This window comes from Somniosus microcephalus, chromosome 24, assembly GCF_052327205.1.
Source record: "Somniosus microcephalus isolate GS21.2 chromosome 24, FLI_Smic_1.0, whole genome shotgun sequence".
NCBI lineage: Eukaryota > Metazoa > Chordata > Chondrichthyes > Squaliformes > Somniosidae > Somniosus > Somniosus microcephalus.
In genome coordinates, this window is record NC_141010.1 from 3648411 (window position 1) to 3792589 (window position 144179).

Here is a 144179-nt window from a genome sequence, read left to right on the forward strand (position 1 = left end):
AAAATCAACATGGATTTACAAAAGGTAAATCGTGCTTGACTAATCTACTGGAATTTTTTGAGGATGTAACTGGTAGAATAGATAAGAGAGAACCAGTGGATGTGGTGTATTTGGACTTTCAGAAGGCTTTCGATAAGGTCTCGCATAAGAGATTAGCGTGTAAAGTTAAAGCACATGGGATTGGGGGCAAGGTATTGACTTGGATAGAGAACTGGTTGGCAGACAGGAAGCAAAGAGTTGGAATAAACGGGTTTTTTTCCGAGTGGCAGGCAGTGACTAGTGGGGTACCGCAAGGATCGGTGCTTGGACCCCAGCCATTCACAATATATATTAATGATCTAGATGAGGGAACTAGATGTAATATCTCCAAGTTTGCAGACGACACAAAGCTGGGTGGGCGTGTGTGCTGTGAGGAGGATGCCGAGAAACTCCAGGATGATTTGGACAGGTCGGGTGATTGGGCAGATGCATGGCAAATGCAGTATAATGTGGATAAATGCGAGGTTATCCACTTCGGTGGCAAAAACAGGAAGACAGATTATTATCTGAACGACAATAGATTGGGAAAAGGGGAAGTGCAACGAGACCTGGGTGTCCTTGTGCACCAGTCGCTGAAGGTAAGCATGCAGGTGCAGCAGGCGGTTAAGAAGGCAAATGGTATGTTGTCCTTCATAGCGGGAGGATTCGAGTACAGGAGCAAGGATGTCTTGCTGCAGTTGTACAGGGCCTTGGTGAGACCACACCTTGAGTATTGTGTGCAGTTTTGGTCGCCTTATCTGAGGAAGGATGTTCTTGCCATGGAGAGAGTGCAGCGAAGATTCACCAGGCTGATACCTGGGATGGCAGGAATGACGTATGAGGAGAGATTGGGTCGATTAGGCTTATATTCGCTAGAGTTTAGAAGAATGAGAGGGGATTTCATTGAAACTTATAAAATTCTAACAGGACTAGACAGACTAGATGCAGGAAGGATGTTCCCGATGGCGGGGGAGTCCAGAACCAGGGGTCACAGTCTAAGGATAAGGGGTAAGCCATTTAGGACAGAGATGAGGAGGAATTTCTTCACCCAGAGAGTGGTGAACCTGTGGAATTCTCTACCACAGAAGGCAGTTGAGGCCAATTCATTAAATATATTCAAGACGGAGTTGGATATATTTCTTGAGGCTAAAGGGATCAAGGGATATGGGGAGAAGGCAGGGACAGGGTACTGAATTTGGATGATCAGCCATGATCTCATTGAATGGTGGAGCAGGCTCGAGGGGCCGAATGGCCTACTCCTGCTCCTATCTTCTATGTTTCTATGTTTCTAAGACACAGCAGCAATGCTGGGGAGGTGGAGCAGAGACAACGAGAAGCCCATTGAAAAGCCATAGGTTTGAGATTGCTCCTCTCTTCCGATCTTAAAATAAAATGAGGACAGAATGGCTGTGAGGAAAGAGCAGGGGAGCGGGACTAACTGGACAGCTCGTTCAAAAAGCTGGCACAGGCACGATGGGCCGAATGGCCTCCTCCTGTGCTGTGTCATTCTATGATTCTGTGAGTAAACATTCAATGAAAACAACTTGTATTTATATCGCATAGTAAAACATCCCAGGGCACTTCACCGGAGCGATTATCAAACAAAATCTGACACCGAGCCACGTGAGCTATTAGGACAGGTGACCAAAAACATGGTCAAAGAGGTGGGTTTTAAGGAGCGTCTTAACGAAGGAGAGAGAGATTTGGGGGGAATTCCAGAGCTTGGGGCCCAGGCAGCTGAAGGCACGGCCGCCAATATACAGAAAGAAAGACTTTCTCCAGCGCCTTTCACGACCACCGGACGTCTCAAAGCGCTTTACAGCCGATGAAGTATTTTTGAAGTGGAGCCATTGTTGCAATGGTGGGTCGATTAAAATCGGGGATGCTCAAGAGGCCAGAATTGGAGGAGCGCAGAGATCTGGGAGGGCTGTAGGGGCTGGAGGAGGTTACAGAGATCTGGGAGGGCTGTAGGGGCTGGAGGAGGTTACAGAGATAGGGAGCGTTGTAGGGGCTGGAGGAGGTTAGAGATAGGGAGGGTTGTAGGGGCTGGAGGAGGTTAGAGATAGGGAGGGTTGTAGGGGCTGGAGGAGGTTACAGAGATAGGGAGGGCTGTAGGGGCTGGAGGAGGTTACAGAGATTGGGAGGGTTGTAGGGCTGGAGGTGTTTACAGAGATAGGGAGGGTTGTAGGGCTGGAGGAGGTTACAGAGATAGGGAGGGTTGTAGGGCTGGAGGAGGTTACAGAGATAGGGAGGGTTGTAGGGCTGGAGGTGTTTACAGAGATAGGGAGGGTTGTAGGGCTGGAGGAGGTTACAGAGATTGGGAGGGTTGTAGGGCTGGAGGTGTTTACAGAGATAGGGAGGGTTGTAGGGCTGGAGGAGGTTACAGAGATAGGGAGGGTTGTAGGGCTGGAGGAGGTTACAGAGATAGGGAGGGTTGTAGGGGCTGGAGGAGGTTACAGAGATAGGGAGGGTTGTAGGGCTGGAAGACGTTACAGAGATAGGGAGGGTTGTAGGGCTGGAAGACGTTACAGAGATAGGGAGGGGTGTAGGGGCTGGAGGAGGTTACAGAGATAGGGAGGGGTGTAGGGGCTGGAGGAGGTTACAGAGATAGGGAGGGGTGTAGGGGCTGGAGGAGGTTACAGAGATAGGGAGGGTTGTAGGGGCTGGAGGAGGTTACAGAGATAGGGAGGGTTGTAGGGCTGGAGGAGGTTACAGAGATAGGGAGGGTTGTAGGGGCTGGAGGAGGTTACAGAGATAGGGAGGGGGCGAGGGCCGTGGAGGGATTTGAAACCAAGGCTGAGGATTTTAAAATTCAGCCTGATTCAGCTGGTCAGATGGGACAGTCTGGGATCTGTGACCATAAAACTCATGCAAAGTGAAATGGTTTCCACATGGCATTCGATGCTGTGCTCTTGGAGGGAGCCGGCAGTCGCAACAGTTCTAGGTTTTTGCTGACTGGAGCCAGTTGACGACAATTTGCCCAGAGGCTGCGATGAATTAAGGACTGGGTTACGATTTCTTGACTCCCAAATTCTGCAATGGGCTGGAGGAACAATAGTTGGTTGTGTGTGAGCGATAATGCTGCTGTTCCCTGCCCACAACACTGGGCTGCCGAGCTAGTATCTGTAGCAGGTCATCAGTGGGGTCAGCAAAATATTTAGAACATCTCCAATTTTCCGTTAGTGGTTTTGGCAGCGAGCGGAACGTTTAAAACCGAAGGACAGCAGCTTAATAAAAAATCACTGCCACATGTCAGGATTGTTCAGGCCGACTGTTCCTGGGACGGTGACAGTGCTGGAGACACGAGCAGGCACCCGAGATCTTAAAGGGGTCGCGTAGGTTCTGAGGGACACACTGATGGGTTTATGGGTACAGTCGGGTTCGGGGCTGGAGGGAGGGAATGGGGCGGCGGTGGGAGGGCACCTGTGGGCGAAACCTCCTCACAGTCCCACTTCCTAACTCAGACACACAGCCCAGAGCGTGTCAAACCGCACAATGTGCGAGGGCGGAGGGGATAGAATCACAGACTGATACAGCACAGAAGGAGGCCATTCGGCCCATCGTGCCTGTGCCGGCTCTTTGGTAGAGATTTCCAACTAATCCCACGCCTGTTGTTGGGCTCCCTGTGATTCTCGCGACAAGTCGACGGGAAATTCCCCAGGGCGGCGCTCAATTACTGCAACAGCAGCTTAGAGGATGGAGGGGAGGCTGAGGAGGTGTCTTGGAGATGGAGGAGCGACAGCAACAAATCAGAGTCAGTGGGCGATAAAATCAACGGCCAGGAATAGCTGAACGATCGGGGCATCGTGATCAGCTCAACCATGGACTAACTGGGGAAATTAATTAGAGCAGTGGGACAGGAGTTATACCGGCGGGAGTTATACCGGCGGGAGATATAGCGGCGGGAGATATAGCGGCAGGAGATATACCGGCGGGAGTTATACCGGCGGGAGTTAAACCGGCAGGAGTTAAGCCGGCAGGAGATATACCGGCGGGTGAAATACCGGCAGGAGTTATACCGGCGAGAGATATACCGACAGGAGTAATACCGGCAGGAGTAATACTGGCGGGAGTAATACCGGCGGGAGTTATACCGGCGGGTGATATACCAGCGGGAGTTATACCGACAGGAGTTATACCGGCAGGAGTTATACCGGCAGGAGTTATACCGGCGAGAGATATACCGGTGGGAGAAATACCGGCGGGAGTTATACCGGCAGGAGTTATACCGGCAGGAGTTATACCGGCGGGTGATATACCGGCAGGAGTTATACCGGCAGGAGTTATACCGGCGAGAGATATACCGACAGGAGTTATACCGGCGAGAGATATACCGGCAGGAGTTATACCGGCGGGTGATATACCGGCGGGTGATATACCGGCGGGAGTTATACCGGTGAGAGATATACCGACAGGAGTTATACCGGCGGGAGAAATAACAGCAGGAGTTATACCGGCAGGAGTTATACCGGCGGGTGATATACCGGCAGGAGTTATACCGGCAGGAGTTATACCGGCGAGAGATATACCGACAGGAGTTATACCGGCAAGAGATATACCGGCAGGAGTTATACCGGCGGGTGATATACCAGCGGGAGATATACCGGCGGGAGTTATACCGACAGGAGTTATACCGGCGAGAGATATACCGACAGGAGTTATACCGGCGGGAGAAATACCAGCAGGAGTTATACCGGCAGGAGTTATACCGGCAGGAGTTATACCGGCGGGTGATATACCAGCAGGAGTTATACCGGCGAGAGATATACCGACAGGAGTTATACCGGCGAGAGATATACCGGCAGGAGTTATACCAGCGGGTGATATACCGGTGGGAGTTATACCGGCGAGTGATATACCGGCAGGAGTTATACCGGCGGGAGAAATACCAGCAGGAGATATACCGGCAGGAGTTATACCGGCGGGTGATATACCGGCAGGAGTTATACCGGCAAGAGATATACCGACAGGAGTTATACCGGCGAGAGATATACCGGCAGGAGTTATACCGGCGGGAGAAATACCAGCAGGAGTTATACCGGCGGGAGAAATACCAGCAGGAGTTATACCGGCAGGAGTTATACCGGCGGGTGATATACCGGCAGGAGTTATACCGGCAGGAGTTATACCGGCGAGAGATATACCGACAGGAGTTATACCAGCAAGAGATATACCGGCAGGAGTTATACCAGCGGGTGATATACCGGCGGGAGATATACCGGCGGGAGATATACCGGCGGGAGTTATACCGACAGGAGTTATACCGGCGAGAGATATACCGACAGGAGTTATACCGGTGGGAGAAATACCAGCAGGAGTTATACCGGCAGGAGTTATACCAGCGGGTGATATACCGGCAGGAGTTATACCGGCGAGAGATATACCGACAGGAGTTATACTGGCGAGAGATATACCGGCAGGAGTTATACCGGCGGGAGATATACCGGCGGGAGATATACCGGCGGGAGTTATACCGGCGGGAGAAATACCAGCAGGAGTTATACCGGCAGGAGTTATACCGGCGAGAGATATACCGGCGGGTGATATACCGGCAGGAGTTATACCGGCAGGAGTTATACCGGCGAGAGATATACCGACAGGAGTTATACCGGAGGGAGAAATACCGGCGGGAGTTATACCGGCGGGAGATATACCGGCGGGAGATATACTGAAGGCATCGTGGCTGCTGCTAGGATAGCGGGCATTGACATTGAGGATTAGCTGTCTGTGGTCGCACACCAACTGCACATTAAGTGAGTTGTAGCCTTTGTGGTTACGGAAGATCTCAGGATTGTTATGCGGTGCCCGCAAAGCCATGTAGGTGCAGTCAATGGCGCTCTGCACCATGGGGAAGTCCGCTATCCTGGAAAAGCCACATGCATGCTCGTCCTGCTTCTCTCCGGTGATGGGAAAGGAAATGTAATCACAACAACTCGCTGCATAAAAAATGTTTCCTAATCTCGCCTCTGGTTCTTTTGCCAATCACCTTAAATCTGTGTCCTCTGGTAACCGACCTTCCTGCCACTGGAAACAGTTTCTCCTTATTTACTCTATCAAAACCCTTCATGATTTTGAACACCTCGATTAAATCTCCCCTTAACGTTCTCTGCTCTGAGGAGAACAACTCCAGTCTCTCCACGTCACTGAAGTCCCTCATGGAACCATGCTAGTAAATGGTCAATGACAGAAAGTTACCTGGTGCTTTGAAAGGAAAGACTATCTTTGCGACGAACGATATTCACCCAGATTTATCCCAACGGAATGCTCCGGGGCTGCAGGTTCCAACTCTCGCTCCGGGTTGGGATCCGGGAATCTTTCATAAGCAAAGCAGCTGGTTGGTGCTTTTCACAGAAAAGTGGCGAAATTCGCGGAATACAATCTCCCAAACACGAATAATCCCAGGATCATGCAAAATACCCCCGAATTTGATTTTATTCCGTCACCGTGAAGCAGTCAGGCACTGTGTCAAACGCAGCAACAACAACGTGTATTTATATAGCACCTTTTTAACGTATTAAAACATCCCAAGGCGCTTCACAGGAGCGATTATCAAACAAAATGTGACCACACAAGGAGATATTAGGACAGGAAGGAGCATCTTCAAGAAGGAGAGAGAGGCGGAGAGGTTTAGGGAGGGAATTCCAGAGTTTGGGGCCCCGGCAGCTGAAGGCACGGCCGCCAATGGTGGAGTGATGGAAATCGGGGGATGCTCAAGAGGCCGGAATTAGAGGAGCGCAGAGATCGCGGAGGTTGTGGGGCTGGAGGAGATTAGAGCGATAGGGAGGGGCGAGGCCACAGAGGGATTTGAACACAGGGATGAGAATTTTAAAATCAAGTTAGTTTTGAACATTACGTTATGTCGACTCTCAGTCCGTTGAGTGTGTGAGTGTATTGTTGATCCTCTGCTCATGGGAAATGTTTTACAAGGAAAACATCTCTTGGCAGTTCTGCAAGGACTTGAACGGTTTCAGGCTCGGGAGGTCAGAGGGCACGGTGTAACCGCTGATCGGGGCAAACAGGGACAGAGGTCGAAGGGAAAGATCCTGAGAAAGGAGTAAGAGCAGAGGGTGGGATTGCAATCCAAGGGGGAGGCCCAGGGCCTGGGAAATACGGCACTCCCCTCCATCTCTCTCAGCTCTCGATTGCCTCCCGCACCACATGTCCATCCAACTCTCTTTAAAATGTGTTGATTCATGGAATCAGAGAATGGTTACAGCAGAGAAGGAGGCCATTTAGCCCATTGATTCTGTGCGGGTACATGTTCAGCTTGTTGCCCAGGTCATGAAGCAGGTATCGCGATCACTCCCCGTTATACAGCCCCCCCCGCCCTACCCCACCCCACCACACACACTATTGAAATCAGTGGAAAATCTCGTGCCGTTTCTATAACGAGCGGCTGACCCACAGAGTTTCATATTTTAATTATAGAAAGCTCTGGTCAGACCCCCCCTGGAGTAACTGTGTCCAGTTCCGGGCCCCGCCCCTCGGGAAGGATATATTGGCCTCGGAGGGGGAGCGGCGCAGATTCACCAGAATGATACCGGGGCTAAAAGGGTTAAATTACGAGGCCAGGTTGCACAGACTGGGCTTGTATTCCCTCGAGTTTAGAAGATTAAGGGGTGATCTAATCGAGGTGTTTAAGATGATTAAAGGAGTTGATCGGGTCGAGAGAGAGAAACTATTTCCTCTGGTGGGGGGAGTCCAGAACAAGGGGGCAGAACCTTAAAATTAGAGCCAGGCCGTTCAGGGGTGATGTCAGGAAGCACTTCTTCACACAAAGGGCGGTGGAAATCTGGAACTCTCTCCCGCAAAAATCTGTGGATGCCGGGGGTCAGTTGGAGCTTTCAAGACTGAGATTGATCGATTCTTGTTGGGTGAGGGTATCGAGGGATATGACGCAAAGGCGGGTTGATGGAGTTGAGGAACAGATCAGCCGTGATCTGATGGAATAGCTGAACAGGGTCCAGAGGCTGAATGGCCTCCTGTTCCTATATCAAGGCAGCAAATTGAAAGTCTGTGCACTTGCTGTTTCCTCAGCTATCAACCGCGCTCGCTTTGATGTAGAGTTTGTGATTCCATGAAACATATCATTAGCAGATGAACACGCTAATCTGTAACCCGTGCGGCCTCCAATAACCCTGAGATCCACTTGTCCCATCAAACAGGCTGTACTCATTCTCTATCTCAACCTCAGCTTTCAAAGATAGCAGCACATTCCAGAACTTTGCAGAACATTCCAGAGCATTCCTCGGGGATACAGGGAGATCGAACACCTCAGTCAGGTTCAAGTACAGAACTCGTCCGACATACAGCGACGGGCGGCCTCGTCTACAGTGGCTTATAACCTGCAGTCACACACTGGGGCCACTCACGCCAACCATTCAGACCCAACGAGGCAAGGTTGTCTCATGCCCAGTCTCAGCTGCTATTCTACACTTGATGCCAGTGTTCCTGAAATAGGGAGGGGAGAAAACAGAAAACTGTACCCCAGTGAGAGTCAGTGTCTGTGGAACTGTACCCCAGTGAGAGTCAGTGTGTGTGGAACTGTACCCCAGTGAGAGTCAGTGTGTGTGGAACTGTACCCCAGTGAGAGTCAGTGTCTGTGGAACTGTACCCCAGTGAGAGTCAGTGTCTGTGGAACTGTACCCCAGTGAGAGTCAGTGCCTGTGGAACTGTACCCCAGTGAGAGTCAGTGTGTGTGGAACTGTACCCCAGTGAGAGTCAGTGTGTGTGGAACTGTACCCCAGTGAGAGTCAGTGTCTGTGGAACTGTACCCCAGTGAGAGTCAGTGTCTGTGGAACTGTACCCCAGTGAGAGTCAGTGTCTGTGGAACTGTACCCCAGTGAGAGTCAGTGTCTGTGGAACTGTACCCGGGTGAGAGTCAGTGTCTGTGGAACTGTACCCCAGTGAGAGTCAGTGTCTGTGGAACTGTATCCCAGTGAGAGTCAGTGTCTGTGGAACTGTACCCCAGTGAGAGTCAGTGTCTGTGGAACTGTACCCCAGTGAGAGTCAGTGCCTGTGGAACTGTACCCCAGTGAGAGTCAGTGTCTGTGGAGCTGTACCCCAGTGAGAGTCAGTGTCTGTGGATCTGTACCCCAGTGAGAGTCAGTGTGTGTGGAACTGTACCCCAGTGAGAGTCAGTGTCTGTGGAACTGTACCCCAGTGAGAGTCAGTGTCTGTGGAACTGTACCCCAGTGAGAGTCAGTGTCTGTGGAACTGTACCACAGTGAGAGTCAGTGTCTGTGGAACTGTACCACAGTGAGAGTCAGTGTCTGTGGAACTGTACCCCAGTGAGAATCAGTGTGTGTGGAACTGTACCCCAGTGAGAGTCAGTGTCTGTGGAACTGTACCACAGTGAGAGTCAGTGTCTGTGGAACTGTACCCCAGTGAGAGTCAGTGTCTGTGGAACTGTACCCCAGTGAGAGTCAGTGTCTGTAGAACTGTACCCCAGTGAGAGTCAGTGTCTGTGGAACTGTACCCCAGTGAGAGTCATTGTCTGTGGAACTGTACCCCAGTGAGAATCAGTGTGTGTGGAACTGTACCCCAGTGAGAGTCAGTGTCTGTGGAACCCGCACCGCAGTGAGAGTCAGTGTCTGTGGAACTGTACCCGAGTGAGAGTCAGTGTCTGTGGAACTGTACCCCAGTGAGAGTCAGTGTCTGTGGAACACGTACCCCAGTGAGAGTCAGTATCTGTGGAACTGTACCCCAGTGAGAGTCAGTGTCTGTGGAACTGTACCCGAGTGAGAGTCAGTGTCTGTGGAACTGTACCCCAGTGAGAGTCAGTGTCTGTGGAACTGTATCCCAGTGAGAGTCAGTGTCTGTGGAACTGTACCCCAGTGAGAGTCAGTGTCTGTGGAACTGTACCCGAGTGAGAGTCAGTGTCTGTGGAACTGTACCCCAGTGAGAGTCAGTGTCTGTGGAACCCGCACCCCAGTGAGAGTCAGTGTCTGTGGAACTATACCCCAGTGAGAGTCAGTGTCTGTGGAACCCGCACCCCAGTGAGAGTCAGTGTCTGTGGAACTATACCCCAGTGAGAGTCAGTGTCTGTGGAACCCGCACCCCAGTGAGAGTCAGTGTCTGTGGAACTGTACCCCAGTGAGAGTCAGTGTCTGTGGAACCCGCACCCCAGTGAGAGTCAGTGTCTGTGGAACTGTACCCCAGTGAGAGTCAGTGTCTGTGGAACTGTACCCCAGTGAGAGTCAGTGTCTGTGGAACTGTACCCCAGTGAGAGTCAGTGTGTGTGGAACTGTACCCCAGTGAGAGTCAGTGTCTGTGGAACTGTACCCCAGTGAGAGTCAGTGTCTGTGGAACTGTACCCCAGTGAGAGTCAGTGTCTGTGGAACTGTACCACAGTGAGAGTCAGTGTCTGTGGAACTGTACCACAGTGAGAGTCAGTGTCTGTGGAACTGTACCCCAGTGAGAATCAGTGTGTGTGGAACTGTACCCCAGTGAGAGTCAGTGTCTGTGGAACTGTACCACAGTGAGAGTCAGTGTCTGTGGAACTGTACCCCAGTGAGAGTCAGTGTCTGTGGAACTGTACCCCAGTGAGAGTCAGTGTCTGTAGAACTGTACCCCAGTGAGAGTCAGTGTCTGTGGAACTGTACCCCAGTGAGAGTCATTGTCTGTGGAACTGTACCCCAGTGAGAATCAGTGTGTGTGGAACTGTACCCCAGTGAGAGTCAGTGTCTGTGGAACCCGCACCGCAGTGAGAGTCAGTGTCTGTGGAACTGTACCCGAGTGAGAGTCAGTGTCTGTGGAACTGTACCCCAGTGAGAGTCAGTGTCTGTGGAACACGTACCCCAGTGAGAGTCAGTATCTGTGGAACTGTACCCCAGTGAGAGTCAGTGTCTGTGGAACTGTACCCCAGTGAGAGTCAGTGTCTGTGGAACTGTACCCCAGTGAGACTCAGTGTCTGTGGAACTGTACCCCAGTAAGAGTCAGTGTCTGTGGAACTATACCCCAGTGAGAGTCAGTGTCTGTGAAACCCGCACCCCAGTGAGAGTCAGTGTCTGTGGAACTGTACCCCAGTGAGAGTCAGTGTCTGTGGAACCCGCACCCCAGTGAGAGTCAGTGTCTGTGGAACTGTACCCCAGTGAGAGTCAGTGTCTGTGGAACCCGCACCCCAGTGAGAGTCAGTGTCTGTGGAACTGTACCCCAGTGAGAGTCAGTGCCTGTGGAACTGTACCCCAGTGAGAGTCAGTGTCTGTGGAACTGTACCCCAGTGAGAGTCAGTGTCTGTGGAACTGTACCCCAGTGAGAGTCAGTGTCTGTGGAACTGTACCCCAGTGAGAGTCAGTGTCTGTGGAACTGTACCCCAGTGAGAGTCAGTGTCTGTGGAACTGTACCCCAGTGAGAGTCAGTGTCTGTGGAACTGTACCCCAGTGAGAGTCAGTGTCTGTGGAACTGTACCCCAGTGAGAGTCAGTGTCTGTGGAACTGTACCCCAGTGAGATTCAGTGTCTGTGGAACTGTAGCCCAGTGAGATTCAGTGTCTGTGGAACTGTACCCCAGTGAGAGTCAGTGCGTGTGGAACTGTACCCCAGTGAGAGTCAGTGTGTGTGGAACTGTACCCCAGTGAGAGTCAGTGCCTGTGGAACTGTACCCCAGTGAGAGTCACTGTCTGTGGAACTGTACCCCAGTGAGAGTCAGTGTCTGTGGAACTGTACCCCAGTGAGAGTCAGTGCCTGTGGAACTGTACCCCAGTGAGAGTCAGTGTCTGTGGAACTGTACCCCAGTGAGAGTCAGTGCCTGTGGAACTGTACCCCAGTGAGAGTCAGTGTCTGTGGAACTGTACCCGAGTGAGAGTCAGTGTCTGTGGAACTGTACCCCAGTGAGAGTCAGTGTCTGTGGAACTGTACCCCAGTGAGAGTCAGTGCCTGTGGAACTGTACCCCAGTGAGAGTCAGTGTCTGTGGAACTGTACCCCAGTGAGAGTCAGTGTCTGTGGAATTGTACCCCAGTGAGCGTCAGTGTCTGTGGAACTGTACCCCAGTGAGAGTCAGTGTCTGTGGAACTGTACCCCAGTGAGAGTCAGTGTCTGTGGAACTGTACCCCAGTGAGAGTCAGTGCCTGTGGAACTGTACCCCAGTGAGAGTCAGTGTCTGTGGAACTGTACCACAGTGAGAGTCAGTGTCTGTGGAACTGTACCCCAGTGAGAATCAGTGTGTGTGGAACTGTACCCCAGTGAGAGTCAGTGTCTGTGGAACTGTACCCCAGTGAGAGTCAGTGTCTGTGGAACTGTACCCCAGTGAGAGTCAGTGTCTGTGGAACTGTACCCGGGTGAGAGTCAGTGTCTGTGGAACTGTACCCCAGTGAGAGTCAGTGTCTGTGGAACTGTATCCCAGTGAGAGTCAGTGTCTGTGGAACTGTACCCCAGTGAGAGTCAGTGTCTGTGGAACTGTACCCCAGTGAGAGTCAGTGCCTGTGGAACTGTACCCCAGTGAGAGTCAGTGTCTGTGGAGCTGTACCCCAGTGAGAGTCAGTGTCTGTGGAACTGTACCCCAGTGAGAGTCAGTGTGTGTGGAACTGTACCCCAGTGAGAGTCAGTGTCTGTGGAACTGTACCCCAGTGAGAGTCAGTGTCTGTGGAACTGTACCCCAGTGAGAGTCAGTGTCTGTGGAACTGTACCACAGTGAGAGTCAGTGTCTGTGGAACTGTACCCCAGTGAGAGTCAGTGCCTGTGGAACTGTACCCCAGTGAGAGTCAGTGTCTGTGGAGCTGTACCCCAGTGAGAGTCAGTGTCTGTGGAACTGTACCCCAGTGAGAGTCAGTGTGTGTGGAACTGTACCCCAGTGAGAGTCAGTGTCTGTGGAACTGTACCCCAGTGAGAGTCAGTGTCTGTGGAACTGTACCCCAGTGAGAGTCAGTGTCTGTGGAACTGTACCACAGTGAGAGTCAGTGTCTGTGGAACTGTACCACAGTGAGAGTCAGTGTCTGTGGAACTGTACCCCAGTGAGAATCAGTGTGTGTGGAACTGTACCCCAGTGAGAGTCAGTGTCTGTGGAACTGTACCACAGTGAGAGTCAGTGTCTGTGGAACTGTACCCCAGTGAGAGTCAGTGTCTGTGGAACTGTACCCCAGTGAGAGTCAGTGTCTGTAGAACTGTACCCCAGTGAGAGTCAGTGTCTGTGGAACTGTACCCCAGTGAGAGTCATTGTCTGTGGAACTGTACCCCAGTGAGAATCAGTGTGTGTGGAACTGTACCCCAGTGAGAGTCAGTGTCTGTGGAACCCGCACCGCAGTGAGAGTCAGTGTCTGTGGAACTGTACCCGAGTGAGAGTCAGTGTCTGTGGAACTGTACCCCAGTGAGAGTCAGTGTCTGTGGAACACGTACCCCAGTGAGAGTCAGTATCTGTGGAACTGTACCCCAGTGAGAGTCAGTGTCTGTGGAACTGTACCCGAGTGAGAGTCAGTGTCTGTGGAACTGTACCCCAGTGAGAGTCAGTGTCTGTGGAACTGTATCCCAGTGAGAGTCAGTGTCTGTGGAACTGTACCCCAGTGAGAGTCAGTGTCTGTGGAACTGTACCCGAGTGAGAGTCAGTGTCTGTGGAACTGTACCCCAGTGAGAGTCAGTGTCTGTGGAACCCGCACCCCAGTGAGAGTCAGTGTCTGTGGAACTATACCCCAGTGAGAGTCAGTGTCTGTGGAACCCGCACCCCAGTGAGAGTCAGTGTCTGTGGAACTATACCCCAGTGAGAGTCAGTGTCTGTGGAACCCGCACCCCAGTGAGAGTCAGTGTCTGTGGAACTGTACCCCAGTGAGAGTCAGTGTCTGTGGAACCCGCACCCCAGTGAGAGTCAGTGTCTGTGGAACTGTACCCCAGTGAGTGTCAGTGTCTGTGGAACTGTACCCCAGTGAGAGTCAGTGTCTGTGGAACTGTACCCCAGTGAGACTCAGTGTCTGTGGAACTGTACCCCAGTAAGAGTCAGTGTCTGTGGAACTATACCCCAGTGAGAGTCAGTGTCTGTGGAACCCGCACCCCAGTGAGAGTCAGTGTCTGTGGAACTGTACCCCAGTGAGAGTCAGTGTCTGTGGAACCCGCACCCCAGTGAGAGTCAGTGTCTGTGGAACTGTACCCCAGTGAGAGTCAGTGTCTGTGGAACCCGCACCCCAGTGAGAGTCAGTGTCTGTGGAACTGTACCCCAGTGAGAGTCAGTGCCTGTGGAACTGTACCCCAGTGAGAGTCAGTGTCTGTGGAACTGTACCCCAGTGAGAGTCAGTGTCTGTGGAACTGTACCCCAGTGAGAGTCAGTGTCTGTGGAACTGTACCCCAGTGAGAGTCAGTGTCTGTGGAACTGTACCCCAGTGAGAGTCAGTGTCTGTGGAACTGTACCCCAGTGAGAGTCAGTGTCTGTGGAACTGTACCCCAGTGAGAGTCAGTGTCTGTGGAACTGTACCCCAGTGAGAGTCAGTGTCTGTGGAACTGTACCCCAGTGAGATTCAGTGTCTGTGGAACTGTAGCCCAGTGAGATTCAGTGTCTGTGGAACTGTACCCCAGTGAGAGTCAGTGCGTGTGGAACTGTACCCCAGTGAGAGTCAGTGTGTGTGGAACTGTACCCCAGTGAGAGTCAGTGCCTGTGGAACTGTACCCCAGTGAGAGTCACTGTCTGTGGAACTGTACCCCAGTGAGAGTCAGTGTCTGTGGAACTGTACCCCAGTGAGAGTCAGTGCCTGTGGAACTGTACCCCAGTGAGAGTCAGTGTCTGTGGAACTGTACCCCAGTGAGAGTCAGTGCCTGTGGAACTGTACCCCAGTGAGAGTCAGCGTCTGTGGAACTGTACCCGAGTGAGAGTCAGTGTCTGTGGAACTGTACCCCAGTGAGAGTCAGTGTCTGTGGAACTGTACCCCAGTGAGAGTCAGTGCCTGTGGAACTGTACCCCAGTGAGAGTCAGTGTCTGTGGAACTGTACCCCAGTGAGAGTCAGTGTCTGTGGAATTGTACCCCAGTGAGCGTCAGTGTCTGTGGAACTGTACCCCAGTGAGAGTCAGTGTCTGTGGAACTGTACCCCAGTGAGAGTCAGTGTCTGTGGAACTGTACCCCAGTGAGAGTCAGTGCCTGTGGAACTGTACCCCAGTGAGAGTCAGTGTCTGTGGAACTGTACCCCAGTGAGAGTCAGTGTCTGTGGAACCCGCACCCCAGTGAGAGTCAGTGTCTGTGGAACCCGCACCCCAGTGAGAGTCAGTGCCTGTGGAACTTTACCCCAGTGAGAGTCAGTGTCTATGGAACTGTAGCCCAGTGAGAGTCTGTGTCTGTGGAACTGTAGCCCAGTGAGAGTCAGTGTCTGTGGAACTGTACCCCAGTGAGAGTCAGTGGCCTAGAAATTCAGTATCGCCACGTTTGGGGTGCTATAGCCGGGCGTTCGCTAAATTTAGCGCCTGGCGCAACTTCGCGCCACCTTCTCCGAAATTGAGTTGCATTGCCCCAAGAGGTTGCTGCTGCGCTAAAGCAGGCGATGCACGACTATCATAAGGCGCTAACACCGAGGGCGGGCGCAGCGCAGGTGCGACGAGTTGCTGATTGAAGGCAGAGACGGTGGCGCCGGTCAGCTCTTAAAGTGGGAGGGTGGACTTGTTTGGCTGCCATGCTCTGCACACTGCAGCCCTGAAGCAAGGCCTGACCATTGCTGAATCATCATTTCTACGCCCAGGACCATGTAGAAGGCTAGGGAGCGAGCGGAGCGCTTCAACGAGGGTGCCCTGAGGCTACTGGTTGGCGCAGTAGAGCGCAGGCGACCTGTCCTCTTCCCTGACAGTGGAAGGAGGCCGCTTCCCAGCGAGTACCGAAAAGCCTGGAGGGAGGTGGCAAACAGGGTGACCACCAACAGCATGGTTGCCAGGACTCCACTTCAATGCAGGAAAAAGTTCAACGACCTCACTTGGGTTGTCAAGGTGAGTACCCTTTCCATTATCCTGTTCATCCCTGCATGTGCACCTTAGTTTCTGGCCAAAGGGACCTGAAAGCCCCAATGCCCAGCCCTCATCCAATAGCTATGGGACTCTCATGAAAACCACTTGCACATTCAGCACTTTACACACTGTCAGAGCTATTCCACCATGGGAGGCAGTGCAGGCAAGATCAGGGCTTGACACTGTACTTAGAGGCCGTCCTTTCTCTTGCAGGACAAGCTGGCCCACAATCGCAAGCAGCAGCGACGGACCGGGGGAGGCCGTCCTGACCTCAGAGCTCAGCGATCTGGAGCAGCGAGTGGAGCGCATTATGGCAGGCCGGCTGATTGGCCCCGTCGCCTGTGGAGATGCCGACCCCATTCTGGACAGCAATGGTAAGGTCATCACCTTTTTGACGCCTCTCTTTCCACTTGTGCCTCACACCAGCATCCTTTGCCACTATCGAACCAATGCAGTGCATAGCAGCACTCATGCCTCCCTCGCTGCCGCCCTGTCCTCACTCTAAAGCAACTCTTGTGCCTCCCTGCTTTCAGATGCTGATTCGCCAGGTGAGGAGGCGGGCCCTCAAGCTGCCACTGTCAGTGATTCTGAATTCGAGGAAGAGGAAGCCGGCCCATCAGTGCCACCCTCAGCCGAGGCAGCCCATGGCCATGTTGGGGACACGTCTTCCCTGGAGGGGAGCGGGGGGGAAGGGTCTGAGGAGAGTGAAGCTCCGGGGCCCAGCGGGCTGCAGCAACGCGGGAGGGGTGGGGAAGCTCGGCGGCCTTCTCCCCGGAGGGTGAGTGCGGCCTCCAGTCCTGCTACAGTGAGCGCAGAGGAGGTGTGGCTCCTTGGTGAAATGGGCACCCAGGCTGAGCGCAGGCACACTGAGCTCATGGCTGCAGTGGCAAGGATGCCTGACTCCATAGAGTCACTGGCAAGGAGTGCTCAGGAAATCGGGGCAGCACAGGCCAGGAGTCAGCAGGACTTCGCTGCATCACAGGCGGCTTCCAGCCAAGTGCTCAGTCGTGCCGTGCCTTCACTGGCTGGTCTGATGCAGACACAGATCAGGGCCACACGGGCACTAACTGCTGCCACCCTCTCTGGATCGGCCAGGCATCGCCGGGGCCCTCGCCGCGCCGCAGCAGCCCAGAAGTCTGTGCTTCAGCAGATTGCTGCGCATGCTGCAGTGCTGGCCTGTGCGAGTGCCAGTGAATCAGTTGGCACTGGGCACAGTCAGGGAGTGCCTGTGCTCTCAGGTTGGCAGCATTCCTGCTGCCAACACTGTCACTCCTCCACTGCAGCTGCCACCACCCGTAGGACAGACTGCTGCCGCCCAAGCAGAGTTGGAGCAGTCAGCAGCCGGGCCCTCCAGGCCCAGAGCTGGTCCAGGCCGTCCCCCAAGGGCATCTGGCGTCTCACCATCTGACACTCAGCAGCCTTCCCCCAGCCTTGCTGCAGCCACTGGGGTCCCATTGAGGAGGAGCTGCAGGGCGGGAAGGGGCCATTCGCGGAAGCGAGGTGGATCACCCTCACAGGGGAAAAAGTAGAAGGTGTGGCCAAATGTTGTGTTTATATATGAAGGCCGAGACTGTTGTGCTTGTTTTTTATATGAAGGCCGAGGATCATGGTCATTTTTGTTTAACTGTTTTTTTCATTTTCTGAAAGTTGTGAGAGCCAGTTATGTCTCTGACTGTTTCTTGGGGGGTTTATCTGAATTAGTTTGTCATGCGGGAAGGGCACACAGTTTGCACAGTAAAAAATGTTCTTTAATCGCATTATCCATGTTTGCACTTTGAACTATTTGTTGCCTTGACCGGCTGAGGGCTTGCGGAGCGGCTCCATTCATGTTCTTTCATTGGCACAAGCCATTCCCTGAGAGGGGGCCTGGAACTGAGTTGCAATAAGCCGCTGACGGACGGCCCTTGCACTTTGTGCCTCCCTCCCGTGCTGGTGCTCCTCCTCCTCCTCCTCTGGTGGTCCTTCAATGTCTGCTGGCAGTGGCTGAGTCCTGAGGATAGCCAGGTTGTGCAGCATGCACTACAACGAAATGGGAGACTCGCTCAGGCGAGTACTGTAGGGCTCCTCCGGAACGGTCCAGACAGCGGAACCGTTGCTTGAGCACGCCGATTGTGTGCTCAATGATGTTCCTGGTCGCTTGATAGCTGTCATTGTATCGCTCTTCAGCAGGGGTGCTGGCCGCACGGAGCGGGGTCATCAGCCAGGTGCACAAAGGATAGCCCTTGTCCCCGAGAAGCCAGCCTCCTGGGTGAGCCTGGGCTTCGAAAATGCCTGGCGCAGGATGAAGGCATCGTGGCTGCTGCCTGGAAAGCGGAAATACAGCTAGTATGAGCTGCCTGTGGTCACACACCAACTGCACGTTGAGCGAATGGTAGCCCTTCTGGTTGCGGTAATCCTCGGCATTCTCTAGAGGTGCCCGCAAAGCCACATGCGTGCAGTCAATGGCGCCCTGCACCATGGGGAAGCCCGCTATTCTTGTAAATCCCATTGCACGCTCTTGCTGCTTGTCCAGGGTCATGGGGAAGGAGATGTACTGACGTCTCCTTCTGAAAAGGGCATTCGTGACCTGGCGGATGCAGCAATGTACCGCGAACTGGGAGATGTTGGCAATGTCCCCAGTAGCGGATTGGAAGGAGCCGGTGGCATAGAAGTTGCGAGCCACTGTCACGTTCACTGCCACCGACAGACGTCCTGCTCCTCAGCTGTGGCTGCAGATCTCTGCGAAGCAGGTGGCAGATCTCAGTGACCACCTCCCTTCTGAATTGCAGCCTCCGAACACACTGCTCCTCAGACATGTTCAGATATGAGAACTGCTGGCGGTATACCCTGGGTGGGTAAGGCCTCCTGTGCCGACGCCTGTTGGCCCTTCTCCATCTGGCCATGACTGGCACTCTCTCACGGCGTCTCTGAGCCCTTTGAATGCAATGCAGTAAGCCAACGTTTCCACCCATTGCAGCCCCCATTATATGTGGCGACGCGAGGCTATGGCACTGAGTTAAATCCAGTGCAAAGCTCTGGCCTGAAGCCACAAGTACCTGTGCGAGCGCTGAGTCAAAGCAGAAAGCTCTCTCCCTTTGTCTCTCTCCAAATATCCGTCTCTCACACAGAAGGATTGCGACAAAATGGCTGCCACTTATAATGCAGGAGGAGTCCCCTTTAAATAGCGCCTCCCGCGCCCTGCAGCAACTGGGAACCGTTCCCCTCTACCAGTCGCTGGGGGCGCCAGGCGCACAGAAGGGCGGCGCCACTGAAGTTCCGGTTCAGGGCGCACCAAGGGCGTTACACCATGAAATGACGTCAGGATCTGCGCGCGCAACTGAGCAGGCACTACGGTTTTGCGTCGCCGCTAAATCTTGAGTGAAGTTCGCGAGAGGCGCAGATCGCGCCGCGCCCGGGTGCTAGCCGCTTAGCGCCCCACTTCTCCTCCTAAGGTGCTAGCGGCTGGCGCTAACGACTGAATTTCTAGGCCAGTGTCTGTGGAAGTGTACCCCAGTGAGAGTCAGTGTCCGTGGAAGTGTACCCCAGTGAGAGTCAGTGTCCGTGGAAGTGTACCCCAGTGAGAGTCAGTGTCTGTGGAACCCGTACCCCAGTGAGGGTCAGTGTCTGTAGAACTGTACCCCAGTGAGAGTCAGTGTCTGTGGAACTGTACCCCAGTGAGGGTCAGTGTCTGTGGAACTGTACCCCAGTGAGAGTCAGTGTCTGTGGAACTGTACCCCAGTGAGGGTCAGTGTCTGTGGAACTGTACCCCAGTGAGAGTCAGTGTCTGTGGAACTGTACCCCAGTGAGAGTCAGTGTCTGTGGAACTGTACCCCAGTGAGAGTCAGTGTCTGTGGAACTGTACCCCAGTGAGAGTCAGTGTCTGTGGAACTGTACCCCAGTGAGAGTCAGTGTCTGTGGAACTGTACCCCAGTGAGAGTCAGGGTCTGGGGGAATTTACCCCATTCTGTCACCATCAGGTAAACAGGAGCAAAACAAAGGGGGAAATCGCTAAGAATGGGTTGTGGTTGGTTTGGGGATCAATGTTTGGTCACATGTTGCATCCCCTCCTTCTGTTCCACTCATAAGAACAATTCTCTGGAACTTTCGGATGAATGTTGGGAAACCTTATTAAATGTACTTCATTATATTCTGAGATGATTTGCCTGGAATGGATTTTTTTTTGGTTTAAATCTTTGCAGCGGTGCCAAGGTCAGTGAAGGTGCAGAGTCTGTCTCCCTCCGGTGGTCACGGTGTGTGTGTGCGGCACTTGGCACTTCCATTCATTCTGCTTCACCGCTGTGAAGGATCATTAGGAACAGGAGGAGGCCAGTCAGCCCCTCCAGCCTGTTACATTAGGAACAGGAGGCCAGTCAGCCCCTCCAGCCTGTTACATTAGGAACAGGAGGAGACCAGTCAGCCCCTCCAGCCTGTTACATTAGGAACAGGAGGCCAGTCAGCCCCTCCAGCCTGTTACATTAGGAACAGGAGGCCAGTCAGCCCCTCCAGCCTGTTACATTAGGAACAGGAGGAGGCCAGTGAGCCCCTCCAGCCTGTTACATTAGGAACAGGAGGAGGCCAGTCAGCCCCTCCAGCCTGTTACATTAGGAACAGGAGGAGACCAGTCAGCCCCTCCAGCCTGTTACATTAGGAACAGGAGGAGGCCAGTCAGCCCCTCCAGCCTGTTACATTAGGAACAGGAGGAGGCCAGTCAGCCCCTCCAGCCTCTTTATTAGATCGCGGCTGATCTGTATCTTAACCCCATTTACCTGCCTTGGTTCCGTATCCCTTAATACCCTCACCGAACAAAAATCCATCAATCTCCATTTTGAAATTTTCAACTGACCCCCAGCATCAACAGATTTTTGGGGGAGAGAGTTCCAGATTTCCACCACCCTTTGTGTGAAGAAGTGCTTCCTGACATCACCCCTGAACGGCCTGGCTCTAATTTTAAGGTTCTGCCCCCTTGTTCTGGACTCCCCCGACCCACCAGAGGAAATAGTTTCTCTCTCTCTACCCGATCGAATCCTTTAATCATCTTAAATCCTACAGGGCTACGGACCGAGAGCTGGACAGTGGGATTAGGCTGGAGAGCTCTTTGTCGGCCGGCACAGACATGATGGGCCGAATGGCCTCCTTCTGTGCCGTAAATTTTTAATGATTCTCTGATTATAAACACCTCGATTAGATCACCCATTAATCTTTTAAACTCGAGGGAATACAATCTTAGTCTATGCAACCTGCCCTCAAAATCTAACCCTTTTGCCCCGTGTATCTACAGGAACAGGCTCAGAATGTGTTTAAACTGGGAGTGGGCGGCGATCCACGGGACTGTTAATGGCTCCTGGCACCAAGAACCACTCTTTCATGAAGGGTCCTGCTGGTTTGTGGTGTTGACTAGAGAGAGAGAGGAGGCGGGAAATGAGACAGGGCGACTCCCCTAGCAGACCTGCCTCCATTATTTCAATTATCTGAATTCCTTCTATTGCTCCACCTCAAAATTCCTTCTTACAAGTCACATTGTGCAGCAAGAATGGCCCCCCCAGCTTAAACAACCCCCAAATTACAGGGTGCTGATCTGCCCCTCAATGGGCTGTTGTAGACATTATCCCAATCTCCTTTCACACAACTCTCATATGTTGATCTCACCAACACTGGAAACCAACCAGTCCCAAAGCCGGAAATATTCCAGCAGTCCTTCTGACTTCTCCGCCCGATAACTGATCCCAAGGAAACAAAATAAAGAATGAATCTCTGGTTGAAAGGGTTGGGTGGGTGAGAGGCGTTGCCCTAGGTGGGACGGAGATGCTCAGAGCAGCGTTAGTGCTGATACAGAAGGGTCTCAGTACCTTCCATCCTGGCCGAGATCAATGATAGCGTCAGCTGTCACTCGTCTCTCCCCTGAGTCCGAAGGTCATGGGCTCAAGTCCCCACTCCCGAGAGGGGAGAGAACGGTGTGTGTGGAGGTTACCAGGAGTTTTTTATTCATTCACAGGACGTGGGCGTCGCTGGCAAGGCCAGCAATTATTGCCCATCCCTAATTGTCCTCGAGAAGGTGGTGGTGAGCCGCCATTTCAGAGCGGTTAAGAGTCAACCACATTACTGTGGGTCTGGAGTCACATATAGGCCAGAGCAGGTAAGGATTTCCTTCCCTAAAGGTGGTGAACCAGATGGGTTTTTACAACAATCCGATAGTTTCATGGTCACCATTACTGATACGAGCTTATAATTCCAGATTTATTTAATTGAATTTAAATTCCCAGCTGCCGTGGTGGGATTTGAACTCGCGTCTCCGGATCATTAGACCAGGCCCCTGGATTACTTGTCCAGTAACATAACCAGCCTGCTACCGTACCCTGGTGAATGGGGTTACTGGGGGGTGAGGGGTTACTGGGGGGGTGAGGGGTTACTGGGGGGGTGAGGGGTTACTGGGGGTGAGGGGTTACTGGGGGAGCAGAGACTGTGCAAGTGTGAATTTAAAAAAACCTGCTTGCCAGTGTTTAATCTCAGACTGAAATCCTTTATTTATTTTTAATTACAATATTTAAAATGATGAGCCAATATTAATTGCAGAGAAATACTTTAAACAATGCTGTTAACTCTTAGAAACAGGAATTATGCAGTACAGAATGATCTAGAATAGTGAGACAATCATTATCTAACACAATAACTAACTTGCCATGAATTCAAGAGTGGGAGTCGTTTGTTAAAGGCACATCGTGTCTGACTAACTTGATTGAGTCTTTGATGAAGTAACGGAGAGGGTCGATGAGGGCAGTGCGGTGGATGTTGTGTATATAGACTTTCAAAAGGCGTTTGATAAAGTGCCACACAATAGACTTGTTAGCAATATTAAAGCCCGTGAGATTAAAGGGACAGTGACAGCATGGATACAAAATTGGCTAAGAGATAGAGGGGGAGAAATTGGGTGAGTAGCGCCACCTGTTAGCGCCTAAAGAGGCAGTCAGTGGCTGTAGTGCCAGTGGCTGCGCCTCCCACGATATTCAGCAGGGGCGCTAATGGTGGCGTTAGCCGTTCGCTACCATCGCCCGGTTCACGGGGCCTTGCTGTGCCAGCAGAGGTGCAAGTTAAGGTGGAGGTGTGGGGCGGCTGCCTGCCAGCACCTCCGTCCCCGGCCTCCTGGTTCCCCCCCCGCGGCATTGCCGGCTGTTTCCCGAGAGCCCGGCACTTCTCCTTGGTGCCGGGCTCTTTTGCCGGCACTCGCGATCGGGGTTCGCGCTGTTGCAGGCCCCTCCCCCTTAACAGAGGGAGGAAGGCCTGCAGTACCGCAGCGTGCCGTGCCGCAGCGTGTGGCGTTGCGGCACGTAGCGTTGCGAAATTCACTTTCAGCGCCCTAAGAGGGACGTGGACGCCTCGAGCCTCGCCCCGTCTCCCTCTAGGGGCACTTCAACTGAATTTGCGGCGATCGCGGCGCAAATTCCAGCGCCCAGGCGAACTTTGCGCCGCTTGGGCGCCTCAGGCCAATTTCTAGGCCAGAGAGTAGAGAGTAGTGGTGAACGCGTCAGTGTGTGTGTGCGCAGGGAGCAGTGGTGAGCGGTTGTTTTTCAGACTGGAGAGAAGTATACAATGGTGTCCCCCAGGGGTCAGTATTAGGACAACTGCTCTTTTTTATATATATTAATTAATAATGACCTGGACTTGGTTATACAGGGCATCATTTCAAAGTTTGCAGATGACATAAAGCTTGGAAATGTAGTGAACAGTGAGGTGGATAGTAACAGACTTCAGGAGGACACAGACAGGCTGGTGAAATGGGTAGACACGTGGCAGATGAAATTTAAGAGAGAAATATGAAGTGATTCATTTTGGTCGGAAGAATGAGGAGAGGCAATATAAACTAAAGGGTCTAATTTTAAAGGGGGTGCAGGAACAGAGCGAGCTGGGGGTCACAAGGTTAGGGTAAACTTTTATAAAACACTGGTTCGGCCTCAACTGGAGTATTGTGTCCAATTCCGGGCACCGCACTTTAGATGGATGTCACACTTGGAGAGGGTGTGGAGGAGATTGACCAGAATGGTCCCAGGGATGAGGGACTTCAGTGATGTGGATAGACTGGAGAAGCTGGGGTCGTTCTCCTTACAGCAGAGAAGGTTAAGAGGTGATTTAATAGAGGTTTTCAAAATCATGAGGGGATTTGATAGAGTAAATGAGGAGAAATTGTTTCCAGTGGCAGGAGGGTCGGTAACCAGAGGACACAGAGTGAAAGTGATTGACAAAAAGATCAGGGGGGAGATCAGAAGATTTTTTTTATTTACGCAGCGAGTTGTTGTGATCTGGAATGCGCTGCCTGACAGGGCGGTGGGAGCAGATTCAATAGTAACTTTCAAACGAGAATTGGATAAATACTTGAAGGAATATTTGCAGGGCTCTGGGGAAACTGCAGGGGGGAGTGGGACTAATTGGAAAGCTCATTCAAAGAGCCGGCACAGGCACGATGGGCCGAATGGCCTCCTTCTGTGCTGTGTGATTCTATTCTGACAGGACTCTGCCAGTTTGCGCCGGTCACCTCACAGGCTCCTGACCAGAGATTGTGTCCCACTGGCCACCAGTTGCTACAATCAAACACCACCGACACACCCGGACACTCTGTATTTATATTTTATAAATACCGCTAGTCATAGTCATGCATTGAGAAACTATGGTGACGGGGCTGAGGCCCAGAGTGCAGGACAGCTTCAAGGTGGAATGGAGTGGGAGAGAAGGGGAGGGAATCAGGAATAGTGATTGGGTGAGATCAATGTATCCACAAGGTGCACTGGAGCAACTCACCAAGGCTTCTTACATAAGAACATAAGAAATAGGAGCAGGAGTCGGCCATTCGGCCCCTCGAGCCTGCTCCACCATTCAATAAGATCATGGCTGATCTTCTACCTCATCTCCACTTTCCTGCACTATCCCCATATCCCTTGATTCCCTTAATATCCAAAAATCTATCCGTCTCTGTCTTGAATATACTCAACGACTGAGACTCCACAGCCCTCTGGGGCAGAGAATTCCAAAGATTCACCGCCCTCTGAGTGAAGAAATTTCACCTCATCTCAGTCCTAAATGGCCGACCCCTTTATCCTGAGACTGTGACCCCTGGTTCTAGACTCCCCAGCCCGGGGAAACATCCTCCCTGCATCTACCCTGTCAAACCCTGTAAGAATTTTGTATGTTTCAATGAGATCACCTCTCATTCTTCTAAACTCTAGAGAATATAGGCCTAGTCTACTCAATCTCTCCATCCCAGGAACCAGTCTGGTGAACCTTCGTTGCACTCCCTCTATGGCAAGTATATCCTTCCTTAGGTAAGGAGACCAAAACTGTACACAATACTCCAGGTGTGGTCTCGCCAGGGCCCTATATAATTGCAGTAAGATGCCTTTACTCTTATACTCAAATCCTTTTGTAATAAAGGCCAACATACCATTTACTTTCCTAATTGCTTGCTGTACCTGCATGTTAACTTTCAGTGATTCGTGTACAAGGACACCCAGGTCCCTCTGAACACCAACATTTCCCAATCTCTCACCATTTAAAAAATACTCTGCTTTTCTATTTTTCCTACCAAAGTGGATAACTTCACATTTCTCCACATTATATTCCATTCGCCATGTTCTTGCCCACTCACTGAACCTGTCTCTATCCCTTTGCAGCCTCTTTCCGTCCTCCTCACAGCTCACTTTCCCACTTAGTTTTGCATCATCAGCAAACTTGGATACATTACACTCGGTCCCCTCATCTAAGACATCGACTTCGGCAGCACCGCCCAATCCCACAACCTCTTCCACCTAGAAGGACAAGGGCAGCAGGCGCATGGGAACACCACCACCTCCAAGTTCCCCTCCAAGTCACACACCATCCTGACTTGGAAGTATATCGGCCGTTCCTTCATCGTCGCTGGGTCAAAATCCTGGAACTCCCTCCCTAACAGCACTGTGGGAGCACCTTCACCACACGGACTGCAGCGGTTCAAGAAGGCGGCTCACCACCACCTTCTCAAGGGGCAACTGGGGATGGGCAATAAATGCTGGCCTTGCCAGCGATGCCCACATCCCAGGAACGAATAAATAAAAAGATTAAGCCCGTGTTTTAGAGCCTGTAGACTGTCGGAGTAAGTCAAGACTGAGGAGAAAGAGTCTCGGTTTCATCACTGAGGGGGAGTGCGTAGGACGGGGGATTTGGAGCTTCGGAGAGATGAGAGGAAAGCTCAGAAGATGCACGACCACAGCTGGGTCAATAGGTATATAAGAAAGGATGGGATGGAGAGAGGAGTTGTCTATATTGCTGACAATATGTAGATGCGATGGCGCAGTGACTGTCGAATATAGCACAGCTTTAATAGGTACGTGTTACACTAACAATGTTACATGGCAGGAAACAGGTGCTGCAGTTTGGCTGTGACTCCGTTATTTAAAGAGAATTCATATAAAAGAGGCATTGAAAAACACTGCACACATTCCGTGCACCAGTGGAAGAGAATTCCATCACAGCCTCCTGTACAGATAGGGTCGGAGCTCTTGCTCACTGACAGATCCCTCAGTGACTCCCGTACTCCCTCAGTGTCTGCAGCCGTTAAACAGGATACAACAGCTGGAATTCTGGGAGCCGAGAGTGAATCTCTCCGTCTCTGACTCACTCAGTGTGGACTCTGACCTGCGGCTCAGTCTCTTGATGCCTAGAATATGGATTTGTTACAGTTCCCCTGCTGCGCATCGAAACAGGCTGCGGGACTGAGTGATATGGTTTGGCAACAATTGCCAGGGTCCCAGCAGGGTTTGAGCACCAGCACGGTCAGGGTCCCAGCAGGGTCAGGGTCCCAGCAGGGTTTGAGCACCAGTAGGGTCAGGGTCCCAGCAGGGTTTGAGCACCAGTAGGGTCAGGGTCCCAGCAGGGTTTGAGCACCAGCAGGGTCATGGTCCCAGCAGGGTTTGAGCACCAGCAGGGTCATGGTCCCAGCAGGGTTTGTGTACCGTCAGGGTCCCAGCAGGGTTTGAGCACCAGCAGGGTCATACTACCAGCAGGGCCAGGGTCCCAGCAGGGTTAAGGCACTTGCAAGGCAAGGGTGCTAGCAGACATGGGTCCCAGCAGGGCTAGCATCCCGGCAGGGCCAGTGTCCCAGCAGGGCCAGGGTCCCAGCAGGGTTAAGGCACTTGCAAGGCAAGGGTGCTAGCAGACATGGGTCCCAGCAGGGCTAGCATCCCAGCAGGGCCAGGGTCCCAGCAGGGCCAGGGTCCCAGCAGGGCCAGGGTCCCAGCAGGGTTAAGGCACTTGCAAGGCATGAGTCCCAGCAGGGCCATGTAGACTTGCAGGCTCTTCGGGAATCTGCGCGGTCTCTCTGGCCAGTCACATCCTCTGTGGGTCGAGTAGGATCTTTGACACCAGGTTGATGATGAGGTGAGCGGAATGATCTCGCTCGAACTCTGCAAACAGGTGACAGACGTTTTCTGACGAACTTCCTTGCTTTTTTGCCACAAATGCAAAGATCCTGAAAATAAAATTTAAAAATGAATCCCAGGAACATTCTGCATCTAAAAGCTAATAAAATAAAAAAAATAAAAATCTTCTTTAAAAATGAACAATTCAAATGATCGGAACGCTGAGTGTCTGAGCTCTCAAAACCTTCTCACCATTTATAGTTAGGGAACAGACTGCATTCACTTAAAGAAAGCTCACAGAACCTCAACGAAATCTAAAGTTAGACAATTTCCTGGATTTGTGGAATATATTTCAAGGGGTGGTGAATTCCCCAGAGACGCTCTGTGATCCCAATCTGCTTTCTCTAGCTCCGCGCTGTCTCCCCCACTCACTCATCAGAAAACTCCGGCCTCTGTCTTTCTAATTCGAACCTTTAAATCACTCAGACCAAGTCGCTCTGTTTTTAACAGAGGTTGATCCCAATTTCCCGAAAGGCACACACACCGGGAGAGGGGTATTCAGGGAGGGAGGATCTCCCCCTCATGTTTTGGTTGCGTTGTGTTTCCCCCCCTCTCCAAATTCTAGAATTACCCCCCCACCCCCCAATGCTGCTTACAGCTTCCCTGGGAGTCAGATTTCGATCGATTTTTGTTGGGTTAGGGTGTTAAGGATGACAGAGCCAAGGCAGGTAGATGGAGTAAAGACACAGATCAGCCATGATCTAATAGAATGGCGGAACAGGCTCGAGGGGCCGAATGGTCTCCACCTGCTGGTGTGGAGCAGTTTCTGTCGAGGCTCCTGGTATTGGAAGCAGTGATCACACTGCCAGTGTCGACAATTCACTCGTATCAGGAACGTAGGTTTGATTGAAAAGCTGCTCGGGAAGGAGGTATGGCGATAGGTGAGTGGGCATATAACCCGTGTGGTTATAGTTCCGAGTGCTTGTTTTTAAAAAATATTTGTTATAATGGGATGTGAGCGTCACTGGCAAGGCCGGCATTTATTGCCCGTCCCTAGTCGCCCTTGAGCAGGTGGTGGTGAGCCGCCTTCTTGAACCACTGCAGTCCGTGTGGTGAAGGTGCTCCCACAGTGCTGTTAGGGAGGGAGTTCCAGGATTTTGACCCAGCGACGATGAAGGAACGGCCGATATATTTCCAAGTCAGGATGGTGTGTGACTTGGAGGGGAACTTGGAGGTGGTGGTGTTCCCATGCGCCTGCTGCCCTCGTCCTTCTAGGTGGTAGAGGTCACGGGTTTGGGAGGTGCTGCCGAAGACGCCTTGGCGAGTTGCTGCAGTGCATCTTGTAGATGGTACACACTGCAGCCACGGTGCACCGGTGGTGGAGGGAGTGAATGTTTAAGGCGGGTTATTGGAGCGGCTCTTGCCCTCAGTGTCCCAGCACAGACACACCTGCCCCTGGGAGGTGGTCGGCAACGAACAGCCCCTCCCCTCACACACAGCAAGGACCGCGTTTCCCCGCTAATTTGGGCGGCTGCCCTCTGATCCTCAGCGCTCAGCTGCTGGAGGGCAAGGGTCAGAGAAAGGCGTTCAGCATCACTCCCTTAACGAGTAAACAATACGCCCCTGTCGGACGGTCTGATTCGCGGAATGAATCACTGCTGTCTAATAAACTGAGAGACAATTCGCCAACACTTCATCTGAACAGAGACCCTGAACCCCGCTCTTCACCTGACCTGGCCTGGCCAGCCTGAACGATGTCAGGGTGGGGGGTGGGGTCGAGTATGATGTCCGTTTTACCCCTCGCCCCATTTTATACTCCAGTGAAGTCACTGAGCGTTAGACCAGACGGCGTGTAAAACTGACCCGAATCTCCACTCCCAGGTCCCGCTGGGCAGGTTAGCTTAAGATTGGGGATAAACCATTTATCTCACGGATGTGTCAATAATCTATGATCGAGCAGAGTCTCACCTCGAAGGTTCATTGTCCTTCCGCCATCTGCAAAAAGAAAATGAGAAAGATTGAAATGTTTCTTGGAGTCCCGTCTTTCTCTATTGTTTCTTTAATTCTCTTACAGTCTTAACAGGTTCAGAGCACTTTGCAGGCAATGAATCACTTTGAAATCCAGCGACTGTTGTTAGGTAGGCAAACGCAGCAGCCATTTTGAGCACAGCAAGATCCCACAAACAGCAATGAGCTGAATGCTCAGTTAATCTACTTTTGGTAGTGTTGGTTGAGGACCATTGGCCCCGAAATTCCCACTGGCGATGTTAGTGAACAACACAGTGTGTTTGTTCGCTCTGATATTGGAACACAGGTGATTAACTCTTCACTTCTTCTTCTTATCGTGTCTACACACTGTTCCCTTTGGGGAACAGTATGAAGTAGTGGAAGGATTTCTGGCCGCGTTAAACGCTCCTTCCGTGACCGTAACCATCTTCATACCAGCCATTAGCGTGGTTAGTCCTATGGCGGGAGGGTTTTACGGGCTCCCACAACCCATACGAGCTCCCACAACCCACAAGTATCCCGCTGGATGTCAACCCAGAATTTAGAGCCGGAGCTCCGACTCTACTTGTTGGGACTGTCTGGAGCGGGGTTCGAAACCCTACACCTTCTGGCCCAGCGGCAGGGATGCTTACCGCTGCGCCAAAGGGCCACTCCTAACTCTTCACTGAAACCTGTTAACACCCCCACTATAAGAGCAGGTCAATGAATGTCGAGCAAATGTGACTTTCCATCCACTATTGAGAATTCCTAGCTTACATCGACTGGAACGGCTTGAAGTAGCTTCACAGCCCAGCCCAAGGATGGACTGGTTGACAATGCAGCACTCCCGCAGGCCTGTCAGCCGAGAATATGACCTCAAGTTCCAGAGCAGGCCTTGAACTCGTGATCTTCTGACTCTGCAATCAGAGTCGAACCAACTGAGCTAAGCTGACAGAATGCCGTGGGATCTTGGGCCCCTGTGGTCCACCAACAACTCTATGCATCAAAACTAATCTGCGGAAACATTATTTCAGTGAGCGAGTGATCAATCTATGGAGCAGGGAGATGGTGGGAGCAGTTACTGTTCATTCATTCTAATGCACATTTCTATCAGAAAGTAACAGTTTGAGCTGCAGTATTTGCGACGTGCCGTGTGGTGAGTGGAGCGAGCTCGGGAGGAACAGGAGACTCTGGGTCTCTGGTTCCCAAAGCTCTCCCTCACTGGGGGTTTTCCTCACCTCGTGTCTGGGTCTGTTGGAGACTCATTGATTGCTGTGATTGGTCAACAACTCCATGATCGTTGGATCATGTGACGACCAGGGTGGCAGAAAGTGAACCAGAAGGACCTCAGTCTGATTTAATCTATAAATTCCTATGTTCCATAGATTACTAAACACAACACACTTCAGAGGAAATGGCAGATTATGCACCTTTTCCTCCTGGCTGCACACATCAGCTATTTTAAAATCAATTCTGGTAAAACCACCAATCCATGGGATGTATGCGAAGAGCGGGAACGTGTTTGGTGCGCTTGCGATATGTTTGAAACAGTGTCCTCTGTAACAGACTGCGGTCTCCACACCACAAGGTGTGTGCCAGTCACTCCGTCATGTACATCTCACTATTGTACAGAGTGTTGTCAGTGGGTAGCCCTCTCGCCCGAGTCAAAAGGTTGTGGGTTCATGTCACACTCCAGAGACTTGAGCACAAAATCCAGGCTAACACTCCAGTGCAGTACCAAGGGAGCGCCGCACTGTCGGAGGGGCAGTACTGAGGGAGTGCTGCACTGTCGGAGGGGCAGTACTGAGGGAGCGCCGCACTGTCGGAGGGGCAGTACTGAGGGAGCGCCGCACTGTCGGAGGGGCAGTACTGAGGGAGTGCTGCACTGTCGGAGGGGCAGTACTGAGGGAGCGCCGTACTGTCGGAGGGGCAGTACTGAGGGAGTGCTGCACTGTCGGAGGGGCAGTACTGAGGGAGCGCCGTACTGTCGGAGGGGCAGTACTGAGGGAGTGCTGCACTGTCGGAGGGGCAGTACTGAGGGAGCGCCGCACTGTCGGAGGGGCAGTACTGAGGGAGCGCCGCACTGTCGGAGGGGCAGTACTGAGGGAGTGCTGCGCTGTCGGAGGGTCAGTACTGAGGGAGTGCTGCGCTGTCGGAGGGTCAGTACTGAGGGAGTGCTGCGCTGTCGGAGGGTCAGTACTGAGGGAGTGCTGCGCTGTCGGAGGGGCAGTACTGAGGGAGCGGCGCACTGTCGGAGGGGCAGTACTGAAGGAGCGGCGCAGTGTCAGGAGGTGCAGTCTTTCGGATGAAGCACGATTAAACTGAGGGCCGTCTGCCCTATCAGGTGGAAGTAAAAGTTCACACTGCTACTGTTTCGAAGAAGAGCAGGGGAGTTCTCTCCAGTGTCCTGGCCAATATTTATCCCTCAATCAGCAACTAAAAAAACAGATTATCTGGTCATTATCACATTGCTGTTTGTGGGACCTTGCTGTGTGCAAATTGGCTGCCGCGTTTCCCACATTACAACAGTGACTACACTTCAAAAAGTACTTCATTGGCTGTAAAGCACTTTGGGACGTCTGGTGGTCGTGAAAGGCGCTCTAGAAATGCAAGTCTTTCTTTCTTTTACTGGTGCAGTATGTGCTCCTTGCCCAGGATGTATGTTATATCATTGGTGTAACACTAATCATAAGTGGAGTACTCACTGCGGGATTCCGTCAGCAGGACTGGCCACCTGTCCACCTAATACATAAATCTGCTTAAGCTACTTCAAAAAGGAATTCTGATGAATCATTTTATATGTCTTGAAATGTTTTTCATTTGAGCTCTGCTGATCTCTGTGGGGATCAGTTTGTTAGAACGATGTGTCTACACTTTAGTGGTGGTACAGTCATCAACCCAGGGTGGAGCCTTTTGCAATCATCGCAGTTCCGTGTCCGAACATGCCTCCCTCACCACTCGGCTCAGTAACGCCTGTAACTACCTCAATCACAGCAGCAGGTTCGAACTGCAGTTTCCTCTCAGTCCCAGTGCCCATATATGGCTCTTCCATCCTACCCAAGGTCAGTGATTGGATCCCATATCAGGCCATTCCCGGAGGCGTCTCACATTAAAGCAGCGGTGAGGTGTTTTTTATGGGCTATCATTCACTTTACAGCTGCACCGCGGACCGCACCCACACACACTGTTGCAGATTATCTACTTACTTCCTTTGCAGTGGATCCAGGCCGCAGTGATTGACGGACCCGGCGGGATAGTGACGTCGGAAGAAAAGCCTTTAAAGGAAAAACAGAAGGATTTAATCATAGAAATTCACGGCACGGAAGGAGGCCATTCGGCCCATCGTGTCTGTGCCGGCTGAAAAAGAGCGATCCAGCCTAATTCCACCGTCCAGCTCTCAGTCCGTAGCCCTGTGGGTTACGGCTCTTCAAGTGCATATCCAAGTACTTTTTAAATGTGGTGAGGGTCTCTGTCTCTCCCACCCTTTCAGGCAGTGAGTTCCAGACCCCCACCACCCTCTGGGTGAAGAAAGCTCCCCGTCACCTCTAGCACTGGCCGATCGTTCCAACAGCTAACGGCAAAAGCAATCGGCGCTTTGCCGATTCACCCCTTGGAAACAGAGCTGGAGAAATCTCGGCTGAGGAACGAGGCTGAAGATATAAAGACAGGGTTTGGATGAACAAGGTCCTTCAGCCCAAAGGACCTCATCCTCGCCCGGTTCCCAGCCTCCCATGTGCCCACTGGGGTTTGAACCCCAAAAATCAGTACAACCCAATTCAGGTGGGACTTGCATCAACACTCACTGGTTCAAGAGGCCACCATCTAACCCACTGTGCCAGGGAAGCAATGGGCTAATCAGTCTCCGGGAGTCTGTGGGTCTCTGCTGGTCATGTTGGGTTGGGGGGCAGGGACCCTTCAATGGGACCAACAGCTATTGCCCCCTCCCCTGGCTGGGGTTTGAGTGCAGTGGTCAATGTCACATGTGAGCCCAGACACCAAGACCAACCCTGCCCTTCGCCCCCCCAGTGTCCACACAGATATTCCAGCACAGCTCACAGAATGATACCCGGACTGCAAGGGTTAAGTTACGAGGAGAGATTACACAAACTGGGCTTGTATTCCCTGGAATTTAGAAGATTAAGGAGTGATCTGATCGAAGTTTTCAAGATATTAAGGGGAACAGATACGGTAGATAGAGGCGAAGTATTTCCGCTGGTTGGGGAGTCTAGGACTAGGGGGCAGAGTCTAAAAATTAGGGCCAGACTTTTCAGGTGTGAAATTAGGAAACACTTCTACACACAAAGGGTGGTAGAAGTCTGGAACTCTCTTCCACAAACGGCAATTGATGCTGGGTCAATTGTTAATTTTAAATCTGAGGTTGATAGATTTCTGTTAACCAAAGGTTAATTAATGGATACGGGCTGAAGGCGGGGATTTGGAGTTAGATCGTAGATCAGCCTCGATCTCACTGAATGATGGAACAGGCTCGAGGGGCTGAATGGCCTCCTCCTGTTCCTATGTTCCTGTGATGGTGATTAGGAACAGAGAGCCGGGCTGATTCTCCACTCCTAACCCAGGGTACTGAGGCTAACTATAGTCCCCTAATGCTGCCCTGGCGGTGATCAGCTAACGCCGCACCGACCGGGAGTCAGCCACGTAGTGTGGGACTGGAGTCACGTGTAGGGTGGGTAAGGACGGCAGGACAATGGTTGGGTTTTGCGAGATCATGGTCACTTTTCCAATGCTCTCCCTTGAATCACCAGATTTATTGAATTCAATTTCACAGCTTGCCCCGGAGATATTTGACCTCAGGACCCTGGGTTGCCGGCCCAGTTCCAGATCCGCGCGGCTCCCGTACCCCCCCACCGCGGGTCTGATTTGATGACTCAGGGTGACACCGCCTCAGGATTCTTGCACGCGCTTCAAGAAAATCCAATTTTGCTCTTTCTTTCAATGTGTCCTCGGCTCAATGAAGATCGAAGCCCCGATTTTAAGCCCCACAACCGGCAGGAACGGGTATGCGGGGGATTGGGGTGGGGGGGGGGGGGGGGGTTTAAAATGGCGGCAGCGTTCTTAGCTCCGCACTCGTGCTGCCTTCTCACCGGCTGCGACTTTTAGTCCCGGGTTTCGGGAGGCGGGTCAAAGCCTTGCGCGAGGTCCTGAGAAATACTCAAAAGTTGGGCTTGTGAGAACGTCATTCGGAACCCGGACCCGATTTCAACCCTGGGCTGCACGAGTCGTGCTCAGTGGCGTCCGCGCCCGGGAAATCTGACGGCAATTGGATCCAGGTCGAGGAAGGGGCTGAGGTCAGTTCTGCTTCGAATCTTTCTGAAGGTCCACGAATGGGGCCAGGGGGAGCAGGAGTGTGTCCTCCTCTGCGGACCCCCCCACAAGGAACCCTCGGGCCTTCCCTCCCCGTGTCCACAATTGCCTCTGACACCCCCTTCCCTCGGCAATAGTGCATGGGTTGCCCCTCACCCCCCGGGGCCGTCACCTCCGATCAGGAGTCTAACTTGAAAGTTGAGGCCCGGGATTTAAGAGCGCCCAGGCTTCACGCCGTGCACCCAACTGATCGCCCTGCCCCCGCCCCTGCCCCCGCCCCTGCCCCCACCCCTGCCGCCGCCCCCACCCCCACCATCGCCTCCACCCCTGCCCCCGCCCTCACCCCCGCCTCCGCCCCCACCCAAGCACAAGCCGCTCCAGAGTTACAATCGGGGTTTAAAGTTCTGCAGGAGCCCTCAACACAAGGTGGCCTTTACCCCACGAGACAAGGTAATGGTGGCTCCTTACTTTCTCTTGCTGTCTGTGAGTGTGATGCCTTGTTCAGACACTTTGAACTGGACAATGGTGGCTTCAGGCAGAGGCTCCTGTTCCAGGGTGAAGGAAGCTGCTTTAAGGACAGCCTGTGGTCCCGTCAGAGACTCCATGGTTATTGAACTCAAATACAGAATGTAACACACTGAGAAAGGAAGAAACATCCATTAGCACCCTCCGTTCAGATGGACTCCTCATATAAAAAGAAAGAACGTGCATTTATATAGCGCCTTTCACCTCAGGACATCCTAAACCGCTTTACAGCCAATGAAGTACTTTTTGAAGTGTGGTCACTGTTGTAATGTGGGAAACACGGCAGCCAATTTGTGCACAGCAAGCTCCCACAAACAGCAATGTGATAATGACCGGATAATCTGTTTTAGTGATGTTGGTTGAGGGATAAATATTGGCCCATGGACACTGGGGAGAACTCCCCTGCTCTTATTCAAAATAGCGCAGTAAGATCCTTTACGTCCACCTGAGAGCAGACGGGGCCTCGGTTTAACGTCTGATCTGAAAGATGTGGAAGGAACAATTGAGGGAAGGGGGCAGCTTCCCAGGGAAGTATCACAGCTGCCTGAGTGAAACCTGAGTGTGTCAAGGACAGCGATAGAATTAGTGTGTGTAAGGGGTGGGTGGGAGGGGGCCACGTAAACACCCCGAGCGGCCTCGACTCTTACCATGGCGATGATGTTGTTTTATATTTAATCGCAGAAAGTGATGGTGGAAAGGGAGAACTCTGTCGCTGTGACAGTAACTACATCGTCCCATCGTAATGAGCAATCATTAGCTTCCATTAAATCGGTGATTGGGCAGAAGCATGGCAGATGCAGAATAATGTGGATAAATGTGAGGTTATCCACTTTGGTGGCAAAAACAGGAAGGCAGATTATTACCTGAATGGCAATAGATTGGGAGAAGGGGAAGTGCAACGACACCTGGGTGTCCTTGTGCACCAGTCGCTGAAGGTAAGCATGCAGGTGCAGCAGGCGGTTAAGAAGGCAAATGGTATGTTTGCCTTCATAGCAAGAGGATTCGAGTACAGGAGCAAGGATGTCTTGCTGCAGTTGTACAGGGCCTTGGTGAGACCACATCTTGAGTATTGTGTGCAGTTTTGGTCGCCTCATCTGAGGAAGGATGTTCTTGCCATGGAAGGAGTTCAGTGAAGATTCACCAGGCTGATACCTGGGATGGCAGGAATGACGTATGAGGAGAGATTGGGGCGATTGGGCTTATACTCACTGGAGTTTAGAAGAATGAGAGGGGATCTCATTGAAACTTATAAAATTCTGACAGGATTGGACAGACTAGATGCAGGAAGGATGTTCCCGATGGTCGGGGAGTCCAGAACCAGGGGTCACAGTCTAAGGATAAGGGGTAAGCCATTTAGGACAGAAATGAGGAGGAATTTCTTCACCCAGAGAGTGGTGAACCTGTGGAATTCTCTACCACAGAAGGCAGTAGAGGCCAATTCATTAAATATATTCAAGAAGGAGTTGGATATATTTCTTAAGGCTAAAGGGATCAAGGGATATGGGGAGAAAGCAGGGACCGGGTACTGAATTTGGATGATCAGCCATGATCGCATTGAATGGCGGAGCAGGCTCGAGGGGCCGAATGGCCTACTCCTATCTTCAATGTTTCTATGTTTCGAGAGAGAGATCTCAGGAAAGCCCTCAACACTTTCACTAACAGTGTCACCTTCTCATTCCAAGGGATTTAAGAGCTGCAGATGTCTCACAAAAGCTCCGATATAAAGTTTGAGAAGGCTCGTATCTTAGAAACACATTGTGGATCATTTTGACTTTGGCTGATAGGGTGATGTCGGGAAAGACTGCTGTTATACATTGCTCCCCATTTTCATTTCCGTTTGACATCAGTGTGTGATGAGGGGCTGATCTGATATTGGCCGCTTTGCTCTATCGCACAAAGTTAAAATGCCCCCTGTTGTGTGTGTTTATTCACAACAGTGTCCCACGCTCCTATCGCAGCGCGTTGGCTCAGCGCGAGCGCACTGACCTGCACCCCGTGTTCTCGGAGGTGAGACGATGCTGTCGGTCGAGTCACGATGGCTTTCTTCCCTCTTATCGTTCAAACATTCTGGAAGATTCACAAACAGCGTGTCAAGGAACGCAGGAGGAGAGGGTCCTCGCACTAAACAGTAGGCTAGGTGCTTTTCGCTGGTCACGTATTTATCGATTCTCTCCCTCCGCTTCTTCCTTCATCCTGTAGCTCTCCACCCCCACCCCCCTACCTGCCCAGGGCCACAAACGTTGCCTCTGTGCCCGCAAGATGGTCTCAGGTGAAAGGTTTCTTATACAATCAGGTTGGTCAGGGCATGGGGTGAAGAGTCTTCACACATCAAGTGGCCAGTGTGAGCTCGGGGTACCACTGCAGGCTGGACTGTCCCGTCTTTCAGCAGGTTGTCCAGACATTTCAATGGTGCAAACCATCCGATTCTTTCTGCGTCTGCCGATGAGGGTCAGTAACTATCCAGGCTGGTTGGTTGGGTCCTTGCTGACCTTTCATCAGCTGTGAAGCAGCTCATAGCAGGTAGGCCCTGACCCCTGACCTGACCCCGGACCTGACTCCTGACCCGACTCCGGCCCTGATCCCTGACCCGATCCCGGCCCTGACACTGAGCCCACCCCAACCCTGGCCAAGAACCCGACTCCGGCCCGGATCCCATCCCGGCCCTGACCCCTTAACCCCACCCCAGACCCTGACCCCTTAACCCCACCCCAACCCTGGCCAAGAATCCGACTCCGGCCCTGATCCCATCCCGGCCCTGACCCCTTAACCCCACCCCAGACCCTGACCCCTTAACCCCACCCCAGACCTGACCTGACCTCGACCCTGGCCTGACCCCAGCCGAGCTTGACCCCTAACCCCACCCCAGCCTTGATCCCGGCCCTGACCCCAGCCCGACCCCTCTCCTGCCCCGAGTGACTCCACCGTGAGGGTTCTGCTGGTTTGGTGCTGTGGTGACTCACCGGCCTTTGGTAAGTTGAGTTTGCACGGTAAGCTCATGGCAGTAATGCAGTGCTGGTAGACGAGTGCTGAGAGACTCCCTGTTACACAAAGCGGAGACAGGCCTGTGGTTAGTGCAGGTTCACCATTTTGCGGCGAGCTCACGGGAACGTTTGCTCACCATCATTTCCGAGAGCGCTGATCTGAAGTCATTCAATGTCCCGAGGATACTCGACCTAAATTGCTTAACGAGCCTTTTTTAATGACTTAAATAAGGAATGACCCTGGGTTATGCCCCCCTGTTCTGGATTCCCCACCATAAATAGTTTCTCTCTCTCTACCCTAGAAATTCCTTTAATCATCTTAAACACCGGAGTTAGATTGCCCCTTAATCTTCAATATTCATGGGGACACAAGTCCAGTTCACCACCGGCGACGCGAGAGATCGAGGCCCGTGTCTGATTGGAGAAAGCCGCCTTCAATCACAGTTCAATACTCTGTCAGATTAGCATCTCTGCTTTAATGTGAGTCTCAATTCTAAATTAATTCACAAAATTTAACCGCAATGTTTTTGTAATGTTCTCAAACCCAAAACACTCAACACAATGTGATCTGATGGTTACCATGGAAACAGCACACCCAGCACACCCTGCACCAGAGTGTGTGTTCAGGCAGCTACCGCTCGAGTGACAGCAATCCTGTTCAGTCAGGAATATGACGATAATCATTTCTAAATTAGCTTTGAATGGTAAACACACTCTACAACACAGTCAGCAAATAAAAGGAAGACTTGTGAGCACGTGTCAGCCGTGGCTCAGTGGGCAGCACTCTCGCCGGTGGGACAGAGGGTCGTGGGTTCAAGTCCCACTCCAGAGATTTGAGCACAAATTCTAGACTGACACTCCAGTGCAGTACTGAGAGAGTGCCGCACTGTCGGAGGGGCAGTACTGAGGGAGCGCCGCACTGTCGGAGGGGCAGTACTGAGGGAGCGCCGCACTGTCGGAGGGGCAGTACTGAGGGAGTGCCGCACTGTCGGAGGGGCAGTACTGAGGGAGCGCCGCACTGTCGGAGGGGCAGTACCGAGGGAGCGCCGCACTGTCGGAGGGGCAGTACTGAGGGAGCACCGCACTGTCGGAGGGGCAGTACTGAGGGAGCGCCGCACGTTCGGAGGGTCAGTACTGAGGGAGCGCTGCACTGTCGAAGGTGCCGTCTTTCAGATGGGACGTCAAAGCGAGGCCCCATCTGCTCTCTCAGGTTGATGTAAAGGATCCCGTGGCACTATTTCGAAGAAGAGCAGGGGAGTTCTCCCCGGTGTCCTGGGGCCAATATTTATCCCTCAGTCAACATCACTAAAACAGATGATCTGGTCATTATCACATCGCTGTTTGTGGGAGCTTGCTGTGCGCAAATTGGCTGCCGCTTTTCTACACTACACTTCAAAAAGTACTTCATTGGCTGTAAAGCGCTTTGGAACATCCGGTGGTCGTGAAAGGCGCTATAGAAATACAAGTTGTTTTTCTTTATCACACTGACTCATGTCTCTGAAATATTTCACATAAATCATTTTGAAATTCAGTTACTATATGGACAAACACAGCAGCCATTCTATGCAGCAACAACCAGTTAATTCTTCACATCCACCAGGACAGGCTGTTAGAAACCTTGGTTTAATGTCTCATCTGATATGGTGCAATCTCCGAGACCCTCAGCACTGGAGTGTCAGCCTACATTATAGTGTCATAACCGCACAGAAGGAGGCCATTCGGCCCGTTGAGTCTGTGCCGGCTCTCTGTAGAGCAATCCAGTCAGTCCCATTCCCCGCTCTATCCCCGTAGCCCTGCAGGTTTATTTCCCCCAAGTGCCTATCCAGTCTCCCCTTGAAAACATTGAGTGTCTCCGCTTCCACCACTTCCGTCGGCAGCGAGTTCCAGGTCCTCACCACTCGCTGCGTAAAAAAGTTTTTCCTCACGTCCCCCCTGTATCTCTTGCCCCAAACCTTAAATCTGTGTCCCCTAGTCCTTGTACCATCAACAAATACCATTATCTGCTCAAATTCTGGTGTGGGTTTGGACCCACAATCTCTGACTCGGAGGAGAGAGAGCTGCCAGTGTTGATGGGAGTGATTCCAGGATTCTTCACGCACCCAGGAACATTGTTTCAGCTCTAAATTATGTTGGAAAAGCCAAATAATGAAGGGAGCTGATGTTTAGGATTCCAACAGCTGTGGGTTGTGGGTCACTCACACTCACAGTTTGAGTGCAGTGTGAGAGCATGTGAGGGATGGTTAGAGGTGTGGGTCCCAGATCGACAGGAACGAGCAGTGTGTCGCTGTCCCCCAGGTGCTGCAGTAAATCCTCACACTGGAACCCACTAACGTTCCTTACCAAAGTACGGTTCCTGGGGAGATCCTTTCAGACACACGCCTTTCGGGGAGAATTCAATCAGGAAATGTCGGACCAACTCAGTGGGAGAATCTGCTTCAAAAGGAGCAAGAGATTAGAAACCAGGAGAAGGAGAGTCTTTCTCACTCTGTCTGTATCATAGAACTAAATATCGAGTTATCTAAATATCGAGTTATCTAAATATCGAGTTATCTAAATATCGAGTTATCTAGCTCTCATCCTAAAAACTGTCTATCTATCTGTCTATCTATTTTGAAGAAGGGTTCGACCCGAAACGTCAACTCAAATTTCTCTCCACGGGTGTTGCCTGACCTGCTGAGTTTTTCCAGCATTTTCTGTTGTTATTTTGGATTTCCAACATCTGCAGTATTTTGCTATTGTCTATCTATCTATGTCTGTCTGTCTGTCTGTCTATCTATCCGTCTATCTGTGTCTGTCTGTCTGTCTGTCTCTGTCTGTCTATCTATGTCTATCTGTCTATCTATCCGTCTGTCTATCTGTCTGTCTGTCTATCTATGTCTATCTGTCTGTCTATCTATCCGTCTGTCTATCTGTCTGTCTATCTGTCTATCCGTCTATCTGTCTATCTGTCTCTCTGTCTATCTATGTCTATCTGTCTGTCTATCTATCTATCTGTCTGTCTATCTGTCTATCTATGTCTGTCTGTCTGTCTATCTATGTCTGTCTGTCTGTCTATCTATGTCTGTCTGTCTATCAATCTGTCTATCTATCTGTCTCTGTCTGTCTGTCTGTCTGTGTGTCTATCTGTCTATCTGTCTGTCTATAAATCTTCCCCTTCCGATCACCCCATCACAGTGTGAACTGTTCCCAGAGCACCGTAAACTCCCCAAGAACATGAGCACATTCCCTGACCCTGGCTTCTGCCAGTATGGAGCCAGGAGACTGCCTCTCCCTCGCTCAGCGAGTCCCACCTCAGCATCTGCCCTGTATAATATGTAGCACATACCTGTCTTTTTCTCAGGATTTTCCGGGCTCGATGAAGGTGTTTTCATGGCCAGTCCAAATGAGCCAACATATGTGGTGCTTTCTCGTATGATGAATGAACCCGGTTCCTTGTCTTTCAACATCTCAATGGCTGCAAGAGATTGAAGTATAACTGAGTTCTGTACAATAAACGATGAAAGACTTGCATTTCTATAGCGCCTTTCACGACCTCAGGACGTCCCAAAGCACTTTGCAGAAAATGAAGTACTTTTGAAGTGTCGTCACTGTTGTATTGTGGGGATTTCCTACATTCCAATCTTTGTTTTTACCAGTTTTCTCCTGCTGGGGTTGACAAATGTTGGCGCACCACGGGTATCCAACTATGGGGAGCATCCTGGCTGAGCCGAATCCTGTTCTGACCCAATGACCGAACATGTGCATGTCCCGAACTACCAGTCCCAGACACAAATTGCAGCACCCCTCCTGCCAAGGAACCTCAGCTCATCAAACGAACCACAGACTGGCAATGGAACCTGGGGGCTTCCTGAAAGGTGCCGCACCAAACCTGGGCCGTACACTCACTCACTGAACCACTGCAGAATTTGCCAGTCTCATTGATTAACACACCGAGTTGTTCTGGCCTATAAGTGGCATGGTGGATTATGTTAAACTGTTTGGAGAATTTAAACAGTTGTACCTGATGCAGTGCAGAATGATATCAGAGCAATTAACTCAGTGTGAGATAGGAGCTGAACGGAATGACACAGGACCACTCGTGGCACTGAGTGTTGGCCTTACCTTGATCTCTGCTGATATTTGGTTTGTACCAATATTTGGTTGTGTCTTGTACAAATTTAACGGTAGGTTGTACATCACATGGGAGATCTGTGAGAGAGGACACAGAAAGCACGTTAGAGAGGATTGGGCTAACAACAAATTGGGGGAATTACACGAGTGTATATACCCTGAGTTCCATCCGCCGTAAACTTCAGCCCATCCAAATCTCTGCTGCCCGTGCCCTGACTCGCACCGAGTCCCGTTCACCCATCGCCCCCTGTGCTCGCTGACCTACACTGGCTCCCAGTCCGGCAACGCCTTGATTTCAAAATTCTCATCCTTGTGTTCAAATCCCTCCATGGCCTTGCCCCTTCCTATCTCTGTAATCTCCTCCAGCCCTACAACCCCCCCGAGATATCTGCGCTCCTCTTGAACATTCCCAATTATAATCGCTCCACCATTGGTGGCCGTGCCTTCAGCTGCCGGGGCCCCGAGCTCTGGAATTCCCTCCCTAAACCTCTCCGCCTCTCTCTCCTCCTTTAAGACGCTCCTTAAAACCGACCTCATTTGACCAAGCTTTTGGTCACCTGCCCTAATATCTCCTTATGTGGCTCGGTGTCAAATTAGTCAACATCATTAACATCATCAGTAGAATCAACATCATCAACATCCAGTAACATCAGCAGCACCAATAATTTGACTCAAAGACTCTAATACAGCAAAGCATCCCAAGTTGCTTCCTGAAGGGATGAATTAGATGTTCTGTGGTAAGAGGGACATGCTTAGGGAGGTGATTGAAGGTGTGGTCAAAGAAATCAGTTTTGAAGAGATTTTTTGAGGATAGGGAGAGATGCAGCAAGATGAAGAGACTGGGAGGGAGCACCCAGAGGCAGAAGAGCAGAGGGTCAGAATGGATGGGATATAGGGCTGGAGGAGATGCAAACAAGGACTGGGATTTTAAAATTAATTATTGAAGAATGATGGGCTAGTGGAGGCCAGCAAGGACAGGGGGCGAGAAGTGTGTGGGACTTTGAATGGGTTACCTTCGAGGGAAATAGTGCTTGAGGCCTTTGATAATCCAAAGCTGGAACAAGCATTGAGGGGAAGGCTGAGAGTACTTGAGGAGCTGGACTGGAGTCTCTTGTTCTTCGGCCTGTGTGAGTCTTGGTCCGGGTATTGAGTGCTACCATTCACCAGGAGGAGGGGGATGTCAGAGTAGGAGCTGGCCGCAGAAGGCGGGCAGCTGCTGGGGTGTTCCTTAATCTGGTGCGCCGTTTTGCCGTGGTGCACCACCACTGCCCTGCCCCCCATGGTGCCGGAGGCTGCTTGGCGAAAGGTGGAGTTCACTGCCCTTTGGGAGTGGGGCAAAGTCCGGTAGCCCTCAGGATGGCCAGAAGCCTGGTGAAGTTGTTGGTCACTGAACGAGTTCTTGTTCGAGTTGGAGGAGACAAAGTAAGGGCTCTGCAGGTTCACAAACGAGCCGGATGATCCGTACGTGCTCCCAGCTGACCCATAAATCCTTCCCACTTCTTCATCGCTCAGTAATGATTGGGAACTAAAGAAAACAAAGAACTTATATTTATATCATTTATATAGTTTATACATTTATATAGTTTATACATTTATATAGTTTATATAGTTTATACATTTATATAGTTTATATACTTTATATAGTTTATACATTTATATAGTTTATATACTTTATATAGTTTATACATTTATATAGTTTATATACTTTATATAGTTTATATACTTTATACATTTATATAGTTTATATACTTTATATAGTTTATATACTTTATATAGTTTATATACTTTATATACAGCTCCTTTAACAACCTCAGGAAGTCCTAAAGCGTGTTACAGCCAATTAAGTATTTTTTGACATGTAGTCACTGTTGTAGTATAGGAAAATATGGTAGCCAATTTTCACACAGCAAGATCCCACAAACAGCAATGTGTTAATGGCCACATAATCTGGGGCCACATAATCTGGGGGTTTTCTTTAGGTGTTGGTTGAAGGATAAATATTGGCCAGGACACCGGGGAGAACTCCCCTGCTCCTCTTCAAAATAGTGGCCATGGGATCTTCTACATCCACCTGAGAGAGCAGACGGGGCCTCGGTTTAACGTCTCATACGAAAGACGGCACCTCCGACAGTGCAGCGCTCCCTCAGCATCGCACTGGAGTGTCAGCCTGGATTATGGGTTCAAGTCCCTGGAGTGGGGCTCGCACCCACAACTTTCTGACTCCGAGGCAGGAGTGCAGCCCACTGAGCCGCGGCAGACACCTACCAACAGAATAAGAACTGATAAAAAAATACAAAGCGCAATTCCATTCCATTTGCTAGTTATTTAATTCAACATATCCCAACTTCTATTAGCATTTAACACCCTCAGGAACTGCCTTGGTCAAAGAGAAACATGAGGTACTGTACCTTCCCAATGTGTCCCAGCCAGGAGAGGTCGACAGCAAGGAGGTGGCACTGTCAGTGAGCCTGGGACGGCCCGAGCGGCCGGCATTGAGCAGGTTATCGGAGCCTGCAGATGTCGACAGGTGGGAAGGGGCCGGTTCTCTCGGGATGCTTGTGTGTACGGGCGAAGTGCCGTATTGCTGATGCGCAGTTGGCAGGAAGCTTGGGCCAGAAGCACTGTAGCTGCACGATGCAGGCACTGGTATTGGCCGGGAGCCATGCTGGGGAGAGGTGGACCAGCTGGAGACTGGAGCAGAGCAGAGATACTCCTGCCCCTGGAAGGGACTCTGTGTCCCTGGTCCTTGTGAAGATTGTGTGGGTTGACTGGTGAATGTTTCTGCGTACCGGGAATCTGTGGAGAAGAGGAAGTGGAGGCTTTTTAAAACTTTTACTCAATTTTATTCTGAGTCGTTTTATATTTTACTCAGAAGGTAAAAGAATTTCTTAACAACAGGAAAATCCCAACATGCCCACTGAAGACGCTAACTTGGCAACATCTCCGCCCACCTGCACACCTCAGCCCAACTCCTGTGCGCCATCTTGTAGTGACAGCCAGAGTCTTTGTGCAGATTCCCTGTGCAGTGTAAATGGAAACACCTTCTGAAATACACTTCAGTGGAAATGAGTCTCTCGAGAAGGTGGTGAATCTTTGGAATGCTGAATCGTTGAGTATATTCAAGGCTGAGATCGATAGATTTTTGGACTCGGGGAATCGAGGGATATGGGGATCGGGCAGGAAGGTGGAGTTGAGGTAGAGGATCAGCCATGATCTTATTGAATGGCGGAGCAGGCTCGAGGGGCCGATTGGCCGACTCCTGCTCTTATGTTTTTAAATGTAGCTGAGGGCAAATCTGCACGAACACCGTTATCACACCGCTACCACGCAACGCCACGTTCTTCGGTCGATGCTGTCGCCCCACAGCTGTTCAAATCCTCTCGGCGCAGTGTTTTACTGCAGGTTTTGCCCCATTTAAAGTAACCTGGCCGGACTCTGTGATAAAACACACGGGTAGACATATATCTTGAGTGATAGCGTGAAACGGGCGAGAGCGAATCGGCCGCCCGCAATATTCCACGGCCGATATTCAGCTCCAGTGACTTCATTAGAATAACAGGCGGCAAATGTGATCAATTTAGCGCTAATGACCATGACAGGTTTCTACCCCACAGTGTACGGGGGATTTAGGATCAGCCCGTGAACGGCACACAGTGAGGCGTTATTCTGATATTGGCTCGACTTCCCGTTAAACATTTCTCCAATCTTGGTTAATGGAAACGTAAATCGGGAGAGGTGTTTGACCGGAGATCGACTTGATCAAGCGTGTTTTACACTATTGGCCAAAGTCAAAATTACCCGCCCCCCCCCGTCTGTGAAGATATCCCATAATAACCAGAGGGATTCCTACCCCCAGATCCCGCAATCCCCACATCCACCGGGTTACTGGCCACATCAGTGCCGTTCACTGTCCCTCCCTGGCAACTTTTCCACAGAGTTAAATTTCTCCCAATCCTTCCTGCAAGTTTCTGCAGGATTTGGGTGTAATTTCTCCCGGAAGATCGGGAGATTCCAGCCACACAGCTGCATTCCGCTTCAAACTTCCCCGTAGTTGATGTCTCCTTTTCGCTCGGGCACCTGTCCCAGTTCAGCTCGGGCAGCGCCCCAGATGTCCTGAGGGTGGGGAGGGTATTTGGCCCTATACCTGTCCCCATCCCAGAATCCCAGAAATCCCCAGACAGGAAGACATGGGCTCTTGGGATTATGGAGTGTTTGGAATAAGCTTTATGATCCAAAAGAATGAGACAGATCTCAAACCTGTTCAAACACATGAGGCAATTAGGGATGGGCAATAAATGCAAGTGAGGTCCACATCCCAGGAACCAATATAAAAAGGAGAGAGAGCTGGAGTTAGTCAGCAAGTGTCTTTAACAGTTGTTAAATTAAAGTGAGCAAGGTTGGTGCTTTGTATCCCTGTATCAAACACAATGACATGAATCAGTCGTTCATGAAAGAAAGTCTTATGAAATAACACTGAGCGGCCTACGGGTGGCACTGTCCAGGGAGAGTATAAATACTCGGGCACGGGCCCAGCTTGTGCAGGACATTCTTAACAGGAACTAGTGAAGGACACAACTAGACCTCCATGTTGTAAAACAGTTGATTAAAGCTTTGTTTAACGCTTAGACCAAGTGCCGAGTAGCTTTCTAACGTCGCCCAGCTTTGTCGTTTGTTATTATCTCTGTTGCCATGGCTCGACAGCTTGCCAGTGGCATCACTGGAAGTGCAAACACTGGGCATTGCTTGTTTAATGCGAGCTCTCTCAGTTATTCACACCTGGACTGAGACACGCCTGGGCTGATTCACGCTCAGACGGATTCAATTCTGCTTATCTTGGCCGGGCTTACTACCCTTCAACTGGCCACATCCTGCTGGGACAGGCACTGGGTTGGTAGAAGGAGGCCAGTCAATTAAACTCAATCAGCACAGAGGAATATCGCTGGATCAGCAAAAAAGTTGAGAGACAAAAGTCACATCTGATTAGAAGCAGCACTGTTTGCATCTAGTTCCTGAGCGAGTACTGAGGGAGCGCCGCACAGTCAGAGGGTCAGTACTGAGAGAACACCGCACTGTCGGAAGGGCAGTACTGAGGGAGCGCTGCACTGTCGGAAGGGCAGTACTGAGGGAGCACTGCACTGTTGGAGGGGCAGTACTGAGGGAGCGCTGCACTGTCGGAGGGGCAGTACTGAGGGAGCGCTGCAGTGTCGGAGGGGCAGTACTGAGGGAGCACTGCACTGTAGGAGGGGCAGTACTGAGGGAGCGCTGCACTGTCGGAGGGTCAGTACTGAGGGAGCACCGCAATGTCAGAGGGGCAGTACTGAGGGAGCGCCACACTGTCGGAGGGGCAGTACTGAGGGAGTGCTGCACTGTCAGAGGGGCAGTACTGAGGGAGCGCCGCACTGTCGGAAGGGCAGTACTGAGGGAGCACTGCACTGTTGGAGGGGCAGTACTGAGGGAGCGCTGCACTGTCGGAGGGTCAGTACTGAGGGAGCGCTGCAGTGTCGGAGGGGCAGTACTGAGGGAGCACTGCACTGTCGGAGGGGCAGTACTGAGGGAGCGCTGCACTGTCGGAGGGGTAGTACTGAGGGAGCGGTGCACTGTCGGATGAGACGTTAAACCGAGGTCCCATCAGCCCTCTCGGTTGGAAGTAAAAGATGGCACTTTTCAGACCCCCTACACCCATGGACACATGCGCAACAGATCACCTTGGATGACTTCAGGTGCTATTCGTAGTAGTTAGATGTGAATAAAAAGCAACCCAACAGTCTGGGAGCAACACTTGTCCCGGTACAGCAGCGCAGGCCGCTTATCTCACTGAAAGGAGACGGTTGTTACTGAGAGATTTGCTCTCCTCAGATCCTGGGACTTGTGTCTCTGAGATTTCTGTTAGTGACCTCTGACTAACGCCTGATACACTTCCAGTTGAAGGGTTCTTGTTGCAGAACCCCGACAAATCTTACAAGATCCGGATGATCCCGTATCTTACCAGGAGACGAGGCACGGAATTGTGGAGTGGAGGAAATGGATCGACTGGGGTCAGCGTGCCGGAAGGTGGAGGTGGAGTCTGTCTGTCCAGCATCCAGCGAGTTGTATCCAGGAATATTGGGCTGCAGAGAGAACACATTAATTACAACTAATTGTTAAAATTACTGGAAGTGTGCGAGTGTTTGAATAGAAGGTCGTCATCACCCAGCATGGCCCAGGGTGAGAACCCTACAGAGCTCGCGCTTACACCACGATGGTGAGAGTGGGCTGCCCCGAGTATGACACAGCGCAGGCACATCGATCAGGCTACATGCTGAGTTCTCCATGGTGCACACAGTGAGTGCAGCCCAGGCACCCACCTCCCCTTCCTCGATAGGCCAGGGCACCCCAGGGCGGGCGACTAACGTTAAGCATTCTATTGGCTGGCTCTAAGCAGGGTGGGTCTGGGTAGGTCTGCTGCACTTCTCTCATCGGAGAGTGGAGGCAGCATGGAAGTCAAGAATGGAAACAGAGAATTCCTTCGTCTTTCGGATGAGACGTTAAACCGAGGCCCCGTCTGCTCTCTCAGGTGGACGTAAAAGATCCCAGGGCACTATTTCAAAGAGGAGCAGGGGAGTTCTCCCCAGTGTCCTGGGGCCAATATTTATTCCTCAATCAACATCACTAAAAACAGATTATCTGGTCATCATCTTCGTTTGTGGGAGCTTGCTGTGCACAAATTGGCTGCCGCATTTTCTACATTACAACAGTGACTACACTTCAAATGTACTTCATTGGCTGTAATGCACTTTGGGACGTCCAGTGGTTGTGAAAGGCGCTATAGAAATGCAAGTCTATCTTTAAAAAAAAGCCACTTCACCCTCCAAAGCTAAAAGAGAATTCGAGTGCAAGAGGAAAATCTGCCCATGCAGGCCCGCCATTCAATGATGGGATTCGGCAGTGACGGAGAATCATTCTGTGCCCGAGAATCGGCAGACAGACAGTGTGGACACGAAAGCAGCTGCAGCTTCTTACGAGGACCTACCAGCGTGTGGTGTGGCGTGGTGTTGGAGGTGGCTGTGGGTTGGATCCCCAGTTCTGGCGAGTCTGATTGGTGTCTGCCGTTGAATGTCGTGCTGCCATTGTGCTCGGCGTTTCTTGTTCTTCTCGAATCACATTCGTCATAGATCAGAATTCCTGGGGCAGAGAGGAGAAAAATCAAATGCTAGACTATGGGATCCAGCTCAGTGGAGACCAGTGAATGACTGAAGCCAGCCTGATGGAGCGAGATCTCAGGGGTGGGCAAGCACCCTGAGCTGGGACTCGGGCTCGGGCTGGGGACTGGGGTAATAGGGCTGGGTGCTCTGTGTGATTCGGGTGAAGCAGGTTCCCAATCAAGGAAAGGATCAAACAATATTCAAGTACAAACCTGCCCCGACATCAAGTCTTGGGATCCACCTCTTGCTCTGCAGAATACCTGTGGCGCTCTACACATCCTGGGCTGGGCTGTGTTTATCGTACTGTGTATAGCCTGGCCTGTGTTTATCATACTGTGTATAGCCTGGGCTGGGCTGTATTTATCGTTCTGTGTATAGCCTCGGCTGGCCTGTGTTTATGGTACTGTGTATAGCCTGGGCTGGGCTGTATTTCTTGTTCTGTGTATAGCCTGGGCTGGCCTGTGTTTATGGTACTGCATATAGCCTGGGCTGGGCTGTGTTTATCGTACTGTGTATAGCCTGGGTTGGGCTGTGTTTATTGTACGGTGTATAGCCTGGGCTGGCCTGTATTTATCATACTGCGTATAGCCTGGGCTGGGCTGTGTTTATCGTACTGTGTATAGCCTGGGTTGGGCTGTGTTTATTGTACGGTGTATAGCCTGGGCTGGCCTGTATTTATCATACTGCGTATAGCCTGGGCAGGCCTGTGTTTATGGTACTGCATATAGCCTGGGCTGGCTTGTGTTTATCGTACTGTGTATAACCTGGGCTGGCTTGTGTTTATCGTTCTGTCTATAGCCTGGGCTGTCCTGTGTTTATGGTACTGCGTCTAGCCTGGGCTGGGCTGTATTTATCGTTCTGTGTATAGCCTGGGCTGGCCTGTGTTTATGGTACTGCGTCTAGCCTGGGCTGGGCTGTATTTATCGTTCTGTGTATAGCCTCGGCTGGCCTGTGTTTATGGTACTGCGTATAGCCTGGGCTGGGCTGTATTTATTGTTCTGTGTATAGCCTGGGCTGGCCTGTGTTTATGGTACTGCATATAGCCTGGGCTGGGCTGTGTTTATCGTACTGTGTATAGCCTGGGTTGGGCTGTGTTTATTGTACGGTGTATAGCCTGGGCTGGCCTGTATTTATCATACTGCGTATAGCCTGGGCTGGCCTGTGTTTATGGTACTGCATATAGCCTGGGCTGGCTTGTGTTTATCGTACTGTGTATAACCTGGGCTGGCTTGTGTTTATTGTTTTGTCTATAGCCTGGGCTGGCCTGTGTTTATGGTGCTGCGTATAGCCTGGGCTGGCCTGTGTTTATGGTGCTGCATATAGCCTGGGCTGGCCTGTGTTTATCGTTCTGTGTATAGCCTGGGCTGGCCTGTGTTTATGATACTGCGTATAGCCTGGGCTGGGCTGTATTTATCGTTCTGTGTATAGCCTGGGCTGGGCTGTGTTTATGGTGCTGTGTATAGCCTGGGCTGGGCTGTGTTGATGGTGCTGCGTATAGCCTGGGCTGGCCTGTGTTTATGGTGCTGTGTATAGCCTGGGCTGGCCTGTAACAGGAGCGTGGATTATCAGTGCAAACACTGTTCTGCATTAACCGCACCCTGACACTATTTAACTTCCAGAGGGAGGGACAGGAAATGGTTCCAGAGCAAAGCGAACTCTACTGGAGCGTGTGACACCGAATGGGAGCCAAGACTGCTCGAAATTTACCAGATCATACTTGCATGGAGCAAGATTTTGTGAACTGGACCTCATCCAATCTCTCCCTGCCCTCACGCAGGTGCTGACTGTCCAGCCTGCATCATCCTACCCAAGTGACCGCTCTTGGGGTGTGATTGTAGACAGCGAGAGTCAGCAGAGTATTCCTGCTTACACACGCACACACAACACACAACACACAACACACAACACACCAGCAATGGCCTGAGCCCTGACCGTTAGCTCCTGTCACAAACCCGGGGAGCTTATGGCCAAGTAGCTCCACAGCCCTGACCCGTCTGAGAATAGCTGATGGCACAGTGCGGGGCGGAACTTTGGACTTTGCATGTGGCTCAGTACAGCACATGCATCTGGCCATCCGAACATTGGGTTTATTTTGACAATATTCCAAGTCATTTTCACTGGTGAATTAGAATCATGGAATAGTGCAGCACAGGGGGAGGCCATTCGGTCCATCGGGTCTGTGCCGGCTCTTTCGAAGAGCAATCCAGTCAGTCCCACTCCCCCACTCTTTCCCCACATCCCTGTAATTTTTTTTCCTTGTTCAATCTGCCATCTGATGTTATCCAAACCAGACCAACCATCCTCTGGGATGCAGCACAGGGATTCAACACCCAAACAGCCAGTGCTCAGTCCCACCCCCAACCTGAGCACGACCCCCAGCCTGAGCGCGACCCCCAGCCTGAGCTCGACCTCCAGCCTGAGCACGACCTCCAGCCTGAGCTCGCCCCCCAGCCTGAGCTCGACCCCCAGCCTGAGCTCGACCCCCAGCCTGAGCACGACCCCCAGCCTGAGCACGACCCCCAGCCTGAGCTCGACCCCCAGCCTGAGCTCGACCCCCAGCCTGAGCTCGACCCCCAGCCTGAGCTCGACCCCCAGCCTGAGCTCGACCCCCAGCCTGAGCTCGACCCCCAGCCGGAGCTCGACCCCCAGCCTGAGCTCGACCCCCAGCCTGAGCTCGACCCCCAGCCTGAGACTAAACTCTAGTTTCAGTCCCAGGCTGGAAGGACTTTGAAAAAATCAGGTAGCTCCTAAGGCCTAATCAATGGAGGGTGCCCAGAGACCAGTGCCCAGAGCCCAGTGTCCAGTCCCAGAGCCCAGTGCCAGTGCCGTTACCAGTGCCCAGAGACCAATCCCAGAGCCCAGTGCCAGAGCCCAGTTACCAGTGCCCAGAGACCAGTCCCAGAGCCCAGTGCCAGAGCCCAGTTACCAGTGCCCAGAGACCAGTGCCAGAGCCCAGTTACCAGTGCCCAGTGCCAGAGCCCAGTTACCAGTGCCAGAGCCCAGTTACCAGTGCCCAGTGCCAGAGCCCAGTTACCAGTGCCCAGAGACCAGTCCCAGAGCCCAGTGCCAGAGCCCAGTTACCAGTGCCCAGAGACCAGTGCCCAGAGCCCAGTGCCAGAGCCCAGTTACCAGTGCCCAGAGACCAGTGCCCAGAGCCCAGTGCCCAGTGTGGTTGCATCATGAGCCAGCCCTTGGGGATCAGTCACTCAGCAAAGCTTTCATTCCATTGCCCAGTTTCCACTGCTCTGCACAGCTCACATTGCTCTGGAAGGTTAGATATCTACCTGGGCTATGTCCATCCAATGGGGGTTTCTCGCTGTGTCTATCCAGGTGTCTGTTGTTGCTGTTTGAAAGGTAACTGGGCTTTGCGCAGGTGTTGATGGGCTGGAAGGTGGGGTCCAGTTCTAAAATCAGGTTGTTGAGGTTTTCAATCGTTTCGTCTAAACTTGGGGACAAAGGTTCGTCTTCCGCACAGTTTGGTTCCGAGGTTGCCGTGTTTCTCCAGTATTGCTCAGAGCCTTTCGCTGTGTCATGGGGAACACCAGAACCGTGGTGCGCTATTACCCGAGCTGTAGTCATCCGCCGGACTCCGTCATGGATGGGGGGCTTCTGACTGGAGACGGACTTCACCACAATCGTTTGGGACCTGCCCAATCCAGGCTGAGACCTGTCCTGCGATTGGCAGCCGGGATTTGGAGGAGACATCCTGATCTCCCGGCAGACCCATCTCTCAGACGGGCAGTGGCTGTAGGAGTCTGTCCGGGAAACGGAGACGGGCCCTGGGCAGACGACTCTCGATTGACCGTGACTGGTCGAGGAACCATTCAGGACGATGGTCTCCATCCGAGGGGACGCGCACCTAGTCTGACTTCTGTCCATGTGAATGGTGTGGCTCGACATGACTTCGGAGAGGAAACCTCCGTCCTTCATCAGTGCCTGATGCTCGAACCAAGACTGAGAATGGAAGGCGTGCTCACCAGCTCCGACAGCTGCTTCTCGCACTTGTCCTCTTGGCTGTTGGGAACTGCAAGTGTTTTCTGATCAAGGATCTATCCACAAACCTAGAAAAGCATCAAATACATTTGTTGATTAGCAATCAATGTTAAATATAACTGTTCTACCAGAGGCTAATCATAAGCTGTTGAAGAAGCTTCCGTGCATTCATAGGAACAACATCGGAACAGGGGGAGGCCATTCAGCCCCTCGAGCCTGTTCCGCCACTCAATTCAATCATGGCTGACCTGTACCTCAACTTCTATACAGAAGGCAGTAGAGGCCAATTCATTAAATATGTTCAAGAAGGAGTTGGATATATTTCTTAAGGCTAAAGGGATCAAGGGGTATGGGGAGAAGGCAGGGGCAGGGTACTGAATTTGGATGAACAGCCATGATCTCATTGAATGGTGGAGCAGGCTCGAGGGGCCGAATGGCCGACTCCTGCTCCTATCTTCTATGTAACTCCATCCACCCACCTTGGTTCTGTAACCATAATACCCTCGCCCAACAAAAATCTCTCAATCTCAGTTTTGAAATTTTCAATTGACTCCCAGCCGCACCAGCTCTTTTTGGGGGAGAGAGTTCCAGATTTCCACTTCCCTGTGTGTGTGAAGTGCTTCCTGACATCACCCCTGAACGGCCCGGCTCTAATTTTAAGGTTCTGCCCCCTTGTTCTGGACTCCCCCCACCAGAGGAAATAGTTTCTCTCTCTCGACCCGATCAACTCCTTTAATCAGCTTAAACACCTCGATCAGATCACCCCTGAATCTTCTAAACTCTCGGGAATACAAGCTGAGTCATTCAGACAATGTGATGTCAAGATGACCCTGAGATGGACTATAGACACTATGGCCCTGAAATTCCTGGGTTGGGAGATGGCTTCAATGCACTTTCCGTCCATTTGGGTGGGGGACTTGGAATATGGGCTGGAGCCCAGTTCAATTGGCATTCCGCCCCATTTAGACATTTCAATTCCGGTTTCGAGGTGGGCAAATCATCCACCCACAGCACCCACATCAAGGGCTGTCAGGGGGGAAATCCCGGGCCTTGTTGGGAAATTCCTTTCTTTACGCCTTTGAGAAGTCCAAGTGGAACACATGGCAGGTGAGCGCGGCGATCTCAGGGGGTGGTGGGGCTAAAGAAGGTTACAGAGATAGGGAGGGGCGAGTGGTGGGAGCCAATGTAGGACAGCGAGCACAGGGGGTGATGGGTGAACGGGACTGGGTGCGAGTTAGGACACGGGGCAGTGAGCACAGGGGGTGATGGGTGAACGGGACTGGGTGTGAGTTAGGACACGGGGCAGTGAGCACAGGGGGTGATGGGTGAACGGGACTGGGTGTGAGTTAGGACACGGGGCAGTGAGCACAGGGGGTGATGGGTGAACGGGACTGGGTGTGAGTTAGGACACGGGGCAGTGAGCACAGGGGGTGATAGGTGAACGGGACTGGGTGTGAGTGAGGACACGGGGCAGTGAGCACAGGGGGTGATGGGTGAATGGGACTTGGTGCGAGTTAGGACACGGGGCAGTGAGCACAGGGGGTGATGGGTGAACAGGACTGGGTGTGAGTTAGGACGCGGGGCAGTGAGCACAGGGGGTGATGGGTGAACGGGACTGGGTGTGAGTTAGGACACGGGGCAGTGAGCACAGGGGGTGATGGGTGAACGGGACTGGGTGTGAGTTAGGACACGGGGCAGTGAGCACAGGGGGTGATGGGTGAACGGGACTGGGTGCGAGTTAGGACACGGGGCAGTGAGCACAGAGGGTGATGGGTGAACGGGACTGGGTGTGAGTTAGGACGCGGGGCAGTGAGCACAGGGGGTGATGGGTGAACGGGACTTGGTGCGAGTTAGGACACGGGGCAGTGAGCACAGGGGGTGATGGGTGAACGGGACTGGGTGTGAGTTAGGACACGGGGCAGTGAGCACAGGGGGCGATGGGTGAACGGTACTGGGTGTGAGTTAGGACACGGGGCAGTGAGCACAGGGGGCGATGGGTGAACGGGACTGGGTGTGAGTTAGGACACGGGGCAGTGAGCACAGGGGGCGATGGGTTAACGGGACTGGGTGTGAGTTAGGACACGGGGCAGTGAGCACAGGGGGCGATGGGTGAACGGGACTGGGTGTGAGTTAGGACACGGGGCAGTGAGCACAGGGGGCGATGGGTGAATGGGACTGGGTGTGAGTTAGGACACGGGGCAGTGAGCACAGGGGGCGATGGGTGAACGGGACTAGGTGTGAGTTAGGACACGGGGCAGTGAGCACAGGGGGCGATGGGTGAACGGGACTGGGTGTGAGTTAGGACACGGGGCAGTGAGCACAGGGGGTGATGGGTGAACGGGACTGGGTGCGAGTTAGGACACGGGGCAGTGAGCACAGTGGGTGATGGGTGAACGGGACTTGGTGTGAGTTAGGACACGGGGCAGTGAGCACAGGGGTTGATGGGTGAACGGGACTTGGTGTGAGTTAGGACACGGGGCAGTGAGCACAGGGGGTGATGGGTGAACGGGACTTGGTGTGAGTTAGGACACGGGGCAGTGAGCACAGGAGGTGATGGGTGAACGGTGTGAGTTAGGACACGGGGCAGTGAGCACAGGGGGCGATGGGTGAACGGTGTGAGTTAGGACACGGGGCAGTGAGCACAGGGGGTGATGGGTGAACGGGACTTGGTGTGAGTTAGGACACGGGGCAGTGAGCACAGGGGGTGATGGGTGAACGGTGTGAGTTAGGACACGGGGCAGTGAGCACAGGGGGCGATGGGTGAACGGTGTGAGTTAGGACACGGGGCAGTGAGCACAGGAGGTGATGGGTGAACGGTGTGAGTTAGGACACGGGGCAGTGAGCACAGGGGGCGATGGGTGAACGGTGTGAGTTAGGACACGGGGCAGTGAGCACAGGAGGTGATGGGTGAACGGTGTGAGTTAGGACACGGGGCAGTGAGCACAGGGGGCGATGGGTGAACGGTGTGAGTTAGGACACGGGGCAGCAGAGTTTTGGATGAGCTCAAGTTTATGAAGACACTGGAAGAACTCCCATATCTTGGGATCTTTCACATCGACCTGAACAGGCAACAGACAGCTCTCCTGACAATGCAGCACTCCCGCAGAACTGCACTCGATTGTGTGCTCAAGTCCTGGAGTGGGGCTTGAACACACAACCCTCTGGCTCAGGGGCGAGGTGCTGCAACCGAGGAAAACCGAGACACAGTCATCATAACTTGGAAGTTCTCCAGTGAGCTGGCTCAAAACCGAGTGGTCCAAACGCCCGGCCAAATCTCTGCAAGAACACGTGCAGATCAGCCACAATCTAATTGAATGGCAGGACTGGCAAGTGGCAGAATGGCCTCCTCCTGTTCCTGCTTTCCAAGCTGCAGGCCGGGATTTTCTAATCAGGTGGGGCAGGTCGGAATGTCTCCTAGATTTGTCACTCCTGAAACACAACGAGCTACTCTGAAAGCTCAGATGGCAATCCACCAGTTGACAGAGTCAATGCCTGATGAGTCCGCACGTCATGCTCGAGTGTGGAGCTAGGCTGCAGGCGATGTCCAGGCGGTGGGTGGAGAAGGGAGTGCGATGAAGCGGACTAGACCTCCAGCCACTGATTATGTGGTGAAGACAGTGACTCATGGAATGACGCTAACGTCGGTAAAATATTTAACAAACTATTCACAGCAGCAAGTGTTGTACAGCACAGGGCTGTGTGCTGTTCTCTCTCTCTTTCCACACACAGATAACAGGCAGGACTGGCGAGTCCAGGGTTGGGCAGCGATGGAGTGAAGGAAGGGCGTAGGGGCTGAGATCATGGCTGGAAGCGGTTTCTTGCGGTTAACAGTATCCAGGATTTATTGCGCTCAACTCTGAGAATCAGGACAACCCGCATCGTGTTTATCAAAACCAGTCCCACTTCAGTCTCTCAAATATATTGTACAAGCTCCCTGGAAAAATGAACCTTTTAGTGTGAAACTGAGGCTTGCAGTCCAGAACATAGGAGCAGGAGGAGGCCATTCAGCCCCTCAAGCCTGTTCCGCCATTCAATGAGATCAGGGCTGATCTGTATCCTAACTCCATCCACCTGCCTTGGTTCCGGAACCCTTAATACGCTTAACCAACAAAAATCTATTAATCTCAGTTTCGGAATTTTCAATTGACCTCCAGCCTCAACAGCTTTTTGGGGGAGAGAGTTCCAGATTTCCACTGCCCTTTGTGTGAAGAGGTGCTTCCTGACGTCACCCCTGAACGGCCTGGCTCCGATTTCAAGGTTATGCCCCCTTGTTCTGGAACTCCCACACCAGATGATATAGTTTCTCTCTATCGACCCGAATAACTCAATTAATCATCTTAAACACCTCAATTAAATCACCCTTTAATCTTCTATATTCAAAGGAATTTTTTCCTGACTCGATCCCTGGTCTATGGTGCATGAAATGATCCCAGCTCAGTGCCCTGGGTGGGGAGGGCCATAGGCAAGAAACCTCGCTCCTACTCAGTGTCCTTTGCCCCCTGCCGGAGAGTGCATGCATTTCCCCGTGGATGAAGACAGGATTGGGCTTAGATGCGATGCCGCCACAGTCGAACAGCTTGACAACATTCCTTGCCTAGGTTTACACATAAAGACTGGTCACCTGACAGCACCCACAGAATCATACCCAGCACCCACAGAACCGTACCCAGCACCCATCGAACTGTACCCAGCACCCACAGAACCGTACCCAGCACCCACAGAACCGTACCCAGCACCCACAGAACCGTACCCAGCACCCACAGAATCGTACCCAGCACCCTCAGAACCGTACCCAGCACCCTCAGAACCGTACCCAGCACCTATCAAACCGTACCCAGCACCCATCGAACTGTACCCAGCACCCACAGAACCCTACCCAGCACCTATCAAACCGTACCCAGCACCTATCAAACCGTACCCAGCACCCATCGAAGTGTACCCAGCACCCGCAGAACTGTACCCAGCACCCGCAGAACTGTACCCAGCACCCGCAGAACTGTACCCAGCACCCGCAGAACTGTACCCAGCACCCGCAGAACTGTACCCAGCACCCGCAGAACTGTACCCAGCACCCGCAGAACTGTACCCAGCACCCGCAGAACTGTACCCAGCACCCGCAGAACTGTACCCAGCACCCGCAGAACTGTACCCAGCACCCGCAGAACTGTACCCAGCACCCGCAGAACTGTACCCAGCACCCGCAGAACTGTACCCAGCACCCGCAGAACTGTACCCAGCACCCGCAGAACTGTACCCAGCACCCATCGAACCGTACCCAGCACCCATCGAACCGTACCCAGCACCCATAGAACCGTACCCAGCACCCACAGAACCGTACCCAGCACCCACAGAACCGTACCCAGCACCCACAGAACCGTACCCAGCACCCATCAAACCGTACCCAGCACCCATCAAACCGTACCCAGCAGCACCCATAGAACCATACCTAGCACCCACAGAACCATACCCAGCACCCACAGAACCGTACCCAGCACCCATCGAACCGTACCCAGCACCCATCGAACCGTACCCAGCACCCATAGAACCGTACCCAGCACCCATCGAACCGTACCCAGCACCCATCGAACCGTACCCAGCACCCACAGAACCGTACCCAGCACCCACAGAACCATACCCAGCACCCATTGAACCATGCCCAGCAGCACCCATAGAACCATACCTAGCACCCATAGAACCATACCCAGCACCCACAGAACCGTACCCAGCACCCACGAACTGTACCCAGCATCCATCGAACCATACCCAGCACCCCCAGCAAGGGGTCGACACCCTCGGTACCAGCAGATGACTCCCTGTGCCCCCACAGACGAGCAGCTTTCACCCCGACACCGAGCTCCAGGGATGCTCCTTGCTCTGACCTCTTGTTTTGTTTTACTGCCTGACTTTCCGAATACTCGATCAGGGCTGATCGCTGAACTCACTCATTCAATTATCTTTATTTCCCAAGCGTCTCCTCAGCGGAACACAAAAGCTGCTTTCCTCTCAGATGGTCTTCCTGTTTGTTTCTATGGGAACGATGATTCATTGTGCCTGTGACCGAGGCTATTGTCTTGGCTTCTCCTCTGGGGGTGGGAGCCACATTCCGATTTCAAGCCTGTGAGCTTTAAATATCTCACTGACCTGCTGCACCGCCTCTCCTCGGCCTCTCTCATTGTTTAACAGTTAGTAGAATTAATTCCAGCTCACAAACCCAAGGCTGCAGGAGCATCTCGACATCAGCCGTAAGCCAACACCACCTGTTCACAATGAGAGGAAGTAACCGTCCAATTCAGGCTTCCTTTAAACTGCTCGCTCACAGAATCCCGTTCGACAACTGAGATAATCACGCCAGCATTTTCCACTCAGTCAACATTACCTTTTTAGTGCTCGTCAAAGTGAATAATGAGAGTGTTGTACGACAGGGTAGAAATAGAGTAAAGCTCCCTCTTCACTGTCCCATCAAACACTCCCAGGGCAGGTACAGCACAGGTTAGATACAGAGTAAAGCTCCCTCTACACTGTCCCATCAAACACTCCCAGGGCAGGTACAGCACGGGTTAGATACAGAGTAAAGCTCCCTCTACACTGTCCCATCAAACACTCCCAGGGCAGGTACAGCACGGAGTTAGATACAGAGTAAAGCTCCCTCTACACTGTCCCATCAAACACTCCCAGGGCAGGTACAGCACAGGTTAGATACAGAGTAAAGCTCCCTCTACACTGTCCCATCAAACACTCCCAGGGCAGGTACAGCACGGGTTAGATACAGAGTAAAGCTCCCTCTACACTGTCCCATCAAACACTCCCAGGGCAGGTACAGCACGAGTTAGATACAGAGTAAAGCTCCCTCTACACTGTCCCATCAAACACTCCCAGGGCAGGTACAGCACGGGTTACATACAGAGTAAAGCTCCCTCTACACTGTCTTGTCAAACACTCCCAGGGCAGGTACAGCACGGGTTAGATACAGAGTAAACCTCCCTCTACACTGTCCCATCAAACACTCCCAGGGCAGGTACAGCACGGGTTACATACAGAGTAAAGCTCCCTCTACACTGTCTTGTCAAACACTCACAGGGCAGGTACAGCACGGGTTAGATACAGAGTAAAGCTCCCTCTACACTGTCCCTAAAATGTGCCTCAGTCCCATTTCCGCCTGGGTGATATTTCCAGTTTCCACACAATCTGCCCATTTGGCCACTGATGATCAATTTAGTGCCAGTTTTTTTGATGTGGGCCCATTCTGAGGCTGCCTGAGATCCTCACAGTCAGGAGACGCCCATCCCATCAGACCAGGATTCCAGCCCAGGATCCAGACACACAAGCTCAGTGTTGTATCTGGCTGCACCATCCTGCTCCTTGCCATCTCCCCCTCTCAGCCCTGGCCAATGGTTGTGACTAAAGTTGGCCAAGTTACAGTGGGTCTAAGTGTTACATTTTAAGACCACAGTGAAGGAGATATGGTCATTCCCACTCCTTCCACACACCAATCTGTGCACCATGGACTCTACCCCAGTTATTTATCACCCTGGCAATCCTCTCTGTCCCCACATCTCTCCTAGTCCCCTACTCTCCCAGTCCCAGTACCATGGGTTGCCAACATTTGCTGTACCCTCTCTTTGAACAGAAGTGGAGGGAAATTCTCTTCCCCGACCAGGACAGTTGCTCGGCGCTCTTCCCGCCCGCAGAGAGCCAAGGATGCAAGGCCCAGGTCCCCGAGCGATTTCCTGCCTGTCTGCCCCATAAAGAAAGAAAGAACTTGCATTTCTCCAGCGCCTTTCATGACCTTAGGACGTCCCAAAGTGCTTCACAGAGAATCATGTGAGTCACTGTTGTAATGTAACAAACGCAGCAGCCAATTTGCAAACAGCAAGATCCCACAAACAGCAATGTGATAATGACCAGATCATCTGTTTTTTAGTGATGTTGTTTGAGGGATAAATATTGGCCCAGGACACCGGGGAGAACTCCCCTGCTCTTCTTCCAATAGTGCCGTGGGATCTTTTACATCCACCTGAGAGTTTTGTTTAACCATGTATGCTTAAGATGGGAGGATGAGGTAGTAAAGGTCTTGAGGTCCTTCCCAATGGAGGAAGAGAGCCCGTTTAGCAGCTTGATCTCCGTCCAGTCGACCCCAACACATTAGCACTGACGGCCCTGGTCTCAACTAGGGCCCATCATTATAAGACAGTCACTAATAAATCCAACAGGGAATTCAGGAGAAACTCCTTTACCCAGAGAGTGGTGAGAATGTGGAACTCGCTACCACAGGGAGTGGCTGAGGCGAATAGTGTAGATACATTTAAGGGGAAGCTGGATAAACACATGAGGGAGGAAGGAATAGAAGGATATGGTGATGGGGTGAGATGAAGACGGGTGGGAGGAGACTTGAGTGGAGCATAAACACTGGCACGGGGCTGTGGGGCCGAATGGCCTGTTTCTGTGCTGTATATTCGATGTAATACCTTCGGGAGGGGGGGGTGCATGTGATTCGCCCTTCGAGGTACTTCCTCCTCTGCGTAGGTTCCTCTCCGTCTCCGCTGGCGTTGAGGCAGTGTTCTTGCTGGGGTTATTTCCGCCTTAGCACTGGCGGGCTCGCTCTCGATGGCTGGAATCTCACCGGGAATCTGCTGTGCAAAGGGAATGACCTCCGACCCAGGGAAATGGGGTTGGGGTTAGGGCAGGGGGAAGTCTCACCTCATTGGATCTCTGCCCCGACGAGCAGATATCTTAGCATGGCAGTTAGGCATTTCGGCTGGTTTAATTGATCCAGTGCCTTTGGGAGTTAATCAGTAACACCAGCTGCTGTTGCTGGTAACTGTGATGCATTTAATGGTTCAGTGAGTCATAAAGTTTCTTCTAATCTGCGGTCTCTGTGGCGGTTTATTCATTTGAACCCAGTGTCCCTCAATTGCTTTCACAGAATCACAGAAACCCCACAGTGCAGATAGAGGCCATTTCGGCCCATCGAGCCTGCACCGACACATATCCCACCCGATCCCCGTAACCCCACGTATTTAATCCCCCTAACAAACTAAAACAATTTCAGCTCTGTAGTATTTCTGCATAACTCACGAGTCTAAATGGCTGACTTGTCGCTCACTCTCGGGACCCTCTCCAATCCAGCTTTGTCCTTTTGAAGATTGAGAGCCAGAGATTCCAAAGATGGCCTCACCTCTGATCAGTGCAAGGATTCACAAATTGTCACTTATTGCCAGTGCGTGGAGGTGGCTACAATGTCCAATCGTTGGTTGACTTTGATTAGGGCAGCACTTCCTCCCTTAACCTAGATGGAGACTTACAGCATGGAAGGAGGCCATTCGCCCCATCGTTTCTGTGCTAGCTCTTTGCTGTAGCAATCCAAAACTAATCCCACATCCCCATGCTCTCCCCGTAGCCTTTATATCTCCTCTGCTTCAAATATTTATCCCCCACTCCATTCCGTGCCCAACTACTTGCTGTGTAAAGTCTCCCAACCCCTCTCCTCACTCTCTCACTGATCATTTCAAATGGATGATCCACGTCACTGATTCCTCAGCCAGAAGGCTCACTCTATCAAAACCCTTCAGAATTTCAAAAACCTCCAGTAAATCTCCTCGGCCTTCCCTGCTCCTGTGGAAACAGTCCCGTTATCTCAGGTCTCTCCTCAGAACTCGAGTTTCCCATCTGATGCGCTATCAATTCTAATAAGAGGCTGAGCAGAGTTCAGAACGACAGGCTTTTATTAACTACTGAATTGCACTTCAGACAGATCAGGACTATGCCTCTAGTGGACGACCGAATGCCTGGAGCTGCCATGCGGCCGTCCTTATACTCGGTAGCCGAGGGCAGAGTCAGCTGAGGCATAGTCGGACATAACAGTGAAACAAGAGTGAACGACAACAACAACAACAAGTGAACACAGTGAACTACAGTGGTTTACCACACCATCCCAGCATCATCCTGGTGATTGCACACTAGACGCTCTCTGTCCTTTCTATAACGGAGCTCCCAAAGCTCACACACTCTCTAATCATTCTCTTGCACAACTTTGTCATTACTTCTTCGCTCTTGTACTCTGTGCCTCTATTTATAAAAATCAAAATGTTTTTGACCTTTTTTATGTCTTTATCTACCTACACTCTCACTTTTCAGGGAATGATGGGGGAAAAATTGGGTCGCGCCCCCTCAGGGCGCTAACTTCGCCGGGGCGCTACTTTTAGCGCCCGAAAAAATTAGCACCCCTGCGGCCGGAATTCATCGGTAGCGCCCCAAGAGGGAAGTGGGGTGCTACTGGAAGCGCCCCATCTCCCTCTTGGGGCACTGCGAGGGAATATCGCGGCATATCGCGCCGCGGTACTGCAGGCCTTCCTCCCCTTCATAAAAGGGAGGGGCCTAGCGTAGCGTGACCTGGGGCCCAGCTGGGCCACCAGGGATCGGAGTGCCGGCAAAAGAGCCTGACACTCCACGGGGGGGCTGAAGAGGAGGCCGGGGACGGAAGAGGGGGCAGGTGCTAGCAGGCGGCCAGCAACAAAAATGGCGGCCCGGCACCTCGCCTTTAATTAGCACCGCCCTGGCCACAGGTGGGCCCCCCTGACCCCGTCAGACATAGCGTCCGGCGGTAAGTCAGGGGGCGCTACCGAAGATCACGGCCGGGGCGCGAGCGGGGCGCTGAGCACGGCGATTATGTCATCGCTGGTGGGGCAGCGCCGTGGGGCGCTAACGGTTACCGTCGCCGCTAACCTCCCGCTGAATTTCGCGGGAGGTGCTGGTGGCGCCACGCCCGGGCGCTAGTTGCTTTGCACCCCGTTAGCGCCCGCTTAGGGAGGCGCAAAGCAGCCAAATTTTTCCCCCAATGTATTTGCACCCCTGGGTCTCTCTGTTCAACCCACCTGTCAATGTCAGTGTACACTCCCAGTCCCTGTTTTTTCTCTACGAAAATGTATTGACCCACATTAAACTGTATCTGCCACCTGTCTGCCCATCCGCTCACCTGTCTGCCCATCCGCTCACCTGTCTGCCCATCCGCTCACCTGCCTGCCCATCCGCTCACCTGTCTGCCCATCCGCTCACCTGTCTGCCCATCCGCTCACCTGTCTGCCCATTCATAGAAACATAGAAGATAGGTGCAGGAGTAGGCCTTTCGGCCCTTCGAGCCTGCTCCGCCATTCAATGAGATCATGGCTGATCATCCAAATTCAGTACCCTGTCCCTGCCTTCTCCCCATATCCCTTGATCCCTTTAGCCTTAAGAAATATATCCAACTCTTTCTTGAATATATTTAATGAACTGGCCTCCACCGTCAGCCCATTCGCTCACCTGATCCAGCACTGGCTCCTGGGGTACATCACTCCCAACCCTTCCCCAGTCTGAACGACACCCATTTACCCCAACTCCTGTTTCTGTCTGTCAACCAACATTCTACCTGTGCTGCTTCATTCCCTTATACCATATGCCTGACTTTTTCTAAAAGGCCTCTTGTGAGACAGCTTATCAAGCACCTTCTGAAATTCAATCTACCCTCGGTCGACAACATTCTATTCATCCATCCAATCAGGCACTGCTTCAAGGCACGCTATTAAATTTGTCAAACATAACTTGCCTTTAACCTGCTGTCTCACCTGGAACCTGCTAAACTAAAGGTGCATTTTAAAGACACCTTTGCCACATTTTATATCACATTTTATTTTATCTCTGGCTCGATCACTTGGAAATGAGACCACAGAACCCAGAAGGTGGCAGCAGGCACGTTACAAACCGTTGATCAGCTTTCTCCAGTGATGGTCGGTCTGAGTGCAGCTGATGCTTTGATAGCAGAGAACGACTCCACTTGGGTTTCTCAAGCAGGAAGTCGCAGGCTGAACCTGTCCCCGTATAAAGCCTCTGCTCAGTACCCCTGGCCTGCACTGACTGTGGGTAGCTGCCAGGCCCGTGCAGTTACAGGATTCAGTAACACTCCGCAGTGCACGGCTGTGCAAAGAGGGGGCAGTTTAACGGTTTTCAGGAAGGTGCTAGGAACGACTCGGGGCAGAGCATCATCCCGTGCGAAGATTTAGCGAGGGCAACACTGTGAATTTTAAATATTAGAAATCATAGAATGATACAGCACAGAAGGAGGCCATTTGGCCCATCGTGCCTGTGCCAGCTCTTTGAACAAGCTCTCCAATTAGTCCCACTCCCCCCGGCTCTTTCCTCACAGCCCTGCAAATGTTTCCTCTTCTAGTAATTGACATAAGAAAACTACTAGGCACTTGGTCGAAGCATTAAACAAAGCTTTAATCAACTGTTTTACAACATGGAGGTCTAGTTGTGTCCTTCACTAGTTCCAGTTAAGAATGTCCTGCACAAGCTGGGCCCGTGCCCGAGAATTTATACTCTCCCTGGACAGCGCCACCCGTAGGCTGCTCAGTATTATTTCATAAGTCTTTCTTTCATGAATGACTGATTCATGTCAGTATTTATCTAATTCTCTTTTGAAAGTTATTATTGAATCTGCTTCCGCCGCCCTTTCAGGCAGCGCATTCCAGATCACAACAACTCGCTGTATAAAAAAAAATTCTCCTCATCTCGTCTCTGGCTCGTTTGCCAATGATCTTAAACCTGTGTCCTCGGGCTACCAACTCTCCTGCTAGATATTATTTCAGCGATTTTTCTCCACAGTATTAACTGTAACATGAGTAAAAGGGAAGCAAGTTCCCACTTTCGATTAGCCGTACCGGAGCCGGGGCATTCACTGAGCTACTAATGGAGAGATACGGAGCGAGCAGACCCCCGGTGTGTGCTCACATGTCACCAGGCTCCGAGCAAGGGACGCTGATTCCCAATCTCCGGCCCGCAGTAACCTCAGCAACCTTCTCCCCGGCACTGCTTCCCATCCTTCTCCCTCCTTACTCCACACACTCAATCTCCAGCCCGCAGTAACCTCAGCAACCTTCTCCCCGGCACTGCTTCCCATCCTTCTCCCTCCTTACTCCACACACTCAATCTCCGGCCCGCAGTAACCTCAGCAACCTTCTCCCCGGCACTGCTTCCCATCCTTCTCCCTCCTTACTCCACACACTCAATCTCCGGCCCGCAGTAACCTCAGCAACCTTCTCCCCGGCACTGCTTCCCATCCTTCTCCCTCCTTACTCCACACACTCAATCTCCGGCCCGCAGTAACCTCAGCAACCTTCTCCCCGGCACTGCTTCCCATCCTTCTCCCTCCTTACTCCACACACTCAATCTCCGGCCTGCAGTAACCTCAGCAACCTTCTCCCCGGCACTGCTTCCCATCCTTCTCCCTTCTTACTCCACACACTCAATCTCCGGCCCGCAGTAACCTCAGCAACCTTCTCCCCGGCACTGCTTCCCATCCTTCTCCCTTCTTACTCCACACACTCAATCACCGGCTCCTTTCTTGTAAGTAAATCCATTATTGATTCCTTTCCTTTCTGGGATGAGTCTGATGGGATCTGTGTTCTCTTTCCCTGTTGCATAGGCCGAGTGAGCAGGTTGATGGGTCAATCAGAGAATCACAGAATGGTTACAGCACGGAAGAAGGCCATTCGGCCCGTCGATCCCGTGCCGACTCTCAGCCAGTCCCACACCCCCGCCCTTTCCCCGTAGCCCTGCAATTTTTTTTCCTTCAGATACTTATTCAACTCCTTTTTGAAAGCTGTGATTGAGTCTGCCTCCACCACCCTCTCAGGCAGTGCATTCCAGATCCTCACCACTCGCTGCGTAAAAAAGAAAAGCAGTGACCCTAGATCTGACCCCTGGGGAACACCACTATACCTTCCTCCAGTCCAAAAAACAACCGTTCACCACTACTCTCTTTCCTGTTACTTAGCCAATTCCATATCCATGCTGTCACTCTCCCTTTTATTCCATGGGCTTCAACTTTGCTGGCAAGCCTATTATGTGGCACTTTGTCAAACGCCTTTTGGAACTTGATCACGTTGGTTAAACATGATTTGCCTTTAACAAATCCGTGCTGGCTTTCCTTAATTAATCCACACTTGTCCAAGTGACTGTTAATTTTGTCCCTGATTATTGTTTCTAAAAGCTTCCCCACTACCGAGGTTAAACTGACTGGCCTGTAGTTGCTGGGTTTATCTTTACACCCTTTTTTGAACAAGGGTGTAACATTTGCAATTCTCCAGTCCTCTGGCACCACCCCTATATCTAAGGAGGATTGGAAGATTATGGCCAGTACCGCCGCAATTTGCGCCCTCAATTCCCTCAGCATCCTAGGATGCATCCCATCCGCTCCTGGTGACTTATCTACTTTAAGTACAGCCAGCCTTTCTAATACCTCCTCTTTATCACTCCCAATGCCCCCTGGAACCCGCCGTTAGATCCGGCCGGAGGTGCCCCTCGTGCCCCTGCTCTCCCTCACCTCCCTACATGGCACTGCCCAGCCAATGCCAGCCAAACCCCTCGCTCCCCGGCCCAAGGACCAGGCACTCAGTGTGTGGGGGCATTGCACGCACCAGTCCTGGGCATCGCGCTGGCATTGTGACACCTCCCGACCCCGGCATCAGGACCTGGCTGAACTTCAGCATCCTGTCTGAAGAGTTTCACATTCACCACCAGCCAATCGCTGGGAGGAGAGCCGCCAGCCTCCTGAACTCACACCAAGTTCAATCAGCAAACTAAAGGCTCTCCAGATCAGCAGGTAGACACTCGCCCTTCTCCCATTCCCCTTCCACGGAACTTTAGTCCCAAAAGACTTGAAGGATCCAAAGATGTGCGGGTTAGGATGATTGGCTATGATAAATTGACCCTCAGTGTTAGGGGGATTAAATACGGGGATAGGGTGGGATATGTGTTGGTGTAGGGGTTGCGGGGATCGGCTGGGATATGTGTCGGTGCAGGCTCGATGGGCCGAAATGGCCTCTATCTGCACTGTGGGGTTTCTGTGTGTGATTCCTGATACTTTCTCTAATTATTCAAAAACAAACTAAACTGCTGACACTCACCTTTGAAGTCGCGTGTGCTGAATTGCTCCTGCGCTCCAGTGAAGGTTTGTTGGTGGTGTCAATGTCTCAGAGTCCGTGTCCTCTATCAGTTGAATGCTACATTCCTGTCTGCCCTGCCGATCCTATAAAGCTTTCTCCCTCCCACAGAAATGACTGTAGCGGCTGCTGGAGGGCGGGGCGGCTTTAAACTCCAGCACTGGAGCCAGGAGAGCTGAGATCAGACAAGGGGCCACACCCTCCACAAGATAAACCAGAGCTACACGTTGCAAAACAGCCTGCCTTTCTGTCTGCATGACAGCACCCATCTCACAGCCAGCCTGTCTCACCGGAGCAACCGCCCCCCTTTCAAAATCAAAGCTTCATCGAGTGATTAGAGATTATCCTCAATATCTGTTGTGTGTCTGCTGATTTTGAAGATTTTTGTTGAGTTATAACATCAGGAGAATGACTTCCAGGGGTCAATGTCCCTGCCTGGGAGTGTGTGATGGGACAGTGTAGAGGGAGCTTTACTCTGTATCTAACCCGTGCTGTACCTGCCCTGGGAGTGTTTGATGGGACAATGTAGAGGGAGCTTTACTCTGTATCTAACCCGTACTGTACCTGCCCCGGGAGTGTTTGATGGGACAGTGTAGAGGGAGCTTTACTCTGTATCTAACCCATGCTGTACCTGCCCTGGGAGTGTTTGATGGGACAGTATAGAGGGAGCTTTACTCTGTATCTAACCCATGCTGTACCTGCCCTGGGAGTCTTTGATGGGACAGTGTAGAGGGAGCTTTACTCTGTATCTAACCCATGCTGTACCTGCCCTGGGAGTGTTTGATGGGACAGTGTAGAGGGAGCTTTACTCTGTATCTAACCCGTGCTGTACCTGCCCTGGGAGTGTTTGATGGGGCAGTGTAGAGGGAGCTTTACTCTGTATCTAACCCGTGCTGTACCTGCCCTGGGAGTGTTTGATGGGACAGTGTAGAGGGAGCTTTACTCTGTATCTAACCCCGTGCTGTACCTGCCCTGGGAGTGTTTGATGGGGACAGTGTAGAGGGAGCTTTACTCTGTATCTAACCCGTGCTGTACCTGCCCTGGGAGTCTTTGATGGGACAGTGTAGAGGGAGCTTTACTCTGTATCTAACCCCGTGCTGTACCTGCCCTGGGAGTGTTTGATGGGACAGTGTAGAGGGAGCTTTACTGTGTATCTAACCCATGCTGTACCTGCCCTGGGAGTGTTTGATGGGACAGTGTAGAGGGAGCTTTACTCTGTATCTAACCCGTGCTGTACCTGCCCTGGGAGTGTTTGATGGGACAGTGTAGAGGGAGCTTTACTCTGTATCTAACCCATGCTGTACCTGCCCTGGGAGTCTTTGATGGGACAGTGTAGAGGGAGCTTTACTCTGTATCTAACCCATGCTGTACCTGCCCTGGGAGTGTTTGATGGGACAGTGTAGAGGGAGCTTTACTCTGTATCTAACCCGTACTGTACCTGCCCCGGGAGTGTTTGATGGGACAGTGTAGAGGGAGCTTTACTCTGTATCTAACCCATGCTGTACCTGCCCTGGGAGTGTTTGATGGGACAGTATAGAGGGAGCTTTACTCTGTATCTAACCCATGCTGTACCTGCCCTGGGAGTCTTTGATGGGACAGTGTAGAGGGAGCTTTACTCTGTATCTAACCCATGCTGTACCTGCCCTGGGAGTGTTTGATGGGACAGTGTAGAGGGAGCTTTACTCTGTATCTAACCCGTGCTGTACCTGCCCTGGGAGTGTTTGATGGGGCAGTGTAGAGGGAGCTTTACTCTGTATCTAACCCGTGCTGTACCTGCCCTGGGAGTGTTTGATGGGACAGTGTAGAGGGAGCTTTACTCTGTATCTAACCCCGTGCTGTACCTGCCCTGGGAGTGTTTGATGGGGACAGTGTAGAGGGAGCTTTACTCTGTATCTAACCCGTGCTGTACCTGCCCTGGGAGTCTTTGATGGGACAGTGTAGAGGGAGCTTTACTCTGTATCTAACCCCGTGCTGTACCTGCCCTGGGAGTGTTTGATGGGACAGTGTAGAGGGAGCTTTACTCTGTATCTAACCCGTGCTGTACCTGCCCTGGGAGTGTTTGATGGGACAGTGTAGAGGGAGCTTTACTCTGTATCTAACCTGTGCTGTACCTGCCCTGGGAGTGTTTGATGGGACAGTGTAGAGGGAGCTTGACTCTGTATCTAACCCGTGCTGTACCTGCCCTGGGAGTGTGTGATGGGACAGTGTAGAGGGAGCTTTACTCTGTATCTAACCCGTGCTGTACCTGCCCTGGGAGTGTGTGATGGGACAGTGTAGAGGGAGCTTTACTCTGTATCTAACCCGTGCTGTACCTGCCCTGGGAGTGTGTGATGGGACAGTGTAGAGGGAGCTTTACTCTGTATCTAACCCGTGCTGTACCTGCCCTGGGAGTGTGTGATGGGGCAGTGTAGAGGGAGCTTTACTCTGTATCTAACCCGTGCTGTACCTGCCCTGGGAGTGTGTGATGGGACAGTGTAGAGGGAGCTTTACTCTGTATCTAACCCGTGCTGTACCTGCCCTGGGAGTGTGTGATGGGGCAGTGTAGAGGGAGCTTTACTCTGTATCTAACCCGTGCTGTACCTGCCCTGGGAGTGTGTGATGGGACAGTGTATCTCTCTCTTAGGCAGTCCCTCAGAACCGAGGATGACTTGCTTCCACATTAAAAATGAGTTCTCAGGTGACTGATGAGTCCAATGCGGGACCTACAGTCTCTGTCACAGGTGGGGCAGACGGTGGTTGAAGGGGCGGGTGGGTGGGGTGCTTGGGTTGACGTGCGCTCCTTGCGCTGCCTGCGCCTGGCTTCTGCTTCTCCCGGCGAAGAGACTCAAGGTGTTCAGCAGCTTCCCGGATGCTTCTCCTCCACTGTATCTAACCTGTGCTCTACCTGCCCTGGGAGTGTTTGATGGGGACAGTGTAGAGGGAGCTTTACTCTGTATCTAACCTGTGCTGTACCTGCCCGGGAGTGTTTGATGGGACAGTGTAGAGGGAGCTTTACTCTGTATCTAACCCGTGCTGTACCTGCCCTGGGAGTGTTTGATGGGACAGTACAGAGGGAGCTTTACTCTGTATCTAACCCGTGCTGTACCTGCCCTGGGAGTGTTTGATGGGACAGTACAGAGGGAGCTTTACTCTGTATCTAACCACTGCTGTACCTGTCCTGGGGGTGTTTGATGGGACACTGTAGAGGGAGCTTTATTCTGTATCTAACCCGTGCTGTACCTGCCCTGGGAGTGTTTGATGGGACAGTGTAGAGGGAGCTTTACTCTGTATCTAACCTGTGCTGTACCTGCCCGGGAGTGTTTGATGGGACAGTGTAGAGGGAGCTTTACTCTGTATCTAACCTGTGCTGTACCTGCCCGGGAGTGTTTGATAGGACAGTGTAGAGGGAGCTTTACTCTGTATCTAACCCGTGCTGTACCTGCCCTGGGAGTGTTTGATGGGACAGTACAGAGGGAGCTTTACTCTGTATCTAACCACTGCTGTACCTGTCCTGGGGGTGTTTGATGGGACAGTGTTGAGGGAGCTTTATTCTGTATCTAACCCGTGCTGTACCTGCCCTGGGAGTGTTTGATGGGACAGTGTAGAGGGAGCTTTACTCTGTATTTAACCTAGTCTGCAGCTGACCAATAGCTCAAATGTAGAATGAATCCAGAAACAAGAGATTTCTCGAAATCCATTTCATGTTGAACATTTACCGTTAACTGAGAAAGGGATTGTTCATCTCTCCGCCTGAACTACACTGTAATCCAGACCCAGAGGTAAAATCTCAGCCTGCTAACCATGGCCGCTAGCCGTTCCCAATACTAGGAACCTTGTCCCACTCTACCTTACTGTAATATATGTGAGTGGAAGAATTGAAGGACAGAGTTACGATGAGCTACGAGTCAAGGTGCTTATTTACTAGGCCAGAGCGAACTGAGCATGCTCAGACTAAACCATGTGACAAACCATGTGATAATATATTACACTGTTTACCCCTCTGCAACCTCAGTTGCATTCACGGGAAAGTCTTTGTCAACTGCACCTAGAGTGAAAATCTCACCTTCACTCCCAACACACGAGTCCTCATGTGGCAACCTGGACAAGGCATCTGCGATTGCGTTTTGCTTTGAAGTGGGATATTCAATCGTGTAGTCATATTGTGACAACACTGCCCAACGTTGCATTCTTGATGCGGCCATTGCAGGGATGGCCGATTTAGGCCCCAATATTGCTCGGAGCGGTTTGTGATCGGTTATCAGGATAAACCTTCTGCCGATCAGGAACTGTTGGAATTTCTTGATTCCAAACACTATGGCGAGTGCTTCCTTTTCAATTTGTGCGTAGTTTCTTTCGCTCTTTGTGAGGGTTCGCGATGTGAACGCGATTGGTTTCTCTTGGCCGTCATCCATTACTTGGCTTATGACAGCTCCCACACCGTAACTAAAAGCATCACACGCTAACTTAAGTTCACGCGCTGTGTCGTAGTGCACAAGTAGAGCATCGCTGGAGAGATTTCTCTTACAAGCGTCGTAAGCTTCCTGTTGCGCTTTTGTCCACTTCCACCAGACATCCTTCTTGAGGAGCTCGTGCAATGGAGCTAACATGGTCGCTAACTCAGGTAAGAATTGTGCGTAGTACTGGGCCATTCCAAGGAAAGATCTTAACTCAGACACGTTCTGTGGCTTTGGATCATTGATGACAGCATCAACCTTTTCCTTCACTGGTTGCAGGCCATTTGCATCAACTTTCAGTCCAAGGTACACAACCTTGGGCTGCACAAAAGCACATTTTCTCCTTTTCAATTTGACATTGTGGGAATTCAACCTTTGAAGCACTAAATCGAACACTTCTAGATTTTCTTCCTCACTGCTTGTTGCGATCAGCACATCGTCTTGATTGCAGAAGCAATTTGGAATTACTTGCAAAATCTTATCCATCGTAGCCGGGAAGATTTCGGGGATGACTTTACACCATATGGTAGCTCGGTGTATGAGTGCAGTCCCTTGTGTGTGTTGATAGTGAGATACTGTTGACTCTCTTTGTCAACATTCAGCTGAGTGTAAGCGGCGACAGTTCAAGCTTGGAGAAACCTTTGACCCAGAGAGTGCTGCATACAAATCTTGTGATGTAGATAACGGGTTCTGCTCATTATCAACTGATTGGTTGATAGTAACTTTGTAGTCACCGCACAAGCGTACAGTTTTGTCTGCTTTGGGCACTACCAGAATCGGGGTAGTCCATTCACTATTATCAGTTTTTACCAGCACACCGTTCTCTCTGTTTCTCTAGCTCTTCCTCCACTTGACTTTTCAATGCATAGGAGACTGACCTTGCCTTACAACCAACCTGACGACTCCCAGTGATTCAGAGACACAGAGGGTTAGATTTTGTCATGGGGGCGGGCTGGGGGCGTGTCAGGATCCCGACTCCGGTGTGAAGTGGGACAAAAGTGCGATTTTGCCCTAATTGGGCACGTGATTTCCAGCGTGTGGAAACCCCTGGCCCAATGAGCCTTTTCATACAGAGAGTCACCTCCAATGGCGTCATCAATGCTGCTGGATTTACGGCCTGCAAGCAGCCTTGCTTCTTTTTCAGCCTTTAAACTTTATGCCCATTGTTCTGAGTGCTTCCTTCACCAATGATGTCCACCAGTAGACCAAAGTGTGCTCCAAGGTTCGATGAGGCCTCCCTCCAAACTCTGGTGGAGGGAGCAAGAGCAAATAAGGAGGTGCTCTTCCCTTCCTCAGGGAGGAAAAAGTCTCCCCAGCAGACTAAAGCTGTGTGGCTGCAAGTGGCCCAGGAGGCCAACTCCATCTCTATGTGTGGCAGAACCTGGCTGCAGTGCAAGAAGAGGTTTCATGACCACCTCCGCACAGGAAAAGTGAGTATGACATTCCCATCAGCCTCAATCTGATCCCCATTGCCTCTTATCACCAGCACTCTGCTTTGCCAACCTCTTCCTCCACATCCCATTTGACCCTTGCATCCCTGCACCCTTACCCATTCCCTCTCTCTCTATGGTCACATTCACTTAACTATTCGACCATGCAGCCCTCACACTCCCTATCACTGTGACGCAATGACAACAACTTACAACACACAGGGAGGGCCCTTGGTCTCCTTCTACGCATCTGTGCTATGGATTCTCTACACTCACTCCTTCATTCTCAGTCAAACTCCACTTGTCTCCCTCATTGCAGGAAAAGAGAGCCCACAATAAGAGGGAAAGAGCGAGGACAGGAGGAGGGTCACCCTCAGTAGCCCAGCTCACCCCCTGGGTGGAGGCGGCCCTGGAGATCGCCAGAGTGGAGGATGATTCGCAAGTGTGGGACGGACAGACGGGCGCATCACAGCAAGCTCGTGACAGAATAGTTTAGCATCTCTCTCATTGACATTGCATGAGTGACTGATAATGATTCTGATGCTCTAACAGATTGACTTATGATCATCTGCACAATTCAATGTGCATGCAACCTTTACCTCACATCTCTAACTCTTTCCTTTACTCCCCCACAGGACCATCGACAACCCCCGTCCCCACTGCCCAGGAGGAGCAGCCTGAGCCTCCAGACTCCTCAGAGGAAGCTGCAACCTCTGAGGGCGCAGCGTCAGCAGAATTCAGTGCACCCAGCACCAGCGCAGACGCACACCTCGGTGGGACCTTGGCGAGATAGAGTAGTGTTGTCACTTGGTGTATCACAGCTCACAAGTGAGCATCAGCTGATGGTGGAGACAGGGACAGCAGTGGAGAGTCCTCATCGGAGGGTGCAGGACTCTGCCAGCTCGGCTCAGCTGCATGTCGACCCTGTGCCTCTAGGTCCATCCAGAAGGAGAGCGGTGCTGGAACTCCAGGAACAGGTGCAGGAGTCCCTGGCAGGTTTTGTCTCTGGGGTCGCTGCGAGTGTGGAGCGAATGGAGGAGTCCATCGCGAACATTAGCGGAGCCTTTGTGGAGGCATTGGCGCATGAACGCATCACCACGGAAAGGATGGCAACCTCCGTGGAAAAGATGGCTACGGTAGAGGAGAGGATGGCTACGGCCATCGAGGAGCTTACATAGATACATATAGAAGATAGGAGCAGGAGTAGGCCATTCGGCCCTTCGAGCCTGCTCCGCCATTCAATGAGATCATGGCTGATCATCCAAATTCAGTACCCGGTCCCTGCCTTCTCCCCATATCCCTTGATCCCTTTAGCCTTAAGAAATATATCCAACTCTTTCTTGAATATACTTAATGAACTGGCCTCCACCGCCCTCTGTGGCAGAGAATTCCACAGGTTCACCACTCTTTGGGTGAAGAAATTCCTCCTCATTTCAGTCCTAAATGGCTTACCCCTTATCCTTAGACTATGACCCCTGGTTCTGGACTCCCTGGCCATCAGAAACATCCTTCCTGCATCTAGTCTGTCCAGGCCTGACAGAATTTTATAGGTTTCGATGAGATCCCCTCTCAATCTTCTAAACTCCAGTGAGTATAAGCCCAATCGACCCAATCTCTCCTCATACGTCATTCCTGCCATCCCAGGTATCAGCCTGGTGAATCTTCGCTGCACTCCTTCCATGGCAAGAACGTCCTTCCTCAGGTAAGGCGACCAAAACTGCACACAATATTCAAGGTGTGGTCTCACCAAGGCCCTGTACAACTGTAGCAAGACATCCTTGTTCTTATACTCGAACCCTCTTGCTACGAAGGCCAACATACCATTTGCCTTCTTAACCGCCTGCTGCACCTGCATGCTTACCTTCAGCGACTGGTGTACAAGAACACCCAGGTCTCTTTGCACTTCCCCTTCTCCCAATCTATTACCATTCAAATAATAATCTGCCTGTGGTAAACCACTTTTATCGTTACACTATAGTTATCACTGTTGTATTGTTATCACCGTTATCACTGTTGTATCACGATACGAGGTCGCCTCTTGTCGCGCTGTTATACCTGGGCTGACCACCTCCGACTCCGCCCATGGCTCCACCTACCTGCCCAGGTATAAAGGTAGTCGACTGGCTGGTATTCCTCCTTGTTGGACCCGATCACCCACGAGGGTGGGCTCTGTTATTTAGTCAATAAAAACCTTTAGTTACGTTCCTAACTCGTCGCTTTTTATTGGACGAATTGATAGGTATATCACTGCCTTCCTGTTTTTGCCACCAAAGTGGATAACCTCACATTTATCCACATTATAGTGCATTTGCCATGTTTCTGCCCAATCACCCAACCTGTCCAAATCGTGCTGGAGTTTCACGACATCCTCCTCACAGCATACCCTCCCCCCCAGCTTTGTGTCGTCTGCAAATTTGGAGATATTACATCCAATTCCCTCGTCCAGATCATTAATATATATTGTGAACAGCTGGGGTCCTAGGACCGATCCTTGTGGTACCCCACTAGTCACTGCCTGCCACTCGGAAAACAACCCGTTTATTCCAACTCTTTGCTTTCTGTCCGCCAACCAGTTCTCTATCCAAGTCAATACCATGCCCCCAATCCCATGTGCCTTAATTTTGCACACTAATCTCTTATGCGGGACCTTATCGAAAACCTTCTGAAAGTCCAAATACACCACATCCACTGGTTCTCCCTTATCTATTTTACCAGTTACATCCTCAAAAAATTCCAGTAGATTAGTCAAGCATGATTTACCTTTTGTAAATCCATGTTGACATTGTCCGATCCAGTCACTGCTTTCCAAGTGCTCTGCTATTACATCTTTTATAATCGACTCTAGCATTTTCCCCACTACCGATGTCAAGCTTACCGGTCTATAATTCCCCGCCTTTTCTCTACCACCTTTTTTGAATAGTGGGGTAACATTAGCTACCCGCCAATCCATGGGTACTGTTCCAGAGTCTATCGAGTTCTGGAAGATGACCAGCAATGCATCTACTATTTCTAGGGCCACTTCCTTAAGTACCCTGGGATGTAGATTATCAGGCCCTGGGGATTTATCGGCCTTCAGTCCCATCAATTTTCCTAACACTATTTCCCTACAAATACTGATTTCTTTCAGTTCCACCCTTTCATCAGACCCTATGTTCCCCGGCATCTCTGGGAGGTTATTTGTGTCCTCCTTTGTGAAGACAGAACCAAAATATGTATTTAGTTGGTCTGCCATTTCTTTGTTCCCCATTATAAATTCCCCTGATTCTGACTGCAAGGGACCTACGTTTGACTTCACCAATCTTTTTCTCTTCACATATCTATAAAAGCTTTTACAGTCAGTTTTTATGTTCTCTGCAAGCTTACTCTCATATTCTATTTTCCCTTTCTTAATTAATCCTTGTCCTCCTTTGTTGAATCCTAAACTGCTCCCAATCCTCAGGATTATTGCTTTTTCTGGCCAATTTATATGCCCTCTCCTTGGACCTTATGCTATCCCTAATTTCCCTGGTTAGCCACGGTTGGGTCACCTTTTTTGTTTTATTTTTATGCCAAACTAGGATGAACAAATTCTGTAGTTCATCCATTCGGTCTTTGAATGTTTGCCATTGCCTATCCACCGTCAACCCTTTGAGTGCCATTCCCCAATCAATCCTACCCAACTCGCTCCTCAGACCATCATAGTTTCCTTTATTTAAATTGAGGACCCTAGTCTCCGAGTCAACTACTTCATTCTCCATCTTAGTCGCCAGAGTGTTGAAAACATGGTCATTGTTCAGAATAGACTGGCATCTCTTGAGGAGCAATGGTCAGCTATTGAGCATAGAAACCAGACCTTCATGGAAGTCCTCTGGAGTAGGACTTCCATTGCAGATACGGGTCCCCATGGCCCCCCTGATGTGCAGCAATGTGCTCTCCAGCCACTTGCAGGTGCGGAGGGGGAGCTGACCCATGAGAGGGAGGTTGGTGGCAGACCTCAAGGAAGTAGGGGCTCCTCTCCAAGCGCTCACACGATCATACCACTGCAAAGCCCTCGGACAGAGCCCCACCAGAGTCCTCACCCAACTGAGATGGGCGTCTCATCCCCTGCACAGCCGCAGGAGCAGCAGACTGTTGGTGAGCCTGCACAGGTTCGCCACCCCAGAGGATGGCTGCCAAAAGTGTCGAGACAGGAGCAGCAAGAAAGTGAGCAAGGGGCCTCCACATCTGCTGAAGCCACAGGGGAAGCACCACGTAGGAGCACGCGTAAGAGGAAGATAAAGCACAAGTAGTCACAAGGGTAGTCACTTGGGTGTTCTGTTGTATTGATTTTTGACAAGCCATCCTTGAATTGTTATGATAAACAGATTTGATGGCAAACTGTTGAAGTTGTGGCCTGTGTCATTTCGCTAATGGGACTTCCACACTGAGGGCTTAGGGCGACTTGCAATTGTCAGTATGGTGGTCAGAGTGATAGGAAGCTGCAGGTTCTTGTCCATTGTCGATGCTCTGGTAAGAAGGTGCGAGGCAAAAGTGTTTGATTGTGCAGGTTAAGCAAATCTGGCCAACATGAGTGCGTCCCTTGCATCCCAGGCAGCAATGTGGTCCCGCGCTGGCAGTTCTGGCCTGTGCAGCTTCAGGTGGGTGAGCAGCAGCTTGGCACTCCTGTTGTTGCTCCTGCAGTTGGTGCTGCTGTTGTTCCTGGTTCTGCTGCTGCCACGGCTGGTCTTCGTCCGAATCTGATGTCCAGGAGGAAAGGAAATAAATGGTTCCCATTCTTCTGGTATATACCTCAGTTGAGGAAGCGCTCAGTCACGGTGGCGAGAGGGGTTTCCCAGGAGGTCACGCTGGAGATGGGTGTCAGGTTCCAAACTTCCACAACAATGGGTATGCCTGCTAAAAGTTCCCCCAGACCTGAGACAACAAAGTTCTGCCACCTGCAAATGATCATTGGTGAAAACTCCTTTTTAATGGTGGAGCTGCAGCTGTTAGTAAGCAATCCACTTGTGAGGTTGCCAGGATTCACTGGCATGTTCCAGAGGAGACATGCAGGACGGGGGAAGTGTGCTAAAATCAGAAATGCCTCTCAAAATGGGATTATAAAGGCACTTAACTGGTAGTTAAGGGCCTTACGGGCCTATCCCACCTCTTGGAGGCGGGATGGAAACAGGGTCTGAAACCAAGGATGATGGAAAATTGCTCGGAGGTGGGATGGAGGCGGGATTGGAGCTGCCCGCCATTTTTTGCGATTTTTACAACTCACGCCTCCAATCCCGCCTCCTCGGGCCTGGCAAAATCGAGCCCAGAGTGTCCACAGCGCCTGGTCTGCACTCAAGGCCTCCATAATCAGCACCTGTGAAGAGACGCTCGGTCACTCGACCAGGAAACACCAAGACTGGTTCGACAAGAATGACCAGGAGATCCAGGAGCTAATAAGCCGCAAGCGCAAGGCATTCCTGATCCAACAAAAAACTCGCGACCTAAAGAACAGATGGTGGGTGGAGAAAGCGCAGGAGATCCAGCAGCTAGCCGACAACCACGACGTGCGTGGATTCTTTAGTGCAGTCAAAATCGCCTACGGCCCAAGCACCCAAGGTCCTACCCCACTTCGGGCCAAGAACGGAGAGATACTCCTCAAGGACAGAGAGGCAGTCAGTGCCCGCTGGAAGGAGCACTTCGAAGATCTCCTTAACCGAGACTCTGTCTTCGACGTGAGTGTCCTCAACTCCATCCCGCAGCATGCTACCTGCCACCATCTCAGCACAACCCCAGCCTGGCATGAGGTTGAAAAGGCCATCCGACAACTGAAGAACAACAAGGCCTCAGGAGAAGATGGAATCCCCGCCGAGGTGCTAAAACATGGCGGAGAAGCACTATTGGCACGAATACATGAACTCATTTCTCTTATTTGGAAAATGGAGAGCATGCCAGGGGATCTCAGAGATGCCGTAATCGTGACCATCTTCAAGAAAGGTGACAAGTCCGATTGCGGTAATTACAGAGGAGTCTCCCTGCTGTCTGCCACAGGGAAAGTCATCGCAAGAATCCTCCTCAATCGCCTTCTCCCAGTGGCTGAAGAGCTCCTCCGAGAGTCGCAATGCGGATTCCGTCCACTAAGGGGCACAATGGACATGATCTTCACCGTGCTTCAACTACAAGAGAAAGGCAGGGAACAACACCAACCGCTGTACATGGCCTTCTTTGACCTCACAAAGGCCTTCGACACCATCAACCGTGAGGGATTATGGACTGTCCTCCTCAAATTCAGCTGCCCTCAAAAGTTTGTCACCATCCTCCGCCTGCTTCACGACGACATGCAAGCCGTGATCCTGACAAATGGATCCACCACAGACTCAATTCACGTACGGACCAGGGTCAAGCAAGGCTGTGTCATCGCACCAACGCTCTTCTCGATCTTCCTGGCTGCAATGCTCCATCTCACCCTCAGTAAGCTCCCTGCTGGAGTGGAGCTAATCTACAGAACAAACAGGAAACTGTTCAACCTCCGTCGCCTCCAATCCAGATCCAAGGTTGTCCCATCCTCTGTCATCCAATTGCAGTATGCAGACGACGCTTGCATCTGCGCACACTCTGAGGTCGAACTCCAAACCATCGTCAACACCTTCATCGAAGCGTACGAGAGCATGGGCCTTGCACTAAACATTCGTAAGACTAAAGTCCTCTACCAACCTGTCCCCGCCACATAGTACTGCTCCCCGATTATCAAAATCCATGACGAGGTCTTGGACAATGTAGACCACTTTCCATACCTCGGGAGCCTACTGTCAACAAGGGCAGACGTTGAAGATGAAGTCCAACACCGCCTTCAGTGTGCCAGTGCAGCCTTTTGTCGCCTGAGGAAGAGAGTGTTTGAAGACCAGGGCCTCAAACCCAGCACCAAGCTCATGGTCTACAGAGCAGTAGTGATACCTGCCCTGCTGTATGCTTCAGAGACATGGACCATGAACAGCAGGCACCTCAAAGCACTGGAGAGGTACCACCAACGCTGCCTCCGCAAGATCCTGCAAATCCATTGGCAAGATAGGCGCACCAACATCAGTGTTCTTGCTCAGGCCAGCATCCCCAGCATCAAAGCTTTGACCACGCTCGATCAGCTCCGATGGACGGGCCACATTGTCCGCATGCCCGATACGAGACTCCCAAAATAAGCGCTCTATTCGGAGCTCCGACACGGCAAGAGAGCCCCAGATGGGCAGAGGAAATGCTTCAAGGACACCCTCAAAGCCTCCTTGAAAAAGTGCAACATCTCCACCGACACCTGGGAATCCCTGGCCCAAGACCACACAAAGTGGAGAAGCATCCGGGAAGGCGCCGAACACCTCGAGTCTCTTCGCCGGGAGCAAGCGGAAGCCAAGCGCAGGCAGCGCAAAGAGCGCACATCAGCCCAAGCACCCCACCCACCCGCCCCTTCAACCACCGTCTGCCCCACCTGTGATAGAGACTGTAGGTCCCGCATTGGACTCATCAGTCACCTGAGGACTCATTTTTAGTGTGGAAGCAAGTCATCCTCGGTTCCGAGGGACTACCTTAGAAGAAGAGGACAATAGACAGGCTTCACGTTGGACTTGATGCGGATATGTGCGTCATACCCAGTGATGCCCTCATAACTGTCTGAGAACATGCTTTTATGCTTGTTCAGCATTGTGTCGAGTCGCTTCTTTGAAGCATCTACACTGAAGATGTTTTTCCAGTCTAGTTTTAACTTTCTCAACCCGTCTTTGCCCATGAGGGTTGGCCTGTTGTTGTAGCTCGCTACAATAATAGGCAGCTTTACTGAATGGCCATTGTGCTGAACTGTACATTCCATTTGTCCACATGTCTCTAGGATTTCTCTGGAGTAGGTTTTTAACTCTACGGTACTCTTTGTAAGTGGTATTTGATTAAACTTACTCTCATATGTGTCCCTACTCATGATAGAGCACCGGCGCCATGTCGATACACACATATCAATATATTAGTCATTGATCAAAGGTTTTGTATGGAATTCTTTCTCACAACTGCTAGCGTTGTTGCTAGTGGAATAGATACTGTAGATGCCTAGTTCTTCAACATCAGGTGTGCTCACTTCAATATTGTGAACTCTTCCCTTTAGTTGTCGCTGTTTTGCATTGCCACCAGAATGGTTCTTACTTCCTGCTTTCGATCTAGCTCTGCAAGCTGTTGAAATATGGCCTTGCTTCTGGCAGTGAAAACACTTCACACTTCTGAATTGGGAGGACTGTGGTGAGTGATTTCCATTGCAGCGATAACAATTCACTGACCTGCTCTCACCGACATGCTTTTGACTCGGTCTCACAGCTTTAGGTTCGACGGTGGCTTTGTGACTGTAGACCTCAGCTGCACTCGTCACTTGAATTGGACAGAGCTCTCTCGCATTCTTAGACACCATCTCCATAGATAGGGCAATTTTGCATGCAATGTCAAACGTTAGGTTCGGAGTGTTCAGTAACTTGGACTGTGTGCGCTCATCCACCAGTCCACACACAAACTTATCTCCCAACACAATCCAGAAATGTGCCGAAGTCACAATACAAAGACAGATTCTTAAGAGCTACAATGTCCTCACTGATGGTTTCACTTTGTTTTTGGTTTCTGGTACCAAACTTAGAGCTCTCTGCTATTCCTAATGGCTTTGGGTCAAAATGGTCCTCGAGTTTCTCGACTATGTCTTCAAATGACACATCCTTCACTTTCCCTGGCACGAGTAGGTATGTCAATGTTCTGTAGACATCTGGCCCGATCTCTGTTAGAAAAACTGCTTTTTCACATTCACGAATTACTTTATTTTGAGCTTGAACATTCTCCTCTGCACCTTCGGTCTCAATAATGTTACTGGCCTTAAAAAACATCTCCATCAATGTAAGAACAGAATAGTTCGCGAGCTTGTTCATACAGGCCGAGGCTTCCGATGAGTCCTGTGGGTGCGGCCATGATTGTCCCGATCCCGTTGAACGGTGACTCAGCCACTCCCTGTGTACCTGTGAGAATCAGCGCCGCTGTTGCTGTGTATACATACACACGAAGGTGAAGCACAGAGGATTCTGTATCAGCATCAACAGTAAAACATCGCAAAAATTCAGTTTAGGTGTCACAAATTCACCTTAAACTTGTCCACTCGAAGGTTGAACACTGTCTCCTTCCAGGATCCCTAAAAATGGCTTTGGGATCCCATCCTTGTCGCCAAAAATGTAATATATGTGGGTGGAACAAATGAAGGACAGAGACAGGATGAGTTGCTAGTCAAGGTGCTTGTTTACTAGGCCACAGCGAACTGAGCATGCTCAGACTAAACCATGTGACAAACCATGTGTTAATACGTTACACTTACAATTAGCACTGCACCAGAAACACCAATTACTTGACATTGTTGGCGAGGATACAATGGAAATCAGGCAATCATGTGGTAATTGCCTCGTCCTCCTGCAGTGTTGGTGTATAATTTGTGTATTGATGGGGAAATTGTTGAAGCAATTGTCTCTGTCTTGTGAAACAAGGCACCACCACAAGGAGAGAGGCTGAGGGACCCAGTTACATAGAGACATAGGGCTAGAAATTCAGTTGGCTGCGCCAGCCGTTAGCGCCTTAGGAGGAGTAGATGTCGAGCGCTAGGCGCTTAGCGCCCGGGCGCAGCGCGATCTGCGCCTCGCCCCAACTTCAGTAGACATTTAGCGCTGGCGCAAAGTCTTTGCGCGCGCTCAGCTGCGCGCGCAGATCATGACGTCATTTCCTCGTGCAATGCCCTTTGTGCGCCCCAAACTGGATCTTCAGTCGCGCCGCCCCATTGTGCGCATGGCGGCCCTAGCGATTGTTGAGTGGAACGGTGCTCAGCTGATGCGGGCCGCAGGGAGCGCAAATTAAAGGGCACTTCCCCTGCACTATAAAAGGCTGCCATTTTGCAGCACTCATTCTTGTGAAACGGATCTTTGGAGAGAGACCAAGGTAGAGAGCTTACTGCTTTGGCCCAACACTAGGACAGGTACTTCTGGCTTCAGGCCACAGCTTTGCAATTGTCTTTGCCTTCATTGATATCTCATTGTTTGCCAGCATATTATGGGGGCTGCAATGGGTGTCAACGCTGGCTTTCTGCATTACGTCCAAAGGGCTCACAGACGCCGTGAGAGAGCGGCAGCCCTGGCTAGACGGAGAGGGGGCAACAGGCGTCGGCAAGGGAGGCCTTACCCACCCAGGGTATACCGCCAGCAGTTCTCCTATCTCAACATGTCTGACGAGCAGTGTGTTAGGAGGCTGCGATTCCGAAGGGAGGTGGTCACAGAGATCTGCCAGCTGCTTCAGAGAGATCTGCAGCCACAGCTGAGGTGCAGGACGTCTCTGTCGGTGGCAGTGAAGGTGACGGTGGCTCTCAACTTCTATGCCACCGGCTCCTTCCAATCCGCTGCTGGGGACATTGCTAACATCTCCCAGTTCGCCGTGCATTGCTGCATCCGCCAGGTGACCAATGCCCTTTTCAGAAGGAGACGTCAGTTCATCTCCTTCCCCATGACCCTGGACAAGCAGCAACAGCGTGCAATGGGATTTGGAAGAATAGCGGGCTTCCCCATGGTGCAGGGCGCCATTGACTGCACGCATGTGGCTTTGCGGGCACCTCTGGAGAATGCCGAGGATTACCGCAACCGGAAGGGCTACCATTCCCTCAACGTACAGCTGGTGTGTGACCACAGGCAGCTCATCCTAGCTGTCAATGCCCGCTTTCCAGGCAGCAGCCACGATGCCTTTATCCTGCGACAGACTACTGTGGCTGACATGTTCCAGGCACAGCCTTACCCAAGAGGATGGCTTATCGGGGACAAAGGCTATCCTTTGTGTACCTGGCTCAAGACCCCGCTCCGCGCGCCCAGGACGCCTGCTGAAGAGGCATACAACGAGAGCCATCAAGCGACCAGGAACATCATCGAACAAACAATTGGCGTCCTGAAGCAACGGTTCCGCTGCCTGGATCGTTCTGGCGGAGCCCTGCAGTATTCGCCGGAGCGAGTCTCCCATTTCGTGGTCGTTTGCTGCATGCTGCACAACCTGGCTATCCGCAGGACTCAGGCACTGCCACCACAGATTGGAGCACCACCTCAGGAGGAGGAGCAGGAGGAGGAGGACCAGCACAGGAGGGAGGCACAAGGTGCAAGGGCCGCCCGTCTGCGGCTTATTGAACGTAGGTTCTAGGCCCCCTCTCAGGGAATGGCTTGTGCCAATGAAAGAACATGAATGCAGCCGCTCCGCAAGCCCTCAGCCGGTCAAGGCAACAAAAACTTTAAAGTTCAAACATGGACAATCTGAATAAAGAAAATTATTTATTCCACAAACTCTGTGCCCTTCCCACATGACAAACAAAAACAGAAAAAAAAAACCAAAAACAGTCAGACACATAACTCGCTCCCACAACCTGGAGAGGATTAACAAAACAGTGAAACAAAAATGACCGTCATCCTCGGCCTTCGTAAAAAACAAACACAACATCCTCGGCCTTCATAAAAACAAACACAACATCCTCGGCCTTCAAAAAAACAAAACATTTGCCCACACCTTCTACTTTTTGGCCCGCGAGGGCGATGCCTTGCGCATACTTGTGCGGCCCCTGCCCGCTCTGCTGCTCCTCAATTGGAGCCCAGTGGCTGCAGCAAGGCTGGGGGAAGGCTCCTGAGGGGCACATGGCGAGACGGCAGATGCCCTTGGGAGTCGGCCTGCACGAGCTCTGGCCCTCGAGGGGCCGGCTGGTGACTGCTGCAGCTGTGGCTGGGCGGCATCAGTGTGTCCAGCAGCTGGTGGCAGCTGCACTGGTGGAGTGGCAGTGTCGGCTGCAGGAATGGGGGCAAGCTGGCTGATGGCAGGCGCTCGCTGGTCGCCTGATACAGTGGCAGTCGCCCGGGCCAGCACTGCAGCATGCGCAGCAAACTGCTGAAGGACAGCCCGCTGGGCTGCTGCAGCGCGGCGGGTGCCCTGGCGATGCCTGGCTGATGCAGCCAGTGTGGCACCAGTTAGTGCCCGTGTTGCCCTGGTCTGTGACCGCATAAGACCAGCCAGTGACTGGACGGCACGACTGAGCACTTGGGTACTCGCCAACTGTGCTGCCCCGAATTCCTCCACACTCCCAGCCAGTGACTGGACGGCACGACTGAGCACTTGGGTACTCGCCGACTGTGCTGCCCCGAATTCCTGGAGACTCCTGGCCTGTGCTGCCCCGAATTCCTCCACACTTCGAGCCAGTGACTGTATGGAGTCAGGCATCCGTGCCACTACCCCCATGAGATCCGTGTGCCTGCGCTCCGAGTCGACGGCCATTTCCTTTAGGAGGCGCACCTCCTCTGCGCTGACCGTCGCAGGACTGGAGGCTGCACTCACCCTCTGGGGAGAAGGCCGCCGAGCTTCCCCACCCCTCCCACGTTGCTGCAGGCCGCTGGGCCCAGGAACTTGACTCTCCTCCGACCCTTCCCCCAGGCTCCCCTCCAGGGAAGCCGTGTCCCCTACATCGCCATGGGCTGTCGCGGCTGAGGGTGCCACTGATGAGCCGGCTACCTCTTCCTCCTCCTCCTCCTCTTCCGAGGGGCTGTCACTGGCAGCTTCAGAGGCCGCCTCCTCACCTGGCGATTCACCATCTGAAAGCAGGAAGGCACAAGAGTAGCTTTACAGTGAGGACAGGGCATCAGCGAGGGAGGCATGAGTGGTGCCATTCACCGCATTGGTCGGACAGTGGCAAAGGATGTTGATCTGATGCGCAAGTGGAACGAGAGAGGTCCAAAAGGTGATGTCCTTACCATTGGTGCCCAGAACAGGGTCGGCATCTCCAGTAGCAACGAGGCCAATCACACGGACTCCCATAATGCGCTCCACGCGCTGGTCGAGGTCGGTGAGCTCTTGGTGCTGAGGTCGGCCTCCCCCGGTCGCAATCTGGCTACGCTTGTTGTTAGCCAGCTTGGCCTGCAAGAGAAAGGACGGCCTCTAAGTACGGTGTGTAGCCCTGATCTTGTCTGCACTGCCTCCCATGGTCGAATAGCTTGGACATTGTGTAGCCCTGATCTTCTCTGCACTGCCTCCCATGGTCGAATAGCTTGGACAGTGTGTAAAGTGCAGAATGTGCAATTGATGTTCATGCCAGTCCCATAGCTGCTGGATGAGGGCTGGCCATTAGGGCTTTCAGGTCCCTTTGTCCATAATGTGAGGTGCACATGCAAGGATGAGGAGGACACTGGAAAGGGTACTCACCCTGACAATCCGAGTGAGGTCGTTGAACTTTTTCCTGCATTGTACAGGATTCCTGGCAACCACACTGTTGGATGTCACCCTGTTGGAGACCTCCCTCCAGGCTTTGCGGTAGACGCTGGGCACCGGCTTCTTGCCACTGTCAGGAAACAAAACATGGCGTCTTCGCTCCACTGCGCTAACCAGCAGCCTCAGGTCACCTTCGCTAAAGCGCAGCGCTCTCTCCCGGGCCTTCTGCATCGTCCTGGGCGGTAAACAGTTGCAGCAGCAGTGCTCAGGCCTAGGTGGAGGGCTGCAGTGTCCAGGGCGTGGCAGCCAAACAAATTGACCCTTCCCCCTTTAAGAGATGGCCGGCGCCAGCGTGTCTGCCGTCAATGAAGAAATCACCGCACCTGCGCTGCGCCCGGCCTCGGCGGTATCACTCAGCACCACCGGCTTAGCGCCTAAAGATAGTCGTGCATCGCCAGTTTTAGCGCTGCAGCAACCTCTTAGGGCGATGCTACTGAATATCGGCGAAGTGGCCTCGGCTTTGCGCCGGGCACAAACTTTAGCGGCCGCCCGACTTTACCGCCCCAAAAGTGGCTATACTGAATTTCTAGGCCATAGAGACATAGAAACATAGAGACATAGGCCTAGAAATTAGGTATAGCCCCGCCAGGTCTTTAGCGCCCGAAATTTAGCGCTCGGCCGGATTCCCGTAGCGCCCGCCTGAAATTCAGTTGCGCCGCCCCAACACGGAGGCGGGCGCTATTGGAGGGTTTGGCCGCCTCGTTTGGGGCGAAGAATGTCAGTTTCAGGCGTCCAGCTGCCGCTGCGGCACCCGATGCGGTGCGGCAGGCTGGGGTACTGCAGGCCTCCTCCTTCTCTTAAGGAGGAGCTGCCTGCAGCCGTGAGATCGCCGCTGGATTCCCCCGGCAAATGAACCCGGCACCACGGAGAAGTGCCGGGCTCGCGGGAGTGGCACACCAATGCCGCGGGGGGCTGGTGCAGGAGTCCGGGGAGGGAGGTGCGGCCAGGCGGCCGCCGGGAAAGCGGCCGGCCGCCCCTCCACCTTTATGCGCCGGCCTCTCGGAGCTGCAAGGCACTGTTTTGCAAACGCTGTTTGCGGCCGCCACGGGAGAGGCGGCCGCAACTGAATTTGGCAGTCGGACCGGAATTGCATTGGAACCGGGGCGCTGCGCACACCGATGACGTCATCGGTGCCGGCGCAGCGCTACCGGCTAACGTCGATGTTACGGACCAACTGAATTTCGGGCGCGAAAAAACTTCCGGCGCAAACCACTCTATAGCCCATAAGTGGGCGCAAACGCGACTGAATTTCTAGGCCATAGAGACATAGAGACATAGGCCTAGAAATTCAGTAAGGCCCCGCCAGGTCTTTAGCGCCCGAAATTTAGCGCTCGCCCGGATTCCCGTAGCGCTCGCCTGAAATTCAGTTGCGACGGGCCAAGACGGAGGCGGGCGCTACTGCAGGGTTTGGCCGCCTCGCTTGGGGCGATGAAAGTCTATTTCAGGCGCCCAGCTGCCGCTGCGCCACCTGATGCGGTGCGGCAGGCTGGGGTACTTCTCTTAAGGAGGAGCTGCCTGCAGCCGTGAGATCGCCGCTGGATTCCCCCGGCAAATGAGCCCGGCACCACGGAGAAGTGCCGGGCTCGCGGGAGTCAGACAGCAATGCCGCGGGGGGGTGGTGCAGGAGTCCGGGGAGGGAGGTCCGGCCATGCGGCCGCCGGGAAAGCGGTCATCGGTGCCGGCGCAGCGCTACCGGCTAACGCCGATGTTAGGGACCAACTTAATTTCGGGCACTAAAAAACTTCCGGCGCAACCCACTCTTTCGCCCCTAAGTGGACGCAAACGCAACTGAATTTCTAGGCCATAGAAACATAGAGGCATAGAGACATAGAGACATAGACCTAGAAATTGGGTATAGCCCCGCTTGAGGCGTTAGAACTGGCGCTGCGCAAAATATATAGCCAGACGAAACTTATCGCCGCCTGGCGCGATATTGGGTTGCATCGCCCCCAAAGCGGATTGAGGCGCTAAATCAGCCGTTGCACAGTGCTCCTAAGGCGCAAAAGTTCAGGCGCTACTCAATATCGACGCGGACGGGCGCAGCGCAGGTGATCTCAATTACGGGAAACCACGAGACTTCCAGGCGCCGGCCGGCTCTTAAAGGGGTGGGTCAGTCAGCCTGAGCTTCAACACCCAACACCCTGTAGGCCTCAGAATTGGCGCTCGCCCTTCTCTGGTGTTAGAAACTTGTTGAGCATGGAGAAGTTTAGACAGAGAGCAGAGCGCTTCAGCACTGAGGCTCTGGACCACTTGGTGGCTGCAGTTGAGCACCGTCGAGATGTCCTGTATCCAGACAATGGCAAGAGGCCGAATCAGAAGGCTTACCGACGATCTTGGAGGGAGGTTGCTGTGAGGGTCAACTCCAGCCGCATGGCGACCAGGACCCCTGTTCAGTGCAGGAAGAAATTCAACGACCTCACACGGATCGTTAGGGTGAGTGATGGTTTACCAAACTTCTGATTCCCTCCATCTGCAGCTGACTTCAGGCACCCTGTTGCAATGATGCCCCAATGGCCATCTGCCAGCAAGCACCCATGGCCCTTTCTGGCCACACACATGGAGAGATGTCTCAAGGCCTCATGTAAGGGCTCTTGCACCATGGGGGGCATGCGATGATGTCTCAAGGCCTCATGTAAGGGCTCTTGCACCATGGGGGGCATGCGATGATGTCTCAAGGCCTCATGTAAGGGCTCTTGCACCATGGGGGGCATGCGATGATCTCTCAAGGCCTCATGTAAAGGCTCTTGCACCATGGGGGGCATGCGATGATCTCTCAAGGCCTCATGTAAGGGCTCTTGCACCATGGGGGGCATGCGATGATGTCTCAAGGCCTCATGTAAGGGCTCTTGCACCATGGGGGGCATGCGATGATCTCTCAAGGCCTCATGTAAGGGCTCTTGCATCATGGGGGGCATGCGATGATCTCTCAAGGCATCATGTAAGGGCTCTTGCACCATGGGGGGCATGCGATGATCTCTCAAGGCATCATGTAAGGGCTCTTGCACCATGGGGGGCATGCGATGATCTCTCAAGGCATCATGTTACAGAACTTCCCCTTCTTTCCCCTGCAGTCCAAGCTGGCGATGATCCGAAAGGAGCAGCGTCGAACCGGTGGTGGACCTCCACAAGTGGTCACTCTCACGGATCTGGAGGACAAATGTAAAAAGTCACACAACACCAGGTTATAGTCCAACAGCTTTATTTGAAATCACAAGCTTTCGGAGCGCTGCTCCTTCTTCACCTGAAGAAGGAGCAGCGCTCCGAAAGCTTGTGATTTCAAATAAAGCTGTTGGACTATAACCTGGCGTTGTGTGACTTTTTACATTTGTCCACCCCAGTCCAACTCCGGCATCTCCACACCATGGGATCTGAAGGAGAGAGTGCACCAGATTCTTGGAGGACGTCTGTCTGGTCCTGTGACCGCTGCATCTGCCGACCCCATTACCGACAGCGAGGGTAAGACTCTCACCTTTTCCACCTGTTGCCTTCCACTTGGTCCCCCCGCCAGCATGCATCCTCAGTGTGCAGCCATGTCAGAGCCTTGCCGCAATCTGGCATGCCTTTCAGCAAACCTGTCCTTTTGCTAAAGCCACTCTTCCACCTCCCACTTTCAGATGAATCAACACCAACTCGGGCTCAACGCACTGAAGCTGCCAGTGCCACCGGAGGCGAGGAGCAGGAGGACTCCGGACCAGCCGTTGCAGAATCCGGGGAGCGGACACATCTGCAGACTGGGGATAGTAGTCCCCTGGAGGGGAGGGGGGTGGGCTCTGAGGATGAACCAGTTGCCGGACCAAGCGGCATGCAGCAACGCAAGGGGGGTAGGCAAGTTCGGCCACCGTCTCCCCGGAGGGCAAGGCAGGTAGTCATGACTGCTGCACAGAGTGCAGATGAGGTGCGTCGCCTGGCTGAAATGAGCAAACAGGCCCGGGTCAGACACACGGAGCTGATGGCTGCAGTGGAGAAGATGCCTGAGTCAATAGATTCATTGGCTAAGAGTATGTTGGACTTCGGGGCAACAATGGAGAGGACTCTCCAGGTCTTCGGGGCAACAATGGAGAGGACTCTCCAGGTGTTCGGGGAAACTATGGACAGGTCTATCCAGGGCTTCGGGGCAACAATGGACAGGACTATCCAGGGCTTCGGGGCAACAATGGACAGGACTATCCAGGGCTTCAGCCCAACAATGGAGAGGACTGTCCACGGCTTTGAGTCGGCTATGGAAAGGACTGTTCAGGGCTTCGGACAATCCCTGGAAAGGTCTGTCCAGGGCTTGTCCGAGGCAGTGGAGCGGTCGGCACCTGCCTTGTCCGAAGCAATGGGAAGAACTGTCCAGGGCTTCTCCGAAGCACTGGCACCTGGCACACAGGTCCTCACTGTTGCCACGCAGTCACTTGCTGGGCTCCTCCACACCCAGATTGAGGCAACGCGATCTCTCACTGCAGCCACCCTCTCTGCATCAGTTAGGATCACCCCGGGCCCTTCCAGTCCCATACAAGGCCAGGAATCAGTGGAGCATGCGATTGTGGCAGATGAGCTGAGCCGCTCCCCTCAGATAGCCAGTGTGTCGTCCGACCATGGTGCAGGTGTCCTCTCTCGGCAGGAGACCATTGCACATGCCAGCGCTGGTACGTCTGCATTGCAGCTGCCACCACCTGCAGGCCACACTGCTTCCAGCCATGGTCACATCAAGCATCCTGCGTCCGCACCCTCCAAGCCCAGAGGTCGGCCAGGCCGTACCTCAGGGGCTTCTGCGCTTCCACACAGTGAGCAGGCGTCCCCCAGCCTTGAGCCCGCCACTGGGGTCCGATTACGTAGGAGCAGCAGGGGGGGAAGGGGCCGGGCGCGAAAGAGAAGTCGTTCTCCCTCAAGGGGCCAGTTGTAGAGGGAGGTGCTGAGACATTTCTTTGTCCAAATTCAAGGACACCCTCACCTGTTGTTATATTTGCAGAAGGTTTGTTGAGTTTTGTGGCTTTGCCGAAGAGTTCACAGTTATTTAGTAACTTATGGTTTCTGTTGACATTACATTGTTTTGCTGTAATGAAAGACTTTTGTGCCAATAAACAGAAGTTTCAATGTGGCATGGTGCACGTGACTACTTTCAGTGATGCTGGCATTCAGAGGCCGTCAAACATCCAAAGTGCGCATGAGTTAAGACTCTCATCATTCCGCCACAGGGGTCTCGAAACGAGTCCTGATGAGCCTCTGACGTATGGCCCTTCCACTTTCAGCAGCCCTTCCATCTTCCTCCTCCTCCTCCTCCTCCTCCGCCTGCTCTTCCTCCTCCTCATCCTCCTCCTCCGCCTGCTCTTCCTCCTCCTCCTCCTCCTCCTCCTCTTCCTCCTCCGCCTGCTCTTCCTCCTCCTCCTCCTCCTCCTCATCCTCCTCCTCCGCCTGCGCTTCCTCCTCCTCCTCCTCCTCATCCTCCTCCTCCACCTGCTCTTCCTCCTCCTCCTCCTCCACCTGCTCTTCCTCCTCCTCCTCCTCCTCCTCCTCCTCATCCTCCTCCTCCGCCTGCGCTCCCTCCTCCTCCTCCTCCTCATCCTCCTCCTCCGCCTGCTCTGCTGGTCATTGAGGGACAGCTGGAATTGGCTGGGTGCGTTGATTCGCCAAGTTGTGGAGCATGCAGCAGACGACGACGATGTGTCCCACTTGCTGCGGCGAGTACTGCAGGGATCCCCCCGAATGTTCCAGACATCGGAAACGCTTTTTGAGAACACCAATAGTGTGCTGTTTACTGTGCCTGGTCGCCTGATGGCCGCTGCGGATCAGCTCTTCTGCTGGGGTGTCAGCCACACGGAGTGTTGTCATCAGCCATGGCCAGAGAGGATAGCCCTTGTCCGCAGTAAGCCAGCCTCATCCTCGAGCCAGCCCCTCAAAAAGGTTACAAACTGAGGTCAACCGCAGGATAAAGGCATCGTGGCTGCACCCTGTGAAATGCGCGATGACTGCCATGATGATTTGGCGGTGGTCACAGACCAGCTGCATGTTGAGGGAGTGGAGCCCCTTGCGGTTGCGGAAGTCCTAAGGATGATGGCATGGTGCCCTCAAAGCCACGTGTGTGCTGTCAGTCGCCCCCTGCACCATGGAGAAGTCCGCAATAGAAGCGATACCCTGCGCGCGCTCTGCCTGCTTGTGCAGGGTCAGAGGCAAGGTCATGAATTGACGCCTTCGCCTATAAAGGGCATCTGTAACTTGCCGGATGCAACAGTGGACTGCAACCTGAGCGACAGTCGCAATGTCCCCAATGGCTGACTGAAAGGATCCGTTGGCATAAAAATTGAGGCCATCAGTCGGTTTAGCGATCACGGACAGAGAGGTTCTGCAGCGTTCACGCGGCTGCAGATCCTGACCAAGCAGGTGGCACAGATCAGTAACAATGTCCCTCCAGAATCGGAGCCTTCCCAAACACTGCTCCTCCGACATGTCAAGGCTTGTCACCTGCTGCCTAAAGACCCTCGCAGCATCCCGTCGGATTGGCCGACCTCCATTGCCCCTCCTCCTTCTGGCCAATCCTGGCCCTCTCTCCGCCGTCATTACTCTCTGCCCCTTCACAGTGTTGGGCGATGAGGCCGTCACCCTACAAAGAAGCTCCCATTCCAATGCAAGTTGGTCAAAAGGCTTTTAGGTGTAGTGCTGCAAGTGCTTCGGACAGGTATGAAGGTCCCAAGTACTGTAAAGTTAAATTCCAAAACTCCGCTCCACAGTAGCTCACCAACTCTATCCAGCAGCGATCGCAATGAGCAGGCCAAGTGGCTGAGGATTCTGCACTAGAGCTGTCCCCTTTAAATAGCACCCCCCTACTCTGAGAAGGGCCTGCTAGCCCTCCCTCGAACTGTCACTAATAGCGCTAGGCGTTAAGGCTCCGGGCGCCACCCAATATGCGCTCAGGCGCTCCTAGAAGGCGTTGCACACTGAAATGATGTCATGATCTGCTTGCGCTCGCGAGCGCGCGCAAACACTTAGCGCAGGCGCTAAATGTATAGTCAATATCTGAGTTGTCCGCTATCTTCATAGCGTCCGCCCCAACATAGGACATCACCCCAATTCTAGGTCTCTTTAGGCGCTCAGCACTGGCGCTACCAACCGAATTTCTAGGCCATAGAGACATAGAGACATAGAAACATAGAGACATAGAAACATAGAAACATAGAGACATAGAGACATAGAGACATAGAAACATAGAGACATAGAGACATAGAGACATAGAAGATAGGAGCAGGAGTAGGCCATTCGGCCCCTCGAGCCTGCTCCGCCATTCAATGTGATCATAGCTGATCATCCAAATTCAGTACCCTGTCCCTGCCTTCTCTCCATATCGCTTGATCCCTTTAGCCTTAAGAAATATATCTAACTCCCCTTCTTGAATATATTTAATGAATTGGCCTCAACCGCCTTGTGTGGTAGAGAATTCCACAGGTTCACCACTCTCTGGGTGAAGAAATTCCTCCTCATCTCAGTCCTAAATGGCTTACCCCTTATCCTTAGACTGTGACCCCTGGTTCTGGACTCCCTGACCATCGGGAACATCCTTCCTGCATCTAGTCTGTCCAGTCCTGTTAGAATTTTATAAGTTTCAATGAGATCCCTTCTCATTCTTCTAAACTCTAGCGAATATAAGCCTAATCGACCCAATCTCTCCTCATACGTCATTCCTGCCATCCCAGGTATCAGTCTGGTGAATCTTCGCTGCACTCCCTCCATGGCAAGAACATCCTTCCACAGATAAGGCGACCAAAACTACACACAATACTCAAGGTGTGGTCTCACCAAGGCCCTGTACAACTGCAGCAAGACATCCTTGTTCTTGTACTCGAATCCTCTCGCTATGAAGGCCAACATACCATTTGCCTTCTTAACCGCCTGCTGCACCTGCATGCTTACCTTCAGCGACTGGTGCACAAGGACACCCAGTTCTTTCTCCTCGGGTACTGTCCCCTTCTCCCTCAAATCTGCCGTCATTATCCCTCTCCTCAAAAAAAACGACCCTTGACCCCTCCGTCCTTGTAAACCACCGCCCCATCTCCAACCTCCCTTTCCTCTCCAAAGTCCTGGAATGTGTTGTCGCCTCCCAAATCCGTGGCCATCTTTCCCGCAGCTCCACGTTTGAATCCCTCCAATCAAGTTTCTGCCCCGCCATAGAACTAAAATGGCCCTTACCAAAGTCACAAATGTCATCCTATGTGTCTGTGACCGTGGTAAACTATCCCTCCTCGTCCTTCTCGACTTGTCTGCAGCCTTCGACAGTTGACCACTCCATCCTCCTCCAACGCCTCTCTATTGTCCAGCTGGGTGGGACTGAACTCGCCTGGTTCCATTCTTATCTATCGAATTGTATCCAGAGAATCACCTGCAACGGCTTCTCTTCCCGCTCCCACATCGTTACCTCTGGTGTCCCCCAAGGATCCATCCTTGGCCCCCTCCTATTTCTCATCTACACGCTGCCCCTTGGTGACATCATCTGAAAACACAGCATCAGTTTCCACACGTACACGGACGACACCCAGCTCTACCTCACTATCTCTTCTCGACCCCTTCACAGTCTCTAATTTGTCAGACTGCTTGTCCGACATCCAGTCCTGGATGAGCAGAAATTTTCTCCAATTAAATATTGGGAAGACCGAAGCCATTGTTTTCGGTCCCTGCCACAAACTCCGTTCCCGAGCCACTGACTCCATCCCTCTCCCTAACATCTGTCTGAGGCTGAACCACACTGTTCGCAACCTCGGTGTCATATTTGACCCTGAGATGAGCTGCGGACCACATATCCACGCCAACACCAGGACCGCCTATTTCCACCTCCGGAACATCGCCCGTCTCCGCCCCTGCCTCAGCTCATCCACTGCTGAAACCATAATCCGTGCCTTTGTTACCTCTAGACGTGACTATTCCGACACACTCCTGGCTGGCCTCCCACATTCCACCCTACGTAAACTTGAGGTCATCCAAAACTCTGCTGCCCGTGTCCTAACTCGCACCAAGTCCCGTTCACCCATCACCCCCTGTGCTCACTGCCCTATGTCCTAACTCACACCCAGTCCCGTTCACCCATCACCCCCTGTGCTCACTGCCCCGTGTCCTAACTCACACCCAATCCCGTTCACCCATCACCCCGTGCTCACTGCCCCGTGTCCTAACTCACACCCAGTCCCGTTCACCCATCACCCCCTGTGCTCACTGCCCCGTGTCCTAACTCACACCGAGTCCCGTTCACCCATCACCCCCTGTGCTCACTGCCCCGTGTCCTAACTCGCACCGAGTCCCGTTCACCCATCACCCCCTGTGCTCACTGCCCCGTGTCCTAACTCACACCGAGTCCCGTTCACCCATCACCCCCTGTGCTCACTGCCCCGTGTCCTAACTCGCACCGAGTCCCGTTCACCCATCACCCCTGTGCTCGCTGACCTACATTAGCTCCTGGTCCAACAAAGCCTCAATTTTAAAATTCTCATCTTTGTTTTTAAATCCCAGCAGTCCCTCGCCCCTCCCTATCTCTCCATCCCTACAAGCCTTCGCGATCTCTGCACTCCTCTAATTCTGCCCTCTTGTACATCCCCGATTTTAATCACTCCACCATTGGTGGCCGTGCCTTCAGCTGCCTGGGCCCTAAGCTCTGGAATTCCCTCCTTAAACCTCTCCGCCTCTCTCTCCTCCTTTAAGTCGCTCCTTACACGTATCTCCTCTCCTAATTACTCCTTCTGCGGTTCAGTGTCAATTGTTGTCTGATAATTGCTGTGGGACGTTTTACTATGTTAAAGGCGCTATATAAATGTAAGTTGTTGTTGTACGAGAATGGGCAGCACGTGTGGCCCTGTGCCTCACCGAGTCATTGTCTTCAGACAGGGAGGTGAGGGGGACGAGCCCGGGGAGAAATCTTATTCCCAACTCTTCAATTTTCCTGGATCGTGCCGGGATCATTGGGGTTCCCGACAGCTGAGGATCAGTCCCCACCAGGCAGGAATGTGCGGAGAGAAGTGAGTGCAGGTCCCACTGCTCCACCTCAACAGAAGGCCACACCAAGGGAAGGAGCTTTCCCGCTTCCTGCCCTTCACCTGTCCTGACAGTCAGGAGCAGGACCATGGAGCCACCGGATAAAGTGATTTGATAACAACAACAACAACTTGTATTTCTACAGCGCCTTTAACCTAGTAAACCGTCCCAAGGCGCTTCAAAGGAGCGGTTATCAAACAAACATTGACACCAAACCACATCAGGGGCTATTAGGGCAGATGGTCAAACAGGTAGGCTTTAAGGAGCGTCTTAAAGGAGAAAAGAGAGGTGGAGAGGTTCAGGGAGGGAATTCTAGAGTTTGGGGCCCAGGCAGCTGAAGGCACGGCCGCCACTGGTGGAGCGATGGAAATCAGGGATGCGCAAGAGGCCGGAATTGGAGGAGCGCAGAGATCTCGGGGGGTTGTAGGGCTGGAGGAGATTACAGAGATAGGGAGGGGCGAGGCCATGGAGGGATTTGAACACAACGATGAGAATTTTGAAATCGAGGCGTTGCCGGACCGGGAGCCAGTGTAGTTCAGTGAGCACAGGGGGCGACGGGTGAACAGACAGTTGAGATCGCTGGACTGCTGCACCAAACCCAAGGCTCATTCACCCATCCATACACTGTATTCCTAACCCAGGCTCTTTCATTTTAAGGGACATTAGTTTGGTGAGTTGGTGATCAGATCTCAGCACAGACTTACCGACCCCTGAAACTGTGTTTCATGAACTGGTGGAAACTCTGGGAAAGATGGTGATTCGATTACAGCGGATCTTGACTCATGTGCTGAGATCATTAGTGGAGACCAGAGTCTCCCCACAGACTGAAGCTGTGCATTGCACTGTGGTACAAGCCACCTCCACTTCACAATAACTAGAGGCAAATTAACTCTTTCAAACCCTGAGCGCGACAGGCTAACAAACACTGGGAGTGTGTTACAGGCTGGAATCTAATCGAGGGGTTCAGGGGGTTTATATATAGAATAACACATACCCGGGAGTGAGTTACAGGCTGGAATCTAATCGAGGGGTTCAGGGGGTTTATATATAGAATAACAGATACCCGGGAGTGAGTTACAGGCTGAGATCTAATCAAGGGGTTCGGGATATATTGAAGTTGTAACAAGGAAACAGGCCATTCGGCCGAATCAATCCATGTCGACATTTACTCTACACATGAGCGAATGTTCTAATCCCAATTACCCGCCCTGTTGACCCCTTTCCTTGATCCACCCACAATCTAATCTTCAGTGTTGACTTTGTTTCTGCCTGAACCAATTTCAGAGAATGGAGTCACTGTTTATTCAGCTGGTTAAGGGTTAAGGTATTATAATAGTTCGAGTTACAGGATGGCTCTGATTTACTGGGCTCCACCCAGTGTTGAGTTCTGTTGCTATGGCAAATGTTTGAGAGAAAAATATAAACCGTTTCTCTGATATTTCAAAAAATAATGTGACGTCCCACACACGCACAAGCAAATTTACACACACACTCACACTCCTCACACACTCACACTCACACTACTCACACTCACACACACACCCACAAGCAAATTTACACACACTCACACTCCTCACACACTCACGCTCACACTCACAAGCAAATTTACACACACACTCACACACTCCTCACACTCACACACACACTCACACACTTACACTTATAGAGATTCACAAACACACTGACACCACGGCCCTGAATTTGTTCTCAGGTTATGCCGTCATATGAAATTGACCGCAGATCTGGGATTTCCGCACTGCCCTCGCTGCACATTTCACCCGCCCATTCAGATCAACGTGTTGGCGAAAAGCTGGGCGAATTGCCCACCTCCTGCGCATTAATTACCCTGGAAATGTTCATGGCCGATGCAAACAGGCGCAGGAGCCTGTTGAATGACGTAAGGGGAGAGGGGATGAGAAAATTGTATTAATTTTGAGCTAGGTTTATGGTACAACCCATAAAAAGCATCCTAATCGAGTGCACTAAAGTATTAATCATTACTTTAATATTTATGAATTTAGGTTAAACTGTGCAAATCAAAATAACTTCAATTTACCGTGTTCGGTAAAGCATCAGACTTGTTCATCTTACCAGTCCTTTATGTTTAAAATGAGTTGTTTATTTTAATAGTCAACAATTTATAAGCCAAAGCCTGACATCAAATCGTTTCTCAAACCAGTGCATATTGAAGAAAGACGGTGAGCAATCTCTTGGCGAGTGCCATGTGAACAGTAAGAATAAAACAAGCTCAGCGGCTCAGGTGGACTTTCTACAAAGCTCAGTGCCGTGTGAGAGGAGCACCGCCGACCGTGAATTCAGGGCCCAAGTGTATTTCCTGGCTGCCGATATCAGGTGTCACAGCACAGGTTGTGGTTTAGAGGATCTCAGCCCAATGTTGGAGATTGACGGGACATTCAGGAACCGCAGGCTTTGTGGCTCATCATTATTCCAATGTTTTCTTTACGTGAAGATTCATCGTATACTTGTACAGAAGGAGCGTATTGATCAGGAGACACGAGCCTCCACATGCACAGCGCCGGCAATCCGTCAACCACCACATTTCTGCAAAACAGGTTTGTACTGGTGTCCATTCCGGGATGACTATGGGAGGGATTGAGGTCCCTTTGTTCAATCACAGAATCACAGAAACCCCACAGTGCAGATAGAGGCCATTTCGGCCCATCGAGCCTGCACCGACACATATCCCACCCGATCCCCGTAACCCCACGTATTTAATCCCCCTAACACTAAGGGTCAATTTTATCATAGCCAATCATCCTAACCCGCACATCTTTGGACTGTGGGAGGAAACCGGAGCACCCGGAGGAAACCCACGCAAACACGGGGAGAATGTGCAAACTCCACACAGACAGTCACCCGAGGCCGGATTCGAACCCGGGTCCCTGGCGCTGTGAGGCAACAATGGCAGTGTGCAAATAATGCAGAGAGCAACCTAACAAACTCCCTCAGCACCACACTTCAAATAACAGGCAGAAAATTAAATCTTTGTCATATAATTAAACCTGGAGAACTTCATGGGACAGTGTAGAGGGAGCTTTACTCTGTATCTAACCCGTGCTGTACCTGCCCTGGGAGTGTTTGATGGGACAGTGTAGAGGGAGCATTACTCTGTATCTAACCCATGCTGTACCTGCCCTGGGACTGTTTGATGGGACAGTGTAGAGGGAGCTTTACTCTGTATCTAACCCGTGCTGTACCTGCCCTGGGAGTGTTTGATGGGACAGTGTAGAGGGAGCTTTACTCTGTATCTAACCCATGCTGTACCTGCCCTGGGGGTGTTTGATGGGACAGTGTAGAGGGAGCTTTACTCTGTATCTAACCCATGCTGAATGCATAAATTAACTGAAAATGTCAATGAAGCAGAAAGTAACCTTGACAAAGTCTCAACATTCCACGGCCATATTCCAGAATTGACAGGTTCCCAGTATGTGAATTATACTGAGCTGGATTGGGGACAGATTGAGCTCCAGGCCAGACGACCAAGTCTGAATCACAGATGGAATTTGCTATCTCTCACATCTACTGGATACCAGCTTTCACCCCTATAGGATCAGGAGGAGGCCGTTCAGCCCCTCCAGCCTGTTCCTGTCATTCAATCAGATCGTGGCTGAATCTGTATCCCAACTCCATCTACCCGCCGTGGTTCTGTATCCCTGAATAACCTCACCCAACAAAAATCTAACAATCTCAGGTTTGACATTTTCATTGACCCCCAGCCGCAACTGCATTTGAGGGAGAGTTCCAGATTTCCACCAGCCTTTTGTAGGATTCGCAAAATTGGACTTTACATTAATAAGGGTCAAATGGCAGAAGAGGCCATGATTTTAAAGACTGTTTTAAAAGAAGCCCAGAAAAAGGGGGCATACAAAATGGCTGCCATACCATGTGACCGGCTTATTGGGACATTTTAAAATGGTTCCTGCGAATCCTCAGACAGCTTTGTGGATTCAACCCACAGTAAGTTCTGGAAGCCGTTTCTGAGAGAATGAAACCAGACCCACACGTATACATATGGATTAGATGCAGATCCAGTCAAGATCGGCCTGGAGACAGAGGCCATCTAAATGTTGACCCAGACAAAAGGGGACAATTTCATATTCATGAGAACAGCACCCAGGACTAGATAACGAGATCAGCAGGACATTAAAAACAATGAAGGTCATTCCAGACCAGAGATGGGCCTTTACCGGCCATCTAAAACATTTTAAAATATAATAACTACCCCGCTGTGCTCCCAGCCCGCCAAAAGTTAAACAAAGACTAACCTGATTTTGGGTGGGAAGTGGAGACGCCTGAAGAAAGGTATAACTGGAGGAGTTGGAGTTGTACAGGCACACACCGGAGTTGTAGTTGCGGAGACAGTTGGAGACAGCTACACTCAGAAACACACGACCGAGTGGCAGTGGGTGAAGAGGAGTCGCTTCGGGAGAAGATCAGCAAACTCCTCTCCACCACCGGAGGAGGAAGAAGAATTAAGCCAACATCAGGAAGGCCGTTCGAAGCTGGCGTCCCGCCCCGGGGAAAACATCGGGAGATCATCGACCATCCCCGGGCCGTTGCCGAAACGAGAGGCCATCGACCCAACTCGGGAGAAGAAACAAAAACGAACTGAAGAAACGATGGGAGCCAGCCCAAGGCTCCTCTGACCGGGGTCGAGCCGACGATCCCCGACCCCGCCGACATCCAGAACCAGCCGGCGTCCAGCCGCCCCCGACCCCCACCTCAGGAGAGAGGTGTGGCGCAGCTCACAGGGGTTCCACGATCCACGAGGAAACGGGGCGCCTGAAGGGGTCAAAACACAGACTTGTTTTCAAAACCTGGTACTTCCTAGTTGGATTGGTGAGCATGCTTCTGGCCCTTCACAATCAGATCTAGTTAGGTTTAATAAGGGGGTGGATTTAAGGGTACAATTAACATGAGTTGTTGTCCCTCGATGTTCTGTGTGTTTCCTTATTTCATGATGATTTTTGTAGAGTATAAGATGCCTGTATTTGCTCTGGTTAGTACTGTGTCGTTATGATTTGTTTGTGTTTTTCCCTCCCATGTACTCTCTTATCTGCTTGCATTTGATTTATTTTTCCATATGCAATAAAATTTCATTTCGTTTCATCAAACTTGGTCTATAAGAGTTTTCTCTACATTGTAGTTCCCGCCCCAAAGTCCAGAGTGTAGAATCTAAGGGGCGAGTGGGTCGAACCACTCACGGTTTTACTGTGCAAGAGAGAGAGGCCTCTAGAGAGAGAAACCTCTGCGATCTAAAACCCCTTACACTTTGTGTGAAGAAGTGCTTCCTGACATCACCCCTGAACGGCCTGGCTCTAATTTTAAGGTTCATGCCAGATTTCTGTACTTGGGCACCGAGGTGCTTGGTGAGAACTGGATGTCGGTCTGTGTTTTGAGGGCGCTCCTCTGTTCAGAGATTTATTGCAATGAACTGCAGCCGTCTACCCGTGTCTATGTCAGTCCTGTGTCAGGCTCATGGGAAGTGTTCGATGTCTCACAGTGGGCAGAGTGCTGTGGGGGGCCCCCAGACTGGGAGGGGCACAGCTGGCAGTGAACAGAATCATTGAATCATAGAATATTATAGCACGCAAGGAGTCCATTCGGCCCATCGTGCCTGTGCCGGCTCTTTGAAAGAGCGATCCAATTAGTCCTACTCCCTGCTCTTTCCCCAGAGCCCTGCAAATTTTTCCTTTTCAAGTATTTATCCAATTCCCTTTTGAAAGTTATTGAATCTGCTTCCACCGCCTTTTCAGGCAGCGCGTTCCAGATCACAACAACTCGCTGCGTAAAAAACATTGTCCTCATCTCCCCTTTGGTTCTTTTGCTGATTATCTTCAATCTGTGTCCTCTGGTTACCGACCCTCCCGCCACTGGGAACAGTTTATTCCTGTCTACTCTACCAAAACCCTTCGTAATTGTGAACACCTCTGCCAAATCTCCTCTTAACCTTCTCTGCTCTAAGGAGAACAACCCCAGCTTCTCCAGTCTCTCCACGTAACTGAAGTCCCTCATCCCTGGTACCATTCTAGTGAATCTCCTCTCCACCCTCTCCAATGCCTTGACATCCCTCCTAAAGTGCGGTGCCCAGAACTGGCCGCAATACTCCAGCTGGGGCCTAACCACTGTTTTTAAAGGTTTAGTATAACTTCCTTGCCGCTGTACTCTATTCCTCTATTAATAAAGCCAAGGATCCCGTGTGCTTTTTAACAGCCTTCTCAACTTGTCCTGCCCGCTTCAAAGATTTGTGTACACACTCCCCCAGGTCTCTCTGTTCCTTTAAAATTGTGCCCTTTCGTTTTTATTGCCTCTCCTCATTCTTCCTACTACAATGAATCACTTCACACTTCACTGTGTTAAATTTCACCTGTCGTGTGTCTGCCCATTTCACCAGTCTGTCTGTGTCCTCCTGAAGTCTGTTACTATCCACCTCACTGTTCACTACATTTCCGAGTTTCGTGTCATTTGCAAACTTTGAAATGCTGCCTCCTTTACCCAAGTCCAGATCAGTAATATATATCAAAAGGAGTGTGATGAAATATATGTCTTCATCAGCCCCTGTGTTTTACCTGCATTGTATTGTGTGTACCGCCCCCTTTTCCCCTATTGTGTGTATTGGCTCCGCCCCTGTCTTTTGTCATATAAAGGTCTCAAGAGCTGTATGAGTCATTCTGCCAGACGAATCCGATGTGGAATGACGTGCAATGTTCTTAGCGATTAAAAGCCTTCAGTTGAATCCTTTAACTTCTTGTCTTTGAGTTGTTGATGGCGCATCAATTTTAATCGCTAAAACACCAAGATGGATCGACTCCTGAAACCAGAGCGCTTGGATCTGGACCCCCATGCCACAGACGCAGCCACACAGTTCGGACACTGGTTCCAATGCTTCGAATTTTTCATCGAAACCTCAGCCACCGCCACAGCAGCCGCAACCGCCACCGGAGACGTGAAACTGGGAATCCTGCGAAATTGGGTGAGTCATCGGGTCTCCCCTCTCATCCGAGATGCCACCAGCTACGGGGATGCCTGCACCATTCTGAAGGCCCACTACGTGCGGCCAATAAACGAGGTGTACGCCAGGCATCTTCTGACGACTCGCACGCAGCGGCATGGTGAGTCACTAGAGGACTTCATGCTAAGCCTAAAAGTACTGGGCAGAGACTGTAACTGTAAGGCCGTGTCTGCCACCGTGTACACGGAGGAGCTGATCCGAGACTCCTTTATTGCGGGCCTCAGTTCAAATTACATTCGGCAGAAACTGTTTGAAAAGGAGGGACTGGACTTAAAACAGGCTATGGGCATAGCGCGATCGCTGGATATGGCCCAGAGGAACTCTGAATCCTGTTCCTCAGGCCACGCGGCCCACTCCGCCTCGTGCGCGCCGTGGGGGTCGCCATCTTGGAAGCCATCTTCACCTCCCAGGTCTCAGGCCAGCCCAGCACCGTCGGAGGCCCAGCCTCCACCCAGGTGCCCCACTACTGCCGCGATGCATCGGGGCCCGAAATGCTACTTCTGCGGCCAGGACAAACACTCCAGGCATCTGTGCCCAGCGAAGGGCACCACCTGTTTTAAATGCGGGAAGAAAGGACATTTCAGTAAAGTCTGCAGAGGGAACCCCGCCTCCAACTCCGCCACCGCCGCGTGCGCGCCGTGGGGGCAGCCATCTTGGACGCCATCTTGTCCACCCTCATGGAGTCCACCATCTTGTCCCGACTACACGGACCCCCAGGACCCACTGGTGGCCTCAATCACAGTGGATCAATCCAGGCCGCATCCGTTGTCTAGATCGATGATGGACATAGAGGTAAACGGGAACAAGGTTAAATGCTTGATTGACTGCAGGAGCACCGAAAGCTTTATTCATCCTAGCCTGGTAAAATGACTTTCACTAACGATAGTCCCTACACAGGGCAAAATCGCCATGGCTGATAAGACTCATACCTCAAAAATTACAGGTTTCTGCGCAGTTATGTTGTCGGTAAAAGGCACTGATTACAGAGATTTTAAACTGTTGATAATGCCAGATCTCTGTGTGAGCGTGATCTTGGGTCTGGACTTCCAGTGCCACCACCAAAGTATCACGCTTACCTACGGTGGGTCCCAGCCGCCCCTCACAGTGTGCAGTCTGGCTACCCTGAAGGTCAAGCCGCCCTCTCTGTTCGCCAACCTCGCACCCAACTGTCGACCCATAGCGACCAAGAGTAGGCGGTACAGCTGGGAGGACAGACGGTTCATTGCGTCTGAAGTAGAAAGACTCAAGCGGGAGGGTATCATCGAATGCAGTACCAGCCCGTGGCGTGCCCAGGTAGTGGTAGTTAAGGGTAGCGAAAAGAAGCGGATGGTGATAGATTATAGCCAGACGGTTAATCTATACACCCAGCTAGATGCCTACCCTCTGCCCCGCATAGCGGATATGGTTAACCAAATGGCGCAATACCGGGTGTTTTCCACCATCGACCTAAAATCGGCATACCACCAGCTCCCCATTAGGCCGGAGGACCGTCCATACATCGCCTTCGAGGCGAACGGACGCCTCTACCACTTCCTCAGTGTCCCCTTTGGGGTAACGAATGGGGTCTCGGTCTTCCAGCGGGAGATGGACCGCATGGTCGATGAGAACCAGTTAACAGCCACCTACCCATACCTAGACAACGTCACCATCTGTGGCCACGACCAGCAAGACCACGACTCGAACCTCGCGAGATTTCTGAAAACCGCCCTCAGACTCAATCTCACCTACAACGAGGATAAGTGTGTCTTTAGCACCACGCGCCTCTGTATCCTGGGCTGCGTGGTGGAAAACGGGGAAATCGGTCCGGACCCCGACCGATTGCGCCCCCTACGGGAGCTACCCCTACCAAACACTCCCAAGGCCCTGAAAAGGTGCCTGGGGTTTTTCTCCTATTACGCCCAATGGGTCCCCAATTATTCCGACAAGGCCCGTCCCCTCCTGAAATCAACGTCCTTCCCGCTCACGGCCGAGGCCCACGCCGCCTTCAACAGCATTAAACACGACATTGAGAAGGCAGTGCGGGCAGTGGACGAAAACATCCCTTTCTAGGTCGAAAGCGATGCGTCCGACTTCGCTTTAGCAGCCACCCTCAACCAGGATGGGCGGCCCGTAGCCTTTTTCTCAAGAACCCTCCAAGGGCCCGAGATCAGGCACTCCTCGGTAGAGAAGGAGGCCCAGGCCATAGTGGAGGCAGTGTGGCACTGGAGGCACTACCTAGCCGGCAAACGCTTCACCCTGCTTACCGACCAGCGGTCGGTAGCCTTCATGTTTAACAACAAACAGAGGGGGAAGATCAAGAACGACAAAATTCTCAGGTGGCGGATCGAACTCTCCACATTTGAGTACGACATAATATATAGGCCGGGGGCCCTCAACGAATCCCCCAACGCCCTATCACGAGGGATGTGTGCCAGCATCCAGGGGGACAGGCTACAGGGCCTCCACAATGGCCTCTGCCACCCGGGGGTCACCCGGCTATTTCACTTTATAAAATCCCGTAACCTCCCCTATTCCATCGAGGAGGTCCGGTCTATGACCAGGGACTGCCGCACCTGTGCGGAATGCAAGCCCCGTTTTTACAGGCCCGACCGAGCCCACCTGATCAAAGCTACACGGCCATTCGAGCACCTGAGCTTAGATTTCAAGGGACCACTCCCCTCCACCGACCGCAATGTGTACTTTCTCAACATTGTGGACGAGTACTCCCGCTTCCCATTCGCCTACCCCTGCCCAGACATGACCAGTGCCACGGTCATCAAGTGCCTCGGCAGCCTGTTTTGCACGTTCGGCATGCCGAACTACATCCACACTGACAGGGGGGCGTCGTTCATGAGCGACGAACTGCGCCAATACCTGCTGTCGAAGGGGATAGCCACGAGTCGGACCACTAGTTATAACCCCCGGGGTAATGGGCAAGTGGAGAGGGAGAACGCGACGGTGTGGACGGCGGTCACCTTAGCACTAAGGTCTAAAGGCCTCCCTACCTCCCGCTGGCAAGAGGTCCTCCCAGACGTACTCCACTCGATAAGGTCGCTACTGTGTACTGCTACTAACGCCACTCCTCACGAGAAGATGTTTGTTTTTCCCCGCAAATCAACCTCGGGAGTGTCCCTACCTTCGTGGCTCTCCACCCCAGGGACAGTCCTATTATGGAAGCATGTGAGGGGCCACAAAACGGATCCCCTCGTGGAGGCAGTACACCTACTCCACGCAAACCCACAGTACGCGTACGTCAGGCACGCCGACGGGCGTGAGGACACCGTGTCCATAAAGGACCTCGCCTCGGCAGGAAGCGACGACGACCCATCCTCACCACTCCCAGAAGAACCTCCACCATCCCCAGAGGTATCCTCACCACCCCCAGAAGTACCTGCAACACCCCCAGCACATGGGTATGCCCAGGAGGGCACCACGGACTCCTGGTCGGAACCCGAGGTACTGTTGCGACGTTCAGGAAGGACTATCACACCCCCGGACAGACTAAATCTGTAGAAGGGGTGAATGTGATGAAATATATGTCTTCATCAGCCCCTGTGTTTTACCTGCATTGTATTGTGTGTACCGCCCCCTTTTCCCCTATTGTGTGTATTGGCTCCGCCCCTGTCTTTTGTCATATAAAGGTCTCAAGAGCTGTATGAGTCATTCTGCCAGACGAATCCGATGTGGAATGACGTGCAATGTTCTTAGCGATTAAAAGCCTTCAGTTGAATCCTTGAACTTCGTGTCTTTGAGTTATTGATGGCACATCAAGGAGCAGTGGTCCCAACACTGACCCGTGGGGAACACCACTGCACACTTCCCTCCAATCTGAAAAACAACCGTTCACCACGACTCTCTGCGCACACACACACTGACACACACACACTGACACACACACACTGACGCACTCACCACTACTCTCTGCTTTCTGTCTCTTCACCAATTTTCTATCCACGCTGCAACTGCCCTTTAACCCCATGGGTCTTAATTTTGCTATTATGTGGCACTATGTAAAAGCCGCTGTAGATTCTGTGATATGAAACTGCCGGTGTCATGGTGTAACCGGGAGGGGCTGCTATCCCTTCACATGATTCATTCCCTGGGACTGCCGTGAGGGAGTCGTGGACAGTGCTGTGGGAAATGGGGCTGTGTGATGCACAGCTCCTGGCTGGTGGGATGGGGCAGTTCCATTACCCACCCTCTCCCCGCACTGCGGCCTGGAGCGCCGACTGGCGACATTCATACACCAGTTTTTCTGCAGGAACCAGCTAAAGGCACTTCACCGAGCAGAAATGGCTGCTGTAGATTGCAGAGGAGCTGGTGGAGGGACCGGAAACCAGAGGAGATGGAGGGAGAGGCGGGAAATGTGCTCTGGGGCTGTAGGGGAATTAGAGAGAGAGAGGGGTCTGGTTCTATTGGTGAGAAGACACTCCTCTCACACTCACACTCTCACACACACTCACTCACACACATGCACACTCACACACACTCACACTCACACTCACACTCACACACACTCACAAATACAAACACACACAGACTCAGTCACACACACTCACGCACACACACTCACGCACACACACTCACTCACACACGCTCACACACACTCACACACACACTCACACACACTCACTCACAAACACACTCACACACACTCACACACACTCACACACACTCACTCTCACACACACTCACTCACACACTCACACACACTCATGCACACACACACTCACTCACACACGCTCACTCACACTCACACACACTCACTCACACTCACAAAACACTCACTCACACATACACTCAAACACGCACACACACTCACACTCACACATGCATTCACTCTTAACTCATACACTCACAGACACACACTCACTCCCACACACTCAACTCACAAACACACACACTCACACACTTAGACACACTCAGGCACACTCACTCTCACACACACTCACACACACACACACGCTCACACACTCTCACACACTCACACACACACACACACACACATACTGACGCACTCACAATTACACACACACATACAGGGTTATGAGAGTGGAGCAGGAAAATTACAAAATATGCTCAGATGTAGGCTACTATAGGGAAGGAAAGAGGGTTGGTGAGGTGTGAAGATAAGGAGCAGGTGGGGGCCATTGTGGGACAGATAGAAGTGAGAAAGAAGGTCTGAGTGTGCGAGAGACCAGGTGTGGGAAGTTGTGAGGCCTCGACTGGAACTGGAGACAGACTGGGCCAGGGTCAGGACCAGGGTCAGGGTCAGGACCAGGGTCAGGGTAAGGACCAGGGTCAGGGTAAGGACCAGGGTCAGGGTCAGGACCAGGGTCAGGGTCAAGACCAAGGTCAGGACCAGGGTCAGGGTCAGGACCAGGGTCAGGACCAAGGTCAGGGTCAGGAACATGAATTTCCAAAAGGCGTTTGATAAAGTGCCACATAATAGGCTTGCCAGCAAAGTTGAAGCCCATGGAATAAAAGGGACAGTGGCAGCATGGATACGAAATTGGCTAAGTGACAGGAAACAGAGAGTAGTGGTGAACGGTTGTTTTTCGGACTGGAGGAAGGTATACAGTGGTGTTCCCCAGGGGTCGGTACCAGGACCACTGCTTTTCTTGATATATATTAATGACTTGGATGTGGGTGTACAGGGCACAATTTCAAAATTTGCAGATGACACAAAACTTGGAAGTATAGTGAACAGTGAGGAGGAGAGTGATAGACTTCAGGAAGACACAGACAGGCTGGTGAAATGGGCAGGCACGTGGCAGATTAAATTTAACGTAGAAAAGTGTGAAGTGATACATTTTAGTAGAAAGAATGAGGAGAGGCAATATAAGCTAAAGGGTACAATCCTAGTGGGGGTGCATGAACAGAGAGACCTGGGGGTATATGTGCACAAATCATTGAAGGTGGCAGGGCAGGTTGAGAAAGCGGTTAAAAAGGCTTACGGGATCCTGGGCTTCATAAATAGAGGTATAGAGTACAAAAGGTGGAAATTATGATGAACCTGTATAAAACACTGGTTCGGCCTCAACTGGAGTATTGTGTCCAATTCTGGGCACCGCACTTTAGGGAGGATGTGAAGGCCTTCGAGAGGGTGCAGAAAAGATTTACGAGAATGATTCCAGGGATGAGGGACTTCAGTTACGTGGATAGACTGGAGAAGCTGGGGTTGTTCTCCTTAGAGCAGAGAAGGTTGAGAGGAGATTTGATAGAAGTGTTCAAAATCATGATGGGTCTGGACAGAGTAGATAGAGAGGAACTGTTCCCATTGGTGGAAGGGTCGAGAACCAGAAAACACAGATTTAAGGTGATTGGCAGAAGAACCAAAGGCGACATGAGGAAAAACTTTTTTACGCAGCGAGTGGTTAGGATCTGGAATGCACTGCCTGAGAGGGTGGTGGAGGCAGATTCAATCGTGGCTTTCAAAAGGGAATTGGATAAGAACCTGAAGGAAGACAATTTGCAGGGCTACGGGGAAAGGGCGGGGGAGTGGGACTGGCTGAAGTGCTCTTGCAGAGATCCGGCACGGGCTCGACGGGCCGAATGGCCTTCTTCTGTGCTGTAACCATTCTATGATTCTTGGACCAGAGTCAGGGTCAGGGACAGGACCAGAGACAGGGTCAGGGTCAGGACCAGAGTCAGGGTCAGGGTCAGGACCAGAGTCAGGGTCAGGGTCAGGGTCAGGGTCAGGAGCAGGGTCAGGGACAGGAACAGGGTCAGGGTCAGGGTCAGGACCAGGGTCAGGGACAGGGTCAGGGTCAGGGACAGGACATGGGTCAGGGTCAGGGACAGGACCAGGGTCAGGACCAGGGTCAGGGTCAGGACCAGAGTCAGGGTCAGGGTCAGGGTCAGGACCAGGGTCAGGGTCAGGGACAGGGTCAGGAGCAGGGTCAGGGACAGGAACAGGGTCAGGGTCAGGACCAGGGTCAGGGACAGGGTCAGGGTCAGGGTCAGGGACAGGACATGGGTCAGGGTCAGGGACAGGACCAGGGTCAGGACCAGGGTCAGGGTCAGGGTCAGGACCAGAGTCAGGGTCAGGGTCAGGACCAGGGTCAGGGTCAGGGACAGGGTCAGGGTCAGGACCAGAGTCAGGGTCAGGGTCAGGACCAGGGTCAGGGTCAGGGGCAGGGTCAGGGACAGGGTCAGGGTCAGGGTCAGGACCAGGGTCAGGGTCAGGGACAGGACATGGGTCAGGGACAGGACCAGGGTCAGGACCAGGGTCAGGGTCAGGGTCAGGACCAGAGTCAGGGTCAGGACCAGGGTCAGGGTCAGGGACAGGGTCAGGGTCAGGGACAGGACCAGGGTCAGGGACAGGACCAGGGTCAGGGTCAGGACCAGGGTCAGGGACAGGACCAGGGTCAGGGTCAGGACCAGGGTCAGAGACAGGACCAGGGTCAGGGTCAGGGACAGGACCAGGGTCAGGGTCAGGGTCAGGGACAGGGACAGGGTCAGGGTCAGGGACAGGGTCAGGACCAGGGTCAGGGTCAGGGACAGGACCAGGGTCAGGGTCAGGGACAGGACCAGGGACAGGACCAGGGTCAGGGTCAGGGAAAGGACCAGGGTCAGGGTCAGGACCAGGGCCAGGAAGAGGGTCAGTGTCAGTGACAGGACCAGGGCCATGGTCAGGGACAGGACCAGGGTCAGGGTCAGGACCAGAGTCAGGGTCAGGGACAGGACCAGGGTCAGGACCAGGGTCAGGGTCAGGACCAGAGTCAGGGTCAGGGTCAGGACCAGGGTCAGGGTCAGGGACAGGGTCAGGAGCAGGGTCAGGGACAGGAACAGGGTCAGGGTCAGGGTCAGGACCAGGGTCAGGGACAGGGTCAGGGTCAGGGTCAGGACCAGAGTCAGGGTCAGGGTCAGGGACAGGGTCAGGGTCAGGGACAGGACCAGGGTCAGGGTCAGGACCAGGGTCAGGGACAGGACCAGGGTCAGGACCAGGGTCAGGGTCAGGGACAGGACCAGGGTCAGGGTCAGGGACAGGACCAGGGTCAGGGTCAGGGTCAGGGACAGGGACAGGGTCAGGGACAGGGACAGGGTCAGGACCAGGGTCAGGGTCAGGGACAGGACCAGGGTCAGGGTCAGGGACAGGACCAGGGTCAGGGTCAGGGACAGGACCAGGGTCAGGACCAGGGTCAGGGTCAGGGCCAGGGTCAGGAAGAGGGTCAGTGTCAGGGACAGGACCAGGGCCATGGTCAGGGACAGGACCAGGGTCAGGGTCAGGGTCAGGACCAGAGTCAGGGTCAGGGACAGGACCAGGGTCAGGGTCAGAGTAATGGTCAGGGTCAGGACCAGGGTCAGGGTCAGAGTAAGGGTCAGGGTCAGGGTCAGGGTCAGGGCCAGGGCCAGGGACAGGACCAGGGTCAGGGTCAGGGACAGGACCAGGGTCAGGGTCAGAGTAAGGGTCAGGGTCAGGACCAGGGTCAGGGTCAGGGTCAGGGCCAGGGTCAGGGTCAGGGACAGGACCAGGGTCAGGACCAGGGTCAGGGTCAGGGACAGGGACAGGGTCAGGGTCAGGGACAGGGTCAGGACCAGGGTCAGGGTCAGGGACAGGACCAGGGTCAGGGACAGGACCAGGGTCAGGACCAGGGTCAGGGTCAGGGACAGGACCAGGGTCAGGACCAGGGTCAGGGTCAGGACCAGGGCCAGGAAGAGGGTCAGTGTCAGGGACAGGACCAGGGCCATGGTCAGGGACAGGACCAGGGTCAGGGTCAGGACCAGAGTCAGGGTCAGGGACAGGACCAGGGTCAGGGTCAGGACCAGAGTCAGGGTCAGGGTCAGGACCAGGGTCAGGGTCAGGGACAGGGTCAGCAGCAGGGTCAGGGACAGGAACAGGGTCAGGGTCAGGACCAGGGTCAGGGACAGGATCAGGGTCAGGGTCAGGACCAGAGTCAGGGTCAGGGTCAGAGTAAGGGTCAGGGTCAGGGACAGGACCAGGGTCAGGGTCAGGACCAGGGTCAGGGACAGGGACAGGACCAGGGTCAGGACCAGGGTCAGGGTCAGGGTCAGGGACAGGGACAGGCTCAGGGACAGGGTCAGGACCAGGGTCAGGGTCAGGGTCAGGGTCAGGAGCAGGGTCAGGGACAGGAACAGGGTCAGGGTCAGGGTCAGGACCAGGGTCAGGGACAGGGTCAGGGTCAGGGACAGGACATGGGTCAGGGTCAGGGACAGGACCAGGGTCAGGACCAGGGTCAGGGTCAGGACCAGAGTCAGGGTCAGGGTCAGGGTCAGGACCAGGGTCAGGGTCAGGGACAGGGTCAGGAGCAGGGTCAGGGACAGGAACAGGGTCAGGGTCAGGACCAGGGTCAGGGACAGGGTCAGGGTCAGGGTCAGGGACAGGACATGGGTCAGGGTCAGGGACAGGACCAGGGTCAGGACCAGGGTCAGGGTCAGGGTCAGGACCAGAGTCAGGGTCAGGGTCAGGACCAGGGTCAGGGTCAGGGACAGGGTCAGGGTCAGGACCAGAGTCAGGGTCAGGGTCAGGACCAGGGTCAGGGTCAGGGGCAGGGTCAGGGACAGGGTCAGGGTCAGGGTCAGGACCAGGGTCAGGGTCAGGGACAGGACATGGGTCAGGGACAGGACCAGGGTCAGGACCAGGGTCAGGGTCAGGGTCAGGACCAGAGTCAGGGTCAGGACCAGGGTCAGGGTCAGGGACAGGGTCAGGGTCAGGGACAGGACCAGGGTCAGGGACAGGACCAGGGTCAGGGTCAGGACCAGGGTCAGGGACAGGACCAGGGTCAGGGTCAGGACCAGGGTCAGAGACAGGACCAGGGTCAGGGTCAGGGACAGGACCAGGGTCAGGGTCAGGGTCAGGGACAGGGACAGGGTCAGGGTCAGGGACAGGGTCAGGACCAGGGTCAGGGTCAGGGACAGGACCAGGGTCAGGGTCAGGGACAGGACCAGGGACAGGACCAGGGTCAGGGTCAGGGAAAGGACCAGGGTCAGGGTCAGGACCAGGGCCAGTAAGAGGGTCAGTGTCAGTGACAGGACCAGGGCCATGGTCAGGGACAGGACCAGGGTCAGGGTCAGGACCAGAGTCAGGGTCAGGGACAGGACCAGGGTCAGGACCAGGGTCAGGGTCAGGACCAGAGTCAGGGTCAGGGTCAGGACCAGGGTCAGGGTCAGGGACAGGGTCAGGAGCAGGGTCAGGGACAGGAACAGGGTCAGGGTCAGGGTCAGGACCAGGGTCAGGGACAGGGTCAGGGTCAGGGTCAGGACCAGAGTCAGGGTCAGGGTCAGGGACAGGGTCAGGGTCAGGGACAGGACCAGGGTCAGGGTCAGGACCAGGGTCAGGGACAGGACCAGGGTCAGGACCAGGGTCAGGGTCAGGGACAGGACCAGGGTCAGGGTCAGGGACAGGACCAGGGTCAGGGTCAGGGTCAGGGACAGGGACAGGGTCAGGGACAGGGACAGGGTCAGGACCAGGGTCAGGGTCAGGGACAGGACCAGGGTCAGGGTCAGGGACAGGACCAGGGTCAGGGTCAGGGACAGGACCAGGGTCAGGACCAGGGTCAGGGTCAGGACCAGGGTCAGGAAGAGGGTCAGTGTCAGGGACAGGACCAGGGCCATGGTCAGGGACAGGACCAGGGTCAGGGTCAGGGTCAGGACCAGAGTCAGGGTCAGGGACAGGACCAGGGTCAGGGTCAGAGTAATGGTCAGGGTCAGGACCAGGGTCAGGGTCAGAGTAAGGGTCAGGGTCAGGGTCAGGGTCAGGGCCAGGGCCAGGGACAGGACCAGGGTCAGGGTCAGGGACAGGACCAGGGTCAGGGTCAGAGTAAGGGTCAGGGTCAGGACCAGGGTCAGGGTCAGGGTCAGGGCCAGGGTCAGGGTCAGGGACAGGACCAGGGTCAGGACCAGGGTCAGGGTCAGGGACAGGGACAGGGTCAGGGTCAGGGACAGGGTCAGGACCAGGGTCAGGGTCAGGGACAGGACCAGGGTCAGGGACAGGACCAGGGTCAGGACCAGGGTCAGGGTCAGGGACAGGACCAGGGTCAGGACCAGGGTCAGGGTCAGGACCAGGGCCAGGAAGAGGGTCAGTGTCAGGGACAGGACCAGGGCCATGGTCAGGGACAGGACCAGGGTCAGGGTCAGGACCAGAGTCAGGGTCAGGGACAGGACCAGGGTCAGGGTCAGGACCAGAGTCAGGGTCAGGGTCAGGACCAGGGTCAGGGTCAGGGACAGGGTCAGCAGCAGGGTCAGGGACAGGAACAGGGTCAGGGTCAGGACCAGGGTCAGGGACAGGATCAGGGTCAGGGTCAGGACCAGAGTCAGGGTCAGGGTCAGAGTAAGGGTCAGGGTCAGGGACAGGACCAGGGTCAGGGTCAGGACCAGGGTCAGGGACAGGGACAGGACCAGGGTCAGGACCAGGGTCAGGGTCAGGGTCAGGGACAGGGACAGGCTCAGGGACAGGGTCAGGACCAGGGTCAGGGTCAGGGACAGGACCAGGGTCAGGGTCAGGGACAGGACCAGGACCAGGGTCAGGACCAGGGTCAGGGTCAGGGACAGGACCAGGGTCAGGACCAGGGTCAGGGTCAGGACCAGGGCCAGGAAGAGGGTCAGTGTCAGGGACAGGACCAGGGCCATGGTCAGGGACAGGACCAGGGTCAGGGTCAGGACCAGAGTCAGGGTCAGGGACAGGACCAGGGTCAGGACCAGGGTCAGGGTCAGGACCAGAGTCAGGGTCAGGGTCAGGATCAGGGTCAGGGTCAGGGACAGGGTCAGCAGCAGGGTCAGGGACAGGAACAGGGTCAGGGTCAGGGTCAGGACCAGGGTCAGGGACAGGATCAGGGTCAGGGTCAGGACCAGAGTCAGGGTCAGGGTCAGGGACAGGGTCAGGGTCAGGGACAGGACCAGGGTCAGGGTCAGGACCAGGGTCAGGGACAGGACCAGGGTCAGGGTCAGGACCAGGGTCAGGGTCAGGGACAGGACCAGGGTCAGGGTCAGGGACAGGACCAGGGTCAGGGTCAGGGTCAGGGACAGGGACAGGGTCAGGGTCAGGGACAGGGACAGGGTCAGGACCAGGGTCAGGGTCAGGGACAGGACCAGGGTCAGGGTCAGGGACAGGACCAGGGTCAGGACCAGGGTCAGGGTCAGGGACAGGACCAGGGTCAGGACCAGGGTCAGGGTCAGGACCAGGGTCAGGAAGAGGGTCAGTGTCAGGGACAGGACCAGGGCCATGGTCAGGGACAGGACCAGGGTCAGGGTCAGGGTCAGGACCAGAGTCAGGGTCAGGGACAGGACCAGGGTCAGGGTCAGAGTAAGGGTCAGGGTCAGGACCAGGGTCAGGGTCAGAGTAAGGGTCAGGGTCAGGGCCAGGGTCAGGGTCAGGGCCAGGGCCAGGGACAGGACCAGGGTCAGGTTCAGGGACAGGACCAGGGTCAGGGTCAGAGTAAGGGTCAGGGTCAGGACCAGGGTCAGGGTCAGGGTCAGGGCCAGGGTCAGGGTCAGGGACAGGACCAGGGTCAGGGTCAGGACCAGGGTCAGGGACAGGGACAGGGTCAGGGTCAGGGACAGGGACAGGGTCAGGACCAGGGTCAGGGTCAGGGACAGGACCAGGGTCAGGGTCAGGGACAGGACCAGGGTCAGGACCAGGGTCAGGGTCAGGGACAGGACCAGGGTCAGGACCAGGGTCAGGGTCAGGACCAGGGCCAGGGTCAGGACCAGGGTCAGGGTCAGGACCAGGGCCAGGAAGAGGGTCAGTGTCAGGGACAGGACCAGGGCCATGGTCAGGGACAGGACCAGGGTCAGGGTCAGGACCAGAGTCAGGGTCAGGGACAGGACCAGGGTCAGGACCAGGGTCAGGGTCAGGACCAGAGTCAGGGTCAGGGTCAGGACCAGGGTCAGGGTCAGGGACAGGGTCAGGAGCAGGGTCAGGGACAGGAACAGGGTCAGGGTCAGTGTCAGGACCAGGGTCAGGGACAGGGTCAGGGTCAGGGTCAGGACCAGAGTCAGGGTCAGGGTCAGGGACAGGGTCAGGGTCAGGGACAGGACCAGGGTCAGGGTCATGACCAGGGTCAGGGACAGGACCAGGGTCAGGGTCAGGACCAGGGTCAGGGTCAGGGACAGGACCAGGGTCAGGGTCAGGGACAGGACCAGGGTCAGGGTCAGGGTCAGGGACAGGGACAGGCTCAGGGTCAGGGACAGGGTCAGGACCAGGGTCAGGGTCAGGGACAGGACCAGGGTCAGGGTCAGGGACAGGACCAGTGTCAGGACCAGGGTCAGGGTCAGGGACAGGACCAGGGTCAGGACCAGGGTCAGGGTCAGGACCAGGGTCAGGAAGAGGGTCAGTGTCAGGGACAGGACCAGGGCCATGGTCAGGGACAGGACCAGGGTCAGGGTCAGGGTCAGGACCAGAGTCAGGGTCAGGGACAGGACCAGGGTCAGGGTCAGAGTAAGGGTCAGGGTCAGGACCAGGGTCAGGGTCAGAGTAAGGGTCAGGGCCAGGGTCAGGGTCAGGGCCAGGGACAGGACCAGGGTCAGGGTCAGGGACAGGACCAGGGTCAGGGTCAGAGTAAGGGTCAGGGTCAGGACCAGGTTCAGGGTCAGGGTCAGGGCCAGGGTCAGGGACAGGACCAGGGTCAGGGTCAGGACCAGGGTCAGGGTCAGGGTCAGGACCAGGGTCAGGGCCAGGGACAGGACCAGGGTCAGGGTCAGGGTCAGGGACAGGACCAGAGTCAGGGTCAGGGCCAGGGTCAGGGTCAGCACCAGGGTCAGGGACAGGGACAGGACCAGGGTCAGGGACAGGACCAAGGTCAGGGTCAGGGACAGGACCAGGGTCAGGGACAGGACCAGAGTCAGGGTCAGGGACAGGACCAGAGTCAGGGTCAGGGTCAGGGTCAGCACCAGGGTCAGGGACAGGGACAGGACCAGGGTCAGGGACAGGACCAGGGTCAGGGTCAGGGCCAGGGTCAGGGTCAAGGTCAGGGTCAGGACCAGGGTCAAGGTCAGGGTCAAGGTCAGGGTCAGGACCAGGGTCAGGGACAGGGTCAGGGTCAGGGTCAGGAGACTGAGTTCACCGGAAGAAATTTGCCACCATTGGAATACATTTGGAAAAATGTGCAATAAATGTGTCTGATTGCAGCGAGGTTGTGTTGCAGGAGATGTGCGCAATGAGTTTAATCTATGATCAAGAGAGGGCAATGTTCTGATAACTTTGTCCTTTTTGGATCCTCTATTAAAGCCTCTGACTGCAGCACCCCATCTTCAGCTGGCCAGGCAGGGTGAGCCATGTGTTAGTTAAGTGGTCTTCTGTGACATGCCAATCAGTGGCTGGGTTTTAGAAGATCAGCATGACACTGAGAACCATTTTTCACACTTCCTCCTCTGTCATTGTATAAAGCAGAGCCTGCCAGGTGCCAGTGTGATGCTGGATTGAATTGCTTGTTGGATTTGACCAGACTTTGGTGTATAATTGTTTCACTGTGAGCGGGGAAGGAAATCTATTTCTCCGCTCCCTGACACCATCCCTCACCTCCTCTTCCCCTGCACCGCCATCCATGAAATTGCACCACTCACAGGTTCAGCAGCAAACCCTTTCTGTCACAGACTGTCTCTCCGTCCTGTTTATTGACCCTGCATCGTCTGAAGTCCCCATTGGACTTGGAGAGTGAGGGTTAAAGGCTCCACTGAGGCGTGAAAGTCCACGGTGAGATTGTGGTGATCGGACACAGGGTGCCCTGAGTCATGGCTGTGAGACTCCACACAGGCCCGCAGATACTTCCGACTGCCAGGCGGGCAGTGACGATCATGACATGACCATGAGAAATAATTCTCCCATGTTGACACCCAATACCTGAATTTGACCACAGGTTCGAACACGCGGCAGGCACTGAATCATGTTTGACTGATGATCGGGCCGTAGTTACGATCTCCTGCATTTCTAACACTATCTCCCTGGGTGGCGGCCCTGGCTCATTGGGTAACACTCTCACTTCTCAGTCAGAAATTCGGGTGTTCGAGCCCCACTCCAGAGTCTTGAGCCCATAATCCAGGCTGACACTCCCAGTGCAGTGCTGAGGGAGCGCCGCATTGTCGGAGGGGCAGTACTGAGGGAGCGCCACACTGTCGGAGGGGCAGTACTGAGGGAGCGCTGCACTGTCGGAGGGGCAGTACTGAGGGAGTGCCGCACTGTCGGAGGGGCAGTACTGAGGGAGCGCCGCACTGTCGGAGGGGTAGTACTGAGGGAGCGCCGCACTGTCGGAGGGGTAGTACTGAGGGAGCGCCGCACTGTCGGAGGGGCAGTACTGAGGGAGCGCCGCACTGTCGGAGGGGCAGTACTGAGGGAGCGCCGCACTGTTGGAGGGGTAGTACTGAGGGAGTGCCGCACTATCGGAGGGGCAGTACTGAGGGAGCGCTGCACTGTCGGAGGGGCAGTACCGAGGGAGTGCTGCACTGTCAGAGGGTCAGTACTGAGGGAGTGCCGCACTGTCGGAGGGGCAGTACTGAGGGAGCGCTGCACTGTCAGAGGTGCCGTCTTTCGGATGAGACATTAAACTGAGGCTCAAAGGACTGGAATACGAAGGGGAGGAAGTTATGCTATAATTATATAAAACTTTGGTTAGACCCCAATTAGAGTACTGTGTTCAGTTCTGGGCACCACACACCAGTATACTGCCCTCTCAGATGGACATAAAAGAACCCACAGCACTGTTCATAGAATCCACTGCACACCTGTCCAAAAACCAGCCATTTACCACAACTCTCTGTTTTCTATCCGTTATCCAGTGTTGTATCCGTGCTGCTACTGCCCCTTTTATCCTATGGGTTTCAATTTTGCTAACAAGCTTAATATGTGACACTTTATCAAACGCCTTTTGAAAGTCTGTATACACAACATCTACAGCACTGCCCTCATCCACTCTCTCTGCTACCTCATCAAAAAACTCAATCAAGTTGGTAGAACCCAACATCTGAAGAAGAACAGGGGAATTCTCCCCGGTGTCCCGGCCAATATTTATCCCTCAACCATCATCACTACAGCAGATTATCTGGTCATTTATCCCATTGCTGTTTGTGGGAGCTTGCTGTGCGCAAACTGGCTGTTGCGTTTCCTACATTACAACAGTGACTACACTTCAAAAAGTACTTCATTGGCTGTAAAGCACGTTGGGATGTCCTGAGGTTGTGAAAGGCGCTGGAGAAATGCAAGTTGATTCATTCTCTATCCATTAGCCCACGTTATCTTCTTTCACCATCTAATGGTGCTCGATATTATCCCCACAGACCTCATAAATAAAACGTATCTACCTGCCGCACTTATAAAAGCTCGCAAAGCAATTTAATAGGTAACTGCTGATGGGTGTGGTGCTGAGCAACTCAGATTGGGAAGGTTGGAAGTTTAGTTCCTTGCCCTGCATGTTGCTGGGAGCCCTGGAATGGGAGTCAGACAGAGGGAAGAGCAATCAGCCCTTTAAAGCAATCTAGTTACTGGGGTGCTGAGAGGATATTATCCTCAGTACCCTTAGGCTGTAAAGAGGGAAAAGGAAAGAGCCAGGGTTCCCCTCCTGGTCACTGTCCAGTGACACCGACTGCAAAGTGCCCGTTGGGTGAGGACGGCATCTGCTTCAGCTGTGATGCTGTCCCTGGTTGAATAGCCCCCTGCCGAGAGTGACACATGGCAACTGGTTGCAGGAACAATCTGCGCTTCCAGGGGAGAACATTCCAACATGAAACATTCCAACAAGCTGAGTAATTCCTTGAAACTTTATCACGACCTTAGTGCTCAGGAATCTAAACCACAGTCCCTGTTGATTATGAAGTCATTCTGTTAACATTACACCCTTAGAACACTCTGCAGATCCACTGATGATCTACGTTCTATATAAATATATAATGAGCACCCGTTTCCTCGCAGTCAGAAATAGTACCCATGGCAGGATGTCTCTAGCAGGGTGGGTTTTACAACAGAACTCTTCCTGGGATAACTAGCGGAGTCTCAGCGGAGCAGGCTTGGTAACAATCCTGCTCAACAGATCGACAACTCCTCCCGAGAAGGGAGTTCCACTCCTGTGTCAGGATGTGTCAGTCAAGGCTCCGGTCTGTCTGTCCCTCTGGAAAAGTTTCATGCCCAATATGTTGTAAAGTTCCATCGTTGAGCCACTTCAGTTGGCATCTAACACAGACCCCCAGCAGAGACGCACAAATAAATGGTTCACGTGTCCTCATTCTCCCCATATATCCCAACCCCACCTACCCACCTTATCCCTATATATCCCAACCCCACCTACCCACCTTATCCCTATATATCCCAACCCCACCTACCCACCTTCTCCCCATTTCCCTCAACCCCACCTACCCACCTTCTCCCCATTTCCCTCAACCCCACCTACCCACCTTCTCCCCATTTCCCTCAACCCCACCTACCCACCTTCTCCCCATATAACCCAACCCCACCTACCCACCTTCTCCCCATATAACCCAACCCCACTACCCACAAATGGGGAAAGGATCGGACAGAGTCAACATGGATTTACAAAGGGTAAATCGTGTTTGACTAATCTGCTGGAATTTTTTGAGGAAGTAACTGGTAAAATAGATGGGGGAGAGCCAGTGGATGTGGTGTACCTTGACTTCCAGAAAGCCTTCGATAAGGTTCCACACAAAAGATTATCGTGCAAAATTAAGGCTCATGGGATTGGGGGCAAAGTATTAACGTGGATAGAGAACTGGCTGGCGGATAGAAAACAGAGAGTTGGAATAAACGGCTCGTTTTCGGAGTGGCAGGCAGTGACCAGCGGGGTGCCGCAAGGATCTGTCCTGGGACCCCAGCTGTTCACAATATATATAAATGATCTGGATCAGGGAATTGGATGCAATATTTCCAAATTCGCTGACGACACTAAACTAGGAGGAGGGGTGGGCTCTGATGAGGATGTCAGGAGGCTACAGTGCGATTTGGACAGGTTGGGGGAATGGGCGGATACGTGGCAGATGCACTATAATGTGGATAAATGCGAGGTTATCCACTTTGGGGGTAAAAACAGGAGGGTAGATTATTATCTAAACGGCAATAGATTGGGAGATGGGGAAGTGCAGAGGGACCTGGGTGTTCTTGTGCACCAGTCACTGAAGGAGAGCATGCAGGTGCAACAGGCGATTAAGAAGGCAAATGGTATGTTGGCCTTCATATCAAGGGGGTTCGAATATAGGAATAGGGATACCTTACTACAGCTGTACAAGGTGCTGGTGAGACCGCATCTGGAGTATTGTGTACAGTTTTGGTCGCCCCATCTGCGGAAGGATGTTCTTGCCATGGAAAGAGTGCAACGGCGATTCACCAGGCTGATACCTGGAATGGCGGGAATGACCTACGAAGAGAGATTAAATAGTTTGGGCTTGTACTCACTGGAGTTTAGAAGATTGAGAGGGGATCTCATCGAAACATATAAAATTATGGCAGGCCTGGACAGGCTGAATTCAGAGAGAATGTTTCCAATGGCCGGGGAGCACAGAACCAGGGGCCACAGTCTAAAAATAGCGGGCAAATCATTTAAAACAGAGATGAGGAAGAATTTCTTCACTCAAAGAGTGGTGAGCCTGTGGAATTCCCTGCCACAGAGGGCTGCGAAGGCTAATTCAATAAATATTTTCAAGAGAGAATTGGATATATTTCTGAAGGCTAAGGGGATTAAGGATTAAGGAGAAAAGGCGGGGACGGGGTACTGAACTGGTAAGATCAGCTATGATCTCAGACGAAGATCAGCCATGATCTCATTGAATGGCGGAGCAGGCTCGAAGGGCCGAATGGCCTACTCCTGTTCCTATCTCTATGTTTCTATGTTTCCCCATATCCCTCAACCCCACCTACCCACCTTATCCCCATATATCCCAACCCCACTGAACCCCACCTACCCACCTTCTCCCCATATCCCTCTACCCCATCTACCCACATTCTCCCCATATACCCCAACCCCACCTACCCAACTTATCCCCATATCCCTCAACCCCACCTACCCACCTTCTCTCCATATCTCTCAACCCCACCTACCCACCTTCTCTCCATATCTCTCAACCCCACCTACCCACCTTCTCCCCATATCCCTCAACCTCACCTACCCACCTTCTCCCCATATCCCTCAACCCTATGTACCCACCTTCTCCCCATATCCCTCAACCCCACCTACCCACCAGCCCCACCTACCCACCTTCTTCCCATATCCCTCAACCCCACCTACCCACCTTCTCCCCATATCCCTCAACCCCATCTACCCACCTTCTCCCCATATCCCTCAACCCCATCTACCCACCTTCTCCCCATATCCCTCGACCCCATCTACCCACCTTCTCCCCATATATCCCAACCCCACCTACGCACCTTCTCTCCATATCGCTCAACCCCACCTACCCACCTTCTCCCCATATCCCTCAGCCCCACCTACCCACCTTCTCTCCATATCCCTCAACTCCACCTACCCACCTTCTCCCCATTTATCCCAACCCCACCTACGCACCTTCTCTCCATATCGCTCAACCCCACCCACCCACCTTCTCTCCGTATCCCTCAACCCTACCTACCCACCTTCTCCCCATATCCCTCAACCCTACCTACCCATCTTCTCCCCATATCCCTCAACCTCACTTACCCACCTTCTCCCCATATCCCTCAACCTCACCTACCCACCTTCTCCCCATATCCCTCAACCCTACCTACCCACCTTCTCCCCATATCCCTCAACCCCACCTACCCATCTTCTCCCCATATCCCTCAACCTCACTTACCCACCTTCTCCCCATATCCCTCAACCTCACCTACCCACCTTCTCCCCATATCCCTCAACCTCACCTACCCACCTTCTCCCCATGTCCCTCAACCCCACCCACCCACCTTCTCTCCGTATCCCTCAACCCTACCTACCCATCTTCTCCCCATGTCCCTCAACCCCACCCACCCACCTTCTCTCCGTATCCCTCAACCCTACCTACCCACCTTCTCCCCATATCCCTCAACCCTACCTACCCATCTTCTCCCCATATCCCTCAACCTCACTTACCCACCTTCTCCCCATATCCCTCAACCCCACCTACCCACCTTCTCCCCATATCCCTCAACCCCACCCACCCACCTTCTCCCCATATCCCTCAACCCCACCTACCCACCTTCTCCACATATCCCTCAATCCCACCTACCCACCTTCACCCTATTTCCCTTCTCTCACTCCGGAAACACATCTAAATGCCCTCGACCCCACTCACACTAACGGCTTCAATGTTCTTCCATAGAAATATTACCCTTGGTGGGGAATGTTCTCCCTGACTTTGCACTTGCTCCTAACAAACCTCACCTGAGTTGAATAACTTGCCTGGATTGATTTCGTAAATACCCTTCAGAATCTCAAAAGCTTCAATTAGATCCAAAGAAACCAATCCAATTTCCTTACTAAAAACAGAAAATGCTGGAAATACTCAGCAGGTCAGGCAGCATCTGTGGAGAGAGAAACAGAGTTAACGTTTCAGGTCGATGACCCTTCGTCAGAACTGGAAAAAGCTGGAGATGGAGCAGGTTTTTAAATGTAGGGGCAGGGAAAGGGGGGAGGGGAGGAAAGCACAAAAGGGACGGTCTGTGATAGGGTGGAAGGCAGGAGAGATTAAGAGACAAAAGGGGTGATGGTGCGAGGCAAAAGGAGATGGTAATGGGACAAGTTAAGAAACAAATTTCCTTAACCTTTCCTCAGAACCTAATTCCTGGCTCTCGATCTGTGCAGGTGTGGGGGGCAGGGGGCGTGGGTTTGGGGTGAGGGGTTGGTCGTTCTTTCAATCCTTGCCCATGAATGGTTTGATATGAGCACTGGATCGGGGGCTCTGTAATGGAAAGCAGAACGTCATGTCTGAAAACACCAGAGGCAAGGTATTAGACTCATCATGAAGACATCCCAATCTTTGCAATCATGTCGGAAACTGAAGAGAGAAATCAGATGCATGAAGAGACGAAGTGGTAAGTCTAGAGGATTGAATTGAAATTGCGCAGAGAGTAGGTCCAAGGAGGAAAAGAAACCTGGCTAGTGGACAACAGGTCAATCAAAACTGCACCAGCGTGATAAAGAGACACCATGATAGAGTCATCGAATCATAGAATCGTACAGCACAGAAGGAGGCCATTTGGCCCATCGAGTCTGCGCCGGCTCTTTCAAACAGCAATCCAGTCAGTCTCGCTCTTTCCCCATATCCCTGCAATTGTTTCTCCTTCAAGTATTTATCCAATTCCTTTTTGAAGGCTACTATTGAATCTGTATCCACCACCCTATCAGGCAGTGCATTCCAAATCCTAACCACTCGCTGAGTAAATAAGTTTTTCCTCATGCCGCCTCTGGTTCTTTTGCCAATCACCTTAAATCTGTGTCCTCTGGTTATCGACCCTTCTGCCACTGGAAACAGTTTCTCCTTATTTACTCTATCAAAACTAGTCATGATTTTAAACACCTCTATCAAATCTCCTCTTAGCCTTCTCTGCTCCAAGGAGATAAATATGGAGTGCACATAATCAGGACGAGCATCTCAGCGTCTCATTGATCACCCATGAAGACAGCGCGAAGAGCACCGCCAACAACCTACGGAGCAGCCCATTCACTTGGACCTCTGGTAAGTTAGCCGAGGGGCAGCAGAATGGCGATTCCGTACCGAGAATGATTCGATTTCTGAGAAAGTGGTAGTGCTGTTACTGAACTGTGACGGGATGGTGGAGATACAACCACCGGGGAGAGGGAAAAAGTCCTGAATTTCTCAGCTTCCCACAGCGGAGAATTGATCGGCTTTGGCGGGGTGCTGGGATCCTCACGCAGCTGTGCACATGCTGAGAGCATTTCGACACCCAGATTCATAGGGATATGCTTCACATTCCAGAGGAGGATCCTCAGCAGCTTGTGCTGGGAGTTATCCCAGGAATGTGCAGTGCCAGACTGTGCACCTACACTTGGGACTGACACTGTGATGTGGCAACTCGATTTGGCAACTTCAGAATCGAAACAAGACTCGAACAAGGAAACACCTTAGCGTGCGGCAATCAGCATTGGCCTCGGTTTCAGTTTCACTCAAGTTGCAGTGTTTATATACAGGCATCTGTAAAAAAGACCAGAGAGGCATTAAAAAACCTGTGGCCCAGAAATTTGGGCGCGGAAGAGATGGAGGAAAGAAAGCGACAGACAGGAAAGAAAGAGGATGAGAGGGAGGGCAGGAGGGCACATTCATGCCTCACACAGCCTATGGACGGGACTTTCAGCATGTTTATGTTCTACAGTCTATGGCCTGAAAACCTCAGCCCCAACACCTGTCCAGTGCTGACAATTCGGACTGTTTGGGGGGTGTTGCAGGACCTCAGTTAGAAGTCCCACCCTCTCTGTGCCCTCCACTGCAGGTGTGAGGAGCCCATTAGCACTTCCCAAACTCCAGTAAAATTGTGCAGTGAACGTCACTGGGCTCTGCAGGCTGTGTTCACTGCGGTTACCGTGGTTACCATGATCCTTTACTCATAGAATCATAGAACCTTACAACACAGAAGGAGGCCATTCGGCCCATCGTGCCTGTGCCGGCTCTTTGAACCAGTTCTCCAATTAGTCCCCCTCCCCCCTGCTCTCTCCCCACAGCCCTGCAAATTGTTTCCCCTTCAAGTATTTATTCAATTCCCTTTTGAAAGTTATTATTGAATCTGCTTCCACCGCCCTTTCAGGCAGCGTGTTCCGGATCACAACAACTCGCTGCGTAAAAAAAACTCCTCATCTCCCCTCTGGTTCTTTTGCCAATCACCTTCACTCTGTGTCCTCTGGTTACCGACCCTCCTGCCACTGGAAACAGTTTCTCTTTACTCTATCAAAACCCTTCATACGGGAGCGTGCCCACTGAGCGGAGACTCAGGGACCCTAGGCAGCGGCTGGGTGCGGACTCGCTGCCTGAGGGCCTCGCGGCAGTGATCTGAGGACGAGAATCTGTCATTTGATTTTACTGTGGTTGGATCTGATGGGTTGCAAACCTTTAGCTTTGTCTGATTTTTTGTCTCACACTTGGGCAGGCGTTGGGCTTGGAAACTTTGCAGAAAGAAAAACAACAGGTTAAATTTGAAAATAAAAATCCCCCTCAAAGCCAGTGGGTTTTAAAAGTGTGAGTCAGTGAGACTGAGAAACCCACAGGAACAACAGTGAAGAGAAAACAAAATTGTGGCTGTGAAGTTTCAGGATCTGTACTGGGGACATCAGTAAAAATACCCTCGGCTCCTGGTAATCTGAATTCAAATCAGAAAAACGCTGGAAATACTCGGCACACCAGAAACTACTTCCTCTGGTGGGGGGAGTCCAGAACAAGGGGACACCACCTTAAAATTAGAGCCAGGCCGTTCAGGGGTGATGTCAGGAAGCACTTCTTCACACAAAGGGTGGTGGAAATCTGGGACTCTCTCCTCGAAAAAGCTGTTGGGGCTGGGGGTCAATTGAAAATTTCAAAACCGAGATTGGTGGATTTTTGTTGGGTGAGGGTATCGAGGGATACGGAGCAAAGGCAGGTCGATGGAGTTAAGATACAGATCAGCCACGATCTGATTGAAAGGCGGAACAGGCTCGAGGGGCTGAATGGCCTCCTCCTGTTCATATGAAGGGTCATTTCAAGAAACATCAGCTGGTTGTTTCCCGAACAGATTCTGACAGCTGTGTTATCACTCATTCTTGTTTTTATTATAGATTTGTACAAAACCTTCACCCACAGCTTCATCACTTCGAGGCTCAAAAGGCCGGAATTTCCTCCTCGGGGTAATTCCGTTGGACCTCGGCCCATCCAATTTCCCTTCCCCCGACACCACCTGCAAGTGGCAGTAAACAGGAGTAAAATTTAACCCAACACCGTCCTCCTGGCCACCCACCGCCCCCGCCCCCCCCACAATCTCTCCAAACCGCTGAGTATCTGTTGGCCACATCCTGCCTCACACACAGCCTCACAGGCTCCCCATCCCCCAGCAGACCAACCGCATCCTCTTCAAATCCCTCAGCTCTCCAGCCTAATCCCACTGTCCAGCTCTTGGTCCGTAGCCCTGTAGGTTACGGCACTTCAAGTGCATATCCAAGTACTTTTTAAATGTGATGAGGGTTTCTGCCTCGACCACCCTTTCAGGCAGTGAGTTCCAGACCCCCACCACCCGCTGGGTGAAGAAATTTCTCCTCAACTCCCCTCTAATCTGTAGTGTATGTACCTTTAAGGGGAGAACTACTTTTTACAGCTCCTGTATACTGTAGTATACTAGCAGTGACCACACCTGTATATAAACCCTGAGTAGGGATCTGTACAGTTAGTTTTAGAGTAACCCTCATCCAGTAAACACCTGTTGATTGTTCCCTGCAGTCTCGTGTCTATTATGTTCTTATGTTCTTATGAAACACAACATCAAGATACACGGATCTAACATTGGCGACGAGAAGATTCAAACCTACCTGCAACTCTGCATCACCTCCCAGGGATTCGCTCCTGGAGAACAGTGAAAGAAGAAGGCCGAGTCCAGAAGCACGGGCGTCGACCATCCAGCGGAGACTTGAGCATCGCAGGGGAGGCTGTTGAGAGCTGGGCTTGGTTCTCCAGTCACGGTGGTCCAGCGAAACGGGCTGGCAACAGGTACGGCGCAGACCCTTCCCGGACAGCGGCGGCTAGAGCCAACCAACGGCACAGAAAAGGCCGAGCAGCGTCGATGGGAGAAGAGGGAGGGTAGAGCGCACAGGGCGCAGCTGGTGTTCAGGACCGAGCGGCGTCGACGGGAGAAGAGAGAGGGTAGAGCGCACAGAGCGCAGCTGGTGTTCAAGGGCCGAGCAGCGGCAATGAGCGAGAGAGGCGCGCAGGAAAACGCACAGAGCACAGCCAGTGTTCAAGGGCCGAGCCGCAGCGGAGAAGAAGGGAGAGCGCGGGAGACGCCATTTTGAGCCGCAGCGGAGAAGAAGGGAGAGCACGGGAGACGCCATTTTGAGCCGCAGCGGAGAAGAAGGGAGAGCGCGGCAGACGCCATTTTGAGCCGCAGCGGAGAAGAAGGGAGAGCGCGGGAGACGCCATTTTGAGCCAGTCTAACCACACCCAAAAATGCCGAAGAGTGGCAGTATCACAGCGTTCCACAATGAAGTCGAAGATTGGACGACATATGTCGAACACATTGAAGTATACTGCAAGGCGAATGAAGTGCCAGATGACAAGAAAGCGCTGGTATTGTTGAAGGAACCCAGAAACGGCTTCTATCAGAAAAGGATCTTACGTTGGACAAGGCTTTCAGCATGGCAGTATCACACGAAGCAGCAGCACGGGGCGCGGCAGAGATACAACGGAGACCGCAAGAATATGGCACAAATGAAATGTCATACGGAACAGTGAAGTGCTATCGCTGCGGCAGAACAACACACGACCATAAGGATTGCTGGTTCAAGGACCAAGTGTGCAGACAGTGTGGAAAAGTAGGACACATAGCAAGAGTCTGCAGGTCGGAAAAGAAAACCAGCAGCAAGAAATCTCCACAGGAGAAGTACAAGAAGGTACATAAGGTGACGGAGAGTAGTTCAGACGAACAGAAAAGTGATACAGACTCCAGAAGCAAGGAGCTGAGTTGTCTGAAACTACATAATGTGATCAAAACGGAGGATCACCAAACTATCTGGGTCACGCTCAAGATAGCAGGAGTCCAAGTGAAAATAGAATTGGACACAGGATCAGCCCTAACAGTCATAAACCGAGGGACTACAAGCGGCTATTCTCACATATACCCTTGAGAGATACAGAGATCGTCTTGAAGATGTACACGGGGCAAAAAGTCTACCCCAAAGGAAAAATAAGGGTGAACATTATATATAACAGCAAGGAAACACCAAAAATGGACCTATATGTATTGCCAGAGGGAGGACCACCACTACTAGGACGTGAATGGATCTGGAAGATACAGCTAGATTGGCATTACATACAAGCACTGACTGTAGATGCCAAAAAGGATGACGACATCACACCTGGACGACTGTCAAAAATGCTAACTGACGCACAAGAAGTGCGTTGGCGGGAATCTCGAGCGGCAGCAGCGGGGCTATAAAAGTCCCAGAGACCAGGTAAGGCCTCAGTGCGTCGGCGGGTGTTTCAGCGGCAGCAGTGGGGCTATAAAAGTCCCAGAGACCAGGTAAGGCCTCAGTGCGTCGGCGGGAATCTCGAGCGGCAGCAGCGGGGCTATAAAAGTCCCAGAGACCCAGGTAAGGCCTCAGTGCGTCGGCGGGAATCTCGAGCGGCAGCAGCGGGACTATAAAAGTCCCAGAGACCAGGTAAGGCCTCAGTGCGAGAATCGGCGGGAATCACGGGCTGAGCGGCTGTATAAAGGCTCCAGAGGCCAGGTAAGGCCTCAGTGCGAGAATCGGCGGGAATCGCGGGCTGAGCGGCTGTATAAAGGCTCCAGAGGCCAGGTAAGGCCTCAGTGTGAGAATCGGCGGGAATCGCGGGCTGAGCGGCTGTATAAAAGTCCCAGAGACCAGGTAAGGCCTCAGTGCGTCGGCGGGAACTCAGCGGCAGCAGCGGGGCTATAAAAGGCCCCAGAGACCAGGTAAGGCCTCAGTGCGTCGGCGGGAACTCAGTGGCAGCAGCGGGGCTATAAAAGTCCAGAGACCAGGTAAGGCGTACCAATCTCCAGTCTGCGAACTCGGAGGGAAGGAGAGAGGTAAAAAGTAATCCAAGTGTGACGTCACCAGAAAGCGGGTAAGTGATTGGTTGGTAAGTATTTCTCCCTTTTTAAGCTTAAATCTCTTTGGTTTATAGGCCTAGAAATTCGGTTTTGGCGCAGCGAGGGCTTTAGCGCCGGAAGTTAGTGCCGGCGCTAAGTCCCCCTGCGCGCGCCAAAAATTCAGTAGCGCCACGCCCAAACGGCTGCCGGCGCTACTGAGGGGTCTCAGCGCCTCAAACCTGGCGCCACGCGCCACATTGCGGCGCTATTCCGGCGCTGCGGCGCCCGCTGCGGTGCGGCAGGCTCAGGAAGTGCAGGCCTCCTCCTTCCGTTAAGGAGGAGCTGCCTGCACCCGGCCGCGGCCCGCGATAATCTTTTTAAAAATGAGCCCGGCACCTCGGACAAGTGCCGGGCTTGCTTCTGTTCCGGGGGGGGGGGGGGAAGTCCGGGGAGGGAGCTGCGGCCAGGCAGCCGGCGGGAAAGCGGCCGGCCGCCGCGGGGCCTTTAATGCGCCGGCGCAAAGTTCTGTAAGGCACCTCTGCCAGAACCTTGCTTGCGGCTGCCACGGGCGAGGCGGCTGCAACTCAATTTCCGAGTTCGGGCGGGTTACCATGGCAACCGGGACGCTGCGCACACCGATGACGTCATCGGTGCCGGCGCAGCGCTACCGGCCTAACGCCGATTTAGGGCCCCTGTCAATTTCTAAACTGGCCATAACTTCGGCGCTAGGCCCTCTAGCGCCTCAAAAGCGGCGCTAAGGCCAGTGAATTTCTAGGCCATAGTTTCTAAGGTGTGATATTCACCATCTAGAATTGGGGCAGAGGGTATTTAAGAATAATATTAATAAATTTAATTAATTACATAGAATGGGAGATCAGGTGATGTGTTGCTGCTGCAATATGTGCGAGCTGGTGAACACCATTGATGCTCACGGTGATCACATTTGCAGTAAGTGTTGGCTGCTCGAGGAACTCCGGCTCCGTGTTGAAGAGCTGGAGTCCGAGCTTCAAACACTGAGACACATCAGGGAGGGGGAGAGTTACCTGGACTCTGTGTATCACGAGGTATTCACACCAATTAGATTAATTAATTCAGATGTAGTCCGTGGCCAGGGTCAGGATGGTGTGACTAGAAGTGAGGCAGGTACGGGGATCCAGGAGGTAGTGTTGGAGGAGCCGCAGCCCTTGCACTTGTCCAACAGGTTCGAGGCTCTTACTCCCTGTGGGGATGGGAACAGGGACTGCGGGGAGGATGAGCAACCTGACCACAGCACCGTGGAGCAGGGGGCCATTCAAGTGGGGGGAGTTAAAAGAAATGTTGTAGTGGTAGGGGATAGTATCGTTAGGGGGATAGATAGACTTCTTTGCAGCCGAGAGCGAGAGTCCCGAAGGTTGTGTTGCCTGCCCGGTGCCAGGGTTAAGGACATCTCCTCTGGACTGGAGAGAAACTTGGAGTGGGAGGGGGAGGATCCACTTGTCGTGGTCCATGTTGGTACCAACGACATAGATAGGACAAGGAAGGAGGTTCTGCTGAGGGAGTTTGAGCAGCTAGGGGCCAAATTAAAAAGCAGAACCACAAGGGTAATAATCTCTGGATTATTACCTGAGCCACGAGCTAATTTGGCTAGGACAAATAAAATTAGAGAGTTAAATGTGTGGCTCAAAGACTGGTGTGGGAGAAATGGGTTTTGCTTCCTGGGACACTGGCGCCAGTACTGGGGCAGGAGGGAGCTGTTCCGTTGGGACGGGCTTCACTTGGCCAGTGCTGGGACTAGAGTCCTGGTGGATCATATAACTAGGGCTGCAGAGGGGGAGGTTCCCAGAGAGCAAATAATAAAAATGACAACAGAGAAGGTCATAGACTTAGGTAGCAGTGGGGAAATTAAAAACCAGAGCGTGTCAAGAAGCGGCAGAAGGTATGGAGTAAAAGGTAAAGTAATAAAAAGGGCAAAAGCAGGAACTAAGTGTCACAAAACATATTTGAAAGTTCTCTATCTGAATGCACGTAGCATTCGTAACAAAATAGACGAGTTAATGGCACAAATAACTACATATGGGTATGATCTTGTGGCCATTACAGAAACATGGCTGCAGGGTGACAATGCCTGGGAATTAAACATACCAGGTTATTTAACGATCAGGAAGGACAGGCAGGAAGGAAGGGGAGGTGGGGTGGCTATGTTAATAAAGGAAGGAATCACTGTAATACAGAGAAATGATATTGGGTCAAAAGATCAGGATAATGAAACAGTTTGGGTGGAGGTAAGGAATAATAAGGGGAAAAAAACACTAGTGGGCGTAGTCTATAGGCCTCCGAACAGTTGCAACTATGTTGGACGGAGTATCAATCAGGAAATAATTGAGGCTTGTAATAAGGGAACATCTATAATTATGGGGGATTTTAACTATCATATTAATTGGACAAATCAAATTGGGCAGGGCTGCCTTGAGGATGAGTTCATTGAGTGTATTAGGGATGGGTTTCTTGAGCAGTATGTAACTGAACCGACCAGGGGGCAAGCAACCTTAGATCTGGTCCTGTGTAACGAGACAGGATTAATTAAAAATGTCCTAGTAAAGGATCCCCTTGGAATGAGTGACCATAACATGGTTGAATTCCATATTCAATTAGAGGGTGAGAAGGTTGGATCTCAAACAAGCGTGCTAAGCTTGAATAAAGGAGACTATGAAGGTATGAGAGCGGAATTGAGTAGAGTGGATTGGGAAAATAGATTAAAGGGTAAGACGATACATGATCAGTGGTGTACATTTAAGGAGTTATTATACAACTTCCAAAAAATATATATTCCACTGAGAAGAAAAGGGTGTAAAAGAAAAGACAGCCATCCGTGGCTAAGTAAAGAAATTAAGGATAGTATTCGACTAAAAACAAGGGCATATAAGGTAGCCAAATCTAGTGGGAGGATAGAGGATTGGGAAAACTTTAAAAGACAGCAAAAAATAACAAAAAGATTGATTAAGAAAGGGAAGATAGATTATGAAAGTAAATTAGCAAAAAATATAAAAACAGATAGTAAGAGTTTTTATAGTTATATAAAAAGAAAAAGGGTGGCTAAAGTAAATGTTGGTCCCTTAGAGGATGAGACCGGGAAATTAATGGTGGGAAATATGGAGATGGCAAAAACACTGAATGAATATCTTACATCAGTCTTTACAGTAGAAGACACTAAGAATATCCCAACACTGGACAAACAGGGGGCTAAAGGGGGGAGGAGCAAAACACGATCAAAATCACTAAGGAAGTGGTACTCGGTAAAATAATGGGACTCAAGGCGGATAAATCACCTGGACCTGATGGCTTACATCCTAGGGTCTTGAGGGAAGTGGCGGTAGGGATTGTGGATGCATTGGTAATAATTTTCCAAAACTCCCTGGACTCGGCAAAGGTCCCAGCAGACTGGAAAACTGCTAATGTAACACCCTTATTTAAAAAGGGCAGTAGACAGAAGGCTGGAAACTATAGACCGGTTAGCCTAACATCTGTGGTAGGTAAAATGTTGGAGTCCATTATTAAGGAGACAGTAACAGGACATTTGGATAATCATAATTTAATAGGGCAAAGTCAGCATGGTTTTATGAAGGGGAAGTCATGTTTGACAAATTTGCTGGAGTTCTTTGAGGAAGTAACGTATAGGGTGGATAAAGGGGAACCAGTGGACGTAGTGTATTTAGACTTCCAAAAGGCATTTGACAAGGTGCCACACAAAAGATTATTGCTTAAGATAAAAAATCACGGGATTGGGGGTAATATTCTGGCATGGATAGAGGATTGGCTATCTAACAGAAGGCAGAGAGTTGGGATAAATGGTTCATTCTCAGACTGGCAATCAGTAACTAGTGGTGTTCCGCAGGGGTCGGTGCTGGGTCCCCAACTCTTTACAATCTATATTAACGATTTGGAGGAGGGGACCGAGTGTAACATATCAAAGTTTGCAGATGATACTAAGATGGGAGGGAAAGTAGTGAGTGAGGAGGACATAAAAAACCTGCAAGGGGACATAGACAGGCTAAGTAAGTGGGCAGAGATTTGGCAGATGGAATACAATACTGGAAAGTGTGAGGTTATGCACTTTGGCAGGAAAAATCGTAGAGCAAGTTATTATCTTAATGGCAAGAAACTGGAAAGTACTGAAGTAGAAAGGGATCTGGGGGTCCTGGTGCACAAAACTCAAAAGGTTAGTATGCAGGTGCAGCAAGTGATTAAGAAGGCCAATGGAATGTTGGCTTTCATTGCTAGGGGGATAGAATATAAAAATAGGGAGGTATTGCTTCAGTTGTACAAGGTATTGGTGAGACCGCACCTGGAATACTGCGTACAGTTTTGGTGTCCATACTTAAGAAAGGACATACTTGCTCTCGAGTCAGTACAAAGAAGGTTCACTCGGTTAATCCCGGGGATGAGGGGATGGACATATGAGGAGAGGTTGAGTAGATTGGGACTCTACTCATTGGAGTTCAGAAGAATGAGAGGCGATCTTATTGAAACATATAAGATTGTGAAGGGGTTGGATCGGGTGGATGCGGTGAAGATGTTCCCGATGATGGGTGAAACTAGAACTAGGGGGCATAGTCTTAGAATAAGGGGCTGCTCTTTCAAAACTGAGATGAGGAGGAACTACTTCACTCAGAGGGTGGTAGGTCCATGGAATATGCTGCCCCAAAAAGCTGTAGAAGCTACATCATTACATAAATTTAAAACAGAAATAGACAGTTTCCTAGAAGTAAAGGGAATTAAGGGTTACGGGGAGCGGGCAGGAATTTGGACATGAGTCTAGGTTCGGATCGGTCATGGTCCTGTGGGTAGCGGAGCGGGCCCAGGGGCCGTGTAGCCTGATCCTGCTCCTATTTTGTGTGTCTAATTCTGTTAGATTCAGGAGATTGTTCTGTGATAGTGGATTGGCGGTTAGGATCAGATCAGCCATGATCTTATTGAATGGCGAAGCAGGCTCGAGGGGCCGATTTGCCTACTCCTGCTCCTATTTCTTATGTTCTTATGTTCTTATGTTCCAGGAGGAACTCGGAACACTAAAAGGCATAACAGCGACGATCAAAATAGAGGAAAATGCAAGCCCAAAGTTTTTTAAGGCCAGACCGGTGCCTTATGCGATCCGCCCAGCCGTCGAAGCAGAGCTGGAAGGTTTGGAACGTTCAGGAGTACTGTCCAAAGTGGACTGGAGAGAGTGGGCTACACCCATCGTTCCTGTAATGAAGAGGTCATTGAGTAATACGCCTGGGGAACCAAAGAAGGTTCGCATAATAATAATAATAATAATCAACTTTATTGTCATTGTTAGTGCACAAGTGAAGTACAACGAAATGTAGGCTTGCGGCTCCCGAGAGTGAACATTTAGATTAAGACATTTAACATTCAACATTCATTTGGCTTGTAATACATAAATATAACCATAATAAAGTGCATTGGCAGATGTGCAGGCTTTAGAGTTTATTTGTAGAGTTCAGTAGGATGACAGCCCTGGGAAAGGAGCTGTTCCTAAATCTGGTCGTTCGGGTGCGAATGCATCTGTAGCGTCTCCCAGATGGCAGGGGGGCGAACAGACTGTGGCTGGGGTGGGTAGGGTCTTTGATGGTCAGTGACCTCCGTAAACAGCGTTTCTGGTAGATGTTCTCTATGGTCGGTAGCCGGGTGCCGGTAATGCGTTGGGCAGTTTTGACTACTCGCTGCAGGGCTTTCCGGCCATAGGAGCTACAGCTGCCATAACATACTGTGATACAGTTCGTCAGGATGCTCTCTATTGTGCAGCGGTAAAAGTTAGAGAGGATCAGGGGTGACAGGTTACATTCCTTCAGCCTCCTTAGGAAATATAGGCGCTGCTGGGCCTTCTTCACCAACGAGGAGGTATTAAGGGACCAGGAGAGGTCTTCCGTGATGTGGACTCCGAGGAACTTAAAGCTATCCACCCTTTCCACCACAGCCCCATGGATGTGGATGGGGGTGTGACTTCTGCCTTTAGACTTCCTGAAGTCCACAATGATTTCCTTGGTTTTCTTGATGTTGAGGGCCAGGTTGTTATCGGCGCACCACTTCACGAGATGCTGGACCTCCTCCCTGTAGGCTGACTCATCGTTGTTGGTGATCTGGCCTACCACCGTGGTATCATCCGCAAACCTGATGATGGTGTTGGAACCATGAACAGCCACACAGTCGTGGGTGAAGAGGGAGTAGAGGAGGGGGCTCAGCACACATCCTTGTGGGGCCCCCGTGTTCAGGGTCGGGGGGGCAGGTGTGGTTACCTAATTTGACAGACTGGGGTCTGTTTGTTAGGAAGTCCAGGGTCCAGTTGCAAAGGGAAGTGTTCAGGCCAAGAGTTTGGAGTTTGGTGGCCAGCTTGTTGGGGACGATAGTGTTGAAGGCTGAGCTGTAGTCTATGAACAGCATTCTGATGTAGGTCTCTTTACCGTCTAAGTGATTCAATGCAGAGTGTAGAGCAGTTGTGATTGCATCCTCCGTTGATCTGTTTGCACGATAGGCAAACTGGTGTTGGTCAAGAGAGGCGGGAACACTGGCTTTGATGTGAGCCAGGACCAGTCTCTCGAAACACTTCATTATGATGGGTGTGAGTGCGACAGGTCGATAGTCGTTCAGACACGTCACAGCCGTTTGCTTTGGCACAGGAATAATGGTAGTGGTCTTGAAGCATGTAGGGACTACTGCCTGGGCCAATGACAGATTGAAGACAGCGATGAAGACAACAGCCAGCTGATCAGCACATTCCTTGAGTACCCATCCAGGGATGCTATCCGGTCCAGCGGCCTTTCGTGTGTTCACTCCGCGTAGAACACCCCTTACGTCGGAGGTCGACAGAGTGAGCACCTGGTCTTCCGGGGGTGGCAATGCTTTGGTAGCCGGCTCCCTGTTGTCCCTGTCAAAGCGAGCGTAGAAGTTGTTAAGCTCCTCCGGAAGGGAGGCATCGCTAACCGGGGGGCTGGTGTTTTTACTCTTGTAGTCAATGATGGACTGGATGCCTTGCCACATGCGCCAGGGGTCCGAGTTGTTGCGGAAATGATCCTCAATCCACAGTGTCTGTTTCCTTTTGGCAGTCCTGATACCCTTTTTTAGGTTGGTCCTAGCTGCACTGTAAGCCACCGCGTCGTCAGATTTAAATGCTACGTCGCGTGCTTTCAACAGCGAGCGGGGGGGACTTTAAGGTGACAGTGAACCCAGTCCTTCACACGGTACAATATCCGCTTCCGCGGATTGAAGATATTTTCGCCTCGCTATCTGGAGGGAAACACTTCACTAAGATTGATCTGGCCCAGGCGTACCTGCAAATGGAGGTAGAAGAAGCCTCGAAACAGTACCTCACGATCAACACTCATAAAGGTCTCTACCAATACAACCGGCTGGTGTTCGGGGTAGCATCAGCTCCGGCTTTTTGGCAAAGGGCAATGGATCAAGTCCTGCAAGGGATTCCAGGGACCCAGTGTTATTTGGATGACATCCTGGTCACGGGCGAAAATGACAGTGATCACCTCGCCAACCTGGAGCAGGTGCTCACTAGATTGAAGGAATATGGGCTCCGAGCTAATCGCCACAAATGCGAGTTTTTCCAGAAGCAGATCTCGTATTGTGGCCACGTTATTGATGAAGAGGGGTTACATAAGTCCCCTGAAAAGATTGAGGCAGTAGTCAAGGCTCCAGCACCGGAAAATGTGTCACAACTGAGGTCGTTCCTCGGGCTGGTGAACTACTACCATAAGTTCTTGCCAAATTTGTCTACCGTACTACACCCACTGAACACCCTACTGCAAACGGGGGTACCATGGAAGTGGAATGACGAATGTAAACGAGCTTTCCAGAAGAGCAAAGAATTGATCACATCAAAAGAGGTGTTGGCTCATTTCAACCCAGCACTACCAATTCGGTTGGCGTGTGATGCATCACCCTATGGCATTGGAGCAGTGCTGTCGCACAAATTCTCGGACGGCTCAGAGAGGCCAATAGCCTTTGCGTCACGATCACTAACCTCAGCCGAGCGTAACTACGCCCAGATTGACAGGGAGGCCCTCAGCCTAGTGTGGGGAGTGAAAAAGTTCAACCACGATCTGCATGGGCAGAAGTTCACCTTGCTGACTGACCACCAACCACTTGTCTCCATCTTTAATCCAAAGAAGGGCGTTCCAGTGATGACTGCGCAACGGCTACAAAGATGGTCCCTTTTTCTAGGGGCGAACCAATATGAAATCGAGTATAAGGGCACGAAACAGCATGGAAACGCTGATGGGCTATCACGCCTGCCACTGCCTACTGCGGAGGAAGCACCAGCAGTGGACCCTGTCGAAATATTTCATTCGACTATAATTGAACGCTTGCCAGTAACTAATGCGGATATAGAGAAGGAGACCCGAAATGACCCGACACTGTCTCGGGTATATGACTTGACGGTGAAGAGATAGCCAACACATGGTGACTCACTGTTGCCAGCATTCTCATCCAGAAGAGAACAGCTGTCAATATGCCAGGGGACCTTGATGTGTGGATCCCGAGTGGTAATTCCACCCAAGTTAAGGGAGAGAGTGCTCAATGAGCTTCACGAAGGCCATCTGGGAGGGGTGAAAATGAAAAGCCTTGCTAGGGCTTATGTGTGGTGGTCGGGGATCGATCAGCAAATCGAGGACCTGACAAAGAGCTGCTCAGGATGCCAGGAGGTCCAAAATGCACCACCACATGCCCCTCTACACCCATGGGAGTGGTCCTCATCTCCATGGCAACGGGTGCATATTGATTTTGCTGGTCCATTCATGGACTCAATGTTTTTAATAGCCGTGGATGCGCACTCGAAATGGCCTGAGGTGATCAAAATGTCCTCCACCACCATGGAGAAAACTATTGCAGTCCTACGGACCATATTTGCCAGGAACGGCTTGCCAGAGCATATTTGCTCTGATAACGGACCACAGTTTGTGTCCGAGGAGTTTCGAAGATTTATGAAAAGGAATGGGGTAAAGCATTACACATCTGCCCCGTATCATCCAGCCACAAATGGATTGGCTGAGAGGTTCGTACAAACCTTTAAGAAAGCAGTAAGGGCCATGTGCGATGACGACATTCCACTGCAGCATAAGGTGGACAATTTCCTGTTAGCCTACAGAAATGCGACACATGCAGTCACCAACCAGACCCCGGCCATGATGTTCTTTAACCGAAGTTTGAGATCTCGTATGGATTTGCTCAGACCAAATGTACGAAGAGATGTTGAGAATAAGCAATTCCAGCACATCAATGAGAAGCCGACAAGGAGCTTCAATGTAGGGCAACCAGTCTTGGCCCGCGACTACCGAACAAAGAAATGGCAACCAGGAACGATATGCACACGGCAGGGCCCACTAATGTACACAGTGGATGTTGGGGAGAACATTGTGAGACGCCATGCTGACCAGATCCTAGAGTCACAGGAACGAGTCAACCCCATGTCTCGGCCATACGTACCTGGTGAGGAACCCGACGTACAGGTAGCATCTACCCCAGAAACAGTAGCATCGGAAGCTGATGAACCAACCGACGACAGGGGGCCAGAATCGCCTCCGCACCAAGAGCAAGACACTCGGGAAAGGCGCTATCCAGAAAGGATCAGGAAGCCTCCCCAAAGACTGAATTTATAAATAGATTATTTTCAGTTAATGTTGCATGTTAAAAGTGTTAATTGTAATTAGTTGATATTTAATTGTTAAATGAATGTTATGGTACTGTTAATCTAAAAGGGGAGGAATTGTAGTGTATGTACCTTTAAGGGGAGAACTACTTTTTACAGCTCCTGTATACTGTAGTACCGGCAGTGACCACACCTGTATATAAACCCTGAGTAGGGATCTGTACAGTTAGTTTTAGAGTAACCCTCATCCAGTACACACCTGTTGATTGTTCCCTGCAGTCTCTTGTCTCATTATTGAAGGAAACACAACATCAAGATACACGGATCTAACATAATCCTCTGACCAATTACTTTAAATCTGTGACCCCTGGTTATCGACCCTTCTGCTAAGGGAAATAGGTCCTTCCTATCCGCTCTATCCAGGCCCCTCATAATTTTATACACCTCAATTAGGTCTCCCCTCAGCCTCCTCTGTTCCAAAGAAAACAACCCCAGCCGATCCAATCTTTCCTCATAGCTAAAATTCTCCAGCCCAGGCAACATCCTCATAAGTCTCCTCTGCACCCTCTCCAGTGCAATCACATCCTTCCTGTAATGTGCTGACCAGAACTGCACGCAGTACTCTAGCTGAGGCCTAACTAGTGTTTTATACAGTTCTAGCATAACCCCCCTGCTCTTAGACACAAAAGGCATCAAGGGATATGGGGAGAGAGCGGGAATATGGTATTGAGATAGAGGATCAGCCATGATCATATTGAATGGCGGAACAGGCTCGAAGGGCCGACTGGCCGACTCCTGCTCCTATTTTTCTATGTTTCTATGTTTCTTCATTCTATCCCTCAGCTAATAAAGGCAAGCATTCCGTATGCCTTCTTAACCACCTTATCTACCTGCCCTGCTACCTTCAGGGATCTGTGGACATGCACTCCAAGGTCCCTTTGTTCCTCTACACTTCTCAGTGTCCTACCATTTATAGTGTATTCCCTTTCCTTGTTAGCCCTCCCCAAATGCATTACCTCACACTTCTCCAGATTGAATTCCATTTGCCACTGTTCTGCCCACCTGACCAGTCCATTGATATCTTCCTGCAGTCTGCAGCTTTCTTCTTCATTATCCACCACACGGCCAATTTTTGTATCATCTGTAAACTTCTTAATCATACTTCCTACATTCAAGTCTAAATCATTGATATATACCACAAAAAGCAAGGGACCCAGTACTGAGCCCTGCGGAACCCCACTGGAAACAGCCTTCCAGTCACAAAAACACCCTTCGACCATTACCCTCTGCTTCCTGTCTCTGAGCCAGTTTTGAATCCAACTTGACACTTTGCCTTGGATCCCATGGGCTTTTAACTTCGTGACCAGTCTGCCATGTGGGACATTAGCAAAAGCCTTGCTAAAATCCTCTTTGTTACCTCCTCAAAAAATTCAATCAGGTTTGTCAGACACGACCTTCCCTTGACAAATCCATGCTGACTGTCCTTGATTAATCCTTGTCTTTCTAAATGAAGATTTATCCTGTCCCTCAGAATTTTTTCCAATAATTTTCCCACCACCGCGGTTAGGCTGACTGGCTCAGTCTATCCATTTCTCCCTTTTTAAACAATTGTACCACATTACCAGTCCTCCAGCACCACACCTGTAGCCAGAGGGGATTGGAAAATGATAACATAAGAAATAGGAGCAGGAGTAGGCCAATTGGCCCCTCGAACCTGCTCCGCCATTCAATAAGATCATGGCTGATCTGATCCTAACCGCCAATCCACTATGACAGGACTATCTCCTGAATCTAACAGCATTAGACACACGAAAACAGGAGCAGGATCAGGCTACACGGCCCCTGGGCCCGCTCCGCTACCCACAGGGCCATGACCTATCCGAACCTAGACTCATGTCCAAATTCCTGCCCGCTCCCCGTAACCCTTAATTCCCTTTTCTACTAGGAAACTGTCTATTTCTGTTTTAAATTTATGTAATGATGTAGCTTCGACAGCTTTTTGGGGCAGCATATTCCATGGACCTACCACCCTCTGAGTGAAGTAGTTCCTCCTCATCTCAGTTTTGAAAGAGCAGCCCCTTATTCTAAGACTATGCCCCCTAGTTCTAGTTTCACCCATCATCTGGAACATCCTCCCTGCATCCACCCGATCCAACCCCTTCATAATCTTATATGTTTCAATAAGATCGCCTCTCATTCTTCTGAACTCCAATGAGTAGAGTCCCAATCTACTCAACCTCTCCTCATATGTCCATCCCCTCATCCCCGGGATTAATCGAGTGAACCTTCTTTGTACTGACTCGAGAGCAAGTATGTCCTTTCTTAAGTATGGACACCAAAACTGTATGCAGTATTCCAGGTGCGGTCTCACCAATACCTTGTACAACTGAAGCAATACCTCCCTATTTTTATATTCTATCCCCCTAGCAATGAAAGCCAACATTCCATTGGCCTTCTTAATCACTTGCTGCACCTGCATACTAACCTTTTGAGTTTCGTGCACCAGGACCCCCAGATCCCTTTGTACTTCAGTACTTTCCAGTTTCTTGCCATTAAGATAATAACTTGCTCTACGATTTTTCCTGCCAAAGTGCATAACCTCACACTTTCCAGTATTGTATTCCATCTGCCAAATCTCTGCCCACTTACTTAGCCTGTCTATGTCCCCTTGCAGGTTTTTTATGTCCTCCTCACTCACTACTTTCCCTCCCATCTTAGTATCATCTGCAAACTTTGACGTGTTACACTCGGTCCCCTCCTCCAAATCGTTAATATAGATTGTAAAGAGTTGGGGACCCAGCACTGACCCCTGCGGAACACCACTGGTTACTGATTGCCAGTCTGAATATGAACCATTTATCCCAACTCTCTGCCTTCTGTTAGATAGCCAATCCTCTATCCATGCCAGAATATTACCCCCAGTCCCGTGATTTTTTATCTTAAGCAATAATCTTTTGTGTGGCACCTTGTCAAATGCCTTTTGGAAGTCTAAATACACTACGTCCACTGGTTCACCTTTATCCACCCTATATGTTACTTCCTCAAAGAACTCCAGCAAATTTGTCAAACATGACTTCCCCTTCATAAAACCATGCTGACTTTGTCTTATTAAATTATGATTATCCAAATGTCCTGTTACTGTCTCCTTAATAATGGACTCCAAAATTTTACCTACCACAGATGTTAGGCTAACCGGTCTATAGTTTCCAGCCTTCTGTCTACTGCCCTTTTTAAATAAGGGTGTTACATTAGCAGTTTTCCAGTCTGCCGGGACCTTTGCTGAGTCCAGGGAGTTTTGGAAGATTATTACCAATGCATCCACAATCCCTACCGCCACTTCCCTCAAAACCCTGGGATGTAAGCCATCAGGTCCAGGTGATTTATCCGCCTTGAGTCCCATTATTTTA

General features: G+C 52.1%; 1 protein-coding gene across 3 annotated transcripts; it reads right to left on the reverse strand.

Annotated features, from left to right (window-relative positions):
* Nucleotides 1–22396: 22396 nt before the first annotated feature.
* LOC147100962 (tensin-4-like) lies at nt 22397–68456 on the reverse strand. 3 transcript variants are annotated; one of them, XM_085966073.1, is made up of 15 exons: nt 68319–68456; nt 52668–53444; nt 49212–49363; nt 48189–48309; nt 44611–44998; nt 43216–43727; nt 42194–42280; nt 41418–41546; nt 40433–40522; nt 38072–38149; nt 37098–37178; nt 35055–35223; nt 32471–32539; nt 29247–29273; nt 22397–27388 (listed from the first exon to the last, which is right to left on the reverse strand). In XM_085966073.1, the coding sequence occupies exons 2-15, from the start codon at nt 53311–53313 to the stop codon at nt 27247–27249; spliced, it is 2691 nt and encodes an 896-aa protein (XP_085822199.1). In that variant the 5' UTR covers nt 53314–53444; nt 68319–68456; the 3' UTR covers nt 22397–27246. The 3 variants fall into 3 exon arrangements, with proteins under 3 accessions (XP_085822199.1, XP_085822200.1, XP_085822198.1); XM_085966074.1 differs by lacking the exon at nt 68319–68456 and adding an exon at nt 59319–59693; XM_085966072.1 differs by lacking the exon at nt 68319–68456 and adding an exon at nt 59140–59312.
* Between the last annotated feature and the right edge of the window lie 75723 nt (nt 68457–144179).

What these genes read in the sequence shown, in the direction of transcription:
- LOC147100962 (XM_085966073.1), bottom strand. Translation starts at nt 53,313, where the DNA reads ATGAAGGACGGAGGTTTCCTCTCCGAAGTCATGTCGAGCCACACCATT. An exon ending in ATTGGATGGACATAGCCCAG is followed by an intron (nt 49,364 to 52,667) that starts GTAGATATCTAA and finishes TCTCTGCCCCAG; the next exon opens with GAATTCTGATCTATGACGAA. An exon ending in AAATCCTGAGAAAAAGACAG is followed by an intron (nt 40,523 to 41,417) that starts GTATGTGCTACA and finishes CTTTTGAAGCAG; the next exon opens with ATTCTCCCACTGAGTTGGTC.